General features: G+C 47.5%; 1 protein-coding gene across 9 annotated transcripts; it reads right to left on the reverse strand.

Annotated features, from left to right (window-relative positions):
• Window positions 1–46277: 46277 nt before the first annotated feature.
• BCL11A (BCL11 transcription factor A) lies at window positions 46278–121640 on the reverse strand. 9 transcript variants are annotated; one of them, XM_063391428.1, is made up of 4 exons: window positions 121173–121640; window positions 115275–115604; window positions 58346–60225; window positions 46278–50956 (listed from the first exon to the last, which is right to left on the reverse strand). In XM_063391428.1, the coding sequence occupies exons 1-4, from the start codon at window positions 121225–121227 to the stop codon at window positions 50855–50857; spliced, it is 2367 nt and encodes a 788-aa protein (XP_063247498.1). In that variant the 5' UTR covers window positions 121228–121640; the 3' UTR covers window positions 46278–50854. The 9 variants fall into 9 exon arrangements, with proteins under 9 accessions (XP_063247498.1, XP_063247493.1, XP_063247495.1 ...); XM_063391423.1 differs by having other exon boundaries at window positions 58498–60225; window positions 121173–121639; XM_063391425.1 differs by having other exon boundaries at window positions 60083–60225; window positions 121173–121636.
• Between the last annotated feature and the right edge of the window lie 256 nt (window positions 121641–121896).

Consider the following 121896-nt stretch of genomic DNA (forward strand, 5'->3'; position numbering starts at 1 on the left):
TGATTTGCTTCCCTGCCCACAAGGATAGTCAAAACTCATCCAGCAGCTCTGCTTGCGGCAGAACAATAAACCATGGGAGAGTACCATAAATCCCGGTAATGTGCTCCGAGGAAGGCAGCCGCTCCGAGGTCAGAGCTGGAGCTTCTTGGGAATTTTCAGACAAAAGATTTTTCATCAGAAATTGCTGATTCACCAAAACTGAGGCTTTGCCATCCAGCAAACCAATCTCACTGCAGCTTTCATTAGGGGAGATCTCCCTGGCCCCAGACAGAATTAATGACCGCAAGGAGAGAGGAAGAAGCCTCCTCTGAAACAACCTGCAGCTTTCACCTGGCCCACGAGGGACCAGTGCCAGCAGCATCCTACAAATCCCATCGGCCCATGCATACCAGGATAAGGCTATCCCACACCTCCCTGGAGCAGCTGTGTGTCCCCTAAGAAATTAAATACCTATTTACCATAGGAGAGGGATGCTCCGTACAAGAGGTCTCTGCGAGGATGAGAGCAACAGGCCAATTTCTTTAAAACAAATGCCTTCCCTGCCTTTCTCCTTTGAAAAATCCAAGCCCCACCAGTGATGGGTGCTCAAAGGTCAGTTGCCAAGCAGGGGTGGATTCCAGCTCCGAGCACCTTTCTGTGCTCGAAGGAGAGGAAAAAGCAGCGGTACAGCCAAGAACCTCTCCCAACTCCTGCTGGGCTATCAGTTGCTGCTGGAATAAATCAAAATCAGTTATGGGAAATGTAAAATTATCATTTGGAAATCACTCTCTCTGAATAATTCAGTCATTGACTTTCACATCAAACAACCATTCCAGCCACCCACACACACAGTTCAGTCTCCTGCTTAGTTTTAAACTCTCTTTAATTATCGGCATTAACCTATCCCATCACTATTTCATCCTCATTCCCTGCCGGGGGAGGGGGCGGCCGTTTGATAAAGCACAACCAACTGGAGGCCAACTGGAGGACTTTGAGCTGTCCTTCTGCTCCTCCTGCCCAGCCTGGCGGGGCAAGGACACCCCAGCCACAAGTGCACTTTCAGCATCTCTCACAACCTTTCCACAGGGAGAGCGGCAGAGAATCATGGAATGGTTTGGCTTGGGAAGGGTTCTGAAAGATCATCTCATTCCAACCCTCCTGTCATGGGCAGGGATATTTTTCACTGGATCAGGCTGCTCAGATCCCCCTCAGCCTTGCCTTGAACACTTCCAGGGATGGGGCAGCACGCTTGTCCCCACCTCATCACAGTGCAGCCTGGCAGGAGCTGCTGCTACCACCTCCTCCCCAGCCCCAGATAAAAGGGTCTCCAAATAACAACTGCTCTTATAACCTGCAAGGCATCCCAGGATGCCCAAGCATCCCCTTTCAGGCTGTTTTTCAGGAAGCCTCTCATTAAGCAGCAAACCAGACCAGCCTTGTATCCTCACCTTCTCTCAGGGTGTTAATCACACCCAGCAAGCAGGACCCCCCCTCATACCTGCCTCAATTAACATCCCTCATCTAACTCCCCAAAACAGCCAGAAATACAAAGACTATAGCCAGAGCAAAACTTTATCCCTTTTCCCCTAAAGTTCCTTAATCTCCCTGCACTTTGACAACATGTTTAAGTTAGTTTCACATTTTATTTGTCTACTGAACTCCCAAAGTTGGGAAAATTAGTATTGTGCGTGCGGTTTGATTTAATTAGTAATTGGGGAAATAGGTCTGGCATGTTTCATGGAGGCTTGGGGAAATTGTCAATTAGCATTGTGTTAATTGGTGTCTGCTGTCCTTGCTTTTTAGTTTTTAACCCCTTTTACCTTGTTCCCACTTTTGGTATGTAAAAATGTGGCTGCTTATTATTCTTTAAGTAAAGGATTAATTGCTTGAATTCCTGCCTGTGCCGGGTATCCTTTTTCCCCCTCTGTGGTGGGATTTGTGCATCTCCTCCAGGCACTGGTTTTGGACACTGGGGTGGAGTTATCCCCTGACCTGGTGTCACCCTGCCCGGGGCTGGGATCTCTCCCCTGCCACCAGCACCAGCCCATCTTCCCAGCTTTTCCTCCCAAAGCTTCCTTGCCTTTCCCCTCTCTCATCCATGCCATTAATCACTCATTCCAACAAGCACCAAAATCCCCACAATTCAGCCAACAAAAATTTGAATAAAGGAAAGATGAGTGAAAAAGAGGCAGTCTGCCACAAAACCACCAAAGTAAACTTTGACACATGAAACGCCACCCAAGGAAAGGGAAGGAGATTCCCTTTCAAAGCTCACACTGCGCTTTTTAATTTGCTGTGCTAGATGTCCAGGAATAAGCCAGAGGTTTGCATATCTACCTGATGGGAATAATTAATTAATTGTTAATTGTTATTAATAACTGAGGTCCTGATCTCACAGACAGGCACACACACACTTGGATTTAGGACATCCACGAAAGTAAGGCACCGGCAATCACTGCCAAGAGTGATGCTCCCAGAGCCTGACAGCATTTTAAACACACACAAATTCCCAGCCCCATGGCAGAGGGACACCCTGGAGGAGAGCAGGATTTATGAAGGCACAAGTACAATGCCAAGCAAAAATGTTTCATTTCAGCACCTTGGCTGGAGCATCCCCATACCTGGAGAATTTTGGGTGCTCAGCCAGCTGAATCCCACCAGCCCAGGCCTGACCCCATATCCAACTCCCCAGGCATGGCTTTGGGAAGAGGCAGCAGCGATGCCCAGGAAAGGGATGCTCCCAAGAGAAGAGCAGGGGGCTGTTTATGCACCAGCTTGGCAGGGAGCCAGGAAGAGCGAGCAGGTCTCAAAATTATTCAGAGCACAATTAAAACACCTCTTTCCAGGCAGAGACATTTGCATGGAAAACGGCAGAGGCAAACTCCTCCCTGGTTTGGAGGGGAGAGTGTGAGGTTATCAGGTTAAGTCATCTCGACTCAAAATCCAACTGGCAGTGGCCTTAGTCTTGGGCTTTGCATTTTTCCCAGTGATTTCCAGCCAACCAGGTGGGCATGGATGAGGTGACCCAATCTTGGAGCAGATCTTTTGGCAACTGATAATGCTCAGACTGACACAAAAAATGAAAAATTATCAAATCACGCGAGACACAGTCAACCAACAACGAGCAGAAGGACCCACAACCCTGAGCAAAAAAACCTGCAGAAACACCAGTAAAATGTGCTGTTTTCCAGGGAAAACTGCTGCCAACCACAACAATCCACCTGAGGAATGCAACAGGGGAATTGAAGGAGTCAGCACCATATTTGAGGGGGTTCAACCAACCCATGAGGAGGTTACAGAGGCTTTAAATGATATTTGCATAGAATTAGAAAGTAATAATTAAAGTAGAGAATAATTTGAAAGGAACTACACTAATACTGCCTTCACAATAATTATCTCACCAGAATTTCAGAGGCTGAATTATTTTCTATTGGATTTACAATTAATTTTGTAAAAATAACAAATCCTCCCTAAGAGGGACCATGGTACTATAATGATAGCACTTGAAAGTGGCACATCGGCATTAAACCACCTGATCTTCCCAACACTTCTGTAAGGCAGGGAAGCACTGTTATCTCTCTTTGGGAAGCATACAGATAAGGGAGTTGAGCTCTGCTTTCAACCAAAGCTGGGCAAACTTGTCCCAGTCATCTCAGAGACATTAATCACCTGGAATAGCCATGACACAACATTTGATCCAGTGCCAGTTCAAGACTGTTTCAGGTCCTTGGCAAAGCAAGAATTAGCATCTCTGGAAGAACTGGAGCCATCCTACCTCAGAATCTCCACCCAGGAAAACTGCTGTCAGCAATCCCTCTCCAACAGCTCCTTGGGAAACAGGGCTTGCTCAGAAATACACCTCTGGGGGAGGGAGGACAACCACAGAGGGCAAACATAAACAGGAGAATGAACCCAGCCCCTTATGGGCTTCTCTCACCCTGATCTTCAAACACAAGATGAGTCTTTCTAGAGGCTTGGAACAACATATCCCAAACGAAAGCATCGCCCTCCAAGCCAGCATCTGGGACTGCAGCTGTTGGGGAACACCTCTGCTGATATGCAGAGCAACCCACGCACTCTCCGAGCACTGACCCTTGGGTTATTCTTGGGTAATGGCAGGGGTCTGGAAAGATGAGCTGTGGAGGGGATCACGGATGTGCTCAGATATGTATTAATTAGAATTCCTGCACAGTTTTCTTCTGTTAATTATAGCTTAATTTGATTGCTTAATAGCTCTGGTTTTCGTAATGTTTAGCACCTGTTGTAAATTGCACAAGATAAATTGTCTTCTACCATCTACATTGTTTACTCCTAAAAATTTTCATTTTCCTTTCAGTTCCTGGCTTTGGATTTGACCGGTCAGCTTTTCTCATCTTTGGCCTTTTCACCAAAGAAATCTCTTTTCTTTTTTTCTTTTTTTTTTTCCAGTGGGCTATTCAGCCCCCAACAGGGGTTTCTGTTAAATACTTTCCCAAAAGTGAGGATTTTTTAAAATAATACTGGGTAAAGAGCTATATCCACATACCACAGAGCATGAAAATGCTGACCCGTGGTATTATGCAGACTTTCACTCATGGGTCATCCTTCTTCACCGTTGTTGTCCCCTTCTCCTTTTCCAAGGTGAGGGGGGGACGTTCATCCTTCTCTCACAGGATTATTAGACAGAAGTGGAGGCCCTGCATCATTAATTGATTTCTTCCATACATTGTGCTATGATACAATTTTTCAAGGCTGTGCATAATTGTGTTCCCTGTGCCACTGCTCTATGTTCTGTCCTTGTCATATTGTCATTGAAGGCTGATTCCACCCTCTGTAATTGGAGATGTTCTACTTTTGGACAAAGGTGTGGGGGCAGCTCAGGGGAACAGCGCTGACATTTACTTCATCAATTTATTTTTATTGTTCCTACATTTATTGCAGCTATAACAGCCCTTTAATAGTTATATCTCCTCCCTGTAGGGTATTCTGGTATTTGAAATTTTTTTAACTCATTTGTTCTCATAGATAACAGTAAAGTGCATTTCACGCTAACCTTTAGGTTTCAATCTTCTCTCTTTCTTTGGCTCCGAAGCAGTTGCAGCTTTAAACTTTTACTGCATTGCCAGTCTAAAGGCCACCACCACCGAGTCCATTCCAGCACTGGAGTAACCACAAATTAGTGGTCCTGAAAATTTCAGGGAGGCGAGTCCTAAACCCTGAGTGCCGCTATTACCATAATTCAAACTTGGCCATCCTTTTAATAGAGGGGGGAGAAAAATACAGTAAATACTCACATTGAGTCTCCTTTTACAGTCTTCGGTCAAACAAGGGGTGATAATTGCATCTTTACGACTGGCAAGGAAACTGACTCTGCCACCTCCGAGCTCACGCCCTTCAGCACCTGCACAGGCAGCAGAAGGCTCAAGGTACAGACAAAACCGTGCCTAAATTCCACAGGTTTCCCTGTGCTGCCTTCCCAGATGGACTTTTTCCTCTCTCTCCAGTTTTATCACGGCTGCTGCTCAAGCCACAGCTAAACAGCACTACAGAAAACAAATTACATCTGATAAGTGACTCACGGGTGGTGTCAGCAGGTGATTTTTGCTGTTCAGAGATGTCCTGGTCCAGAAGGACAGAACAATTTGCTGTAAACACCCAAATCTGTGCTGCCACCAAGGGACCGTCAGTCTTTTGTCCTTTTTTTAAAAAAATGGAAGTTCCTGGCAAAACCATTTCTAACCCCACCTACCCAGCCCTACTCTCATTTATTGCACAGAGATGCTCTTCTTCCTCAAAGCCTCTTTGCTTAAAGACACTGCCAAGAAACAGCTTAATTAAAGTGAATGGAGAGACTTGGAGCAAAATTAGGCCAGGTAGATAAGCTAGAAATGAGACAATAAAGGAGAGGGAACAAGTACTTGAAACAGTGAAAAGCCCACAGATTTTTAATGGAACCAACTTCAACACTCACCCAAAAAGGCCCACTAGAGAAAACAGGATTGATCACCTGGCTCAGCGTTCAACCCAGAATGGCCCAAGAATAAAACTCCCTGTCTTCCAGATCTATTTTTTCCTGATCTCTGGCTTTTCACATCCTCATTATTCACGCACCGAGTTGGGTTCATGCACCCAAAGGTGAGATGCTGCAGGAGGAGTCCCATTCACAGGGGACAAGAGCACGAAACCACCCCTGCCAGTCTCAAAAGTGTAATCTTTACTTGAGATATTGCAAAGTTTTCCTTGACTAGAACATAAAAAAAAAAAACCAAAAAAAAAAACAAAAAACAAAACAAAACAAAACAAAACAAAAATCCCACCACCACCAAAGAAACAAACATAACCACCTTGGAGAAGAAATATTTAAAAAATCAAGTCCTCAGCCCTATCCTTCTCCTGTATTTCAGTGCTGAGCTTCCAGACACACATGAAGGTGACAACCCTGTGGCTTTCCCACGTGAAGCACCCTGGAAATAATACAGGGCTCTACTAGATTACTAGATGGACCATTACTGGCCATTAATAGGACAAAGAGCTTCTCTCACTGTGATTCAAACTAAGTCTGGAAGGAACAAGAGTAATGCAAAGCACCAATTCAGTGCTATTGGTTGAAGCAATATTTGTGTATCTGTTTCTCAGAAACCTTAGTGACACTTATTTACAAAAAAAAAACCACAAAGAAGGAAGGCAAAAGGGAGGAAGGAGCTTCAGGAGGGACTTGCTCATAATTTTTAGACTTTGTGTCACCTGAACACTTTCAGGAAGTCATAAAAAATAATTTCATGTGAAAAGGGAAGGAGGCTTCCCAAAAGCTTCTGAGAAACAGACAAAAGAAGTTACATTAAATTGCTGGCATAGCAAGAGTTTATACTTTCAAGTCAAAGCAAGTTTTCAAATATTCAGTTTGTTTAATTTTATTGATGATGCACTTGCACTTAACTTGGAGCAACTGGGGTTTTTTTTGAAACAGCAAACTATTTTCTGAATTTCAGCAAGTCTTGCTACATACTCAAGCAAAGTGAGAAATTGAGTGTGGAATTTTCAGGCACCAGAAGCACTGGGAGCTTGCAGCCACTCCCTGCAGAAGGTGATATGGAGTAGGCATATATTGCAATACCCTTAACCATTCACTCACAAATATTCACATTATTTTTACATGTCTGGGGTTTGGGGTTGGTTTTGTTTTAAGTACATCACAGGTTCTCTTCCTCCTGAACATCCCAGTTTGATGAGAAAGGTAACAAAACTCAGCTGGAGAAGAAAATGAAAGCAAAGGCAAAAGGTCACAGCCAGAATCTGTAATGAGGGAAAATGGCCATTATAACTATATTGAATTTGTGCTGTTACCCTTCATTTAAGTCTCTGTCATACTTTCCATCAGGATCCTCCCAGTAGTTTGATTCCAAAGGATTTAAAATTAAACCACAAAAAAAATTGCTGTCATTCCACATTTGCCCCCTGCTCACAGATAGGGCTGTGCTCACACTTCTAAAACTGACACTGATTTCAGGCTTTTATTAATTTATTTGGAGGAGATCTGAAAAAGCAACACCAGAAATTGAAGCAAGCTGAGTTTGCATCAGGTCAAACACTCATCTAACAGTAAGTGTTCTAACCTGGTAGGATTTTAATTCGAAGGCTTTTCTTGTGTGGAATGAGAGCCATGGTTGATTTTAAACTACAGTTACAAAACCAAAATCCTTTGGTGCTTTGGACTGACCCAAGGCTTAGCACCTTGGGTTGAGTGGTATTCCTGCCCTCCCAACAGGAATTTCATAGGATCGTGGAATGGTTTGGGTTGGGACCTTAAGGATCATCTTGTTCCTAAGTCCTTGTCATGGGCAGGGACACTTTCCACAGGCTGCTCCAAGCCCTGTCCAACCCAACCATGGTTCCTAGTACCAATCTCCATCAGCAGATAATTCTGAGCCTGAGTCTCCTCTCCTTAAATTGTGCCACCATCACTTCTCTTGGGAAGAAATTTTGCTTGAGGCCTAATTTCTCCACAGTGTAACTTTAACCAAAGCCACTTGCATCAACCAAGGATAAATTCAATACAGTTTAATTTTGGCTAAAATCAAACACACTTCTAAAGCTTGGGATATTTCTGCGTCTAAGTTGTTGGTTTTTTTTCTTTTTGCTACCTCCTGTTCCCTATTCTGTGGGTTAGCAGTACTTGGTTTTGACTTTGCAGATTTCATTCCCCCCTGTTCTTTTAACTTAGTTTTGTATTTTTCAGAAATTATGTTAAATTTCACTCTTGCAACAATAACAACAACAAAAAAAATCCTGATTAATTTACCTGTAAAAAGGCATTTACCTGCAAAACTCACAACGTTGCTGCCCCGCCACATAGCAGTGTTGTGAAGCTCAATTACTGCCCGTGCGGTGCTTTGAAGATGACACACCCCGCAATCACTCAGGGTTTACTTGGGGATTTTTTTATTTTTCTGTCTTTAAGCCTCGTTGGACCATTGTTGTTCAGAACAGTGCTTGGCAGCACCTGACAGCTCGTGCTTTCCTGGCAGATATCAACAGCAGCAAGGGCCTGACCCTGCTCCTGCAGGTCAGTTCCTCACCCCAGCACGCTCCCGCCGCATCCTCTTTCTTGGAGAACTGAACCTCCAGAGCAAAGCTTGTGGAAGCTGCCCCAAGCACAGAGTGTGCCCCTCATGCACACCAGGAGGACTGAGCTCAACAAAGCAGGGCTTGGGAGTTTTCCTCAGCAACACCAACTCTGCCGAGCTTCCCATGCAGGAACAGCCGCCACGGCACACACTTGGAGCATGCCTTGTTTAGGAACATCTTAGGCCTGTCTTTCCCTTTTGCTACATGTCCCTTTCCTGCCTTTTTTAAATTTATAATTTATTAAATATTTCCATTGATGGGGCGCTTGCTGGAACCTCCTCATCCGAGGCTCTTCCCAGTGGGCTCTGCAGAACACCCCTTGGATTACCACACGATTAGTTTGTTCAGCTGATGGCCTTTCTTCTCCGAGATCCTCATTGTGCCTCCTGCCTCCTATGCAGTTCTTAAGAATTTAAATGAGCCATTTTATGTCTTTCTACAAGCAGAGACCAACAAACCCAGCCCCACCCTTCTGCTTTCACTTTTAGTGTGCCTAATAAAAGTAGTGTGAGGGTTGGGTGTTGGTTTGTTGTTTTTTCTTTTCTGGGGGTCGTGGCTAATGGAGAATTTTATGCTGTTTCTGACATTGTTTGTGGTGCCTCCCACCAGCCTGTGTGCTCCTGAGGATTTGAAAGTCGGTGACATAAATGTCAGGGAAATGCCTCCGCTGTGTCAGGTCTAATTAGACATTTGTACTTGGGGGACAAACACCTTCCTCGTAAAATTCAGAGCTCAGCCTCACTCAGCACATTGGAGAGAGAGCCTTGGAAGGAGAAGGCATCACAAACACACACAGACCTATCCAAACACAATGTATTTTTTTCCAGCACTTCAATTCAGCCCCCACAACACACACCTCCATCCCCACTTCTGCCCTGGGAGACTTCCAACTCACCAAATAAAGTTGCCTTGCTGTGTTTTAATCGACTGATTTCCAAAAATATAGAAAATCTTGGCGCTCAAGACACCAAATCAGGAAGCAATGAGTAGAGCTGGTCCTTTACCAGCTGCACCTGTGATCCCCGATTTGGGGACAGAGCACAGAGTGGTTCCCACATTGCCACAGAGCAGAAACCCACCACCAGCTGCTTATCCAACAGTTATTCCTACAGAGGATGCTCCTGCAAGCACGGACCTTGGGCTCACCACTGGGTGCACCTCTGCCACCCTTTCTTCTCCACTTATGCTTTCCCCTAAAAAATAGAAGCTTCCCTCCTCATTTCAGGTTGAGATGGACACAAACTGCCCAAGAGAATCTTACTGGATATCTCTGCCAGCCTCAATTCTCCAGTGCCATTAGAGACTTGGCAGATCCTCTTACAGCACTCAGCAACCCTGACCTGTCTGATGCCAACAAGAATTCGAAGTCTGCAGAAAGATCAACAGCCTGAGACCTCACTTGGACCTGAAGCCAGCAGGTACCAGCAGCCATCTCTCTGCTAGGACAGGTTTATGGCAAACCATGGAGTCCTTCCTATGGACAAGGAGGTCATGGAATTATTCACACTGGAAAAGATCATCCAGTCCAACCATTAATCCAGCATTGCCATGTCCTCAGGTGCCACACACACACACACACACACACACACACCTTTTGAACACTTCCATGCTCCCTGGGCAACCTATTCCAACACCTGAGCATCCTTTCAGCGAAGAGTTTTTTCCCACTATCCAATAGATATTAGGAAAAGTCTTGGCAACAGAGACGCACTGGGGGAGCCTCAGCAGGGCACACAATGGCTCTAGAGCACAGCTTTGCCCTGTGCTTCCTGCTATGATCTACCTGCTCTGGCCATCACTGTGCGAACATCCAATATCCCTCAGGACAAGAGGAGGGAGAAGCCTGCATTTGTATCCTCACAGGTCCCTGCACACACATGTAAGAAAAAAGTAAGGTTGCGAGCTGAAAAAATGAACTCTTAAAATAGTCTCATCTTGTGTTAAGTTTTAACTTCCCCTCCTTTGTCCACCCAAATCTGAGAGAGCAGCTCCCTCTGTGGGTTTTCCTTCCCAGCTGTTTGTTTGCTGCCTGAGGGTGTATTGGGGAAGTGGAGGGGGCACCTGGCTGGCACCCAGCATCACTCACTGCCACTCCCTCACAAGGCAGGGAGGAAGTCAGGGCACCACCCAAAGTCCAAAAGGCTTTGTGCTCCCCTGCCCCTGAGGATAAAATCCAAGAAAGCTTTTGCTTTCTGGATCCTTATTTGCACAGGTAGCTCGCTCAGCTGCACCCAAACACTCCCAGGAGTGCAAGACTCAACTGCCCGTGTGAATAAACCTCGGTGCTCTTAGCGAGGGAGGCACTGCAGAGTGAGAGCAGCTCTGAGCAAACAGAAAGAAGCAGTAAAATTATCTGTGATACAGCTGCAGAGTCACCGTGCTCACTGCTGCAAGTGGCTCTGTACAACAGGACTCTTGCCTGGAAGAAATTAGGATTTAGTGACAGAACTTATCACTCAGGCGATTACACGGAGAAAATCATCAGCAGAGCAGTATCTCTCTGCCCTGCCATGAAGAGCAGGTGAATCAAAGTCAAACACACACATTCAATAAGCTTTACCATCCTGAAACCCCTGCCCCCATAAAAACCACTTTCTGATCTTTAGGTCAGATTAAAGTGGTCAAAGCCCACGATCCATTCCTCAGAAAACTGACTTCTGAGGGCACAGGAGATGGAAACAAGCACCACCTTGACATCAGCCACAGGTCCGTGCTCCAGGTGCTCTTAGAAAGGGGAAATCTCCAGCCCCAGCCACAGCTGGTAGAGTCAGAGTGCACGTGGAAGATCCTGGGCTCTGTTTTGTAAGAGATGTGGTCTCAATCCCACCTGGATTCCAGGGTGATTAAGTGCCACCCACATGCAGTGTCCTCTGCTGTCCTGACTGCAGGAACCACCCTCTGCTTCCAGCCAGGACAATCAGGCTTGGCTCTCCACCTGACATCCCAAATCCCTTTCCTTCACCCTACTGCTGCAGGGGAGCCTGGGGCCAAACTTGTGCTTTGCAATCGCCCTCTACCACTCCAGCAGACTCAAAGCCCCAGACCTGGCAGGGAAGAGCATTGCACACACACAGGTGGGGCAGGATCCTCTGGGATATGAGCACTGGGATTAAAATGCAAATCGGCTCACGTATTGCTCAAAAATGTCCGAGATCTGCAATGAGGAATAGCAGAGCAGTCCTCTGCAAAGCCAAAACCCTTCAGGGCTTTAAAGCTTCAGAGGGGGGAAAAGGATGTATATTTAAAAGCCAAGGGCCAGCCACTTCTCTGCTTTGAAATTTTTAACCAAAATCCAAGGTTCCCCTTTTTTGTTCCGAGTACAATGAATTACCAGGCCCCAGCCACCCCAATCCCACAATAATCCGAGGGTTCCCAGCTTCCCCTCTTCTCCCTGCTTGGGATGGGTACCTCACAGGCTCACACGTTATTGTGACCTCCCTGCCTGAGGTATGTGCGTGTCGAGGGAGGGGCTGGTGCGATATCCTCAGCCTAATCCAGGAGGATGCACATCCACAGCTCCCGATGACTGAGAGGAGAACGTGCCCTGGGGGAGTTTGCAAGGAGGATGAGCCGAGTTGAGACAAAGAGGTGTAGCTGTGGGAGGCACTGAGGAGGGCTGTTGAAAAGGGATAGGAGTATTTCAACAGAAATCTTCTCCCCAAATGGAGAGGGCTTCTCCCACCACTCTTTTAGCCTGCACCCACAGGGTCCAGATGAGCTCTCACTTGGTTCCTTGCTTGCTTGTTTGGTTTTTCTTTTCACAGAACTAAAAATGTTTCCAAAATTACCTTAATGAACAGACAATATTCATTTGAAAGTCTGTTCTGTGGAAAGAGTGAGGCTGGTGGAGGGAAGGAAGTGACACAGGGCTTGCTGACCGGCAGGAGGCTGCTTTCAATCCCCCCTCTGAGAAACTGAGACGAGGTGTCAGAGCCAGAGCCAGAAGCCCACAGCCCACAGCCAGGCAAGGAGTTTCAGCTCCAAGAACTGACCCATTTTTTCTCCAAATTCTTATATTTAGGCTGAGATACCACCCATGCACATCCTTCCTGCCTAGCTGACCACTTGAGGCTGCCTAAAAAAGGTGTGCAGCATGGTTATCTGCATTATTTTTTTGGCCAAAGGATGCTCCTTCACAAGAGGGTGGGAGTCAGGCAGGTTGTGCCCGCTGGGATCAAGGATAAAGAAGAGCTACACACGCTGCTAAATCAGAGAACTGCTCCCCATGCCCAAACTTTGACTTTTCCACTGTCCTGACCCAGCACACCCGAGCTTTCCATCTCCTGGCCTGCTGAAGAAAGCGGGGTGGGGGGAAGAAAAAAAAAAAGGGGAGGGGAAAAAAAGCCATTTTTTTAACTGAAGGAAAAGCCATGCCAAGTCCTACAAGTACCGCCTGGCCGGGCGCCAGGAAATGTGTAAATTTTCGTGAGCTTGGGCTATTTTGCCAGAAGTCTGCAATGTGTCTGGACACGACTGGTTCCCCTTTGTCAGCCCCGGCCTGACCGACCAGGAAGTTTGAGAGAGAGAGAGAGAGAGAGAAAAAAAAAAGAGAGAGAGACAGGCAGACACATTTCCCCACCCCCGGTACCACAATGACTCTCCTGTAATACCTTTCATTTCTGTACCTACAATCGCAGTGGTCCCACACTTTGGGGTGGGAGGGGAGGGGGACCAGGGCTCTTCAATTCTCCAAAACCCAACTTTTTTTCAGTCCAGTGTTTGCTGATAACCTGCGAGCCACCCTCCCAGCTCCGCAGTGGTTATTAGCTTGGCTTGTTGCTATAAATACCAGTGTTAACTCCTTGTATTCCCCGAGGACTGAGCTGGGAAGAAAAGGGGCATTTAAGCAACTTTTTCTTCTTTTGCTTTTTCTTGGGAAAAAAAAAAAAAGAAAAAAAGAAAGAAAAGCAAAAAGCAGACTGAGTTTCACATAACACACATTTAATAGATTTACCCAAAGTTTGAAGTGAGATGCTGAAGGTGTGAAACCTCTGCCCAACCTTCCCTCCCGGCTTTGGGCTGGGGGGGAGGAAATACATTTGAATGCATTTAGGAAACACAGACTTCATCGGGCTGAGAGGGCCAGGAGACCTGACTCGGCTTGCAAAAAGATCTGCTGCCACGGCGAGGAGGAGGAGGAGGGGGAGAGGTCGCTGAGGGGACACGGGGAGGAAAGGGCAGGGTCCACTCGCAGCCTCTGCTCTGCCCCACTGGCCACGCTGGTCTAGCCCAGCATCTCTCACAGCGTGGGGAACGTTCAAGTCCATTTCACAGCTGGAGGACACACCTGCAAAGGCAGCCAAGTGTGGACAGGGGGAAGTTTAAGAGTGAAAACGCTGCTGTTTCTCACCCCGCAGGCTTTGAGCCATGGCCCTGGTGAGACACTCGAGTAGCCCGAGCAGAAAGCGAGCGGCGCTCTGAGCAGCACAGGAATTGCATCTCCAGCCAGGTGGTAACGGGTGAAAACTGAGAGAGTTTCGATCCTCAGCACCCATGACCAACATGATGAGGATGATTAAAACCCCCCTTCTGGGGGCGTTATTTCAGCTGATTCTAAGACAGAGGCCCTTAAGTACCAAACCCAAGGATCCCAGGATGAGTTTGGTTGAAACGCATCTTAAAGATCTTCTAGTTCCACTTCCCCTGTCATGGGCAGGGACATCATCTAAGCAGAGTTGCTTCAAATTCTCCCAGAAGTTAAAAAAAAAAAATCTTCTTTTCAAGGGTTTTCAAAATTATCCTAGAAGTTTAGTTCTAGTGATTTTGATGCTTATAAAAAGGAACTGTAATTATTTAGATAGACATGTAGCCTCCCCACCCATCGACAGCTGACTTAATCTAAATTAAAAAGGGGAAAAAAAGCAGACTCTGGAAAAATACTGTGAGGCTTATGTTGAACCAAGTAAATTGATCTATCCAAGAACTTTTCTGTTTGCCTACACACACACACAGAGGGGAGGCTTTCCAGAAATGCCAGGAAGCCAAGAAATCAGTTCAAGAGACAGGTAAAAGGATGAAGAAAAAGAAAGATGTCCAGGTGAATATATGAAAAGAATGATACTGATAAAGACTAGTTTGAAATATTTTTTTAAAGTGTCCCACCCCATGAACAAGGCAAAATATTCAAGGGACCTCAATGGCATCAAAGGTTATATCCAAATATCCACAAGGATGAGATGCTCTTGAGCAAGTTCTCAAAAGAATAGGGAAAAATTTCTTATTTTTCATGTTCAAGTGTTCTTACCACCACTTTCCACCAGCTCTCCCTGAGTGAATACATTCAGTTCAGACCAGAGAAATTAGACTTTAATATATTAAACCATCTTTCCCTTAGACACCTGTCCCAGCACGGTTCAGCAGCCAGTCCAGAGCTACTCCCCTGCCTCAAAAGCTTTTTCAGGGTCTCCGAACCCCTTTTGCCAGAAAACCATGTTTATTGTACTTATCCAAATAAGGCTTAATTTACTAAAGCTAGAAAAAACTGATTACACCAGAACTATCCCTGGCTAAGAACATGTGAGGCACCAGATGCAGAAAACGTGGGAACAGCGGTTTTCCAGCTACAGTAGCTGTAGTGAGGGCATCTCATGGCATCAGCCCAGCCACGTCCACCCAGATTTCTGCCAGGCCTGAGGATGAGGGGACAGAAGCTGCTCTTCAATGATCAGATAAATCCTCAGGTAGACACAAAGCTTTAAACAAGAATTGAAGTGTTTGCACAAAAGGTGAGGCTTGAGAGGTTTGCAGATGTGCTTGGATATTCCACCAAGAGGGACTTCTGTTATTCACAGAGGTAAAGAGACTTAAGGTGTTTCACAGGAGAAGGAAGTCCCTTCACAGAAGTGAGAGGAGGGAAGGTTGAAGACTAAAAAATTCTCAGCTTTGCTCCCAGGGTTTTCTTTTAACTCCAAAGGCCAGTGGTTTACACGTAAATTTTTAACAAATTAATTTCTTCCCTCACTCATGGAAACATTTTTCACTGCAGAAAGGAGAAAAAAAATTACCCCAGCTCTAGCAAGACACTGTCTGTCCACAGCCAGAATTTCTGGTGGCTTCCTTGGGCTGAATCAAAGCTGCCATTCATCCATGGCCCACTCCCACACGAGACCTGGGCACACTGATCCACCATACCCTCGCTGGGAAGGACACCAAAATAAAGCAGATGCCATTAGCATTCGGAGCACACACCCACTTGCTAACCCCCCTTTCACAGCCTTGTGTATGCCTTGAATCAGAGGGCTAACGAGACAGTGCTATGAATAAACTCGGTATGAATAAAGTATGAATTCCCTGTATGAATAAGGTCTTGGAGTAAGCGCTCAAAAACCCAGTGCCACCCCGATACACACAGGGATAAAGGGACAACAGGAGTGGCCCAGCAGTGCATCAGCCACAGCCTGGGGGCCCTCCTGCCCAGGGCAGCCGAGCAGCAGGGATCGTCCTGCCCAGCAAACACACACAAGGGGTTGGTGGGTGACTGCCTCCTGTCTCCAGCTCACCTACGAAAAGCTTTACAGTAAGCCTGGCCTAGATGAAACATCAAACTCTGTACATCTCCATAATTCCTCGTGGGACCCACCCAGTTCTCCACAACACATGACACTGCCCCTCACTACCTGTAAACTCCCTCTACTTCAGTATTACAGCAAAAAGGTCTTTCCCTCCACCTGTATTATTGATAATTACTGAAAAGAAATATAAAATGTCCCACTGGTGTTCTCCTTGATTGACTCCAACCTTCTCATAAGGCCAGGAACCTTGGAGCCATCCTTGACACTCCAGCTTTCTTTCCCTCCTGTCTCCCATGGCCATAAATCCACCTGTCACCACCTCTGGTTCCCTGACAGAGCCCATCCTCACCCTGACCCCGCTGCTGCCGAAATCTCTATCCAGACCATAATTACTGCCCAGCTCAACTCCTGCAAACTCTTTCCTCCTCTTTGATTTTTATGGCCTTTCTAAAAATAAGTAATCCAGATCCTGCTCCTCTCCCCTCCCCAGGAGGTGTGTTCACAGCCCTGCCAGGGCTGCATGAGATAGCTTCTCTCTCCAGATAAGGACAGAGCTGCCCCATCTTGCCCAGGGAATAAGAGCTCCAATATGAGCTGGAGCTGTGGGGGAAATGATGTTCTCCATCCCCTCACCCTGACCTGCCCCACACACTCGTGGCCCTGGACCTTTATGCTGTAGCACCAGCTGGAGGAGTTGTTAACCAAATCTTAAGGGAAATACAAATGAAAATAAAATTAGAATAAAATATTTTAAATCAATTAATAAATAAATAAACAAACCAAAGCGTGATGTCAAAACCCAGACTGAGCAAGGACAACCTTTGGCAGCCTGGCTGTGTGTGGCTCCAGAGGTACAAGGTAAAAAGGCAGACCATGACCAAAAAGCATCTGGGGAGGACTAAAGCATGGAGCTCAAGAGGATGAAACTTTTGGGAGCACACCTGACTCCTCGGAGCTGCTCTAAGGATGGAAGCTCACAAAACACACACAGAAACAAAGCACAAAATGAATTTGGTGACCAGTAGTCCCCAGGACAAAGGCCAAAGGAGCCCAACTATCAGTTTCACAGGTCAGCTCAATGAGACGAGGACGGAAGGGAGGGAGCCCCGGTGACATCCCAGAGGGGTCCTGGGGGCTCCCCGTGGAGGGACCCCTGTCCTTTGCTCGCCAGCTCCTGAGGACTAAGGAGTGATTAATTGCTCGTGCAGGAATCGATCCAGCTTTACAAAAAGCAAGGGATTGCCATTTCTTTGGGAGGGGCCACCTGGAGAAGCTGAAATTCAGAGGACCTGAAGTAATTGTGTTTCTCTGTCTTTTCCTGGCATTTTTAGGTACTGATTAATGCAGAGCCCAGGGAAATCAATAACGTTAACCCTGAGGAAGTGTTTGCATTTATGTAGAGGATGCTGCACGCATGACGGGCTGGGGTTTATCCTCTCCACTCAGGATGGAAAGTTGGAGAGGTCTCCTAATGCCATCCCTGTGTTTTGGGGGGGATGTCCAGGGAGAGGAACCCACTTTTTTCCCCCCATTGCAACCCCTCCAGGATTTCAGGGGGGAAAATAAGTTTAAGAATAATATAAATAAAACAAAACAATGAGATAAGAGATAAAAACAGAGGCACGTGATGTTTTGGGGTGGGGGGGCCTCTCCAGGAGTGCCACAAGCACCGGTGGCACAAAGCGCCGCAGTCTGTCCCCGTCGCAGCATCTTTCACTCGGGTGCAGACAAATTGATTTGCAAAGGTTGAGGCTGGCAGCTCAGCCTGCTTTGCATAGCCAGCGCTCCCCGGCCACACAATAAAAAGTAGCCTGGCAAACAGAGGCACGCAGCGGGAACTGGCCGGTTCAAAGTCCAAACCCCACACCCCCTCACCCCAGTCTGGTTTGAAAGGTCACTGTGTGTCTGGGAAAATAGTCTCAGGATACGATCCTTTATTAAAGGTCACTATTTTTCAACGGCACTTAACACACACTTGCACACAAATTGAGGCTGGAAGAAAAAAAAAAAAAAGGAGGGAGAAAAAAAAAAACCTGGGGGCTGCCTCACATTGTACATTGTGCTCGCAAGATTTATGTCTTGTGGTCACCAGCAGTAAACACACACTGCTTCAGTATTAAAGTTCACATTAATCCACCCTTTTTTTCCCCCCCTCCCCTCCTCCTTTAAATCAGCCTCCCTCTTTGCAAGGCAAACAGTGGCGAGGCAGGACTTTAACTAATCACTTTTGTTTTTCCTCCCTGCTATAGGGTTTACCTTCCCATGTGGTTTTCTCTCCCTCTAATTTTGTTTGGATGCTGGCTTTGGTTTGACATGTTGCTCGGAGGTTTTGGGCTGCTGATGTGAGCTTTTTGTTTTAACTCATCTCTATGCAATACATTATTACAAACATACCATTTACACTAGAGAAGAAATAAAAAAAGATACTACTAAACAGTTTTTGTTGAGGTTTTTTTACCAATTTCTACAGTCATATATCACAATGAGACATACAGTGATTAAAACCAGAAAGCCTTTTTTTCCCCCCAGACATCTCTGCATTATATTTCCTTATGCAAATGCATTAAAAGTAAAATAATAATTCCTATTTCACACATACAACCCCCCATGATAAATATTTTTACTCATTTAAAAAAAAGTTTTGAAGCTCTGTTGAGTTAATAGGTGAGCCAGTTTTAATGAAGATGCCAAATTAATTTCTGTGAGAACTGGAAAAATTAAAAAAGCCCACCTGGTGAATTTCACCTCGGAAGCAAAGCATACAGTGCTTTGGATTTCCATTTTGTTCCACAATAACATTTTCATCCTATCAAAAGCACAACAAATTTTTGCAAAAAAAGTTTGTAAAATATAAACGTGCAACCGTGAAAACATCCCAGGCTTCTTGCAACACCCCAAAACAAATGACAATTTTTTTTCAAGTATGGTATGTAAATTTAAATTATTTTGCATGGCTAGCACCAATATTTGTATAAATACTCGGATCCCTTTGTCTGTTGGGTTTCACCTTGGCAGGGGGAGAGTTGTAAAGGGTGGGCTCCTCTGCAGTGCCCTTGGAAGTGACCACTTCCAAGCTGTCCATCAGGCTGGCATTAATCCAGACAGACCCCAACTGGGGTGGCCAGGAAAAGTACCAAGTGGGGAGGTAAAGGGGAAATGAGAGAGAGGAGGTAGAAGTGAAACTCTCAGACAGATGAAGCCAGGGGCTGGGTTTCAACCAAAAAAAAAAAAGTTATTTTCAAAGGTCACTAAACACACAGGGTTTGGTCATCTTATAAATAGGTATTTTTTAAGAGCGTTAACAGAGGGGGTTTTGGTGTAGATATAAATAAAAATACACAGCCAGAGGTTTAGACTCAGAGGTCCCACCTCTCATCTCTGGAGCAGCCCTGCTCCCCACAATCTCATTGACATCAAGGTGCTCCTGAGGACAGGGAATCAGCGCAGTAATCTGCTCCTGCTTCCACAGTCCTCCTCCCAGAACCGGAGTGGGTGGGCCCAGGACCACCATTCCTACAGGACGTGCCTTGGCACAGGATTTTGGAGGGGTGCTTTAAACCCAAATTATCTGCCACCGTGTACATGGCCTTTGGAAGGAGTAAATGCAGCAGTGAAATTAGGAGGAAAATACCAGGGGTACCCAAACGTACAGGAAAAAACAGGAGTTTTGAGACAGCATTCCCAAAACTGGCTTTTTAGCTTCAAAATGGGCCTCAAAAAATTGCAGGTGAGAGAAAGAACAATGAGGACCTTTCTGCCAGCGAGGCAGAGGGGAGGTTTTGGTAGGTTGTTTTAGTTGTTTTGTTTGGTTTTGTGGGTTGTTGTTTTGGTATGGTTTGTTAATTTAGGTACACTAGGTTTGCCACAAGAATTAGGGCATTACTCCACCTCCTGAAAAGCCTGTTCCTAACTCCCAGGATGTTTCCAAGCACAAAGAGGTCCCTAAGAGCGCTGTTTTCCTGCTAAGGAGACCTTTTAGCACCTCTTTGTTCACAGCTTCCCCACCCAGGGGCAAGCTGGTGGCCTTGGACATGGATTGTCCCAAACCAAGAGGCCCTCGGGGGACGTTTCCTCCCATGGGATGTCTCAGAAACACCCACATCTCACAAACAGCATCGCTCAGGGTGCCTGAGCTCCTATGGACAAACCCATGTCCAGAGCCAGCCCAAAACCCCAGCAGGAGCAGAGTGGAGATATCTGGAACACTGAAGACGCTTCCTGACAAACAAACCCCCACAACACCACGTTTGCTCCCCATTTCCCCCACTTCCCCCCACTAAAATCTGCCCACACCGGCTGCAGGGGAAGGAGGGAGGATGCAACCGGATCCCAAAGCATTCCTCCTGATGATTTTACTGGACAAAGCCACCTCCGCACGAGTTACAGAAGGAGCATCAGGTTAAAAGGGTTTTTCCACCAAAACCCCGAATTTCAGTCAGCATGGCTGAGCGGGAATCTCCTGGAATAAGAGCCACACAAGTTCCCATGGTTGTGAGCTCAGAACTTCGCCGTTTCGGTAGAATTTGATTCAGAATGAAACTGTCTTGGACAGACAGCACCTGAAAGTCCCCTCTTCACAGATCAGTGCTGCTTTTAACAACAAGCCAGCTCCTTGCACCCAGACCAATGACCCACATGATCCAGCTTTCCCTTTCTTGGGCAAACAACTCCAAGGAAATCCATAAACCACTACTATTTACAATACATCCCCTACTTCTGCTGCCGCTTCAAAGAAAAATAAAATAATTCCCACGTGACCCCAACCTGAATTTAGAAAGAAAATTTGGGAAGGGAGAGTGCCTGCCTCGTCTCAGTTGTGGCCCTGTGCTAAGAAAAAGGAACTGCTGAGTCCTGTTCTCTTCTGCTCCCATCCCACACCAGGGCTGACCACAGCCCCAGCGCCTTCCCAGGGCACAGCCCACCCTGTAGCTGCTTTGGGGGCTTCCCAAGCTGGGCAAGGGATGCTTTGCTTGGAGTTTCATGCACATCAACACCCCATCCACCAGCCAACCATGATTTAATTTCACAGAAATGCAGGTTTTGCTTGCAGAGGTTGGTCTTCTTGAGTAGTTTCTATGCATGTTGGTTTCCCAGACTGAGGCCAGTTACCAAAAAAACTTTTTTGGCAGCAACTCAAGATTTTGGATTCATCACTTCACTGCTCTGTTTCTCAGTTTCCCTTCTCCCCATCAGGGTCAGTAACAACTCCTCACCTTCACATAACAAAAATTTAAAATTGCAAGTTGCCTCTTACCCTAAACCACGCTTTTGTCCAGAGATCCTTCTTGAAACCTTTCAAACAGTTTCATGCTGTTGTTATTGTTCAGCACAAAAATAATATAAAGTATTATGTGCTGCACTAAATTAAATTCTTTTTTTTTTTAAGTGCTTTTTCAAATAAAATATTCAAGGACATCTTTTCATGTGCCAAGAAAGGGATGTCCCTTTGGAGACCCCAAGTGTTCTGGGATCTGCTTTCACTGGGTGATTCATGCAAGTGGATCTGTCCACCTGCCTAAAAATGAGCACAGGGAGAGGAGGAGAGGAGATCAATGCACCCAGCTCATTTCTCAGAAATGCCAGGTGGAGCTGCAACTCTTAAAAACAAAACAAAACAAAAAAAACCACAGAAATAAAGCTGTTGTAGGATCTCACTCTGCATCCAGCCTCCCAAAAAACATCACAGGCAGCTATTAAATTGGCTTGCAGTTATAACCAAGTCCTGTTATCAATTACTGAAACTTAAGGTTTTCCTTGCAAACCAAGCTGCTCCTGGTTCACAAATTTCCACATACAAACTTACAAGTATTCACTTTTGTGTTAGCTTTATTCAGTAAAAGCAACTCCCTTTAAATAGGCAGCAGCTATTCACTGGCAAAGATCTGCAAGACCATCTCCAATACTCTCTTGCTTTGCAGGATGGGGGAGAAGTATTGTCTGGGGGATCTGTGAGGGTATTTTCCTCTTCTGCATCCTTTTCAGCAACACATTTCCTTATGCCCTACTTGACTGAACACCAGATCTTGATGTGAAGCATCCAAAGCCAATCTCTGCCAGAAAGACAGATACTATAAATGGCAAAAGGTCTGATTTGGCACCAAGCAAGCCCTGAAATATTATTTTTAAATTGGCATCTATTTTCAGACACGCTTCTTACGCTGCTGCAAGAGAATTAATGTTACGCTGTTGGTGCATTTTGCAAGCTTGAGCCCAGTGCCAGAGCCATCAAACTCCAAAGTTAATGCAAGTCTGAAGTAAATGAGCCCAGAGCCAGAGGTTCTGGTTTCTGGCAGGAAAACAAATCTGCAGTGCAAATCTGCTCAAATCCTAATGTCCACCCCCCAGCCAGAAGATGTTGGGACAGGCTGCTGTGATCCAGCTCAGTCCCTGGCACTCAGACCAGCAGCAGCTCTGTGCCCTGGCTTTTGCTGAGAAAACTCAGGGGAAAAAGCCTGCATCTCTGAGAAACAGGGTGAGAATTGCCTGTGACTGCACCAGGGACAATGCCATCTTCATCCCAGCACCAGCTTTGGTCTGTTACCTGTGATCCGCCAGCACAAAAATCAAAATCCACATTTTCTGAAGGCAGAATAACCTCCCCTAAGAGCTGGCTTTTAGGGACAAGACAAACCTCTTACCACCCCCAGCAGAGCCATTAAACCCTTCATTAACCTGCCAAAAGGGACCACTTGTGGCAAAAAGTTTTATGACCCGTGATCATGCTGGGGAGGACCACAGGAGAGGGATGCTCGGTGGGCATGGAAAGAAGTTCATTAATTAATTACAATTTTTGGACACCACTTCCACCAGCTGGATTTGAACTGGTGACCTCCAGCAAGAGCATCAGTCCCCTGAGCCCCCCAGTTCCCCTCCATCAAGGCTCTTATTTTAACCAGTGCCTCCACACACGTCTCAGCCCTTCCTCTCCCTGTCACTTCACGTCCCAGCATTGACATATGGTTGAACCGATATCCTTCCTGCGCTTCCTTTCTCGTTGCTAAATGTCCAGTAGAATTGCACAAAAGCACCCGACAGGAAAGGTCAAGCTGAGTTTCATGCCTGAGGTCTGGGATTACATCAAATTCTCAACGTTCATCTGTCCTGAGTGTCGGGCAAGCACTTCCTGGTTTCAGCCTAGTCACAGCCGAAGGAACAGAAGCATTTCCACGTGGGCTTGCCCCACTCTTGCCTTGAAAAACCCCATCAGATCATTCCCACATCCCTGTGGAGAGGAGGCTGGATCTGACCCCACCAGGGCTGCACGTGCAGAGACCTATGGAGCTGTGACAGGCAGAATTAAGATTTGCTACAACCCTCTACAGCTCAAGCTTCCAATTCACTACAATATTACTAACTAAAGAAATAAGCCTGGAAAAGCTTTGAACATTTTCAAGCAGCTCCAGGACTGCCTCAGATTTCAATTCCAAGTTTACAGAATCAACACTAAACAAACAAAACAAATCAAAAAAATAAAACACTCTTTAAAAAGCACAGGCTTTTTGATGAAAAATGTTTAGGAGGAGATCTGACACGATGGGATTTAATCAAAGTCCATGCAGTAATAACACTCTAAACTTATTGATATGCTTAAGTGGCTCCTAAGTATTCCGCAAACATTAATGAGTTTATCTGCACAATCCTCTCATGGATCGAGCTGTATCTCTGGGTTAAAACTTCTGATTAAAACTTCCAGATGTCACAAAGCCTCAGCTAGAGTCAGGAATTAAGCCCAAGTCTGTAACAAAAGCCTCACCCACAGGTAAGGTGAGCTGAGCTAGAGACAATATGCTTGCATCTGCACCTCTTGACTTTTCCCCAGGTGAGACCTTGTCATGCCCACATTTATCTCACTGGCTGAAGTCTCCACAAAATACCTCTCACTGTGGTTCCAAAGCAGAAATATTGAGTAATACTGCACCAGCAACACCCATTTAATTTCTTTCCCATATCTGCTTCCTCAGCCATCCCCAGAGGAGGTGTTCCCTCCCTGGCTCCCGAGGGCTCTGCACCCACAGCCCCAGGTTTCACTTAACCTGGGCTGACTTCCCACAGGAGCAATTAAAGTCTCTAAGGTCTTACCTGTGTTTCACCAAAAATCCTTTCCTTAAAATAGTTACTCAGATGCTCCTGGGCCCAAAAGCACTGAGATGCAAAGGAAAAAAAGTGACAGCCCCATTTTTTGCTTCCATGACAAATCAGGTTTTGACCATGGCTACTGATGAAAAGAGAATATAATCTAAGCAAGACTATCAGGGTATATAATAATTAATTCAATCTCCAGTGCTGTGATCAAGCCACTTGGTTCACCAGCTTCTCAAACACAGGCAGAGCCCCAACCCCATCTCTGCTGCCATTGGCAGAAGCTGTCCCAGCAAAGCAAGTACGACCACATGCTGGAGAGAACAAAGTTCAGCTTGGTCAGGAAAATGCGGCTGCCAGCTACCTGGCAGAAAGGGGCATTTCCAGGAACCACAGTTTTGGGCAGAGTTCACACAGCTGAGACAGAAAAGGTCTCCCACAGTAGGAAAGAAGCAGCAACACATGGAAAACTTCCTTTCTGCAACAGGTTTACTTGCTGGGAGCAGAGAACATACAGCATCAAATCAGAAAGTTATGGGAGTAAAGGTTGATCCAGAAATATAAAAACAGTGTTCATGCAGCATTAAAGCACGAGTGAACAAGGCTGAATGTCTCGCCAGATAGAGCAAGGACATCCAACCAGCAAGGCAGGTGCACAGGGTTTGTCAGAGAAGGACCTCCCCAAAACAAGGGTCCAGCCCTCTGAAAGCTCCAGACCTGTCCTCAGGGAAAAGTGCAGCCCAGCCCCTGACCTGGGAGGGACACGACAAGCCTTAGTTTCACCATCTCCTCGTTATCAAAGCTCCATTGCAGCTTGAATATCATAACAGGAAGATTTAACAGCTCTGCCTACAAACACCTTCACATTTAAGACTGGGAAGAGGATACAAGTACCCATCATTGTTTTTAAAAATTAAATCCTACAGCTTTTAGGCCTGGCAAAGTCAGGCTGAAATGCGTAATATCTAAGAGGTGACCAGCCCTTAAAAGAAGGTGTTGTCCTCAATGAACAGGGGGATTGAACTAGATCTTTAAGGCCCTATCCAACCCAAACCATTCTACAATTCTCTGAAATCAGTGATCCACAGCTTCCTGAAGAAGGCAGGGAGGGAAAAGCTGTGGCTACAGGGCTGTTCTTCTCATGGCCAGGCATTTCAAACTTGCTTTTGCAAACATGAACAGGTGGGAGTTGTTAGAAATGGTCAGTAGAGCATCGCTTGTGGAGTGGCAGCAGATGCTTGTATTACTCAGGCATTGAAGGCAGGAATAGATGCACTGACAAGGCCTGAGCATCCCACAGGTGGCTGCTGAAGAACCAGTGCTATGCATTACTTGAACTAAATAAACATGAAACAATTAAGATGCAGATTTTTGAGGGGTTTTTAGTAATTTACTACGACTACCCTGGGCCAAATCCTGCTCTCTGTCACCGGAGACCTCAGGGAGAGGAGCCACGTAACCCTGTTCAGTGGGTTATGAAAGCACCGGGAACACCAAGAACAGGGAAAGAGCTAAGGAAAAACAGAGCCCTTACACCTTTCATGTGGAAAGACTGGATGGAAAATAAAAATGAAGACGGGCTTGTGAGATTGAGTGTTATTACTTAAACAATGGGTCTAATCCTGGAATGCGCTGAGCGTGTCTTGAACCTTTCCCAGCTCCTCCAGCTGGTGTTGGCGCTGTCTGGAATCACGGACGATGCGCTTCACACAAAGAGGAGACGCGGTTCAGGCTTGTCCAAGATCTTCCATTTTAAGCTCCCACCCCCCTCAACCGATAGTTTGGGGTTTGATTAAAAAATATGAGAGTGAGGAAAATCTCAGCCTTCCTCAAAAAGAAAGGGAGCAGGGATTCACATAGGAACTGCCCAAATGGGTCAGCTTTGTCTTTTGTGTAAAAAATACACAAAAAATGGTTTAAGAAGTTGTGTAAGTGTAATCCCCTTGCAGCCTGCTCTGGAGGCAATAAACTTGCACGGGATCTGTTCTCTCAGACAACTAACACGACACTGAGCTTCCACTTAAACCACTGGAACCACATGATTCATATGCTATGGATACATTGGGAAACTCGAGGCATGGGTTTCCACGGTTCTAGAAGACAAACACACTCCTAGTGAACAATGACATTCCAAATCAGGATATTCTATTATTCCATTGCTTGATTCAGCAGAAATGGATCTACTCACCAAGAGAAAAGCAGCAGCAAGAAGGGGAGGCTGCAATGTCTTTAATTCTCTACAAAAAACACAGTCTTGACCCACAGCATAGCTGAGGCCAGGCAGATTTTCCCAGTCCAACTAGGAAGAGTTAAATGTTTTGCCTTTACTTTGGATGATATTTGCCAAAACAATCTTCCAGAAACCTTTGAAATGAGAAATAGGCATTTAAAATATCAAGATATTTCTGCCTTCCAGCCAAAGCCCACAAGAAAACCCCACAACTACATTTCATTCACGCTCTCCTTCCTGAGACTGCAACAGCTGATAAAAGTAGGAGAGTTGTAGCTACAAAATCCACAAAGGAGTTAAGATCTCGGTTATAAGCTTCCCAACCCATTATCACCCATTGTGTGATAAACATCTTCCTAAGTAGGCACTCTCCTTTACCCTCAAGCACCTTCTTTAATTGTGTCTTCAGCTAAAAGCAAATCATCCTTCCTCTTAATATCAGGTTTGATTAAGTTAATCTTGATGTGATATCGTGAAACAATATTTACTGCTCTCCAATAATTTATGTAAATACCTTCCCCTTTCACCCCAGCCGTGTGGGATGACAGGTGATTCAGTGCTGCTGCTCCGCACTCACATCTGTGGCCAAGGCAGGCGCTTCTGCAGGGCTCCTGATGGATCGGGCCAGCGCGCTAACGAAGCATGTGGTCCATCATGAGCCTGAAGCCTACCTTCCTCTTTGGCCTCGAAAATCCCCAGCCTCCTCCACAACTGAACAAAAGAATGCTTGCAATATTTTTTCCCCCCCAGCAAGTCTTTAAGCAGGTATTACTGCATTTAAAGTTGTGTTTTGCAGTTAAGTAATGAAAGCCTATCGTACACACTGACATCCAGCTACCTTGAGTAGCTTCCAGCAGGCTGAGACATTGCTCCTTGCCGACTTGAGCTCAAACCAAGCTCACACCACATCACCACCACAGCTCTTCACAGATTTAAGAGCAGCCTGAAGTCGGTGCAGACAGCTGAGATAAGGAGGGAGAGAGGAGGAACTGCACACAGAGTGAATAACCACCTGCAATCACGGGTGACTCGCCAGTGAGGAAGTCCAAGCCAGACTACTCCAGGCCTAGACAGGAGACATGATACAAAAGAAGCTGACCCCAAACCTGACTCTTTGAAGCTGACTCTTTGAAGCTGAGGTCTCCAGGGATGCTCTATTCCACCACGGCACAGCATGTGCTTCACTTTAAACAAGCTTTAGTAACCTCTGACTAAAGAGCTACTGAAGAGTTTAGTTACCTCTGACACTAAGAGTGTGCCTTGGCTTTCAGAACACAGGTTCTCTGGACACCTCCATGAGGCTAGAAGAGACCCCCATGTGAGGAGGAGACACCCCCACCAAAACTGAGGGCTTGCATGGGGTAGTGATGACCCCGTGAGCAGACAGACAGGGACCAGAGAGGAAAAGCAGAACAAGGGATATTGAAGCAGCAGTGAAAGGTCACTCCTGAGGGAGAAGACCACGATGCTTCTCAAGCTATATGTGAGCTGCATTTACTATCCCACGTAGTTTTCAGCTCTCTCCCTTCCATGGGAACATCCCCTGCAGCACCAATCTCCCCACCTCCATGGCTCCAAGAGCAGAACCCAACTTTGCATGATTTTGAATAACATTTCAAATATCATCAAACCAGTGAGAACCACGAACGCTTCCACCTGATCCCAACTCTGAATATGCACTAGACTTTTTTTTCTTTTTGAGATGCATTTTCTGGGCATGCATTTACAAGACAGGGCACCTTGGAGCAGGCACCTATTGACTGGTGGGAGGGTTAGGAAAAAAGCCAAAGGGATAGCAGTGTGATTTTTTTTTCCTCTTACTTCATCTACTATAGGTCATGTCTCCCTCTTTAGAGAGTGCTTAAGGCTTGTACAAAGATCACTGAAAACCCCAGATCCTTTCTGCACATAAAATAAAACGCAGCTGCTGGAAAGGTGGTTTTCCTGCTATTACCCCATTTCTTGTGGAAAGTGCTTCCAGAAGAAGGACTTGTAACTAAGATTTCCAGTTAGAGTCCAGTGCAGTGACGATGACTGTGATTGTGAGGAAGAAAGTGAGAGGGGACAGTTGTCCCCCAGAAACTCGATTGAGATTCCCCACTCATTAGTACCAGACCATTGAAACAGATGGCAACAACTTCCAGTCAATAATGTGACGTGTTTTGCAATCACCAAATCTCTTTGCAAAAACAGGGCAGGACGAATCTTATCGCCTGAGCACTTGGGCAAACTGGTGGAAAGAGCTGGAGAAGCTTGGCAGCAGCTCCAGGCACGGTTTGTCTGCACTTGCTCAGCCCAGCAGCGATGCGAGGGATGCAAGTGCGAGTGGAGCTCTATCAGATTTGGGATGTTCAGGCTCCAGGGAGGACCATGGAGCAATTTCCATTCCTCCCCTCTCGTGCTCTGCTTTCCCCCACAGCAGCAGGAGCTTAATGACAATTTCTGTGTCTTGTAGAATGTTCCCAGGCCTATGGCTGGATTTTGGTCATTTCACAATAAATCCAGAGCATCTCTCTCAAATCCAGCAACTTCCATTGCATGCCAACCTAGCCCTAGCCAAGAAACTGTCTGTTAGGAATTCCAGCTGCAGGGCAGAGCTGGACTAGGAAAGGCAACATCCAGCTCGTGCACAGGTTTGCAGTAAAGGATAGAGATCTGTCTTACTCTCAGCTCCAGAGTATTTCTCACAATTGTGAATTTCTCTCAGGCCAGCTGCTTTAAGGTGGATATGCTCCCTTCCTGGTGAAGGGAGCACAAACAAATTAAAGTGGATCACCTGGAAATCAATTGTTCAGATCAAGTGTTATCTCTATGAAAAGTCCAGTAATACTGAAACACCATTTAAACAGTATTTCAAAATAAACAGAAGAGAAAGTTTCAGAATGGCACTGGTGTCACATTTGACTGGATTTGGGGCTGTTATTTTCTCCCCTCCTTTTTTGTTTAGAGCTAATGTAAGATTTTCTGCATCTCACCTGCACATTTTTGCAGGTTATGATTTCTAATTTCATTGCAGAGGTGGAGCAACACCCAATAAAGCCAAAAGAAAGATTTTCCTCAGCATCATGGGGTTTTTACCTCAGTGCACGATCTTTATACAAATAGAAACAGAGAGCTACTATCACAAGGCATAGCTATGAGAAGGGTCCTGTCAGACCTTCCAGTCCACCCAAAAAGATCTCTTGGAGAAAGGCAAACACCCACCCTGAAAGGGGCTGTCCCAAACAGAGCTGTGGGGACATCAAGCTCAGATTACCACCGAGGTGAATGCCAGATGTCCTCCCAAGGTCTCTGCTGTGGAACTCAAACAATGTCTTCTACCATGCACAAAGCAATCTCTGATGATTTCTGCCTGCTGACAGACAGGGAGAGGCTCCTTGCACTACCCAGGAAAAAGGGGAGTTGCCCTTGAAGTGTAAAGTGCTTCTAAAATACCAAAATATCTAAATTGTTCCAGAACTCTCATTCAAAAAGTACCCAAGAGCAGAGGCAATCCATGGAAAGTAGATGAAACTTTGCACACAGAGAGCCTTGAAAACACCAGATCCATGGAGATGCTGCAAAAGAACACGAACCTATCAGGGAGTAGAGCCCCAGAGTCGACTGATTCCCTCCCACCTGTACCTGGCTTTCAGCTTCACCCTTCAGAGCCAAAGCTTTGGAACACCAAAGTTTAGGCTGCATTTTGGGTCACACAGCCAGCTCAAGGAAGGCCTAATCCCAGCTCCTTGGGAGAGCATCAGGGAGCCCCTCGGCTCTCCCTTGAGACACAAGCAAGAGTTGCAACACTCAAGACCCCTGACACAGCCAGGCCTTCTTACAGCAGCATCCCAAGGTAAGAAAAAAGGCTCAGGAACTCATCCTTAGGCACGGAGGTTGTGTGATTTTGCACACAGGGAGAGCGCACACGTCTGACTCGGTGCTAGCGTGAGAGCACAAGTCCAGTGCAGGAGGTGGAAAGCACACAGGCAGAGAAAGTGTGGGGCAGGGGCAGGGAGCAGCCCTGGGGAGGCCCAGGCCATGCAGGCAGAGCTGGGCTCTTGCTCCACAGCCCCAGCTGCGGTACCTCCGCACGCATTGCGACACTCGGCAGCGCTGCCAAGGCGGCCCCGTGGAGCCTCCCGACTTTCACACAGCCAACGATGGCTCGGCAGGCCATAAACCTCCCAAAAAAGCCATGGAGCTGCACAAAAGCCTTCTCCCAACACATGATTTGCACCAGCCCTGCAGTCTCAGCAAGTGATACACCGTCATAAAACCCATTCTCATGCTATTACAAAACTCCTCACCAACACCCGCCGCTGCCTTGCTGGGGTTTTATTTGCCACCTTACCCGAACAAGAAGGGTACGTTCCAGTTGCACAAAATGCAAACAGGGAGCCCTGGGCCATTTCGCCACCCACACAGTTAATTACACCTTTGACAGCCAGCGAAGGGCTGGGTGTAGAGGATCCAGGCCCTCCTGTGGCTCGCAGAGACACGAAGAGTGGTTGGCACTGGGAGGCACGTCCCACCAGCGCCCTGTATCACGAGCTGGGCGAGACACGAGTTAATTTTTACAGACTGGGTGTTCATGAGCCTTAAAGGAATTCCCTGGGTTTTTTCCCCTGCTCCAAAGCTCGCACACACACATGCAGATTGTGCTTTTTTGCATAGGTTACTTTGAAGTAAACTTGGCTCATGAAGCTTTCAAGATTGTGTTGTCAAAGAGCTGAATTGTCAGGGAGGTTGGAACTAGATGGTCTTTAAGGTCCTTTCCAACCCAAACCATTCCACAATTCTGTTAAAGTTACTTCAATGAGAACCATTCAGACAGATACAACCAGGTTTTGTGATCTGGACATTGACCAGTTTTCTCTTCCCTTCCCATGATTCTTCCAGATGGACTTTTTGTTTCTCAACCCTACTAGGTTTAAAAGCAAAAGTAGTGCCTGGAACAGAGAAAGAAAAATAAGCATTGGCTTGCTACAAACCTAAATTTATGGCACTTCTAGGGTCTGGTTTCAGCAAGCAGTTCCGTTTCACTCAAGTCCTCCTTCTCCAAGTCATTGCCCTCCCAATCAGTAACTCAATCTCTGAAAAATTAGGCTTTGTGTTTTCTGTACAGAACTCTCATTCTAAAGAAAGGCCAGCATGCCTGCACAATTTTCTTATACTGCGAATATGATGGGCACAGAAGAATTTAAGAAAAATAGAAGCCTTCTAAATAAAGAAGAGCCTACTTGATTAGCTACTAATTGAGAACTACATGGCTCTTACTAATGAAAATTTATTTCTAATAGCATGGGGGATACAGACATACAGAAGTCCTTGTCAGCTTGGTCTTTTTTTTTTTCTTTTTTAATAGTCGTGCAGTTGCATTCCACATACATTAATATTATACCCAAGGAAAGGAAAAGACAAGATGAAGTTATACAGAACTTTAGCCCTGGCCCCTTGCCATGACATCCTGAGGTTGGTTTGTGCTTGCTGCCACTGGGCTTGTCCTCTCTGGCAGAGGCTTGGGGAGTGGTGGGAAGAGATGATAGGAGAAGACGTTGCTGGCCACCCTAAGTCTATAATTGACTGGCACAGCCACTTAGGGAGCGTTACTGCTCCAAGGGGAGTGTGCACAGCAAATTGGGTTACTCGGAGTAACCCAAACCACAGGGTTAGGTTCACCATCAAGATTTCCCCACCCTCTTGGCCCCCAGTGGCCTGAAGCTCCAGCAGACCAGTGCTCCAACCCAAGGGGTTGTCCCATGCCACAAACACCCAAATTCACAAGGTTTGGTGCAGCAGGAAAATTTGCCAGACAGACCTGCTGGAACCCACCATCACCCTAAATCATCAGGAGGGGTGCCTGCTGTGGATTCCCGCCCCAAAGCCCCAGGTCTTACCCTCTGATACACCCTCACCCCTCATGACTCCAGATGTGTTGCCTAATATGAGACATTATGGCTGATGGCTCTCAGTTGACCACACAGTTATTTCCTAGAGTTGTAGGTCAGTATCTTGATTTCTAGGAAAAACCCTAAGAAACACTGAGGGGGAAAAAGGCCATGGTCTTAGAGGCCTCAGTGGGCCATTTCCCAGCATATTTCTACTCCTAGAGTTGGTTCCCCACAAAGAGGAGGCAGGCCAACTACTTGAAGGCCATCAAGCTTTACCCTTGATATATTTTTATTCCCAGTGCACCATGAAAAGTGACTTTTCCTGGGCGAGAAATAGGCACCCACAGCCTTTGCCAAAACCATTTCCATGGGTTTGTACAAGCAGGCTCCCAGCACTGAAGGGAACGGTCCCCATTACCAGCTACCTCCACTGGTACTGAAGTCAAAGTTCTACTATTATCAGTATTATCTACTATTATTAGTTTTTAGGCTTCACTTCACGAGTTACAACTCAAATTACATGGGCCTATACAGGGCAAAATTTAGGGGGTTTATTGGTTGTCTAGAAACAGGTATTGATGTACTAAGTTTCACCATCTAACATCCAGCTTTTCACTTCAAATTTAGGATTTACCTCAAGTGAGATCAACACTCAAACTATTATTTCAGCTCCTGCATATAGGTGAGTGTGATCCAGTTTGAGCAGAGGGCTTGAAACAGCTGACCTACCATATTTTGGACAATAATCTACAATAAGCGTAAATCTGATGGAATTAATTCGGATTTCAATGTGAAGTTTTATGAGACTGTTATTAAAAACAAACAAACAAACAAAAAAATGTCTCTGAAGAAGACTTCTCTCTTGGGGTAATTTCCCCAGCTCAGCACAGCACCCACAAAAAGTAGTTCATCACAGCTGGAGTTGGGATCCAGCCACAACATCTTGAAACAGATCCAGATCTGTTGCCCCTCTTCTTGGGGGGTGAAAAAATACAGGATCTTGCTCCAACCCAGCAAAGAAGAGGGGCAGAGGGAGCTCTGATGTGGGGCTGCATCTCAGTCCCCGTGAGAAGGATGAGGTGTTTGTGCAGGGAGAGCTGGTCCTCAACCACCCCTGAGCTGCCTCGGGGACCTCTGTGTGCACACTCACACCAAGCATTAAAACACAAAAGTAACACTTTCTCAGACCTCTGGATGTTTTACTTCATCTCAGTATCACTTATAGCCACCATAAATCATGCAGTACACCCCCTCTCCTTCCCTAATGTTTTATAAACTGCAGAAAGTTGGAGTATTTTTTGGCCCAACAGCCTACACACCCCATAATAAATGCCTCTCCTAATGTTGCTTTATTTTATCAATATTGCCAGACTTCTTAATGGGACTCTAAGCCCCTGACTAACAAAATATATTGTCTGTCATATTCTGTATTTACTTTTCCTGCAAGGAACAATGATGCTCTCTCAGCACCAGCCCAGGGTAAGGGAGGTCAGAGCCCGTTAATTGGAAAAGCACATGGTCTGACCAGCCAGTCCCAGACCTCGATAGAAAACAAGCACCCCACTCACAAACACCCTTTTTTGGGGTTGGGACACCTGAACCCTGCAAGAGGGGCTCAGGCAGGTGATGCCCAATTGCTCCCAGGTGGGAAACAACACCTACAGGATATTTTAGAGTGCACTATGGATGAGTTTTGGGGGAAGGCAAAAAAACCCACCCTCCAGCCAGGGTAGCACAAGGTTGGCTTGCCTTCAGGAAACGCCTGGTTGTATGCAGCAGCTGTGGTGCGAGTAGTACAACAAATTCACTTACTGAATGACAACAGCTTTATTGGCAAGCCAATTCAATTAAAGCCACTGCAACCAACAAAGTCGCAGGCAGCGCTCGCCGCATAACGAATATGGAATCATGCCTATGTTTCCCCAAGTGCCCTCGGCCCTCCCTGTCCCTCTGCATGAGAGGGAAAGGGATGAATGAATTAGGCTCAGATGATGGTAATTAATGGCTTGGCTGTCAGAGAGGCATTTTGTCGGCCCAGTGGCTGAAAGCTCCGTATTAAAGATAAAGTCCCAGCCCTGCCCCGGCAGGGCAGCCCTCCTGCCGGCGCGGCGGGGCAGGGCTGCTTGGCATTGATCAGCCTGGCCTGCTATCGATAGGTAAATAATACCTTCATTTTTCATCTTCACAAATCACGTCCTTCAGGCTACAGCCACGGGAGTTCTGGCACCAGCTTATTAAGAAAAAAGCGTATCCTTAATTCTGGGCTAAACACAAACCAAATATTCTTATAAAATATACATAAGAATTCATTTTAGCCTTCAGTAAAATAGATAAAACCTGGAGGTTGGGTTTGTTTTTTTTTTCTGAACACTAAAACTTTGCTTTCTAAGGCAACATTTGAGACTTCCCCTGCACATGGTGTGCATGAGACTGATTTTCCAGCATCGCTGAAATTACCCAGGTCTCATTGTTTTCTGACCCATGGCAAATATTTAGGTGGTGCTGCCCAGCTAAAATGAAAAGGGTACCCGCTTTCCCCAAAATTTCGGTAAGGGAAGAAAACGAGTCTCAAGACTCAAAATATTTTGTGAAACTTCTCTCATTAACTCACTTATGAAAAAGCTTTAAAAAAAAAGAGAAAGAAAGAAAAAAAAGATACTGAAAGCTTCTGGGCAAACCCCTGGAAGCCACAGAGAGTTTTGGTTACATGGCAGTGGGGTCAGAACAGACCAGCACCCAGCCCCTCACATCCATATGCACATGGCAAGCCAGAGCACTTGTCCCAGCAACCCCAGCTTTGCTCCTGGCTGGTGGCACCCACCACCATCCCTGGGTAACCAGGCCTCATTAATTCTCATTTGTCTTTCTATGGAGAGAAGAAACCATTTAGAGAGGCCTTCCTGCTCTCCTTCCCTGCTCCTCACTTCCAAAACCCAGCACTAGCTTGACAGCCCCAAACCCCACATCCCTTTTTAACTGGAGCAGAGGCAAACTGAATTCAAAGCAGTGACCAGGAAGCACAGGGTGTTTCCTCGAGATTTTTGTTATGAAATTGTTGAGAAATAAAACCCCCTCTTTTCAGAGCACACCAATATAATTGCCTGACTGCCTCCCATCTCAAAGTGACCAATACTTTCTGCGCCTCTGGGAATGTAAAACTGAAGAAAACATCACTCATTTGGACATTCATTATGTGACTCGTTATTGTACATTAAACATTTGTATCCTTAAAATAATGGCCTGGCTATTACCAGCCTCAAGATTCCCACTTCTCCCTTCAGCTCAAAGATGAGGGCGTCGCTGCAGCTCCAGAGGGGTGACACCCAACACTTAGGGACCATCCCTCTAAGTGGAAAACATCCCTGCTTTGTTTGTGCCACAGAAAGAGATGCCTTTTCATTTCCAGGCAGCATTTCAATATTCATTAAGCAGCAGACTAATGGCACAATCCTTAATCGCTCAAACAAGGACTGATGAGTGCAGCTCTGGGTCCGCAGGAGTCAAGGATGATGTTTTTTTAATGGATAAGCCTTTATCTTGCCATCCTGGCTGCTGGTGTGACTCAGAAGCTAAAGCCTGGTCCCCCGTGCCCCAGAGGGAAGAGCAGAGGAAGGAGTAGCCAAAATAATTTCTAGATTCCCTCAAATTCCTCCAAGGTACCACCACCAGCTTCACTCAGAGCCGCCACTGGCCACGGCAGGATGGCAGTGGGTGAATCCTGGCTGTGCCAGCGGGGTGGATAGCGGGATGGACACCTAACAGTGCACAGCCACGCTGCCCTGGGCAGTGACTCATTCCCTGGGAGAGGCGGCCCTCAAACAAGCTTGCACCAGGCCACGGCTGCCACCAGGCATTTCCAAACCAGTCCAGCCAGTTGTGGTGGGGCCTTGCCAAGAAATGCATAAAGCTGACCTCTGCTGGGGTTTTCAGAGGGGAGGAGGGTGAGGGAGATAGAACACCACTGTGGTGTCCTCAGGTACCAGGTGATACAATCCTACCAAAGCACAGGGAGAGCCGTGAAGCCTGGAGCAGATCCTTGTGTGTCCCAAGAGACCTGGGTTCCGCTCTGCACCACACAGACCCCAGATATACCCCTGGATAAACTTCCCCAGTGCTTCTGTGAGGAGGAAAATTGATGAAAAGGTGTCCCCTGAGCTGAGCGTCCTCACTGGAGCCAAGACCAGTCCAGGGGGCGAAGGGGGTTGTGAAGGGAATAACAGGACCAATATCTGCATTTTCTTTCATTCACCACGAGCTGTGGGCACCCCCCAGCTCCAAATCCTCCTGGCCACCTCCCTCCAGCCCCATCCTGCCACTTGCAGAGCTGTGCAGGGAGGCCATTTCAGCAGCCAGGTCCAGCTGATTTAACACAGCCTGGTCTGCTGTCACCACGTTTGCTTCTGCAACTTCCCCGGGGCAAAGAGGAATTAACCCGTGGTGTCATCCCTGACTCACCAGTGAGGGAAACACCAGGCATGGCACAAAGCTGCACATCAGAGAGGCCAAGCATTCCCTCCCTCTCAGCACTTACAAGAGACTCTAATGTCTCCAAGCAGTATGGTTTGGGGTTTTTTGGTTTTGGTTTTTTGGTGGGGTTTTTTTTTTTGGGGGTTGTTTTTTTTTTTTTGGGGGGGGGGTGTTTTGTTTTTGTTGTTGTTTTTTATTTGTTTTTTGGTTTTTTGTTTTTTTTAGTTTATTAACACTTAGTGACCACCAATGAATTTCAAACTTAAAAAACCCTTAAAATGTTCTGCCCATTGCAACAGCACAGCACAACCCTGCACACTCCTAACACCCAAAATGTTTCTCCTGCCCAGATGAAGGGCTCAGCTGAGCCCTCAGTGCCAGGGAGCTGAGAAGCTTTCCAAAAACCTAATGCACATGGAGCTCTCCCCTCTGGAAAACGTGGGAGAAGGACTGTGAGATAACAGCTATTGCAGATGCCACTCTGTGGGCACAGGAGATCCTCCAGAGATAACAGCTGTCTGCAAAGGGCTGGAATCTCAGCGACAGCAGTGCTTTAAAGAGCAGCAGGTACAGGAACCACTCACCTGCCCTGTGGAGAGCAGCTCCCCGGTGAACATCCTGTCCTTCCCTCAGGAAAAATCCACAGTGGTCCCAAAGATGAGGTGTCCCCTGACTCTCAGCATGGCGCACGAGGAGAATTCCACTGGAGCACCTCACAAAAGTCTCTGTCCTCTGGAAGCACATCCTCTCTTTTCTCCCAAAGCTGCACAGTGTTTCTTCCCTGCATCCAGAGCCTGCTGGATACTCACAGTAAGCTGGCACTTCTAAGCACCAACTTTGCACAACCCCAGGGAGAGTTTGAGCCCCAAATATCCTTTTCGGAGCCAGACAAATTGCAAAGGAAGACCGCAGGCAGCGCCTCTCAGGCCCAGTCCAAGAAGCAAAGGCAGCTGAGGCGCAAGCAGGGCAGAGCAGATACAGCTCACCCAGGGACCCCAAGGACCTCCAGACAGCACCAGAACAAAGCCCAGCCCTGGTGCTAGCCGTGCCTTCGTGAGGGGCTCCTGATCAGCGTAAGGAGGAACACCTGGAGAAGGGGCTGGCCCCACCTGAGGGCCATTCCCGGAGGGGCAGCCCCCGCTGAGGTCATTCACAGCCCTGGCCCGGCGGGGCAGCCCTCAGCGCCCTCGGGGCACACAGGGTGATGAGTGGGACAGGGGTCTGGATACCAAAGGATGTAACCTCGTCTCTCCAATCCTCTCTGTCTCTGTCCCCATTTCTTAGCTGCTCCTATCCAGGCTCCTTGGGTGGCTCCTGGCTCATCCCTGGAGTTGTCAGAGGAGCCTGTGTCCTGCAGCCAGCTCTCCCCTCACACATCAGCCCCGATGGGACAGTGCAGTCCCAGCAAGTGCTGCTATCATCCTTGGCTCATCCCCTGTTATGGTGCAGCTTCAGTCTCACTGATGTTTTCCTGATGGAGACAGCATGCTGCAGTTTCCCTTCTCCACAAGTTTCCCAGTTAATATCATCCAGGTGTAGTTGTGTTTTGAGGACATGAAAAAAAATTTCTTTTTCCCGCTGAAGGTCACTGCATTATCAGCACACCGGTCCTTGTCTTCATACCCAGTAGAAATTCTTGCAGAAAAGTTTTGCAGATCACAGACTTGAGTTAAGCAGTAGGGAGGACAGACTCCTTCAATCCAGCATTTACAGAGATCCCCACCAATTAAGTTTTCTGAACTATCATCACTGATTTTTCTAATGAGTGGGGAGCTGTGATGTGTCAGGGGCTCACAGGAGTCCTGAAGTGCAGCACCCCACACTGAGCATCGCCTCTTGTGCAACCACCAGCTTTCAACAGCACAAAACTTTAGTTGGAGCTCACCAAGGAGCCCTCAGTGCTCACCTCTAGTTGAACAAGACCTGTCCTGACCTCAGTTAAGTGAAAGGGCACATCCCACATTGGTATGGGAGGCTTTTTCTTCATCCTCCCTGCCCATGGGTTTCTCTCCATGCCTCTGTGCAGTCCACAGACCTAGCACCTAATTATGTATTAACTAAACATCCTCTCTTCTTCTAAAAATGAAAATACACTATATACATCTGCTTTAATCGGAGTTTAAAGGAATTTGGCACTCTAAAATTACAGAAGGTGTTAAAAGAGGCATTGCCGAACTAAAACTCCATGGCCTTTTAGCAACCCTGGAAAGAGATGGGGAGCAAAAAGCTGTGCTGAAGAAAAGGTGGTTTTTTTCTACCACACAGCCAAATTATCCCTTAAGATAAAGCCTTAACCAATGTTGGTCGGGAGGGAGCAGCTCACCACGCTGGATTTGGCAGGGGCTGCTTTCCGAGAGCCCGACGGTTCACCACAGCAGGCTGGCTGAGCATCCACAGGGCACAGCCAAATAAATACCCCAGTCATTAGCTACAGGTTAATCATGTCCACTGCAGCTCTGTCCTCCCAAGATTCTCAGACAAAGACCAAATTCAAAACTTAAATCCAAAACTTAGAAAGAAACAGATCTTTGGAGCTGACTTATTGTTAATGCAATTATGATGAGGGAGAGAATCTAATTACCAAGGACTCTCACTTCTTCCCCCCTCCCAAACTGATTCAAGGAGGAAGCTCTCAGTGTAGTAACTACTTTATGGTTTTCTTTACTTCTTAGCCCAGCAGTTGTTGAAAGAGCTTCAGTGTTTTCTCAGCTGCATTTTTATGTCAATACTAACGAAGGGATGAGATGATTCGGACATGCCAGAGGAAAGGAAAGAGGGGTAAAACCCAAAAAAGGCACTAGCTTGAAAAAAAACACCCCAAAAATGTTTCAGAGGAGTTAAAAATGCACCTGAGGCAGCAGTGGAGGAGAGCCCAGAAGAACGGGTCATGCATGTGGCTGTCCCCCCACTTCCCAGAAGCACACGTAGGAAAGCACTGCTGGAGTGCCAGGATGGTTTGCCCTCAGGCCTATCCCATGCAGATAAATAACCCTGCTGGGAGCCAGTAGCACAAATCCTGGTGTTTAGCCCAGCTTGGTGGCACCAGGTCTTTAATCTGCAGCAGGGGGGCACCAGGAGGGGCAGTGGGCAGTGGGCAGGCTGTGAGCCCAGCACTGACAGGCAGGAGCTGAGGCAATTAAAGCACATTAAATAATAACAGTCACATCAATGGAAGGCAGCTGCTGATCTGCACACCCTCCCAGCCACCCCAAACTCCTGCGGCGAGCACCTTGACCATCCATTGCAAAAATGCCTGTAATTCCAAGAGATAAGGTGTGTGCATCTTTAATTCCCACTTATTGTTTATCTCTCCACAAACCCTGGACTCCAATTCCAGAAAGATTTCTCTGTGTGTTACAAAGATACTCTCGTTGTGGTGTTTTTAATATTCCAAGTGTGGCAACAAGTACATGAAAGTGTGAGTTGATTCCCATCCCTTATGTACCCCGTGAGGAGGGAGGACATGGGGTGCGTTGGGGGCCCATTAACCTCCTTGAGGAGTGGTTTTGGGGGGTGGGCGGGGAGAAGAAGAGGAAAAATGCCGAGCAGAGGACCAGGGTGGGATGCAGACGATGGGAAAACGTGCATCTCCAGCAGCCCAAACTCTTCTTTGCTCATCCGTCGGGCAGAGGCAGGGCGGGAGAGCTTGACACTGCTTGCAGCAAAACAAAACAGATAAAAACTCCAAACATGCAACACGACACCTTAAAAGCATTCCCACAGCCCTTTGCCAATCCACCTAAATCCTGACCTTGAAGGAAACACCCCACCTTGTCCCTGGCTCCGGCGAGTCATGCCGAGACATGCCGAGCAGCGCGGGAGAAGGGCCCAGGCCACGGGGGCTCCGGGTGGGAGGAGACATCCCAACTGGAGCCATCGGCAAAGATCATCCCTTCCTGGCTGCACCTCCCTGGCCGAGGAGGACTCACCTCCACCTTCTCACTGCAGTGCAGGAAGCAGTGTTAAAATTTTTAAAAAACAGTCGTAGCAAGTATTTCCAGGATTCCCATTGATTTTTGAGGCTGCTCACTGATTTTGAGGCTTCCTCCTTGAATCCACCTCGGCGCAACTCAGAGAGGTGTTCACTTTCTTCCTTTAAAGCAGAAGAATATAGGGATGTGTGAAAGGAGCTTGCCCTGGTCTGCAGACAGCTCTGCTGCTCCAGCCCCAGGGCCGGGGGTTACTGGAGCAGGTGAAAAGTCAGACCTTGCGTCATGCTCATGGTAAGGGAGGTGTGGAGAGAAGCACCTCTGGAAAGACATCTGGCACCAAGCAGGATCTCTGCCACAGTCTTAAAAAAAAAACCCAAACCAACCAACCAAACATAAAACATACCTGGGAAGATTCTGGCTGTGGCTGGATGTATCCAGGAGCCCTCAGCCAGCTGATCCACTGCAGGCAGCACAGGGATGGGAGGGAGCCACTTGTGCTGCTGCAAATCAGTAATTCCCTATTTCCCACCTCCTTATCCCCAGCCACCTCAACACACATGGTGAGTACGTTCCAACTGCATCCAGCGCCATGGTACGTGCCAGGGAGCTGCAGTCCAGCCACACCAGGAGCCATCTCTGGAGGGATGGCAAGCCAGATACTGGGCATCATTCCATCCTGGATAAACCCTCCCTGCAGCCTCTCCAGAGCATTCCCAGCTCACAGAAGCCCAGCTCCTGGGAGAAGCCAGCTCTCTGCCGGTGCAGATCCCTGGGCCTTTCTGGTGGTGCAAACATCATTGTGCAAGGGTTGTGAGACCTAAGTGTATCATCTGCTCCCAAAAGTTAAAGGCTTTCCAGGGACAAAGCACAAGCACAAAGGGACACTGGGGTTTTTGGTTGTTTTTATTTATTTATTTTAATAAGCAAGGTGCTGTGTGATATGAAACACTCTTCCCAAGGGCTGCTGGATCCACCCACGGGCACAGACCTGCATTTCATCTCCCGGGGAGGTTTTACAATCACTTTCCCAACTCGCTCACCAGCTCTATTTTCCAACACATCGCCCCTTATCTGCGCCTGGCTGCCGGAGGGCGACTCCAGGATGCAGAAACGTGGCTGTTCCTCTGCGCTCCGTAATTGCCAACCACAAGGAAGGACATCCTTCCCCATTTCACAGCTCCGGAGCTGTGTAAACCACAACCGCCTTCCCGACGGCGATAGCGGCCGGCGGGAGCGGGAGGATTTCCCCCGTGCAGATGTTCATCCCCACCACCCACGCCGCGGTTTTGCGGGGACAACCTGGGGGACCTGATAAAGCAGCCGGGTCCGAAGGATTTATGAGGCTCCTGTTCCTAAATTGACGGGCAGGGGAGGTTTAGGGGGTGCAAGACGAGCTGGAAATGGTGTGGAAAGTTATCGCCAGGGTTTGTCCACAGGCTTTATGTTGTTGTGATTTTATCCTTCAACTTCCCACAAAGTTCAGTTGGGAAATGACAAGTGAAAGCCCCATCACTCCACAGCCAGGTGATTTTTTGGCCACATGATGCTCCAGGTGCTCCTGTGCAGATTCAGGAGGAGGTAGGGGAAAAAACACTGTTAAAACACCTCTTTTTATATGTCTGTGGATCATGGTGTGCCCTGCTCTATTGGAAAAGGTTGGTCTATTGTTATTTTTTTGAGGGGAGTTTTAATGGGTGTTTAATATTCTGTGCAACAAGTGCTGAGCCCCCTCAGTGTGCCTGGCCAGCAGAGCCCCATAAATATTCCCAGGCTGACTAACCTATGGCCCCACGCTGCTGCCCAGATGGACCACTAGCCCTGTTAGCTTCTGAATTTATGATTCTCAAGCAAAATAGAAAGGTACACAGGATTTATTTTCTTAAAAAAAGAAATGCCTCAAAGCAAGGAGCCTTTTACTCGGGGCCCAGCCAGCCCAGTGCCTGACACAAGCATTACCCACCACTATTTTATGGTCTTTGCTGGCTGGGGGCACCAGTGCTGCTTTAAAAAGCAGCAATATTCCTTGCAAACAGTGGTTTGGAAAGAAGTATTTGATTGTCAGAAAGAGGATAAGGAGGCAGCCTTGGGATGAGAAACAAGTCTCAAAGCACGGAAGAGACCCTGTCCAAGCCCAGCCGCTGGGGACCAGCTGGATACCAGGGTTTTCCCCAGCACATTAAAAACCTGGTTATTTCATGCCCTGAGCCCCAGGCAGCAGCTGAGGTGGGGGAACAGAGCCTGACCCCAAAGTCAAGCTGCAGAGCCCCCATCCCATTCCAGTTTCACACCCAGAATTGGAGAGATGCTCTACAGTGCCACAAAATAAATAAAATGCCCAGGTTTCAAATGAATGTATTTACCTGGTCTTGCTATTTTGCTCAGCCCATGACCTCTGAACATTATATAGGAGAGCAGTATAATGCCCCTCTGAAAAGCAATCTTCCAGGGTAGGGGTTTTTGTTTTATTTTCTACATTTGAAAAGACAATTCTGGGCTCTGGATGGCTCCGGTTTGCAGGCGGCTGAACCGGCCCTTTTGTCTTTAAGGATGTGAAGTGAGGGTACCACATTTTCTTCACTTTTTTGAACAAGTCCTGACCTTTCAACTCTAAAGCTGGATGGAGAGTAGGCCTGGTGTTTGGAGGCTCTCTATTTTATTTGTCCCAGCTGTCCCACCTTGAATGTCAAGCCTTCTCCTGGCTTGAGACTTTAACCTCCAGCAAGTGACAAACAGCAAGGACAGAGCCAAGGGCAGCAATTACACCATCCTCCAACTTCAGAGGGGAGAAAAAAAATAAAATAACTTTAAAAACCTCCAGGAAACAAGAAACAGCCAGGAAAACCAAACTAAGCAGATATGGTTAAGCCTCAAATCACTCCCACTGAGAAGAAGCAATGCTTTGCCACAAGCAAAGCACCCCAAAGTCTCGTGGTCCCTTTGCCACTGAATATTTTCTGTAACCAACAACGCAGGTGGCAACATCATGGCAGCACTGAAGGAGATGCAACACCAAGGGCAGGGAGAAGGCTGTCCAGAAAATCTGAAACACAGATGGGGCACCAACCCGGTGCTTGCCCTCAACCCACAAGACACCAGTGTCTGAGGAGAGATGCACAGGGATTCAGCCAGCTGCTCTGGAGATCAAATACTTAAAACACACCCAGGGCAGGTTCTGACCCTGTTTTACACCACTGAAACCCCACCGCAGTGCTGCTGGTTTTAAACAAGAGCTCCCCATCCACATCCAGTGTGAATACATCTCCTCCTGCCCCCCATCAGCACCAGCGCCTTCCTCCCACACCCAAACCACCACTCAGCACCCTCAACTCTGCCTTCAGCAGCTCCTTCATGGCCTGACTTACTTTCTTCTTTTTTATTTTAAGTACACAGCGCAAAAAACCACACACAGGCCAACTTCAGAGATTCCCACTAGAAAAATTAAATACTCATAATGCTTTTTTAAAGTGAATTGGGCCCCTTAATTTGCATCTTATAATAAGGATGTTATCGTACTGGTTTATGGCTCAGCTCTTTAGTTTCTATCTCTCAGGGGCTAGATTTCCCCTCATGAGTTCAATAGATGTCTGTGAACTAATGTAATTTTTTAAAAGGCTTTTCTTCTGTATTAACACTGCAACCTTTACGAGTTAAAGGTTTTCCTTGCCCGAGCGCAGGGTGTGTTGGAATTCCAGAGCCAGGCTCTGTCCTTTCCAGAGAGGAAGCTGCAGCCTGGGGTTAATCCTGGGCAGAGGATGGGAACCTTCCTCACCTCCCCACACCGAGCCCAGCTCTCCAATGTGCTCCAGCTCTTACATTTGGCTTAATTATAAAACATTGTCACTCGAATATTAAAATAATGTTTAATACACAGAAGGGAATAAGCCAGTCTGGAAAAATGCATAATTTCCCTGCACCTGCCCTGCTCCTCGCATGCAATGAGCTCTGTTCTTTTCCTCCCTCTCTCCTGACTGCCTCCCACAGTAGTGCTGGGAATACACTTCCAAGAGGTTCTAAAGAGCATTTAAAATCCAGGGGTGCTTCTCCCATCTCTGCACCTTGCAGGAGTGCCCATCCTCTGCTCCCCTTGCCCTCGGGAGGCAGAGCAAGGCCAGGGTGGGATCTGTCCTCCTGTGGCCTTCCAGCCCCTCATTGGAAGAGCAGCACCTGGGTCTTCAGGAGAGGAGAAACAGCACCAACCTGCCTAAACCCCAGAGGACGTTTTTAAACTTGCCCGAGTTGGGGCCCAGGGGCGGATGCTCAGCGTTTCCAAACAGCCGGGCTCCGAAAGCGCTCAAACACGCCCCAAGCAGGAACGATGTCGAAAATGCCAGCCCCTGCTTTAATGTACCCCAGGATCATTCATCACCTCCACACCTTATTTTATATTGCCAGGCTCTGCTTTAAATGAGCTTTTTTTTTCCCTTTTTCCCCTCCCCTTTAATCACTACAGCTGCAGAAGGTGCTGTCTCTTCAGCAGGGGAGAGAGGGAAAAGGAAAAAAAAAAGTAAGAAAAACAGCTAAAGGGAGATTTTAGACAACAACAACAACAAAAAAAGCCAACTGGAGCAGCCAGGTGCAGAGCAGCTCCCAAAGGGATGTTCCTCCCCAAAGCCTCCAAATGGAAAAGCCAAAGCCCAGGGGAGCGTGCCAGGCAGGGAGCAGGGAAAAGGTCTGTTGGAAGGAGAACATAAAAAATAAGTGTTATCCATAGTGGAAATAGGGGTGCAGGGGGGTTTGGGGGATGGTAGTGCAGGCCCACCAGTGGGGGGTTTGATGGACACAAGCCATTGAGCAAGGGCTGCCAGAGGACACCCTCTGCCCCCAGGGAAGGGGGATGAAGTGTCACAGCCACTGGGCCCTGCTCGCCCATGTAGAGCTGCAGGAGGAGGTCAGGGAAAGGACAGACACTCAAAGAGAAAAAAGGTTTATTTAGGGCTCCATCCCTTGCTCCCTCCCTGCCCATAGTGTCCCGGGTTTCCAAGGGCAGGGCTGTATAAAGAGTGATCTGGCACCCCTGTGGGCACTACGAGCACTGATACAGAGACTCAGGAAGCAAATTCAAAGCCCCATGTCCTGCTGCCTGCCGGTGTCTGTCACAGGAGGCCCCTGGCCACCACCACCTTCACCCAACCTCTCATGCAGATCCAGAGGAACCTGAGGGAAAGGGTTAAGCAGGCTGTGGATGCTGTGCCTGTGCACTCACCACCTGGAGCGGCTGCACTCACAACTGGGAACCATTAAAGGTTTAGCATGAGCTGGTGCAGGTGGTGGAGCTTTTGGCTGGGGGCTCTTTGATGCACTGGGCTTGGCAAGCTCTAGGGATCATCTGCCAGACCCCAGGGACGCTCCAGCCAGAGGCCACCCTCTGCCAAGGGGACTCTGCCACTGGGGTCAACCCCTCCTCTGCTCTGTGGGGTTGGGCTGCTCCATCTAAACCCCCTCACTGAGGAAAAACTCCTGCCCAAGCCTTTGTGGGGGGTTAAGCTGAGGCACACCGTGCTGGGGGAGGAGGAGAGGTCCAAAGGTACCACCTTCTTCGTGCCATTTAAATTAGGATGTTGTAAAACGTGAAAATAACTTGGAAGGCAGTAGCCCCGTTTTATTAATAGCAAGTATTTATTAGCCTCCTTGATTTACAGTACGTTTCTGAAAGTCATCAGTCCATCACATTCTTCAGCACAGGGGCTGAGGTGTTTTTCTTGGTCAACACAATATGGAATATAGATCCGAATATGAGAAGCCAAATACAACCTTCATTTTGCATGCACATATCCCACCGACGGGAGGCCCGTAAATGAGTCCTGTATAGCCCTTAGACACATGCAGACATTTGGGGAGAGGTGGGAGCTTCTGTACATCACCACTGGAAACCTAGAGGGTCATGGAAATTGCCAGGGAAAAGCCATGAGGGCTGGACCGACCTCAGAAAGCATTGTGGAACACACACCCCAGCCACCAAAAAAGGTGGGAATCCGCCTCATGTGGGTTTTGATAGGAGAAACCACCTGTCCATCCACCCCCCTCACTGCAGAACGTGATGCTCACACAGCACAGGCACCTCCACCCACCTGTTACCATCCCCAGTTCCAGATCTTCCCCCTCCTCCCACCCTCTCCGTGGGGTTTTGCCTGCCCACGGCCACAGAACCGCGGCCCAGGCGGCATTCCCAGGGATCACATCGTGCTCATTACAGGGGGCCAGGCGAAATTAAATTGGGGCCCACTGGTTCTGCCATCTGAACTTCATCACTGCTAAAGACGCAATAAAAGTAATGGCAACAACGAACAAGCCTCTAGCAGATGTGTAACTCTATCCAGCGAGATTAAGGAGTAAGGGCCATATTCTGGGTTTAGGGGTTTTATTTTGTTGCTGTTGTGCCCCCTGCAACTCCGTCTTGCCTTGGGAAGGCAATTGATTATTTGGACCCCTGCAGAAGATGAATGCAAAGAGGATGATTTCTGGGGGGAGAGAACTGGGATGGAGGGGCAACAATGTTTGACTTGTAGCAGATACAACACACAATTGAATGACCATGCCTGAAATGGGAAGACTGGGAGGGAGGAGAAGCAGGGAGTAAGAAAAGAAGGAATGAGGCACCACTCTCATTTTTGAGGGGTGGGGTGGTTCAGCTCACTCCTCAACAAGACTTTTCAGTGAGGTCAGGTAAAGCATCACAGCAGAACAGGGAGCCCTGGAACAGCAGTGATGCTTAGCAGGTCCCCACTGCCAAAAATCCACAGGTAAAGGCTCACCCCAGGCCTCACCAGCACCCAGACAGCTCAAACACACACAAGAAAGGAGATGCAAACCCAAAGTACAGGCTAAAGGTGGTAAAATAACCTCCAGCAGCCCAAGGAGGATGGAGCTGCTCTCCACCTTCTCCCAGAGGCCACAGTTGTGTTGTCACCTGCCAACACCGTGATGGATGCTTGTCTCACAGTCACTTAGTGGGACCCAACACAAAGCTGGGCTTGAAAAAAAACCACAAGGAGTTTGGCAGTTTTGCTTGGGAACTCACTCACAAAATCTCTTTTCAGATCCCTTCTGGGTAGAGGCTCAGATCTCATAAAAGTCCAGCCCAGATGCATCACGAATTCAAAATATACATTTATTTTGAAAGCAAAATTTAAGCTAGACTTCACAAAAGGCTTGACTTTTGCTGCATTTTAGTGTCAGGAAAAGTGTGCTTAGAAATCAAACACAGCACAGTCAGATCATCTCCGAGTCTGAAAGCAGTTTTTTAAACCCAAAACCTCAAAGTTAAGCCAGGTGATTCCCAGGAATCTTGTTCAGGTCAATCCCCAGGACTGGGAAGAACATTTATCTTTTCTTATATTAAGAACCCCAAAATTTTAGGAGCTTTGTTTTTTTAATAAAGACCAACCATACCCTATTTCCAATTTGGATGCGCAGATGAACATCTGGAGAATATGCTAAATACAAAAAACCTGGGAATACTGCCCCTCTTGCACCAGCAACCTCCAGCTTTGAGGCTAACAGGTTCCCAGCCCTCCCCTCACAGGAAATCTTGGACTCTTGTTAATTGGCAGAAACTCATTAAGCTGCTGGTGATCCCAAGCACCGACAAAGCAAGGGGATTCAGCCAGTCCTGGTCAGACAAAAAGAGGACCCTAATGACACCCTTAATTAAAGCACACAGCTCCCTCAGGGCACCCAGGGCAGTGGAAACCCTTTGGAATCTCCACCAGACCCCATGCTGAAGCTGTCCTGGTGCTCTGCAAAACTCAGCAGAGTCTGGAGCGGGAGCAGGGCAGGCACCCGTGACTTACAAGGGACTCTCAGCACAGACATTGCACCTGTTTGCAACTTTAAGGCAACACAAATTCTGAAGATGTTTTAAAGTTGTAAGAGTGTGGGAAGAGTTTAACAATGGTATTAAAAAATAGACATTTTAAAGACTATTTTGACTACATCTTCAGCACTTCAGGTATCACTTCTGTGCTTGGCAGAACACATTGAGCCATCCCCACTTTGACATTTCGTGCTTTTCCTGGGAGAAACCTTTGCCCACACTGCTGCTGAAGGAGAGACAAACCACAGACTGAGAAAGCAGATCCCACCACACTTGTTCCGCCAGGCAGAGCAGCAAAAGCATAACCAGCTACCCCAGAAGATGTCCATGAACTGAGTTTGGCCTTTGCTCACACAAAGCAAGGGTCAGACACGCCCAGAAGAACCCGGCACACTGGAACCCTGGCTTCCCAGCCTGCTGTAGGTATAGACCAGGTGAGTCCTGACTTGCAGTCCAGAGAAATGAGCAGAGAAACCCCCTTGTAGTAAATAACTCCATTAGCCCTGATCTGACACAGCTGCCTGGAGTAGAGATCCCCAGGGCAGGAGCAGGTGTCTAACTCTCCACCACTGGTGCACTCACAATCAATCAGGTGCTTAATCCAACGGGACTCACCCTTCCAAGGCTTAAAAAACCCTTACTAGCAGACACAGAGGTGGCAGCACAGGCTGGGTTAGGAAGAACCTTTAAAGCATCCCCTAGTGATAAAAAGAGCTGAGGCTGTGCGTAGACTTTTGGGTAGTTTGCCCTCAAAGACCAATTCACCTTAGAAGAAGCAGCAATAGCTCCCTTTGTGTCCCAGTGCACCAAGTCCTCCAGGCTCCCAGTGTGGCACTCCTTGGAGATGTTCCTACTGCCCACCCCAGCCAAATTTTAAGGTACCAAAGTGTCTGTGCTTGTGCTGTGCCCAGGCCACCACGAGAAAACCACAGGCCGGGGTTTTAAACGGCAAAAGAGCAACCACCGCTTACGGAAAAGGCAACATGGTTTTCCCTACAGCTGTTTCACCAGGAGAGAGCCACCCCATGTGAGGGTCTTGCTCGGATTGTAAGCAAGGAGATGAATAAAACAGAAGTGAGACTGAAGTTAATACATGAAGCCAATAAATCCACTGGCCCTTTCCCCATGACTTGGCTCCATCCCGCTGATCCCAGCAGCCCAACATGGCCAGCCAACCACTCCACTCACTACCCAGCTGGCTTCTTTCACCAAATAAGGTCCATTCCCACTCGTCAGCACAGGCACGAGCAGCTACAGCCTATAAATCCCATCAGAGACGGCACAAAGCTCACACATAACCCATCTTCCATTCGGCAACGCGCCTGGGCCCCAAACCAGGGCACTCCTTGGGTGGGTGCTCGGTGCCAACCAAGGGACGAGCAAGACCCTGGTGCAAAGTCTGGGAAACACCGGGACAACAACCTGACAGCAGCTCCCCCAGCTCAGGGCAGGGCTCTGCATCCCCTTGTCTGACAGTGTCTCCAGAGCACAACTATCACCCCTCCCCAAACCTGCACTGGCCTCACTTGTCTCACGGACACGAGCGGACGTCACGGATCCCAGCAGCCCCTAAAGTACATAGCCTAACAGCAGAAATGCAACACAACAGCTGGATTCATCGAGGACGATGCAGGGGAGCCGGGAGAGCCCCCCCTGTCAGCATCACCGAAGGCCAGAGGGGGCTCAGCACTGCTCAGGGTTCCCGGCCTTAAGCCCAACTCCTGGCCTAGCTCTGCGGGAAAGGTCTGTCCGCTGGGGCCAGGCAGCCCCTCGTGCCAACACCATCCCCGGTGAACACTCAGCGCTTGCTTTTCTGCAGCCGGTACGGGAACACAAAGTCACACCAGCCGTCTGGCCCTTGTTAGCATTAAAAATTAAAGACAGAGCAAACAAAACCTAAAGCTCCAACATTTATTATGGCAATTTCCCACCCACCCACAGACCTACACTGTGTTTTGCTTTATTTTTAATTCATCACATCAGATGTGCCTCCCGAGGAATGGCACATTGCAGGGATAACCAACAGGCCGGGTTGTCCAAGAGAGCAAGACAGTCTTTTCCATGGGGAAATGAGCGAGTCGAAGCCATCATTAAGCCCTTGACCGTGGTGGGTGGGTTTCTTTCATGTTTGTTTTTAGAAAATGAAAAAAGAAACCAATGAACAAAAAAAAAACCCCAAAAAACCAACCCCAAAGAAGTGTTGTACTCTATTACAAAATATAAATACGATAGTCTTGCAGGCAGGAGGAGCCCGGGGAGCGCTGCCGTCGGTGGGTGACTCCTCAGGCTCTCCCGGGGATGCGGCGAGCCAGCAGGACAGAGGCCACCTCCGGACGCCGAGACGCCACCGGCCGCTCGCCCCAGCTTCACCTCCTTTCAGAATTTAAGTGCTCTTGAACTTCCATCCGAAAACTGCCAGACATCCGGGGCTCCCTGGGCGCTGCGCCAGCTGGGGGGGTACGCCGAACCTACAGAGAGCATGGGGACAGAGGAGAGAACAGGTGTGACATGGCCCACGGTGTGAGTCATTCCCTTACCCTACTTCTCCTTTTGTCTCTTTTCTGTCTCTCACAACTAGGACACCCAACTGCCACCAAGCAATTCGGCAGGACGGAGCCCTTCCTCTCTCAGGCCACACTCCCGCATCGGGCGACCTCGGCACCACGCAGGAACCACAGGGATCATTTAGGAAGAAAAGCCTCTGGACTCTACTGGGCAAGGATCAAGCCAGCCTGTCGTGCAAACCTCCTCCTCGTCCTTCCCACACCCTCATGGGCTTCCCCCAGCACTGAAGGCCCTCCTAAAGCCACCGAACTGTTAACACGGCACACGGCAGGTGGTGCACAGAGGGCTTTTCCCCGCTCCCGGCACGGTGGATCTCGCACGGCACGGAAGCGCACGCCGCAGCAGCAAAGCTCAAGCTGCACAGCCCCAGCCCACGGCCAGCAAAGCCATCAACTGCTGCAGCATGGGATGAGGCACTGGAAAGCAACCATTCCAGGCTCCCAGCCCCTGCTCCAGGCTGATCACCCAGCATTGACAGGCTAAGGGCTACACTGGGGGCAAGGCTCGCACATCAACACACTCAACATTCACTTTGGCAGCCCAATAGGGAGCTGGTTTCTATGAAATTTCCTTCATTAATACTTAAAAGCGTGGTTAAAGGGCTACTACATGTGAGCTGCCACCGGGACTTGGTAACCAGCTCCTTCCTAGGCCGGATCTTCAGTGGGTGTTAACTGGAGTGTCTTCTCTGAAGTCAAGAGCACTGTGCCTGATTTCCCTCCAGGGAGGGCTTGTCACTGCTGCTGTCTGAGCCCAGCAGGTTCAGGCTAACGTTAAAGCTGGCTGAGCCTTCCAAGGCAGCCAAGAGCAGCACAGCCATCCCGGCCACCAGCACACCACCACTGCAAAGCTTAGGTCCTGCTGAGGGGTACAAAATCTTGGGGCTCCCCCACACCTCCTGTCCCTCCTGCATGCCTGTGGCTCGTTGGAAACCAGCAGCCGAGCATCTGGGCTCGAGGAGCAGCATCTCTTCAGCAGCTCTGGCAAAGAGCCCTCTGGGCAGTATCACTCTGTCCTAGTCAATACTACAATTTGTCCATGCATCCGCCAAAAGTGGGTTTCAACCTTTATTGGAAGGAAAAAGAGAAGGAGGGATCTAAAAGAGCAGCTGGTATCTCTTTTCTGTTGGGTATGAACTCTGCACTTAGATAAACCCCAAAACTGTATCTTATCAGATACGCCACAGCCTCCTGAATGTCAAGCAAAGACATGGTATCGCTTATTCCTGTATTATCTCAGCCCTTGGAAACATAATAAATATGAAACATCTGTAGTCTAAATTCTGGATACTGTTTCAGCGCCTTCATTACATTAATCATTCAATTTGGAGGAGATTAGACACTAAAGGGTCTATGCCATAAACACATGTTCCTCCTCAAAAGTTGACGGAGCTTGAGATTTTAACTAGAGACGCTGTTACCCAAATACCACTTATTCCTAGAGAGATCTTTTTTGCACAGACACAGGGAAATTTTTGGGGAGCGCAGGTCACGCGTGCACGGGATGCCAAAGCAGCTCGAGAGCACATGGTGGTGCCTGGGACATCCATGCCCCAACCCAACAAACTTCACTGGATTCATCACACCATTAACTTATTGCCCCTGGCAGAAAATCACCACGTTCACGAGCATCTGCTCTGGTGTCAGGGTGACAGCGCGTTGCCACTCGCCAGCAACGCCCTCGCCAGCCGGTGTTCCGACAACTCCTCCTACAGCCAGAGCCGCTTCTCCTGCAGCTCCTTCCTCCAAACCACCGCCCCTGCCCTGTGTGCCACGCAGCGCCCGCTGGGCTTGTTCACCTCTGAGAAACCTGGAAAATTTAGCTCTGGGAAACCTGTGAATCACACGCATCGCTGTGCCACTTAATAAAGGAGGCAATCGTTTGCTTTCCACTGGTTAATCTTGCAGCAGCACAGGTCTGCCTAGTGATGCCTGTATACAGATACACGCAGATGTCTATGTGCTTTTATAGATGATCATTCCATAAGTAAAACAGTCTAGGGAAAGGTAGTGGGACGACAATCACCGCACGATGGACCTAGGGTACAGCACCTGCTCTGAAAGACAGCCAGGCTATGCTCGACCCTGAGCACAGCTAACCCCAGTCCTCCAGAAAACATCTCCACCGCGGTCTCAACAACCAGCAATAAAAATAGTGACAGGGAGGGAGAGTACGGACTCTGTACAGGTATTTCATGGCACGGGATCAAAAGATGTGTCATCAAGGCAGCTGCAAAGCACGTTCCTGCGGACACCGGCCCTCCAGGGAACAGCCAGTGTCCATGCCTGCCACCTTGAGCTCCCCACGCAGGGATGGGACTCTGCCTCCCCTAGGCTGTGCTAGGGATCCCTCTGGCACAACTCCAGCTCCAGCCAGTGGGTATCAGCCTGCTGAAGGGGAGCTCAGCTCAGGGGGCACTGCCGGCCCCTTTCCAGCCCTCCTGCACTCTCATCCCACTAGCCCAGACAACAAAATCTTCATCCCTCCTCTTCAAGGATTAAAATGGAGCTTTACTACATTCTTTTCAAATCTCTCTGAGAAAAGGAATTTTTTTTTCTTTAGATAGGAATTTCTGTCTTTTTTCAAAATTCCAAACCTCCCTTTCAGAAGGCGCTGGGCAAAATACAGGCAACAAACGATGCCATCACAAGGAGACGACAGAACAACTGGAAGGTTTTACAGAAATAAAAAAAAAAAGAAAAAGAAAAAAAAGTATTAAATCCATTACACTAGGAACAGCAAGAGACAGTATCACAGCGGAATGTGCTTTAATAAAGTAAAGAGATGCTGCAACATGCAGTATTTGTCAAACTGACAACATATACAGACCCCTAAGGGGGGGGCAGGGGGGACCTGAACTCTGCATTTGAGACAACGCACAGAAACCTGCAATTCCCACCAAAAAAAATCAAAGCCCAGGGAGAAAAGAGAAGAGCTTCCAGCTCCAGCTGGGAGTGAGGTTGGGAGCTTTGGGCTGGGGTCAGTGTGATCCCAGAGCCACGGCGGGAAACCTCAGCCCCCTGAGAGAAATCAGCTCCTGCCCACGCGCCCGCATGTGCCAGTGGCTGATTTCACCCCCGTCCCCAAAAGCAGCCGGGGATGAGGGAGTCCTGGGGGGCTGCAGAGCTGTCGGTTTGCTCACCTCTTCTGCCACAGGTCTGCCAAACGGGGAGGGAAGTCCCTGCTGCAGACCGGGTGAAGGCCGGGGGCGCCGCAGGCTATCGCGGTGAGGGGCTCACAGCTCACTCCTGATCTAGAGGGGGGGAAAATCCCCAAGCTACAGGTCCAGACTGCAAACACCTTCCACTGGCCGGAAAGTGAACTCCTTAGCCCAAAAATCCTCTTCCTGGACAGAGGGGGCTGATTTAAGGTCCCTGGGGACTGGAGCGGGCCCCCCAAAACGCCCCTGCGCGGGACCTTCCCCTACAGCCTGCCGCTGGAAGCCACCTACAGCGTGTGTCAAATGAGGACACCAGAAGCTGACACTGTGTACTTTAAGGTTTTTTTTTTATTTTTTTCAATAAAGGGACAAAATGGGTGTATGAACAGGATAATGCAGACAACTGCCAAAAAAACACAGACAGTGGTTTTTCCAATAGAACTTAACAAAGACCAGAAACAAATACAATAAAAAGCCAGGTTGTAATGACCTTTGGTCATCGAAATAATAAAAAAAAAAAATTAAAAAAAATTTAAAAAAAAATTCCCCCCCAAAAAAACCCCAAAGAAAAATAAAAGATCAAATTAAGTGCCTCTGTTTTGAACAGAGCACATAAGCAATAATAAATAGTGACTCCCATAGTAAAAGATAAAATTTCAAGTTACGACAAACAGCTTTCATTACAGGAATAGAAAAGGCCAATAACAAAATATTCTGCATTGCCATTTACAAAAAAGTATTGACTCAAGCGGGCTTTCTCTTTAATATGCTTTGCATATGAAATTCTTTCCAATCTAAATATAAAGCACCATTTAGTTTTTGGCAATGAAAAAAACTGCAAAACGGTTTTTTCTTTTTTTTTTTTTTTTCCTTTTTTTTTAGCTTTTTTTTTCTTTCTTTCTTTTCTTTCTTTTCTTTCTTTCTTTTACTGCATATGAAGTTAAGATGCTGGAATGTCGGGTGATAGAAGGAAAGGGACATAAAGCACACTACATAACAAACCAACGTTATTAGCTTGCAGTACTGCATACAGTATGGCAGCAGGAAAAAAGAACGAAAAAAGATATGTACACCCCTCTGTGACGGCCAGCAGCGTGACATCCGAACAGGTTTCCCCCAAAGGGCCATCATATGGCCTCGGACCTGCACAATGCCACACCTTTTTTTGTCTTTTTGTCTTTTTTCTTTTTTTTGAAACATACAAATAATTTGCACTATATTATCCTGCCAAATTAAAAAAATATACTGTGGCAGCCTGTGGTTTTTTTTTGTTTTTCCACTACCAAAAAAGGTACATCGATACCTTTTGAGAGAACAAGCAACAGTTAAAAATACAAGCTTCAATATAAATACTATAGTGCCTACACTAGATGAACATTTAATTCAAATACCATTCTAGAAATACAGAAAAAAGAGACCATAAATGTGTTTTAGCATAGGAATCAACATGAGTGTGCATTTTCCTATATTTAAGTACTATATAATCTTAAAACCTTTCCCCAATGCATGTTTTTATACAACCTGAAGAGCTGTGTATATCCAAGGCATAGAATTTCCACTACCATTTTAAAATGAGTAACAAGTCTTGTACACCACCAAGACAATGAACCCTAAAATACAGTTTCCCCCTAAACATAATGAAGTGTTGTGGTTTTTTTTTCTTTTTCTTCCTTAAAAAATTTTCTTAACATTTATATTTAAAAAAAGGTTTTCTGGTGGGTTTTTTTAATCCTTTTTTTATTTTTGTACAAAAAAAAAAAAATCCTTGCACTGTAGGAGTGAAAGCAATCATTCATTTTATGTGAGTGTAGAGTCTGTTTCCATTCACAGCGCTGTAATGTCACGTCCGAGAAGATAAGCTCATTAGTCAAGCAAATGGCTGGCAAAGTTTGTGGGGTTTTGTGGGTTTGTTTTTTTTTCTTTTTATGCTCATCAATGTGTGTTGAACTTTTTTTTTTTTTTTTCTTTTCAGCATTCTTGCAACTTTTCCCTTAAAAGTATAGAACTGTAAACTGGGAAAATTGTACAGTGCACTTAATTGTCCTATCTGAGCAGTCTTATTTTATACTCAACCTCTGTACCTTTGATTAAAGAAAAGATACAGACATCACAGGCAGAGTCAAGTGCTATTTGAACACCAACTGGGGCGGGCACTAGCTTAGGAATAAAACAAGGAATCCTCTTCCACGTCAACACAAATAGCACACAGAGGATGGGAAAAAAAAATGAAGGACAACTTTTAGGGAGCACAGACAGATACTGCTACTCTTTTGCTTTTTTTCCTCTTTTTTTTTTTTTTAAGTTTTCTGTCTTCCAAAGCGTCACATTAAAGGCAAGTCTTAAGAGTTCATAGTTAATCACCACTGTGTTGATATTAGCTTATACACCTGTTCTAGTTTTAAATGGCAAACAGTACCACATTGTGCTAATAAATCACAATTTATTTATTTTTTGCTCCTCTATCTGTTACACTCAGTAAAATATTATTGCCAGTCTTTATTTTATTTTTTATACGGTATACACGAGGTCTTAAAGTTTATAATTTGATTGTCAGCTTGACAACCAAGTGGGTCTGGATTTATTTGTTTTGGTGCCAGAATCAATAAGAGATATTATTAAAAGTAAATATCTTCATAAAATGGATTTCCTTTATTGTGTGTTTAATGGTGTTGAAGGGCCTCTGTGCGTTTCACATTCTATTTAATCACTGATGGGGAGGGGGAATAAAAGTTTGGGGCAGGGTGGGCGGGGGGAAGATTCTACATCTCATTTTAAGCTCTCTCCACGAGCCAAGCAGGTTTTTAGACTGGTATGATCGGTTTTAAAAAAATAATAGTAATAATAATTAATGATAATAATAAAAGGCAGAGGAGAATGATGATTAACTAGGACTGAGCGGGTCATTTCTTTCTCTTCCTTAGTTTCCTCTTCCCTCTTCGTTCCTAGGTGGCTGGCGTTGTGAGGGGCACGAGGCGGCTCCCAGCGCGGCCCAGGTGGTGACGAGCTACGTGTGGAGGACGAGCAGAAAGGAGCCATCGGCATCGGCCGCGACAGATCCAAGGCACTCAGATTATTTATTATTATTATTATTATTATTATCAGTGTGGGTGGGTGAGTGGGTGTGTGGGTGTTTGAAATCAAATGCTAAGAGAAATCTACCTCTTCCTGACTGGTGGTGGTCGGTTATTCCCAATTAAAGGCCTTTTTTAACGTTCCCAAGGGGAACTCTATCTCCAATTGTGGGTTTATTGGTTCAAGACAGCAATCTAGGCTAACACAATGCTTCGTCCGTGCTATCGGTCCTGTCCGCAGAGGGTCACCCACAGCGAGTCTTCCTTTGCACGTCACAAAACAAAACTGTACATGATATGTATTACGGGATGTATGCAGCATGGTCGGTTTTGTCTGCTCTTGGGTTTGGTTTTGTTTCACTTTTTTTTCTTTTTTTCCCTCCTCCTCCTCTCCTCTTTTTTCCTCTTTTTTTTTTTCTTTTCCTTTTTTGTTTTTTTTTTTCCCGAACGGAATTGGAAACAGCGACGTGTTTGCTCAGCAACTAATCAGGGACAATTTTAAAACAGCCATAACATACCATACATGCTGTCTAATCCAAAAATTTAAAAAAAAATTAAAAAAATAAAACCAACCAACCAAAATAAAAAAAAACCCAAAAAAAAAACAAAAAAAAAAAAACAAAAAAAAAACAAAACAAAAAAAAAAAAACAAAACCAAAAAAAAAACCCCAACATACACAACATGTAAATTATTGCACAAGAGAAAGGCTCAAAGTTTGCGTAAAATGCAATAGTATTGCCCCGATACAGATCATGCATTCAAACGGTGAGAACAAAAAGAAAATAAACAGGGTGTGCTGGTGACAAGCACTTTCCAAATATCCTTAGCTTCCATGACTTCCATCACAAGGGACTAGAAAACCTCTACGGGGATGCGGGATGGGTTAGGGACGGGGGTGGATGGGGGCGAGGGGGAGGGGGGTACGAATATACCTCTATTCAGTTTTTATCTCGTTATTCAAGACTCGATCACTGTGCCATTTTTTCATGTGTTTCTCCAGGGTACTGTACACGCTAAAAGGCATCTTACAAATCTCGCATTTGTAAACGTCCTTTCCCACCTGCCCGTGTGTTTTCATGTGCCGGGTGAGCTTGCTACTCTGGGCGCAGGCGTAGTTGCAAAGCTCACACTTATACGGCCTCTCGCCCGTGTGGCTCCGTCTGTGGACGGTGAGATTACTACAGTTCTTGAAGACCTTCCCACAGTACTCACAAGTGTCGCTGCGTCTGCCCTCTTTTGAGCTGGGCCTGCCAGGGCCCGGGCCACTAATATGGGGGGTGCTCCCTCCGCTTCCTGTGCCGCTGCGGCCTGAGATCCCTCCGTCCAGCTCGCCCGGCGGCGTGGAGAAGCGCAGGCTGCCGTTCTCCGAGGAGTGCTCAGAGGAGGAGGCGAAGGGCGATTGTCGGGAGTCGCCGAAGCTGAGGAAGGGGTCCTTCAGCTGCCGGGAGGCGGCATAGCCCGCCAGCCACTGGGAGTAAACGTTCTCGGTGTTGGGCATGGCGGCGGCCGGCAGGTCGAACTCCTTCTCCAGCTTGATGCGTTTGGAGAAGGGGCTCAGGGAGCTGGGGCTACCCAGCAGCAGCTTTTTGGACAGGCCTCCTGAGGCAGACTCCCCCGGGGAGCAGCCCCGGCCGTTGACGGCCCCCTCGTCAATGCGGTCGGACTCACCGGCCACCGAGTCTTCGTCGCAAGTGTCCCTGTGCACCTCGGGCTCGGGGAGGTGGCCCCGCTTGTGTTTCTCCCCCAGGACCTGGTGGAAGGCCTCGCTGAAGTGCTGCATGGAGCTCAACACCATGCCCTGCATGACGTCCGGCATCGCCCGGCCCTCCTCGCCAGCCCGCGAATTGTTCTCGTGGTGACGGGCCGCCTCCAGGCTCATCCCAAAGCCATAGTCCGGCCTGTCGCTCTCATTCAAGTCCTCCTCCTCCTCCTCCTCTTCCTCCTCCTCTTCCTCCTCCTCCTCCTCCTCTTCCTCATCCCCATTCTCAGGGATCATGTTGGGGTCATTCTCACTCTTGAACTTGGCCACCACGGACTTGAGGGCACTGCTGGCGCTGCCCACCAGGTCGCTGGTGCCCGGCTCAGGGGAGCTGGCAGTGGAGAGCCCGTCGTCCGACTTCACTGTCATGGGGGAGGACTTGTGCATGTGGGTCTTCATGTGGCGCTTCAGCTTGCTGGCCTGCGTGCAGGCGTGGTCACAGAGGTTGCACTTGTAGGGCTTCTCCCCCGTGTGGCTCCGGCGGTGGACCACCAGGTTGCTCTGAAACTTGAAGGTCTTCCCACAGAACTCGCAGGACTTGGACTTCATGGGGGGCTGGGAGGGAGGAGGAGCAGACTGCAGAGGAGGAAGGGGCGGTGTGGCCAGGAACGGGGGCTTGCTGCCGGGCTGGAAAGGCTGCAGCAACCTTTGCATAGGGCTGGGCCGGCTCGGGGACAAGGGTGGGCTGGAGGTGTTGCCGGCCAGCTCCCGCAGCCTCCGGGAGAAATCCATAGCGGGAGGCTCCATCGCCATGGGGTTCAGTCGCAGCACCCTGTCAAAGGCACTAGGGTGATGGGTGGCCAGAGCCATTTCTTCCGCACCCAGGCGCTCAATGCGATGCGGATCCAAATGGTGCCTCGGGGGAGGGCTAAAGAGGGGCGGCGTGGGTGGGAAACGCCCTTCTCCCAGCCCTGACGCCTCCCTCGAGACCGAGCCGGGTATTCTGAGCAGGTTAAAAGGGTTATTGTCTGCAATGTGAATCCCGTGGAGAGGTGGCTGGGAAGGGCACTCTGCACCTAGTCCTGTTGGGATACCAACCCGTGGCGTCAGGGGGCTGCCGTGCTCGCTTTCTAGGTAGATCCGTAAGCCGTGCGTGTTCTGTGCGTGCTGCAAGAGGAACCAGGCGCTGTTGAAAGGCTGTTTACAAGTCGTACACGTGTAGCTGCTGGGCTCATCTTTACCTGCAAAATAACACAACAAGCAGCGTCAATCTCCAGCCGTCTAGCGGCGGGCGAGCGCTCACCTCCCCGCCTAGCCTCCTCTCCTTCTCTGGGACACTCAGCTGGGAGCTGGGGAAGGAACATCCCAGCTGAGGGACAGGCAGGGGACATCAGTGGGAAATGGTGAGGGACACAACGGGGAAATCCAAACCCACACCAAGCACATCCACCTCCTCCCACCATGCCCAGCTGTGAGTTCAAAACTGAACCATGCTGGGTAACCATAGAATAAAATGAGCTAAGAAAAGCAAAAGATGTTAGTCCATCAATGCCTGCTCCAACTCAGACTTTATGCTGCAAGAATCTGAAGGCATTTAGAGTGTTGGTAAATAAATATGTAAATAAATATATAAACAGATAAATAAATACAAAATAAAGAAATCCCCTTCTGAAAAGCACTCCACACAGATCAGTTCAAAGCATCACAACTGCCAGCAAGCTGGGCATCAAAACGTTTTTAGTCTCTTCCTTATGTTGAGACTAACAATGTGTATAAAATTAAGAATCAATTTCTGCTCCTTAGCAGAGATTTACCTCTGGGGCAAGGCAAGAAATAAAAAAGGAAAGGGGGGGAAAAAATCGAGCATGGGACAGGGAAAGGGGAAGACAGAGAGAGCGGTAGCACCGCCAGGGAAAGAGCTGGAGGGTGGCCAGGAGGCCTGGCCGAGCGCCCTGCCGGAGCTGCATTATTTCTCTCGTGCTGAAAAGAAGCTGAGGATGGTAAATGCCACTTTGGCAAGTAGTGAGCTAACTCTATTTCATGATAATTTATTTTTGGAGATAACACGGACATTATAAAAGAGCAACCAACTAATAAATAACTAAACAAAAAGCCAGCTAATAATGACAGCAGAAAGCAGCCCCTTCTAATATATGGCAAAACAAGGGGGATGAATAACTTTTTGAGGGCTGCCTGCAAGGAAAGAGTGGCGTGAGATATGGTGAAGGTGAGGGTGCCTTTACTGATTACTGGGATTTTGCAAATAATTCACTTCCACCCCCACATGGAGGCTTTTTGCTAAATGCTGGTAAACCAAAGCTGGAGCTAAGAGAATGATATAAATTCATTTCCAGCCTTGTTCAGCAGTTCTCACTGAGCTGTTGTTTAGTGATATTTTAACAAATAAAAATAACGTTGAGGTTTGCTAAACCATAGATATAAACCAGGAGCCCTTCAAGGGCATCAGCTTTTGGGGTGGAACCTGCCTTCACCACATATTCCTGCCCTGACCGAACATTTACATCCCAAGGAATCTGCTCCTTAGGCATCTCTCTTGGGTAAACAGGCTTTGAGAGTTGCCCTCATTAGGTTTCCCCTATTTGCTTAATACAAAGACATGGATAACTAGAAGAAAACAAATAAGGTAAATTAGAAAAGGGAACATCACTTTATCTGCGCCCATCTTATTTCCGATCTCACAGGGAACGAGGGGAGGAAAAGTATCATGTGGGAGTTTTTCTTCCTTACTCATCTGGGGATACAGAACAGAACGAGGCATTCTAAGGCAGGCAGGTTTAAGGTCCCTTTCAACCCAAACCATTCCATGATCCTATGAGATCCAGCACTGGCTGTACTGCTCCATCCCAGCTTCCCTCCCTGCCTCCCGGCTCTGCCACTATTCTACGTTTGGCCTGAGAAGCTGAATCAGGCAAGCAAAGAGCCTCAATCATCTCCAGCAGGCATTTAACACTTTAGACACTTTAAAAGCCCTTGGAATAATATTTAATGTTTCATCCTGAAGCCTGCATTGGAATAAAATGCACTGTTGTGTTTAGTATGTGCCAGGCATGTAAGCACAGACAAATACTTAAATCTGCTGAAATTAGAGGAAAATTCAATTGGACTTTCACATTCCTATGCTCATTTGTGAGCTTGGGGGGAAAGAAAATTATCTTGCCTCATCATAATGAAGTGGAAGTTTTTAACACCACAGTAGGAACTAACAACGAAGCACTACCTTGCCTCTCTACCTTATAGATCAGGTCAGAGAAAACAGCATTTTATCTTATAATGAGGATACAACATCGAGCGTTTGCTACCACATTTTAGTATTCCCATCAACTAGATATTCTAGATCATAAGGGCAGCTCATGTAATCATAATGTCAATGAGAAGGGCTGTTACGACTGAGACTAAAGATTACATGGAAAAAGCTGCTTTGAAACTGGTAATTATTACCAGTCCACTAATAGCAAATGATGCATTACAGTTGCACCGTATAATCTGTATTTCACTCAGCTCCTGCCAGTGCAGCCTTATTATATTACAGTGCTCACAAATTCTAAATTCCTAAGCTACAGTCATCAATAAATGTGTTACTTGCCATAATTTGCAAAATTACTTTGTTCATAACATCTTCGACTGTTATAAAGACTGGAATTGATTTCCTGCGTGGCAAAATTAGGGCTACATTGACTTAGTGGAGTGTAAAATGTAAGATTATTCTTCATGTGCTTGCCTGAAAAACAAGTTTCCAATTCACTGTCCATGTTTGGTAATCAAGATAATAATTTACATTTAAAATCATATTTATGTACGAAACTTCCCTAAACAACTCACCATTTTCAAGGCAGCAGCGTAAAACCAGGCAATAAAACAAAGGAGTGAAATAGTTAAAATCCACCAACCATTTGTCTACAGCTCCTGCTCTGAAGAGACATGATTTCTAATTTGTCTATTAGTGCTTGATTAATTATGAAGGCTATTGACTGACCACATCACCACCTAGAGATATGTTCCAGTCTGATGCAGCCTTGCCAAACTGCAAAAATTATGGCACTAATGCACAGCAACAAGACAGGTCCTTAAACTGCCATGGCAATCCCTGCGTTTGGAAGGGGCTCGCCCTCCCTTGCTCCCCATTCCACCACCACCACAGCTTTTTTGGGACACCATTTGGGTCCCCTCAAGAGTCAGACCCAAAGGCCATATCTATCCACTGATGTGTCCTTACTGTGTGGGCCAGCCCCTTCCCAGATAAGGTATCTGGGCATGACAACGGGCAAGCGAGGTGGGTCTCACAGCAGGGAGATCAGAAGCTGGTGCTGGCCAAGGACAGAGCTGGAGAAGATCCCATAGGGCTCTTTGTGCCTCACCATCCACCAGGACAATGTGATGGGATATGTCATCCATTGTGATGCCAACTGGGGCTTTCAGCTGATTTACAGGAGTCAGGAGTCACCAGTGAACCAGCCCTCCTTGGCCACCAGCAGCAGGGCTGGAGCTCACATCCTGGGGCTGGAGCTCACATCCCTGGCTACTTCTCAGTTCAGGAATTTGAGGCTGAAAGGGACCCCCAGCTCTCACCCTCTGACCCTCCCTGCAGTACGTGCCACTCTGACCAACACTGTCTTTCAATAAAGCAAGACCCCCTCCAGCCCTGCAAAACACAGGGCGGAGCACAAAATCCCAGTGAAATCTATTCAAACCAGCTCAGCAGACAAGGAGAGCACCCACTGCTTGTCACCACAGTCAGTTCCCACAGCCAACTACACTCACAGATGGGTACTGGGATCCACCTGAACTTCGCTAGCTCTGACCTCTATCTGTTCTCCTTGTATTTTGAGGGGTTTTGTGGTTGAAACGCTGAAAACCTCGATACACAATGGGCTCCTCACACACACCAAGGTGTTCTTTGTGAAATAGAGGCACACGTAAAAATCCAGTTATTTTTCCATCCTGAGGCCACCCCTCCACTACTCAAGGACCAGCCTAGCCCTTGTCATCATGCTGGGAAGGACCTGATTTTCCTCTCAGCTTCCCACAGAGCTGACGCCTTCCAGGGCACTGCACCCAGCTGTGTGAGCACAGCCCCCATTCCACTCTTCCAGCCAAGGAGCACGTGAGGCTGCACTGATGTCTTCTCAACACATCCTGCCTGACAGTCCTTCCAGACCACCCCATTAACCTGCCCCTCTTGCTCTGCACCCGCCTTTGCTTCACCCACAGTGCCAATGAACCAGAATTGCGTAATAGTTTCTAAATCACCAACAAAGCACTAAGCACCACTGAGGGCCCCACCAGCACCTGCTGAGCTCTCCAGCTAAAGCCTCGCATCCCCAAGTCTGCTGGCCAGCTCTGCATCACCTGTGCTAGCAGTACCCAGTGCTTGGTCTTCCCATATGCAATGTCACAGCACTATGCAGTCTATTCCATCCACATTTATCAACTGAAGTTGTCATCCAGAAGAATGAAATCAGGTTTATTTGACAAGATCCATATTCCATAAATCTAGGCTGAGTGGCACGAATTACGTTTCTATTCTTTAATTCATCATCAATTGAATCTTATGTTGGTTCTACTGTTATTTTGCCGAGAAGAGATAAGCAAAGCATTGCCAACTCTCCCACATTACCCTGACCAGCTCTTGACAGCATTTTCACAGTTCATAAGCTTTTTTAAAGCATCACAGGTCAACTCTTTGGAGTTCCTTGGGTGCAAATTTCAGGGCCTTTTGATTTAAAAATACTTCTCTCCATGAAGGAGAAATATTTTTTTTCTTTCTGCTCATATAAAAACCTCCTTGGCTACCAATGAGCTAGAAAAAAACATCATCACCCGTGTATGATACAGAAACATAACATGGCTGCTCTCCAGGTCTACAGCAGAAGTATTTATCAAAAATTTCTACCTTGCTGCTTCTTCCATTTATCCCTTCCTACTTCTCCAGAATCCTGAGAAGCTCTCTCTCTCCTCCTCTCCTCTTTGGTGCCAGGCACAAGTTTTCCTCAGCATCTCCAGCTCTCCTGACACGTTCTCTACCCACCACAGTTTCTCACTGTGACTGATTGCTATCCATTTTCCACTTTTTTAATTGTTATATATTGATTTTTGTAATATCTAATTGCTGTTCTCATCTCACCACTGAAGCGAGTGAAGTGAGTTTTGGACTGGGGCCAAAGTTGCCCTCTCCTTCCTGGACAGCTCATCAACTCTTTACAAATAGCTTCCAATTACCATTCGCATTTTTGTGTGTACATTTTTCCTCCCAGTCAATTTTACTGCTCATTTTCCTCCTACTTTGGAAATCACCCCTGTAGGACAATTACATGGGTATACCATGACCCAGATACAAACCTGGGGCCAAGATGACACCTGACTGGCCTCACTCAGCGAAGCATCAACCACCAGCACGTTTTTATTCCTTCTCTACATCCCGGATGGCTAAAGACCAGTGACGAGGCACAGCATTTCACTAGAGCACAAATGTCCAGTGCTTCTCAAGTTATTGGGTCCTGCTTAAGAAAAAAGAAAAGGCAGCAGAACAGCTCTTGCCTGCCATGCCCCCAGAAGAAGTGACTTAACCAGTGACACACAAGTGACAGATTTAGCTTCTGATCTGCAAAATGTTAACAAATGAGCGGGATGGGTATTGGCATTTGAGTGCCTTTAAGGGTGGTTGGCACAATTACTCAGTAAAATATGAAGAGATGGCTGCTTTCAGCATTAAGGGGCTTTTTTTATATTAAGGAAAAGCTGGCACTTCTGTACTGTGCTCACAGATACACCCGGCACGCTCCGAGTCCGAGCTGGAGTAAGCCAACACCTCCAGGCACAATAGAGCTGGCTCCAAGCAAGAACCACAGCCATCTCCACAGCCACCAGCAGCAACGCCAGACAAGATGCTGGGGAGAAGACCAGCTGGGAGGAGAAGCTGTCAGCTAGATGCCACTGCTGGGAGGGAAAAAAAAATTAAAAAAGCCTTTCTGGAGCTAGGCATGCAAGTTCAGGCATTGCCAAGTGAGTAATGGAATAATCTGCATGCTTGTGCCAATGTGCTTTGGAAGAGCTTCCTTAGTTTCTCAAAAGTCAGGGCTGGATCCAGGAAAGCTGCTCACTGGACACGGCACACGCAGTATCCTCTGGGTGCACCTAACCAGGCCATGGCACAGGATGCTGTTTGGGGAAGGAGCCCCTGCTTAAGGAGCAGGATGTTACACACAAGGGGTGTTTTACCCCAGGGCACTGCACGAGCTGCACACAAACACGGAGCATTAGAGGCACCCCAGTTTTCCCAGTGTTTTCCCACACAAACCGGCAGTGTAAGCAGTGGCTGCGCATTTGCCAATGGTGTGTGCAAGGATTTCATTTACAGCTGCAGATTTACTCCCTCAGAGCAATCCCCGTGCCAGAGAAATCTCCAAGCAGACCTGGATGTGGCCCTTGCTGCCTGGATAGCCCAGCCCCTGTTCTCGGCAGCATCCCTCCGCAAACCAGCACCACAGGCCTTGGTGGCTTTGCTCCTGTGTTCTCCCTCACCTTCCCAAGACACCTGCACGTGTAAGCAAAGCCCAGAGGTCTTTACCAGGCTACCTGCACCTGCAGGGCACATAAACACCTTCCTCTATCAAACAGCAAGGACAGAAGTTAAAGCATCCCCCTCTCTTCTGCTCACCACCAAACAATCGTGGGAGGAACAGCCTGAGCCAAACCCAGGAACTTCTTTATTCAGCTTTAATGTCAATTGACTGCTTGATTTTTGGACTGATAAATTTGGAGTTGTTATGGTATTTAAAGGGAGAAGGAAAAAAATTGAGTTAATTGTTACCACTTGTACTTGATTCAGTTCTCCATCTGGCTTGTCAATTTTTTTTTCCTCCTCTCTGTTCTGGAAATCCATACTATTGAAATTCCTTTCAACTGTAAACTAGTGAAGTGAAACAGTTGGGACACAGGAAGCGTTGCAGGGCTGGGAGGTAAGCGGGTCCTGCCCCATTCCTGCAGCAGCCACTTGTCCCACAGTAAGGAAGAGCTGCTCTGGCGTGACTCACCTTTTCCTGGTAGCATCAGTTCACAAGGGAAACTCTTAACTGTCCAAATTATTTTTTCCTTCTGGCGTTAATTCCTCCTCCTGATCCTCTGGATTGGCAAAGGCGTGTGATTAACCTGGTCCATCTTTAACTGGTCCTAAGCAGCTGTTGGCACTGGGAGCATCAGCACTGTCACTGCTGCTCTCATAACAACTGGAATAATACTAAATAACAGCAGTAGCTGTGTTTGTCTACAACAGGGTACTTCCTCTCTAACCTCTTCTCTTTATCATGAGAGGAACCAGATTCAGAAACACTGAAAAAGGAAAATATCACCAAAAATCTGAAGGAAGTGATGTAGTATTGCCTGTACAACAGGAAATACCGTGGCTGTTCTGCCTTTGAAAATAAAATTCTGCAAACTGAGTCCACGCTGTTTATGCAAAGGCCTGGTGGAGAGCCTCAGGACCAGCTTGGTCATGAAAACGTAAAAAAATCTGGAAGAAATTTTGCTTTGCAGGACTCCCAATGCCCCATCTGCCATCTCTATCAATGATATTTGAAAAGAAAACAATGATTTTCTTTACTGTAACCCATTGATAAAAGCCATTCCTGAAACTGATATTCAATACTGAGATTGATACATCAATATTGATATTTATATTCCTGAAAATAATTGTTCTGCCTGCAAGTTCAGACTTCCTGAAATCATATTAATAACACTGGGAAAACACTTTCCAAACCAAGTATGACTAACACCATTTTTTCATTACAGCTTCTTTTAAAAACCCTCTTTAAGGAAGAACCAGGCTCAAACATTAATGCCGTGATGCCTCAAACTTCAAAAAGAAACCCAAGCCCCAGAAATAATATAACAGCAGCTGGCATTGCTTTGCCAGTCAAAGATTTAGACTGGAGTTAGGAACTCCAAGAATTCCCCATTTTCTCTCAAAGGCAAACTTTCCTTGGGTTTTACAGCACTGCTCAAGTTTCCACAAAGCAGAAGTTTCTTGGGCCTGAGGAAAGAGCGGGTGGGAAGGGGTGGGACCAGGGAGACCAGTTCCTGCCTGGAGAAGAAATGGGTATTTCATGGGTAACCAATTTGGTTGTAGCCTCAATATTACTCATTCTTCTAACCAGAACCAAAGTCCACACACTTGAGATTCCCATCCCAAAAAAAAAAACTTCATTAGCAACAAGCAACAAAACACATGGTTTGTCGGAGCCTCAACGGGGTGATGGGGTCCCATGGCCTGACCTCAGTGTCTGTCACCATTTTCAAGGCGACGACGATTTGGCCACCAAGAAAACCTGCTTTGAGCTCCAACTTGGCAAGTAAGGTATCAGCCCGCGACTGATTTTGTGCTTTTTTAAACCTAAGGGGGGGCAGAAATCTGTCGCGCCTTGATTAGTGAGGAACGGAAGAAACCTGTCTTGGGAAAACAACGCTGTGCTTGCAATTCAGCTTTGGGCGAGTTTTAGATGAAAGCCCTCAAGCAAAGATGACCTGATCGTGTGCACACGTGCACCCTATAGATTAACTCTATGGGGTGGAGAAAGAGAGGCGATGCAGCCCTCAGCACCACATGGGAGGCAGCTCCAGTAACTACAGACACCAGTGCTGGGACCTAACATGCGAACTATGCAGTGTTTCCAGCCCTTCAGGAGGAACTCTCCACTGACAGCATCACACATCTCTAAAAACATTCTTAGTGAAGTAACCAACATCCCAGATGCTATTCCTGGCAGTGTTCAAGGCCTGGTTATATGGGCATTGAGCAACCTGGTGTAATGGGGAAGTGATTCTGCCCATGGCAGAGGGATTGGAACTGGATAGTCTTTAAGGTCCCTTCAACCCAAACCATTCTGTGTTTCTGTGATGCACAATCTTCCCCACAAGCCTATCCCTAACTGCCTCTTCCAAGCACAGGCATAGGAATTGTGAAAGATTTAAACAGAAGTGGCATCACTGGAATGACACCTGCTAAATAATGGGGGCTCCTCTGGCCCCAGGTGTGTCCCCTCCTGGAAGGTCCACCTGGACCTACCAAGGACTAAGCCTCACCTAAGCCCTGCCACAAAAAGAGCATCAAAGCCTTTCCACAGCCTCACCTGATTATCCAGCAAACCTGGCTCCAACAGTCCATAATTATGCATTTACTCAATGGCTGCTGGGGACAATCAAGTCAATAATTCACTTTTTAAATGCAGTGTTATAATTATACAGCTACAAAGAGCTTCCAAATAATTTCATTCACTCATACACCTATGCGATGAATTGTTCCTCTTTCTACCATTTTCTCCCTGGCTGGTGGCATCTGAAGGAAAGGCAGAGCACACTTCAGAAAGTTTCTTGCAAAGGAGAGGAAGGAGATGCTGTAGCACAACATCTTGGGCCACCACTGTTGGTGTGGGGCAGGCGGTGTTTCTCCCTGTTTGTATCACAGCTTTGGCACCGCTCAGTCACGCGGCCAGCACCCAGCACAGGGTGAGTCGTGGATGCTGCTCTGCATCCTGCACATCGTGCACTCAGGATCTCTTACACACAGGGACTCCCAGACCAACAGCAGGACACTGCTTTCCCAGGAAGAGTGCTAATGCCTGCTGACCTGATCAGTGCTGCAGGACCTTGCTGGAGGCTGTGGCGGTTCTGGCGCATGGGGCACTCCTGGAGAGATGACATGTGCTTCCAAACGGCTGAGCCCCATCCCAGGGAAGGTGGGGCTGGCACCTTCCCACTGCTGCTCACCAGCAGGGACACTGCTGCCAGAGCATGGCTGGGCCCACCAAGTCCCCTTATCACTGATAGCCTTGCTTTATTTTTGCTGGTTTTTTCCTCATCTTAGTGTCTCTGTTTGATGCACCTGGCTCTGTAAAGCCACGTATATTTAAACCATCACCTTGAAGATATCTATGGTAGTCCCTGAGAGCCCCTCCTGGCCCTTCTCACCAGCCAGACACCATCACTGTCCTCTTCCCCAGCCCACGGCACCCAGCTCCCATCCATGCCTCGAGAAGGGTGTCAGTGGAGCCGAAAATCCCCAGCTCACAGCCAAGTCAGTGGCTGAGGAACTCCTTGGAAGGCTTATTCCACCATCTCCTTCCCAAAACAGATCCTCTTCAGACTGTCCTCTTTCTCCGCCTTCTCCTTTGGCTCGCTTTCCTCTCAAATGAATGATATTTAGCCAGCAGCAAACCATCCTGACAAAGTGGGTCAGAGGAACTGCAGGTCTCCCCAAATGACACCTCCGCCTGCAAATCATCTGCCAGGAAGGCAAAGGTTTATTTTGTCCCTGAGCAAGTTCAATGTCACCATGGAGTTGCAAGCACAGCAAGTGCTGAACCAGATCCTACAACGTTTAGTTTCATAACTTGCACAAGCAAGTATTAGTAGAATCGATACATTATATATATTTTTTCCCCTCTCTGCTTTGCAAATAGGACAAAAGGTGTCGTAAAGTTGTCTGGTCTTCTCCGGTTTATCCTGTCTCCTCTCCATCGCTGAGATATCCTTGAAGTTGAAAATGATATAATACTCCGAATATCTGGAGTTTGGAAGGATGTAAGACTTGCAAGAATTGCTAGAGCTTTATTGCATTCTCGGGGCACAGAGAGTATTTACCACACATACATCAAGTCAAAGAATGCAAAAAGGGCATGTGGAAATTTGGCGCTCCGAGCCCAGGAGCTGAAACTCCCAGAAAGGCAGATAGAGAGTGGATTTCCTTATTTATAGATTTGCAGATGAAATCCAACAAAACCAGCCCTCCCCCCTCCAAGAAACTAAAAAAAAAAACCCACACCAAAAAAACCCCACCAAAACCCCCCACCTCCCTCTTTTATGTCAGTAAGGCTGATTCAATTTCTAGGCTTGCAAGGTCTCTTCTCGACGAGTATTACCCGACCCCAATAACACGCGCCGTTCCAAGGTTAAGATCCGTTTCCTTACAATAATGCAGAAAGCTGTTGTTTCAGTCGCGGCTGCAGAATTCAGCTTTGAAGGACAGGTTAGTACCACACTACATTTAACTGAATTCAGTTCATCTGATTATACAGTGCCTTGCTTTCTGGAATATGTAATCATCTCTTTCTGATGACATTTTAAATATCCAACTCGACAAATAATTGCAGCAATAATTGATAGCTGAGTCAAGCTGGAAGATTATTGATTGGCACAGTACCCGCTGAAACAAATGTTCATCTTTCAAACATTACAGTGAAGATGCTTAAATCTAACTTTTGCTGATAAATGATAAAAATTTGATTTACTGATAAAACCACCGGAATAGAAGATGCACTTCAGGATTTGATTACCTGGGGAAATTTTTTCAAAGAAAAATTAGGCTGTGGGATTTATATTCTATTTCATGTGAATAATTGCCAAGATATGGATAAGCCGTTGGAACATAAACATACGCAGAGGAGTCTCTAAGAGTTGCTGATTAACTCTCTACCTTCCTGAATGGAATTCATCTGTTCCTAATCACTGTTTATGTGGGAGTTTATCCTGCTGCCTGCCCAAGGATGCATCCACGGGTCTTATTACTGGTGGCAGGAGTTACGTGTCAGAAAAGATTCCCCACTCGTTTTCCCAGCAGCTCGAAGCCCTCGGTTTAAATGTGGATAATCTAACTCTGCTGTGAATGCAACTGAAAGGAGGGTTCGATCCCATTCATGGTCCATGGTGTAAATCAGGAGCACCACCACCTAAATCTGTGGCACCTAAGAACAACAGCAAGAGGAAAGTCAAAACCAGGAGCATTTCCAAACTGGCTCCCTATCCTAAAGCTGAAATAAAACCACTTTTCAGTTGCTATTACACCAGGCCTGCTAAAATATGGGTTTCCTTCTAATTATGAAATTCCAGACCCCGCAGCACTCCCTATACATCAGAGGAGAGAGACAGGGGGAATTTCTGAAACTTACTGATTAGAAAGCAGAGCGAGTGGGCACGGCAGAGAATTGCATGTGGGGAATGGCAGGCAATAAGCTGCCTAGTTAGGGCAGAGGAGCTGTCGCAAGGCAGAAGCCTGAAATTAAGGAAGAGTGCCAGAATATTTGAGCAGGGAACAAAGAGCATAAATTCCAGAGTAAGAGATGAAAAATGCACTGAAACGTTTTGAAACGGAGCCATTAGGAGCTGATTGAGTCTCAGAGCTACTGTTAAAAATCAGCCGCTTGTTAGATGCGGCGATCAGCTGAGCCCTGACACTTAAGGCGTACAAGGGGGCTTGTCGAGTGGCTTCGCTCTAATTTAGAGATCCTCAGTTAATTAGAAAGCCCTCAGATTTTCTGCAAATGCAGGTCGCTATCGACAGCTCCTGCTTTTGATGCTTTCCGGGTGACAGTTGCTGGATTGACCTTTCTGGCGCTGGCAGGGCTGCCCGGACCCTCGCCATGCCGGGGAATTCAATCACGGCCGCCAGAGCTACCGGGGAGTTACAAGTGAGGTTACCCTGCTCCTAGGAGTCGTTTTCTTCTCTGAAACAAACCCTGATGAAATCTGCATCTGCTTAATGCTATAAATAGCTTCAGTGTTGAATTATTATTATTTTTCCTCCCTGCTGAGTAGATGTCACAGCCAGTCCAGAACTTCAGGGTGGGAGTTTATCAAAGGTGGCACCAACAGGGTTTGGGAGAAGGTAATTGCTTTATGGGGAACAATCTTCTTGCACTGAACTCACATCCACAGCTGTGGGAGAGAAACCTCCTTTTGAGATTTCATTTCCCCAATGCCTGTGGCTGCAGAGGATGGAGCCCCTGCCCAGAGGATGGCAGTTCCTCAGCTTCCCTTAGCACCCAGCACGCCCCATTCCATCAGGATGCCTTTCCCAGCCACAAGCAAGGTCTGGTGATGCTCTCCAGAGTGGAAACTACTGATAACACCTAATGCAGAGCAAATAGCAACACAGACAATGACTGAACAAAACAAGGCTTGTTTGGAAATGCATGGAAACGTGTGGAAGTTACAGTGACAACCCAAAGGCAAGATGACAGGACCCGCAGTCACACAGGAAGTTGGCAGCAGACGGTAGAAAATTAACTCTCAGGAACTGTCTAGCATTGGCAGGGAAATGAATGAGATGATCTAAGAGATATTTTCCACCTCTAATAGGATTTGATGATGATTTTGCATAGGCTTTTGTGCTAGCCTGGCTTTTGATAAAGGCATGGTGTCTCTTTTCAACCCATATGTGCGGGAGAGATTAATAAGTTGCAAACTCTGCCCACCTCGGCTATAAATGGTTCCTGTGCCCATAGGGGGAAAAAATCCAAGCTATGACTGAAAAAAAACCCAGTGAACCGTGTGCAGTCAGTGCTTTTACACCCAAATCTTCAGTTATTAAGAGATTTGGAAAGGAGAGAAAAATTGTCCTCCAGCATCCGGAAATCTATCAATTTAGTAGCCAGATGGGCAACCATTCACAAACCTTGTCCAGTTAAGAAGCTCTGGATTGAGACCTTTCCAGGGAGAGCCTTCTCAGGGCTGTGGGAGGCATGGAGAGATGAGATGGTTCGAGCATATCCTGAGAAGAAGGGGGCAAAGCTGTTGCACTCATGAGGGAAGTCTTGGCGTGCACCTTTTTGCCCACTCAGAGCCGCAGACTAGCGGAGAATAAGACCTGAGGACTGGCCTTGGAGGATGCATTAAGATAGCACTGATGGTAAAGAACTAAATAAAAACCTGTGTTTTTAAGCATACAAAACAGATTGTAGAGAATCCCAGTTTCCACCAATACAAGCATTTTCTTACAGGAAAATGCAATTAACTGTTGAAACTGGCAGCACTTAAACACAAGTAACAGCCTTCAAAAAAATCCCATAGCCTCACCTGATCAAGCAAACAACCTCCCATACAGGCTATATGGTCATATTGTAATATCCTTCCTTACTCCAGGGGCTGTGCCACTGTTCTTTTTCAGCAGAAAAATTTGTGGACCCAGGCTATGCTCTTTAGCATCCCTGGGACTAAATGAAGCCTTGGTGCTAACCCTTGTGCTGGACCAAATGGATGTGGCTGAATGAGCCTCTCTCCTGCTCTTCATCCATGAGTCTTCCTCTTCTGACTCCTCACAAGGAGGGTGGCACCTCCATCATCCATCTGCTGATGCTACCGCAGGCAGTCCACACATGCTGCTGTACATTCAAGTGCACAGGGGGACACAGGGCACACTGTGACCTGCCAGCAGCACCTCTACATCCACACAGCTGGGAGAACCCATCTGAGAGCCACATGCTGGCATCACTTCCCTTGCTGCCAGCACACAGAGCAGCTCTGCTTTTTGGAAAAACCAGTCCACAGGGCCAAAGATGGACAACCAGATCCATCTGTGCATGCCTGACCACAGACTTTCGTCTGCAGCAAGTGCTTCAGTGCTTCAGGTTCAGGGCTGCTGCTGTTTGCTCTGCAGCCAGGTCCAGCAGCCACCACAGGGGACCAGAACCCGTCAGAGCACAGCACTGCACCCAGAGATAACAAAATGACAGTTCCTGCCCCCAGAGCTGGCAGCTATCACCACCACTATTATAACCTGGTGAGAGGGGCTGCCAGCTTAAACAGGCACTGCCTCCATGCCAACGCTCCCCCTCCTCAGGTTTAAGAGCCCTGAATATTTCAGCAGGTGAGCAGCAGAAGCAGCAATCCTCCCATTTGCTGCTGCGTCTCGGAGCGCTTTTGAAAAGCCACAGAGGCCCATTCGTGGTTGGAGCAAAAGAAATTGGCATCATGTAATTTTTAGCAGTAACACAGTAAAAGCAATAATATTAAAAGTATTAACACCAAGACGTTGCACTTAAGTCCGAGGAACTCCATGTGCTTTGCAACAGTCATTAATGCCTCAAAGGCTGTACAGGGAGTAGAAGAACTGCTCATTCCATCCACTGACCTCCGGGTCCTCATTTTCCTGGGGATGGGAGCACTTTCCAACAAGCACACAGCTCGTACTTGCCACCTCCAGCACCTTTAATACTCTGTCTGTGCCTGACACCCTGAACCTCTAAAAAAACGGTGCGGGATGTGGTAGGGATGGGCAGCAGCTCCATAAAAGATGCACAAGTCCTTGAGTCATCACTTTACCTGAACATGTTATCAGGAAACACCCCATCCAGGGGCAGGCTGGGAGATGGCCATATATACAACAGGTCTGAAATTGCCATCAGCTTCACCTCGATCCTTTTCTGATGTCCTTGGCCATCCAGTTAAGATCTGACAGCATTTAAAGATGACAGTGCCTGAGGTAATGGGACAATGCCATAACAGGATTACAGGAAATGTGAAAGAAAGGACATACGTACGTAATGTCATTTAGGTAATGTCATCTATGAACAGTTTTGCTGCAATTTTTGCTGACAAAGAAGTCGGTCTCACTTATACAATTCCTTTAAACTCTATTATTACTGTAAATAAGTTTACTTCTTCCTGAAAGAAAGCTTTTTAGAGCCTAGTCACAAATACTTTGTCCAACTTTCTGCTCTGGAGCGGGGTATCCTGGGGGGAAGAAGCCACATGAGGGATGAAGCAGCAAGACCGAAGGACTCCCCGCCACTCTCCCAACCCTGCTGCAGAGCACCCAGACTCCATAAGATCCTCCCAATTAATTTCCACCCAGCTATTTCCTCCCCGCGCCCTTTTTTTCCATCAGTATTCCCTTTCAGTCCCACCGCAGCTGCCCCCGAAACAGCTTCCTCATTGTCCCCCACCAGAAGTGGTGTATGTGTGCCAACCAACTGACCGCAAACAAAAGCTTGTTTGACCAACGCTTGTTCCGAAACAAAACCCCGGCTGGAGAAGGAAATCCCGCAAAGGAGGGGGGATTGATGCTGGGACAATTTGGAAGGCGAGCCCAGGGCGACTGACATTCTTGCCAGACAATGGTGTCTGGCCTCTCCATTCACTGCCTGCCTCGCACCCCTCCCCAAAAAGTCCCCCCTAAAAGCCATGTTTATTATATAGTCTGATAAGCAGGGGGATGCCGTTAAATGGAGCCCACGACACTCTCGCGCGCTGCCCGTGGCAGCTCGGGGACACAGGGCAGACAATAGCAGAAGCCTCTACGGGGACTTGGAGAAGGGTTCCTGGAACTGAACTTATTGCTAGGCAATACTGCAAGGAGCTGGTTTCTTCTAGATGGGATGCAGAAAATTCATGGCCAAGGATGTGTTTGTAAATTCCTCCCATGTTACCCGTTATTGGGGGAATATTTACTTGCTCTGAGTAACATGTTTCTTCCCACCTCCCCAGCCTTGCCTTAGGTGACTCCTTCCCCTGGAACAGCTGTTGAGAGATGGCCAAACCTTTGCCCCTTGCACATCTGCCTGCCATTGGCATGTGAAAATACTGATTAGAGGAAACACCCTGGCTGGGCAGGCTGCCCCCTCCCTTGATAAGTACGGTTGGAAACCACAGGAGTTGCACAGGCTGGCTGGGGAGCCGTGTGCTGGCCTGACCATCTTATCCGTTAATAAACAGGCGCTGGGTCCTGCTGGCATTGAGCAACGCCGACATCTGCCCGCTGAGGCAACGCGGGGGCAGCAGCTGGGTGTGCGGCCAGCGGGGTTTGCTGTGGACTCCCCTGGGCTTCTGTGGGGAGCATCCCACCACCTGTCTGTCTGTCCACTTGGGCACATGCCACTGCTAGAAGGTGCTTGGAGGAGTAAAGAGAGATACATTAAAAATCCTCACAAAGTCATAATAAATCAGCCCTTGAATGGCATGTCCCAGATCACTTGTCACCCAGCTGTCCCCAGAGCACACCTCACCACCTCCTGCACCAGGCAGAGATTGAGAAACCAACTGATGCAGCTCCAGTCCTTCCCCTGCACCTGCACTCTGGTCACCTACACAGAAGAAAAGCTTTTGCTGTGATTAAAGGCCATTTTCTAAAGCAGATTTGCCATTTCAGTGCCAAGGCCACTTACAGTGTTTAGGCTACTGACTGGATGTTTGCAAGGAGGTGCACACAGCTCTGATTTCTGCCCCACAGAAGTGCAGGTGCTGTAAGATGCTATCTATGGGACAGTCTGCAGGGACCAGCCACAGAACTGAGAGGCTGACTGTGGTATTGTTTAGAGAGTGCCAAAGTTACAGTCCCAATGCTGAGGCAAAGAGCTGGGCCCTCACTTTTGGAGTAGGATGTGCACCTCTGGACCCTGCCTATCTTCCAGTTTTGCTGCTGCTTAAGCTCTCAGCTGTACAGAGATCCTGCCACCACTGAGCTTCCACAGCTTGGAGGACACCAAAATGGAGCCATGGAAGCCACCCATGCCCTTGATGCAGCTCCCGCAGCACCTGCAGCTCTTTGCCCCCTTCAGTAGGACACACGGGTGATCAGGATTAGATCAGGTCACAAACAGCTGCAGTGCATGTGCCTTCCACCACACATCCCACATTTTTAAGCTGTGTGAGGGAATTCTGCACTTACTTTCTCATCTCCTCTACAGCTGAGCTTTTAAAAGCCCTCCAAAATGGTGTGTTGCTACAGGCACCACTTCTGGAGTCATGGTGAAGGTGTCCCATGCCACTGTGTCCATCCAGAGAGCTACTGGCACTAGAGGAAACAGCAAGGGGAAGAGGGACCACTACAACACCTGCCTGCTCCAGCTATGCTGCCTGTGATACACCAAACAAAATGTGCAGCTACACTATACATCAAGCAGTACAGTACACAGACTCCTTTTTGGGGTTGTGACATTGGTAACACTGCCTTAAAGTTGCCCTGAGCACTTACTGTTTCCATCTGCCGTCTCTGAAGTTGGGATGCTGCAGTGGCAGAGCACATCCCTGCTGGAAACTAGAGAGGCTGCCAGGGAAACACATGCAGCCCTTCCAAGCCCAACAGGCATTTTTAAGCACAACCCTACTACTTTCAGAAAACCAGCCCTAATTGTTCTTATCCTGGTAAAGCCTCTCTGAGCACAGCACTGCCCCACAAGAGCTCAAACAACTGCATGGAGGGAGGGGTCTACCCCATGGCACCCACCGCAGTCGGGCTCAGCAGCAATGCAGTAGCCAAATGAGATGACTTAGAGATAAGGTTTGCAGGTACAATTTCAGGAATGGGGATATTCCTGTTAGAACACAGGCAGAAAACCAGGGTTAATGCCCTTGTTATCTGGCTAACCACATTGCTGTGCTGGGCATGGTCTGTCCAGTGATACTGGCCAAGCAGGGATGCTGCAGCACTGGGACCTGCAGGAGCAGGACATGCAGCGGTCCCAGCAAAATAACCAGCCACCGTGGAAAACCTGGCTTTATTCCTTACCACAGGCATCATGAGGTGATTTTTCCCTCCACAAGTGACGTGATCCTTGCCCTGCATGCAGCTCACCTGTCCAAGCCAAAGTGTTACAGCAGCAGAGGGGCTCACCATAGCCAGGGATGTGGAGGGAACAGCCTCGTGGCTCTGCCCTCCCTGTACAGCACCACATCCCAGGTGATGGGCTGACACAGGCCGCTCCCCGCTACCCCGGGCTGCTGAACCTGACACTGCTCCAGGAGGCTAGGGCTGAGGCACACATGACTCATTCATAAATGTTATACTAAAATTATATACTACTCTTTTTTTGTATTCAAATACTGTCAAGCAGAAATTCCAGCAATTTGCTTTGTTTCTTTGATCACGGGGTTGCTACTCTTCTTTCCTTGGGGAAAAACATGCCCTAAAACCAAACAAATGCTGCACTGGAAGTGAAGAGCCCACTCCTTTGAAACCTCTGGAGAGATACTTATAGCTGTTAGAAGACACACACTCATCCCTAAAAACCAAGGCTATCCCAAACTGTGATGCTAAAGGACACCAGGAGGCCCTCAGCAACCCCAGACTGTGGTTTCACAACCTTGCAAACATTTTCCAAACTCCTAATCTTACAAGTAAGTGGAACAGAACAGGCAACTGCTATCAGCATGTGAAAACAGAGCTTTCTCTGCCAGGGCTGGGGCAGCTACTGATGTATTCCAACCCTGCTCCAAGACAGCCACTGCTTTCCACTGGCAGTGCTCGATTTATTCCCGTCACTTTGGTGAAGCCTCCAGCTTTCCCTACCACTGTCTCAAATTCTTGTTGGTTTTGCAGATCTGCAATAATCCCTTTGGCCCCATGGCAGCAAGCAGTGTGAACTCTGCCTGCGTATATCTGATCTGAAGTAGACTTGAAGTCCTGTTGTCAAATTCTATTCCAGAGCACCAGTAGGATCTTGTAATCCCATGGCTCCAAGAGTGCTTTAAGGAAAAACACAAATCTAGTGCGAATCACCATCAAACCATCATCAATGTCTGGATATCTACCTACGTGGATATTTGGACTAACTTACAGCAGAAAAAGCAAAAGATGAGTTTTCCCTCCACACCTATCCAAATCCACTTACATCTGCACATTAGGTACTAAAACCTCTTAACTTCTCCTTCTGGGTGACAACTGTCATTTTCCTGTATGGGGCCTGATGTGACACTTGTGTTGATAGGAAGCCTCCAACCGTCAGCAGCAGACTTGGGATCAGACTCTGAGTGACCCTGGGGAGGAGCAGCATTCCAGGATAACCTAGGAGTTTGCAGCCTGGCATAGAAATATGTCTCTCAAATGCAGGGCTTGTCTCTCCATCACCCTTTGCTCTGAGCTTCTTCAGCCCACAGTCTCACTCCGCGGCTGCTCTGAGTCAGCCCTGTGCCACAGAACTGCAGGAATTCAGTGCTAAGCCTGAGCTAACAGGCTCTCACGGGGCTTATCAGCTGGGGCTGGGTGCTGCAGGGGCTCAGCACCTACGCTGCTCCCGGCGGGGCGGTGGCACAGGTCCAGCCGGCTCCGAGCAGAAGCGGAGCTCACCCGTGTCCGCTGGCAAAACGAACGCAAGCCCTCTAAGAAGTACGCCTCGGAAAGCCTGGAAATCTGACAGCTTTTTGTGCTGTAATAATGCAATTCAAAAGACTATCGGGATTGTATAAATATTTGTACAGACACTTATCGCTGGAGCAGTCAGATACTCGGGCCCCCTGCATCAGCTGATCGGCTTAAAGTCCTTGCCTCCTCTGCTAAACTAAAACCGTGCAACCCCGGCATCACCATCCCCATAGTGAAACATAAAGCCTCTGTTTATATAAATAGTCTCCAGCCTCCACCCTCCCTACTTGCTGGGTGGTTTTCAGCAAAATAAAAAGTGGGATTGGATTCCCAGCCCACTAAAAAAGAACAGGAGCAGGATATATGTTTTAGCTGAGGAATTAATTAATTATTATTATTAATACAATGAATGCTCGCTAGGAAATGTTTGTACTTTGCTACTGAAATTAAATATTCTCAGCCTTCAGAAATTAGTATTTCAGTAGTCCAGTTCAGGGTTCTTTTAATAAAAAAATACTTTTACACTGAATTTTTCATTTTCCACTGCCACAGAAAGGCAGAAGAAGGTCTCTGAGCATCCATGCCCCTTTGCCTTTCTGAACAATTTCAAGTACTTTTTTTCAGTGGCGTAGAGTTTTTAAAATGCAAAGTCCTCTGTCCTTTTTGCTCCAGTACAAGCTCAATCTTGGTGAATAAAATTGGTCCCATCGCAGTTTGTGCCTCACTCTGCACTTCTGCTGCTATTCCCATCCATGAGCTAAACCACCAGTCTCTTTATGAGCAGGTACCTATGCAAGGCTTGTGGGGAAAACTCCTTCAAGAAATGACTCTCCACAGCACAAGGAGTGCAACACCTCACCCAAGTGAAGGGCTGGTTTCTAATCCCTTTACTCAAGGTCTGTTTGCTTCAGCCAGCTGCTCACGAAAAACAGGCAGCAGAATCCAGCCCTCTGTCTCCATGAAATTGGTCAAAGACACGAAGGATTACTACTAATTTGGGAAGAAAGCACCCAAGACATAACGTAATTCCACCACTAGATTTTATCGCTCTTAGTCACAATGAACAAATACCAGGGGAATCACTGAGCAAAGAGTTCAGAAGGAAACCAGAACCAGCTCCTTCCCGCCAGAGCCGCCGCCAAAGCCACACAGTCCCAGCTCCCCAGCTGGGTAACTAACCACCAGACCAGGTGAGCCTCACCTGCCTCACCCTTCCCACAAAAGAAGAAAGCATTGGGGCTCGCGTTCAGGGATTTAATTTCTCCTCTTTACCCTCAGATGGACGTGTGCAACCGCTCAGTTTTGCCATCACTGATTTAGCTAATGCTCGGTTCCAGCAGGAAACATCTTAACTCTGAAGATCTGATGATTGCCCCAGCAATCAGTTGTTCAAATAGTTGAAAATTAAGACTATTGCACACAAAGCAAATTAAGTAATTTTCTACCCTCCTAGGGTCTCCCAAGTCTATCAGATTTCCCACAACTGATATGTCATGATGCCTCATTACTGTAAAGAAAATACAGCTCTGTGAGTCTTTCAAGTGGCTTACCCTCAAAGACTCGGGGGGAAAAAGATCTTCAAAAACACAGATCCCACTGCCAATGTAACAGAGGACCATCAGCAGAGCTTGTTTATTGACTCCTGCGCTCAACTCTCAAGGCCTAGGCCACATAAACTCCAAAAAAGAAGGTTTGCAGCTGTTCTCTACCACACCAACACTGTCACCTGAGACAAAACCTGAGACAAAGCCAACTTTGGTTTTGTTTGCAAGGACAGCAGCAGAATCGAGGCTGAAGAAGATGCCCTCCAACTCAAAAAGACTGCAATCTGATCCTAAAACAGGTACCACTTCAGCATCCTTAATACAGCAGTCCAACATCTCGGTCTCCTTCCTAAAATAAGGCAGCTTTTAGGCCATGACTGATTATTTTTAAACAAGCATTTTGAACTGAGCCTGCAAACACTCCTACTGCAATGCCATGGGATGCTCTGTTAGCTTTAGTCATTAAAGCAAGCCTTCAGCATTGGGATGGTGTTGTGCTGCTTCCCAAAGCTCACTGGATCCCTTCCACCCTGGCTGCAGCATCACTGAGAGGTTTTGTTCCCAAGCCCAAACAAGCTGGAATCATTCCCAAGCCTTTAGGAACCTTGAGGTTGGCAATAAGCACTCGGCATTACGGTAATCACCTGGTGGAGGCCACTCTAACTTCAGTTTTATATAGTGACTTCCATTGAAAGTCCTCTGAGTTGGACTTTTCTTTTTTTTCTTCAGAACAAACTCTCCCTAGCTGGTCTTAAGCCAAAGGTAAGCCTTTGTAAGATAAAGAAATATAAATCAGTCACTTATTTTCAGCTAAAAGGAGATGAGAAAACCCCCCTGATAAGAGCTTTTTAAGACAGTCACAAGTTAACAAAGGAGAGGGCAAATAGCCACCCCATGTGCAAATGCGTATCATGCCCTTAAAGAATCATCAGTTTACAGACTGGTGGGGAAACTAAGAGGGAAAGAAAGCAAACGCTGTTAACACAGGTACATTTTAGTATGTGCATCAAAGCCTGTCCAGCAATAGCTTTGTGCTGTTTTTTCAGCAGAACCTGACCCATAAGGCCAAACCTCACCATGAAGGTCCATCAAGACACACAGGGAATCCTCCTTTGATCCGAAAAATGGAGAAGAAACTGGAGCTTTTGCCAAAATACCAGCCGTGACTGCCAAAAATGCCAGATTCACTGAAGGCACCTCAACTTGAGAACAAACATTTCAATGTTACTTGTGCTTTGACAAGGGGCTGAAAGCACACATCAACCTTTCGAGACAAAACCCACACCTCGGTTGACCATCCCAACCCAGATAAACACCAGGGAGGAGAGGCTTCAAGTTCCCACACACAAGTGTGTGCACAAACCAGGTGGAAAGATCCCTGTGCTGAGCCTGAAGCATTTTTCCTGGCTTGTATGCAATACAAAAGCCTGAGAAATGCCAGGGGCCTACTCGCCACCAGTGTAATGCCAAACACTTCCCACTGCCTGGGTATTTGGGTCTTGCATATCCCCCCTCTTCCTCCTCCATCCCTCCCAGCATGCAGGCACCCATAAGGAGATTGCCCACTGAGTCTCAAGAATGTTGCACAAGCTGTGACTCTCCTCTGGTTACTTCTTATCTATCCCTGAGCTCCGATAAAAATCCACCTATGACCTCCTGCTCCTTTTTATTTATATTACTTTTTGCTATTGGAACCTTGCTCAGCTCTCGGGATCCTAGAAGAGATCTGCAAAAAGCCAGCCCCACTCCCAAGAGAAATGCCATGATTTTATCATTTTGCTTGGAAATGGGTGCATGCAAAAGGCAATGGTGTAAGGAAAATCAAAGAGTGCCAGAGCAGTTCCTCCCATGTTCTCCCAACCAAGCCTGCTATTCTTGGGCACAGTCAAAGCAAAGGAATTTTCCTTTTCCCTCTCCTGACAATACGTTATTTGTACATGTTTACACTGAGGATTAAATCCTCATCCGGGCTGGAAAGCGTGGCTCATTCACTGCTTCTGCTCTTCAGTGGAGCTTCCCATGAGCTGCTTTTCCAGGCCTGTTTAGCAACTCCCTGGACAGAGAAAACAGGCCATGGCCAGAACCCACAGGTACAATCCAGTGCAGCAGCTGGCAAACTTGGGAGATTACTCAGTGCATGGCCACAAGGACTTTTGTTTCAGCTGGACAAACACTTTCTCCATGTTGGCTAACACAGGACTCTCCTGCCAAGCACCAGCTCCTCCCTTATCTCTCCACTGGGACTCACTCCTTCATCTCCCCATCAGGACCCAAAGGGGCTGTCGTTTCCTAATCCTATCATTCTGGATCAGGCCATGCGTCCTCCTAACCAGGTAACTCCCCACGGAAAGGAGCACCCGCAGAGGTTCCCAACAGCCAGCACAGGACCCAAACCCCAAGCAATGGCAAGCACAGTACACATAGTGAAATCTGTACTGTGAACCCCATTTCTATCTCAAAAACACTCAATGGAGTTTCATTTCCCTGCCAGCAGGCTTGAATAACATTTTAAATGCCAAGATTTATACGCAGACACTTATAAATGTATTCCGTTATAGCCTTTACAAAACTACATTTCAACCTAAACATTCAATTAATGTAATTAAATTGCTACCTGGTGGTATTATCTAATTTCACTTCGGATCTGTGCTATTGAAAAGCATGTGTCTTTTAGCACTCTGACTGGCAAGACATGTGATAAACAGACCTATAAACATGTTGGCTCAACCGAGCTGTTTAAAAATAAATTAGCAAACTATAAAAATAAACAGTAACATACATATGTACTCAATTATGAACTAACTCTAATTTTTGTTCTGAAATACTGTCTTTGACCTTAGTCATAAACAAGCACTATTAAAAAAACATAATATCTCAGCAGACAGAAGGGCAGGGATTAAACGCTCATCGCACGCGGCAGAATGCAAAATAACGGATGAAAAGAAAGAAGAGAAGAAAGAGAAAGGGGGGCGGGGGAAGCTCACCCTTTATTAAATGCAGCAACCTATACCCACCGCAAGCGTTTATGTTGATTAAAGCTGCTTGGATTCAAGACAAAAAAGTTTAAACCTACTGAAGTGCATATGCAGGAAAACCTTGTAAGGTTCAGCAGGAGGCAAATATCGTTTTAGCTTGCGTGGGAGGGAGGGCAGAGTGGGTCCCACAGAGCCACCCATGGCCTTCAGCTGTCCAGGTGCAAACCCTGCTACCGTCTTGCAAGAATCCAAGAACATATGGCAGAAAGGTGGGAAGTGTCCTCGCGCCCCACTGAGGGGGAAAAACAAACAAACAGATTTTTGAAGGCTGTAGAGCAGCATCCAGACCATGTTTTTGCCATTAATCCAGAGCTCCCGTAAGAAAGAACTGTGCTACAACTGCCAGCACTATTCTCTTTTCTCCGGGAAGGAAGGAATTAAGTGTTGATACTCAAAAGGCACATTTTTCACCCAGGGCTGAGATTTTCAAGGCTTTCACACTACACAGGGGGCACCAGTGTCTCTCCCCACAGCAGAACCCAAGCCCACATACACACACCCATGAGCAAAACCTTGCAACAAACCCAAAATCAACAGCAAAAGTAGCTGAGCAACTACTAAGCTCATCCATGGAGAACCAACCTAAGACACCGACTGCCGTCAGGCTGTCTCCCCAAAAATCTTGTATAAATAAACAATAGGAGGCAACACGTATTTATCAGGACATAGGCCCAGGAGCAGGCAGAGAGAGGCGGGTGGAAGAGAGGCTTTGCCCCAGGCTGGCTCCTTGCCAGCGCTGAGACACGGAGACTGAGCCCCACAGTCAGCAATGAGCCAGGGACTGACATTTCCACTAACAAGAAGGGCTGCCAGTTGCTGAGACACAAACAAAACATTCACAAGGCATGTTTCTCAAGGGATGCAACAGGAAGGGTCCATAGGAGACAGCAAGAGCACACATCTTTTTTTGAATCTTTTTTTTTTTTCCCTGAGGACCTCCACATTGGCAGAAGCTGGATGCCAGAGGGCTCCACACACCGGAGGAAATACCAACTGGATGGTCCAAGAGGGTGGAAACAGAGACTAGCAGGGCTGTGATGGGTCTCAAGGGTGAGTCAGGAAGACCACACAGCTTTAGTCAATTCCAGCCATTGGAGCTGGCACATGCTGCTGCTGTGGATGGTGCTAATGCCCACTCCTCCACAGTCATCAGCACTATTGAATACAAAAAGAATTTACCTTAATTTCTGGGGCAAGTATTTCTGGTGTCTACACAGACCCACCCCCCCTGCTTATTCTTGTTGTTTCCTTTTGTTTTCTTGGGGATTTTGGTTTAGTTCTTCCAATAAATGTCTACCACTCCCTTAAGCAACTGGATTCTGATGCCCTGGAATGACCATGAATGATCAGTCAAATGTCAACCAGCAAAAACACCAGCACAATCCAGAGCTGCTCTCAGTGTCGTGACTTTTCCATAGTTCATCAGTGGGAACATCTCACACCTGGACCAACCAGCCCTGGATGTTACACCAACGTTTCAGTTCACACCACAGCTATCCTCTCAGTCTTCTCCCAGAGCTGGGTATCTCAAACACATAGTAAGAGCAAAATAAGAACAAAAGGTCCTGTCCTTTTCTTTTTCTCTGGCAAAAAACTTGAAACCCAGTTGTGTCCCAAGGCCACCTCCCCAGTCCAGAGCATACCATGACCACCAAGTAATGACAATAAAAAACTGCAATTAAAGCAACAAGCCAGTTTGCAAACAAATACCATTTTTCTGCCCATCCTCCCTGCTTTGTTACCAATAAAAAACACTTACAGCCACTATTCATGCAGACATAAAATGCTAATGGCTACCTGTTAACATGTTTCATCACGCCAACATTTTTGCTCTGATTTTGACAGTTCCCTTTTTGTTATTTTAAGCTAAGGGAGTGCTAATCTGGGCTGGAACTGAAGGCTGCAAGAATTACAATCTACATCAACTGCACAGTTACTGACATCATTTCCTTCCACTCTGCACCATTTCACAGGCACAGTTTTCTTGCAGCCCAGCTCTTTTCCAGACTATTAGAAGTTGGAAATGCAGGAGCACAGTTGACTGGGAAGATTGTAAAATGTTGCTGACAGGTCCTGTGAATTCTACCCCCAGCCCTGTGCAGCTTAGGGCCAATGGGAGGGGAGAGAGCAATGTGAATTACCAAAATGTACTGCAAAAGTCACTTTTAATGTCTTCAGGAGAAAAAATTAAGTCGCCAATCCTGTACGACTTCAGGGATGAGTCTTCAGGATTAGAACAGCTGCTGGTGCAAATTAGCCTGGCAGGTCCCACATGCTTTACACCTCAAGGGTTGCCCTAGGTGTGACTATAGGTGATTCACTGACTCTTCTGGATGTGGAAAGAATAAGACTGCTCAGGTATCACCCCAGCAGTCACTGACACCAGCTGGACATCAGGACAGGTGCCTGGTGTCCTCCACACACAAAGATGTGCTGGGCACCATTGCCTGCCTCATGGGAGCATACATTGAGAATACACCTACAATGTTCACAGAGTCACAGCAGGTGAAAATCTGCTTGAGTGAAAGACCGTGGTCCTCTGATTATACCAACAGCTCAGGTCAGAACCAGTCTGATTTTTCCACCGGGCAGGAGAGGGACAGAAGCTCTTTGGTCTCCAGAGCTGTGGCAGCCCTGCCAAGATCCCCAGTGGTTTTGAGTGCACACAGAGGGACGTTTTCTTTTCCCAGCTTTGCAATTGTTTGTTAGAGCAAATTAAGAGTCCTAACAAGACTTCCTGGAGCCCATTGCAGGGAGGTTAAGAAACTCAACTTATCTGATGCAATCAGCAATGTAATGCAACCTCCCAAGTCCCAGTTCAGGCAAAAAACATGCAAGTAACCAGAAGGGATGGGCACAACCTTGAGGGAAGAGCTGGGGATGCTCCAGCCCAACCCACAATGCCAGAGTGGAAAGACAAGAGAGCATAGCAGGGAATAGGAAGTTCCCTGCCTGCTTTGCGTCTTCTGCCGCTTCCAAGGGCTCCCACACTGTACAGGCCAGAAAGAGGACACCAGATCTCTGGCCTGACTCAACAGGGCTGGTTTTTCATCTTTTTTTGGAAAAGATTGTTCCACAGTACAACGAAGTGAGACCTTTATTTGCTGGGCTGAAAGGTAAACATGGGCAGGCTTCACCACCTTGCCAGCTGAGTGCTGCAAGAGCAATGTCACGACAGGTCGAGATTGCCTCATCTGCAGATCCCATATGCTCCCAGGATCCTGACCAGAACAGGCAAGCATGGATCCCCACAGGAATCATTAGCCAGAGGGTGTTCACTTAGAGCAAATCCCAGTGTGGAGCCCCAAGGCTTGCTGTGCACACCTGGCGAGAATGATGGGAGGGCAGTGTTGGCCACGAGGGGAGGCTTCCATGACAAACTGGGTTGGGAAGCTGAAAGGCTGGAGAGCAGATAGTATTTTTGAGGGAGTATGAGATAAGAGGAGGTGGAGTTTCCCGATAAAGAGGATTTCCCTGCTCAAATATCAAAGCATTCACACTAAGAAAAGGGGGGAGAAGGGGAATTACATCAGTCTGAGGCACACTTTCTCTTTTAAACTCTGACCTTCTATTGTCTGTCTTCTTGACTAGGATTTAAAAGCCCTTTGTTGGGCTGTGTTACATGGTGTGATCTAGAAAGCCGTCACAGACGAGGCACCGTGGGCTTTCGGCTGAGCCGACGCTTGGGCTCCCCCCGTGCCTGTACTGGACTTTCAGGAGGCGTTGAGCCAGCTCAGATAAGTCAGCACTTTCTATCAACACCCCTTCAAAGCCAAGCTGCAGCTTGTGACGCCTCTTCCAGCATGGCCAACAGTCTGGTAGAGCTGGGCTTCACCCCAGCACAGCTTCCAGACATAAGGTGGGCTGCTCATCATTCCAGCCCACTCTCACTTCCCCCGAGGTCCCTTCCAGGCTCTCCTGGCAGAGTACTTCGCATCCCAAACACAAACAAATGGGTGAAGAGCAGATGACGGAAGCATAACAGATGCCTAAAATGGTTTAGAGTGATCTACGAGCATCTTTTGGTTATAATGCTCCATTAATGTGACATTTATGTGGGGTAATATAATACTGCTCACTTAGGAGAACCTACACCAGCTAGTTAGGTTTCCTGGTGTGCAAGGATAACCAGGAGGGCTTCCACATTTCCAGGGACCCTAGAGATGGAGTTACAGGGGACAGGAGGCACCACTGCCTAAAGGGGACGTGTCAGGTCTATCCCTGAGGGAGCAGAGGTCGGTGGATATTAGGCTGGAGCAATGTCCCAAGAGACAGAACTAGAGAGCTACAAATGGGGAAAAACCTGGCGTGGACCTGTGGAGCTGAACTGCCCCTCTCTGTGGAACGCGAAATGCGATACTCGAGCAAGGTCTGACCCAGCCTCAAAGGCACAGCCTTGCTGTCATCTCCATGCAAGCTGCAGCATAGCTCAAGCATCCATCTGATTTTACAGCAGCCAGGGTTACACTCTGTAGCTAAATGCAACCTTAATGTCACCCAGGACTAACAAGGGCTCTTGTTTTGTTCCCCTGATTTATAAACACAGTGGCAATGGGCTGAAGAAGGGACGGCCTCACAACCGCAAGCCTTCGTTATTCCCCACAAATGACTTGTTTGCAGCTTTTGAACTGCCTAATTTGTTTTGCCCCTACATTTTGGTCATTCATCTCCTCTTTTCCTAATGGTGCTCTGAACACTGACACTTTGGGAAACGTCTCAAATGCTGTAACCCTCACATGGCCCCGCAGAGGTGAAAGGACCAAGGGCAACTGCTGAATCTTCCCACAACAAGAGAGGGATCATCCATCTCCTCTTCCCTCCTCCTCACCCGCCACCTCCACCCCGGGCACTGTTCTCATCTCAGCATGTTTGAGTAAAACAAAAAATGAGGCCACATGAAGCCATTTCAGCACCTCTGGATGTCGAAGGCCACAGACTGTACCCAGTGACCTGGAAGGTCCTCCCCAGACATTTGCTCCTACGGCTCTGCTTTTAAGAAAAAGCATCTGAGAAATCATGAGGCTGGTTGCGTCCAGACTGTGGCAATGCCATTCAGAGAAAATGGGGGGAAATCAACTTGCTCAGTCTGCATTTTCGGCAAATGGGGAAGAAATAAAATCAGAATCTGGAGTCTGATCAAAAACCCGATTCAAGAAAAGTCTGTGATTTTGGCACTGTGTTTCAACACCTAGGTGCACACTGGGTAGAACAATCCCAGGCTTTTCACTTTGCATGCTCAGCAAAGTAGTCCACAGGTTTCAGCATTTAGAAATAAACGTGGAAAGTAGCATCAGTGTGTTGTCACTAGCCTTTTGCCAAACACCAGGAAATCCAGAAGAGCCATCTAATGTCACAGGCAAAAAGCTGAGGACATAGCAAGTGTCACCGAAGGACAGGCAGAACAAACACACAGCAAACTCCTACCAACAGATTAAATTCATGTCACGGTATTTTACCCACATTTTGCACTACTCAGATACCTTGAAATACGTGCATGCAACCAGAGCCACGACACCAGACCTTTAAAGACGTGAGAGCCGCAGATTAAAAACATGTTGGAACGCTTACCGTGTCCAGTGCCAAAAATGTGTCTCTAACCTGTAGGAAGAAATGGGTGTGGAGCCGCTCATGGAACGATCATTGCACTCACACAGCAGGGTACAAGGTCCCCCTCTTTGTTTCTCCCTTGTAAGAAAAACAGCGACTAAAATATGACTGAGGAGCTGTTTCACCTCTCCAAATTTCCTTGAGAAGTGGATGGAAAAATCAGGTGGTCAGAAAAATCCCATGTGATTTGTGAAGACTAAAGTCACTTTGCCATGAACAAACATGAACAACTGATCTTCGTGCTTTGGATGAGCACGGTGTTTGCTGCTTTTTTGGGGGGACTTCAGTCACCTCCTGAGTGGCACTGAAGTGCTACAAGCAGATACAAAAATGTACACAAAGCCTAAAAGTATTTCCCTGGAATTGCAGCTCAATTTACAGCTCCCCAGACCGAAGGGTGTGTTTGAGCAGCCCTTTGTTGCAGGGTTTTGTCAAGGTATGTTCTGACTTGTCCCCTGCATGGCTGTGCAGTAATTCTTGATACTGATAGTCAGTTACTTTGTCCACGTCACTCAAACACGGACTTGTTTCTGCTTTTTCTCCCTCTGAGCATGGCTAGTCCGGAAAGACAACACAGAGTGAAACCACCACTTTAAAAGGCATTAACTCCTGGCCAGTCTGGGCTGCCCTCCAGCATTGCCAGGCACAGGTAGGAAAGCGACCTGCAGAGCAAAAGAGCCCTCCTTATCCTTATCTCTTAAAATACCACTGGGCCCAGGCTCCAAAACTTCCTTCCCGACTGGATAAGCACTTACCCAGGTAATCTCATTACAGCCATTGTTCTCCGAAGGTTAATAAATACTTACCATGATGAGTAAAGGCTCCGCAATCTGACCCCAACAGCAGCAGAAGTGATTGCTCAGGGCCAAATTTTCATACTCTTTATTATGCTGAACACCATATTCCTCTGCTAACAGAGCAGCCTCAGCACCAAAATAAATGTGACTGCTTGCAAATAAGGTGTTGGCCCCACTTCTGGCCTCAAGTTTTTATGTTGCCATCATTGTGATGGCTCTGAAAATTAGCAGATGCTGCCAGTTCCTAATAAATACATGACTAAATTATTCTGAAACAACACCAAAAACAAATTATAGAAAGAATAAAACTCAAGGAGATGCCTTTCTCTCAGAGTTCAATATGTAGAAGAAAATAATTACAGGCTTTTGTTAATTTAAGGAAACACTTTTTCTCCTATCAGACGTGAGGTGTGAATTATGCAAACATAATTTGAATTTGACTGGATTGACACACTACAGCCCCAACAACAAATTTAAATTTGAGAGTTATGGAATGGAAAACCAGGTTTCCAAGAGCTTCTTAGCAAGAGCAGCAGCCACCACCTTCCCCAAGGCCAGGCCAACACCCATCAGGATGGACATCCCCATCAAGATGGAAAGCAGCACAGTCAGCACTCCATAAAATCCACCTCCTAACTCCCAAAATACCACCAACAAGGAGGGCTTTCCATCCCAACAACACACATTTCAAAGCAATGCTACTGCTGGCTGGTCTGTTGGAATGATTAAAACACATTATCCACTTGTTGCAAAACTTTTACTGGCAAAGCATATAGGTGAGGTGTACCTATAGATGTGCCCAGAAGTCCGTATGAAACCTCCACCTTGCCACAACACTGAACAAAACTGAAATAAGACAAGGTGAGCAGGTAACTGTCTTTCGATGGGGGCTGTCAAATCGTTGTGCAGTCATTAATAAGTTAAACTTAATCCCCTTCATAGGAGCTCCATTTTCCTCATTAGTGCAGGACATAAACGAGATTTTCCATTTGATTTCCAAACAGAAAGTTCAGAGGGGAAAAACAAAATGGAAATTAAATAAAAGAAAACAAAAATAAAAATCTTTTAGATTTAATTCAATGACAGAAAGTTTTCCATTTATTTTTTAAATTTCTCATTTTATTTGCCAGTCAAAGCTGTACCTAAATTCACCCACATTTTCCAGCAAATATTTTACCCACTCAAAAGAGGTTCTCATTTTTCAGGTGAACACACCACTACAAGCTGAAATCAAGACACAATCCTCCCACTTCAACACACCAAGTTGAATTATTTGTGACTCTCCCAAAGTCCCCCAGGGAGCGAGGGGAAATGCCAGGACCAAAACTTGGCCAGAGTCACTGTGTGTGCCTCCAGGCTGCTCAGGGAAGTCTTCAACATGCCAAGGGCTGCAAGGGGCAGGCAACCAGCCTCCCACACCATGGCTTAAACAGCACCTTCACCATGGCTCTGCACCTTCTCCCGCCACTGCCCTGACCTTCTGAAAGGTGGCCAATTCAATCTGATTATCAGTCTTGTATGGATCAAAGCCAAAAGTTAGGCAGGGCAGAGAAACCCCAGGTGTTTCTGCTTTGCCCCTTACCCATGAAAACCTCAGGTCTGGAGCCTCGGAGCCCACACCTCCTTCCACAGTGACGCCCATACAGCACCTGTGCATGCTCCCCTGAAATGCACCCTGCACACAAACCACAGAGACTCTCCCATGCCAGCAGGCAAATAAGTGGGAAGAACGGTGATGAGGATTCAAGGGAAAGCAGGCCAGCCTGCCAGAGCTGCACACCAGTCAATGCTGAGCTACCACAGCGAAAATGGAACTTGCTTACGCCAGTCGTTGACCCCAAAGCCACAAGAAAAGACAGCAATGAATTTAAGACAGAGGCTGAGTTTTAATGCAGCCATTACTTTTTTTAACATCTGCTATTTCTGTGTGGAGCGGCTGCTCACCCCAGCTCTGGGCTAACCTTGCTCCCCTGCCCCACAAATCCCACCCCCTCAGGTTTTTGGGGTGATGACTGGTCTGATGCCTCACATCAGGGGCACAAGGCACCAGCCGTCCTGGAACCTCATCAGCCAGCTAAAGAGAAAAATATCTCCTGACACAAACAACCTTGCCGACTCCTGGCCTGCTGCTACCCTCCTCTTCTTGAGGAAGGTTATTGAGGAAGCAGTTTTGGAGCAGGGCCAGCTGTGTCTTGATCTTGAGAGGTGTCTTTGATCCTTCTCAGTCTAACTTTAAAGATAGAGTGATACTAGATCCCATGTCTAAGAATGCCCTTCAAGCAGCAGTTCAAGACCTCGGGGAGAGGTCTTCAACCAGACTTTCCATCCAGAGCTGACTCAGAAAAACTCGGTGTCTGACATCGACCCTGTTTTAAACTCCTCTCCCCTCACCACCTCCACTTGAAATGACCATCCCTTGTGCCACAGCAACAATTGGTGAGTCAGTTCCATTTCTGACTGATTTCTTGATCTGATCTGCTTTTAGGGCAGGAAAACGCTTGTGCAGAATCTTCTTGAAGGCTTGCTGCTTTTTAGCCAAAAACAAGTAAGACAAAAACATGCCCAGGAGCAAAAGGAATGGATTGCACCAACAGACTCATCAATAAGTAAATAATATTTATCATGAGCTCTGCACTACAGCATTTGGACAGACACAAGATAAGCACCAGTTTGGTGCCTGCGCTTGCCAGCTGGTCACATCCAAACGCTCTCCATCTCAACATGCTTTGACTAATAAGGACAGGGCCCAGCACTGAGCTGGGGATGCAGGTGCCCATGCTCCAAGGGATGGTGTTTTAGGTACCAAAATTATCCCCTGCATATTGAGACCCTCCAAGTGCAGGCAGAAGGGAAGACCAGCTAGGGCTGTCCACCCTCACCAGTGCCAGATTACATTTCCACGGCAGCTGCTCCCTTTGTCTACACCTAGTAAAGCCAAAGCAGCCTAAAAATTAATTTAATCTGCTGTAAACCCAAGTGTCAAGCACTTAGATGGCAGCTAAAAGCGCCACTCTCAGATAACCGAGTGACACCGGCTAATAATAGCCTGCACATGAGGGGAGCGGGAGCGGACATTTTGTGTAACCAAAGAGGAACCCGTGCCTGGGAACAGCCGGCGCTGGCCAGTCCCAGCCCCGCCAGCAGCGCCCAAGCCCACCCGGCCTCTCCTGTGATTAGCTGTACTAATACCACCGGTGACCTCTCCTTCAAGCTCTGGAGGCAACAATAGTCCTGGCTTTTGTTAGTGGGGAGAAGAAAATGCCACCTTTTACAGCTCTGCAATCATAGCTGCTTCCCTTCTCCCCAAGGCCCTGCACCAGACCTTGCTCACCGGGAGGATGGTTAACCCTTGCTGGGCAGCTGGCCACGGTGGGAGGGAGGGGTGCCAGGGTCCCTGCAGGCTCCTCTTCTCACACATCCCTTTATTTGCACAGAAAAGACTAAACAAGGCCTTTCTGTTGCAGGATGCAGGTGTGCAACAGGGCTCTTCTCTGCCTGACATTGCCACAGGCAGGAAGTACCTGGAGGCCACTTCAAGCACCTGAGCTGCGTCAAGAGGTCACCAAAATCCATGCTGAGCTCTCCTCCCTCACTCTGCCCTTGAGAACTGCCTTTAACACACCCACTGACCAGGAAATGGTGTAACTCAGGTGACCTTCTTATGTCCAAATGTAAGAAGAGCAGCTTAGAAACAAAGGAGAGTATGTTTTCCAGAGCAGCACTCCCCAAAGCTCAGGAACTCACCCAGGGATGTGGACAAGGTGCTGGTGTGAATGTGTACTTGGGTTTGCATGCAAGGCTCTTCCCAAAGGAAGAGGATGGATGCTCAGAGATGCTCACTTCCCACTGCCCATAGGCTGGAGCAGAGCTCACTCAGGACCTGGAATAGACCAACCCTCATCCATTTTGAGATTCCTGAGGGAGTAGGGCACCTCATCCACCCCCACGCCCCTCCCTCACTCCTTCTTCTCAGCAAGGGCTACAAGGAGCATGGGCAGCTTTCTCCCGGGGCGTGCAAGGGTCTTGGATGCACAGCTGACTGTACGTGTCAGTTATGCTCCAAATGGGTTGTCACAGGTCAAGGTTCTGCAGGCAGCAAGAGCAAATGCTATTTTTAGACAGGATAAGGTCACGGTGCTTTTAGAGACAGTGAGGTCTACAATAAAACCTATTGATCAGTCTCTGGAACTAGCGCTCCGGAGAGACGCCTAAATTGAAACAAAAATTGCCTGGCCGTTTTCTCTATAGACTCAGTGGGTAAAAGCCTGTTGGAGTCTTTCAGGACATAAAATAAGTAAGAAGAACCTATGTGCAGACCACAGTTGTCCATTTAAGTGGATGCACAGGGCAGAAAAACGGGGAAGTGAAACCTATGGGACAGAACAGTGGGAAGCTCTGAGCCTCCTTCTGCCATAGTGACAAGCCAGCTGCCTCAAGGGTGAAGGCAATCCTTACTATGCCCTGACTCCAATCTCCACAGCCCAGGTGTAAAGGCGCTACAGCAAACCTGACTTTAAGAGAATTAATGCTTTACTTGCATCTTGGAAGGTAAGGAAGCCTCTGAAGGCATTAATCACTGAGGTCCCTGACAGCATATCCACGTTCACCATCCCTGGAAGTGTTCAAGGCCGGGTTGAATCAGGCTCTGAGCAACCTGGTCTACTGGAAGGTGACCCTGCCAGAGGCAGGGGGTTGGGACCAGATGACTTTTGAAGTCCCTTCCAACCCAAACCATTCTGTAATTCTCTTTGGCCATTTGTGTTTTGGCGATGAATTTCACCAGCTGACTCATGGAGGTCCAAAAATGAAAAACAGAACAGTATTTCAGCCAGGCAAATCATTTAACTGGATAGTTCATGCATCTCCAAGGTTTTTCACAACAAATTCCAAGCGTTTATACAGGTCACAGATAAACCAAAATTTAAGCAAAAAATACCACAAAGCACTGGACTATCACACCTTCAAGTTCAGCTTTAAGTCCACAGGCACAAAAATCCCTGTGTATCACAAGAGGATCTTTATTGTATTGGAGACTTGGAACCACAGGGACGAGCATGCAACCATGGAGTATCTGCATTCATCACCTGCCCCACTACCACAGCATCACTCACAAACAAAGCATGCCACAGGAAACATAATCCATACATCACACCCTGACATGGGTGACCCCATCAGCGAGTCCCAGCCAGAGCACCCCACCAGATACCAGCAGTGTAACGACTGATGCATTTGGAGGATATAAAATAATAATAATAAAATAATAATAATAATAATAATAATAATAATAATAATAATAATAATAATAATAATTACTACTACTACTACTACTACTATAAAGCTGTGAAAAGCCGGTGTGGGTGGTGGGATACATAGTTGACTTTCTGCTCCAGACAATAATAACACGAGCAGAGATATAGATTCAGCTGCTCAGGTAAAAGCAGATCATGTGGGAATTAAAGCACTCACAAGCCTGCAGCGTGGCTTGGTCACCATCCAACTGCCAGGTTAGGCTGCAGTTTAAGTTTCTGCATAATAGAGATGGCAACATGCAAAATCTCAAGCAGTATGATTTGTACAGTGACAGTGCTGCAGAGGAATCATAATAAAAAACATGTTTCAAAGCAGTACAGTAATTGTCATTTTGGAAAAAAAACACAAAAAAACAAAAACCAAAACCAACAACAACAAAAAGACAAGCTGATCTTTCCAAAAAATATACTGCAGCTAGAAAAGCCAAGGCAATTATTTTTCTATTTAGGAGATCAGGCTGGGGTTTTATTTGGTTTCTTTATATAAAGGTCCTTCGGCTCCTACCAACACTTTTATAATTTTCTTCTTAGTGCCCTGTGACTCTAGGACAAAGTTTGAGATAAAACGATTATAATAAATAAGGGCAAAGTTATTTGGGAATTAAGGACACTGCTGAAGCCCCTCATCTTCTTAACTGATTAAATGAGTGGAGCTTTAGTGGAATGTATGTCTGAGAAAATTCAAAGCTAATTTCTGTTTATAATTACTGATAGCACATGAGTATCCCTTCTAGCAAGCCTACTCTATCACCCAGAAAGCAGATGCAAATGCAGGTATAAATAGGGAGTGCGATGAAGCCTGTGGCAATGCTCACATTAACTGCCACGCAGTCAAACTTCTACCCCATAGATGTATGTCAGCACACACACTCACACATGCACATGGGCTCCTCTGTGATTTTTGACAGGCATCACTTGTATCCAGGCTCGACTCTGCCACCTTCTCGAAGTTCTTTCCCTGACTCCAGTGGCTGGTAGACAAAGCTCTGTGTTAATCTGAATGTAACTAACCATAACGGGTTGAGTGCCCAAGCTCTTTTACACCGCTGTGCCTACCAGGTGACTCTCCTGCCTGCAGGGAAGCCACTTTGGATTTACCCCTGGGGTAACTCTGAGCAGGATCTGCCCCCACAAACACTTTCTCTGTGCCTGTCTCTGCCCTTGGGCTTTGCATGAGCACAGAAGCAGGAAGGGCATCACAAACATTCCCTACTGCTCCTCGAGAGGAGCGTTCATAATCTGCTCAGCTGCTGTTGGGCATGAAACAGAGAAGTTGGAGAGGCTGGAGCAGCAGAGAGTGGCTCCCTCAGTTTGTTACTGCATGATGCATCCGGATTTGTGGGGCTTCCAGTACAAGGCAGCTTCAGGATCAGCACCTCCACGAGACAGGGGACATGATCCTGTGCTTCCCAGAGCCACCCTCATTCCTCTCCCAGGGGGAACAGGGCACTGAAATACCCAGCTCTTTCTACAACAGTCAGGGAAAGGAGGGAAATAAACCCCCAAACTTTTAATTTTTTCTTTTCCATTTATTTTTGAATTAGCATTCAGTGTCTGCCACCGTGACATGGATAGCTAAAAATGTGTGTGCGGATATGTCATCCATGAACAAAGTGGCTCGTGTTTGCTCTTTATTATTTAGGAAATGCACATTAATTACTGCAGATTTTTCTCCTATACATCTACTGTATCTCAGACAGAATTGCTGAGAAGGTCTGCAGAATAAAAATGTATGGGGTAATTAAATGGATATTTATAATTAGAACTTAATAATTTGCATCAGGGACAAATGAGCTCTGATTTCAATCTGTAGTGCATTTAGATTAGCCTGAAGATAGTGTAATTTGATGTTTTACAGTCCTCCTCTCAGATTATGAAACAATACAGTGGCTTTAAAGCAGCCGTGTTTGTGTCAGGAGTGTGTTAAGAAGCAGCCGCAATGAAAATGTTTGACAACGTGAAAGCAGCCATAAATTACATGACAACTGTGTAAAAGTCGTGATGAAACAAATAAAGAGCTGACCTATAATGCATCTAATTCAGCACCGCACCCGGACCACTCGGCGCTCATCCCGGAGCGCATCCTTACGCGCGCGGCTACTTAGCCCGAGAAAACTGTAAATTATCCCTAGTCAACAACATTGATTTTTAGTCGACGTTTCAATCAGTTTGAAGTAGAAATACTACACCGCTCCCCCGGCAGCCTCTCAGCCAGCCGGCTGCTCGGCCGGAGCCTCTTCGGTCGCAGCTCTGTTACAGCCCCATTGTTCCCACTGCACAGTATTTATCAGGGGCTCTCCAAACACAGGTACTTGACCCAAAGGTCACCACCTTGTCTCCTGGACATACAACCCACCTTTGCTACCAATGCCTTTTGCCCAAACACAGAGAGCCCCTGCAAATCCCACTGCCTCCCCACAGATGTACAGGTGACTCTCACCCAGGGGACATGGCACTGCATGGCCACAGCCAAGCACATGACTCCAGACCATGGGGCTGCATCTCCCCCGGGGCAAGAGGTAAAGCAAGGTAGATTCCTTAGCAAGGTCTCGGTAAAGAGCAGGTAGGATTGGAGATGCAACCACATCTTTGGTCTCTCCCTAGCTTTGCCCAGCCACCAGCAGGGAGGAAGAGCAGTGAGGCTGGGCTCTCATTCCTGCTCTGCTGCAGCTCTTGGGCCTAACCCAGGGTCAGCCACCCCACCAGTGCCACAGCACTTGCCTCTCTCGCCCTGGCAGTGCAAGGGTGTGTTCATCAACATCTTCGAGGCACTCAGGTCCTCCTTTAATGGATGCTGCAGAGTTTAACACCTCCATCAGCAGATAACAGGGAGTCCTGTGCAGGTATTGCACACACAAACACACACGTGCATAGGCAAATGCCTGGGAAAAAACACAGGGGTGCCAAGTCCTCGGGAAACTCACCATCAAACCTGCTACAGTCTGACACAAAACATGAGGAGCGAGGGAAGAACCAGTGTAAGGAAGGAGATTTCCAGACCCAGAACCCTGGCATTCAGCCTCGTGGAGCCATATCCTACAGCCTCTTCCCAACCTTTGTACTTTCCTCCCACAGAGCAGAGCTCAGTGCACCGCACATCACCAGCTGCTAGCTAAGAACGTGAAGGGGAAGAAGAGGAGACAAGGCTGGGACTCTCAAACCATGGCAGCATGTGATATTCCCAGCCTCCTCAAAAAGTAGGATGACGCAGACCTGGATGTCCACATGGAGCCAGGTGCTCAGGCAAAGCTTAAACTAACAGAGGACATCCCTGTATGTGCCCAGTTTCCAAGCTACATGACATAAAGCCTCTAGTGCCAAGCAAGCCTCATTATTTCCAGCAAGGCATGATGTTGAGAACGCGTTGAAGGGGTAGAGGACAGGCAGGTGACCCAACCCACTTGGACCTACCCTTCACACCTCTGAAAATGCTGCCCTTTGCAGTGGGCGGAGTCAGTATTTTCCCAGCTATGCCCTTTCCGAGCATTTTGAAATCCACCGTCCATCAGCATGATGGGAAACAAGGCGTCGAGCTCTTCCTTTGAGGAGTTTCTTATTTGACCAGAGTACACGTTATTCAAATCAGCCAGAGTGAAACGCAGTTAAGCTGCTGTTTGTTCCAGCACGATGAGACTGGCCTGTTAAAAAGCAAAAATGTCAGGATGTTACAGGCTCAGCCTCCTGCCAAGACTGGTACGTAGATGAACAACTGTCAGAAACGGCATAATCGGAAACAACAAAAAAATAAAAATACCCAAAACAACCATGAATGCAGATTGTGTCTCCAAGTCACAGGCACTCTGGGGCCACCCACACCCCCAGGCAGGCACTCTAGGGAAGCTCCGACCCAGAGCATCCCTGCAGCCTCATTTCCTACATGCCCACCACATCCACCTCTTCCAAAGGAAGAAACTTTAAGTAAAAACAACGGTACCTCAGCAAAGATCTTGGATTTTATCTTTATTCTCATCACCACGGCATTACAAGGATTTTGTCTATATTCTACCACTCTACTAAGCACCTTGACGTTGGGCATGGCCCAGCAATGCTCTTCTGTGAGGGCTGCATAAAGGCTGAAGTTCAGCCACCTTCACACCCAGTGCAGGTCTGCGCTAGGGTCTCAATTTGATTTTGTTTCTCATGAAGTCATTTGAACAGGTGGGAGCCACCATAGAAAGGTGTTGTCGTGCACAAGCTGTGGACCTGCACTGGGTCTGCCCCCAGGGTTTGCTCTCTCCCGCCAGACAGGCATTGCCTTGCAGATGCTTTTCACCCCCCAGTTTAACTCCTGCTATCTCCGAAATCTCCCAGACAAAAGCATGACCCTCCTGCTCTCAAACTCTTGAGTTTAGTTTGCCTCTCAGAACAGCAACCCCTTTTTTTTTTCTGTCCTGGGCCCTCAGGTTACTGGCACGGCGACAACTCTTTTTTTTTCCCAACAGCAAGCCAGGAAAGATGATAGAACCTGCGTGCATGGCCAAGGGACTGGTCTCAACTGGTTCAGAGGGAAAAATGGAGCTGTGTCTTTTCCCTTCTCCCCCCCTCCCCCCCCTTCTTGCCTTTAGCCAAAAGACCTGGGAGCATTTGATGTACAGTCAGCAGGTATTAAAAAAAAGAAAATTATTGAAAAGGCTGGCCGGCTCCAGAGCTGTGACACTCTCTCATCAAACTCTGGACTTCAGCCAAGTTCATCTGTTAATGGAGAGCCACAGCCAGGGCCTCCCCCCCGCCGCCACCCCCTCGCTCCCTCCTCTACCTCTTCCTCCCTCCTAAAAAACTAGACATCGATTATGTCTGTGCTTTTCCCTTTCTATTCAAGATAAACAAAGTGCTTCAAGTTCAGGGCACACCCTGGGACCCTTGACAAAGCAATCTATCATCCTGTCTGCTAAACCAGTCTGGCCACACTACCGCCGAGGAGACTAATGCTTCCAGTGTACAATTTTCCCTTTGTGCTGCTGCCCTATTACTAGTAACCTCTTTTCTTCCCTACCTTCCCAGGAGCAGATGTGCTTGACCACTTTGCCTAAGCCCCTCCTGCCAAAGGCATTTTTTGCTGAAAGCAGCCTCAATAATTAAAAAAAAAAAAAAAAAAAAGAGCCAAGCCCCTGCCTGCCTCCTCCTCTCCCTGATTCCTGTCTCCATCCCTATGTCCACTAAACAAATCCAGCACAGAGCTTGATTTTTCGTTCCCCACTGAAGAGTTTTTTTTAGGGAGTGAGTTCAGGTTTAAATCATATCCACTAATTCATTCTGACTTGCAATTAAATGCAAATACACTTTTATAGCCAGCATGGAGTGTATTAATTTTAACAGCAAATGACAAAATAAGAATACAGTCCCTCCAATACCAATAATGAATCGCACTATAAATCACGTTAGTGGTCACATTCATTAAAGCTTGTAAAGCTCTTGGAGATCCACGGGCGTGATGTGCCACCAACCCACAGAGCAGCATCAGCTCACCCGGACCGCAATGCTGGCACCCAAGTGCCCGAGACCCCAGCTGGAGGGCACAAAGAACACCCCACTGAGTGAAGGGCACCCAAATCCACTCCCAGTCCCTCCCAGCAGTGCCACAGGGAGCTGGTGCTTCCCAGGTGAGCGGTGCCAGAGAGATTCACAGCCCAGTATTAAGCGTGGGTCTCACAACAGGGCTGAGGCATCTGGGCAACGTGGCTTAGGTTAAGGGAAGGGCCAGGCTGGGTGCTCTAAAACGTAGGGCAGTTACAGAAATTAATAGGAAACCACTAATCACCATTTAAGGGCACTTCCTAACAGCCAGCCTGGCCTTTTCCTAATGTTCCTGGCTGCTGATAGCGCATACCCCTTCCCCAGGTCTACAGAGCGCTCCATTTGCTTGCCAGCACTAAGATCCTCTGCACCGTTTATTAGCCAACATGGGAGAAAGTGAGGCTTTTCTGGCTCCTTTGTTTTGTTAGGACAGCTGTGTGCCATTCCCACCCCCTCCCACCCATCCTCTCCTAAAGAAATAATTAAATCCAATTAGGACCAGAAAGTAATTTACATTTTGGTTCTGTGTAAGATGGGGAGGTGGGGGAAGGAAAAAAAAAATCCCATAAAACACGTTGCGATGAAATTTCATTCCTTTGCTACTTATTTGCCTGCTTTTACTTTTGAGAATAGCTCAAGCTGCACTTTCCCTCTTTAAAGGCTGGTGCACAGATCACGAGGGAGATGAGAAAGGTGGAAGAGAAAACTTGTTCCCATTCCCTGCTCTGCGAACAAGACCGTTCTGCTGGGCAGCCCATCCTGCTCCTGCTCCTGCTCCTGCTCCTGCTCCTGCTCCTGCTCCTGCTCCTGCTCCTCCCCTTGCCGTGCCGGGGGCTCCTCTGCCGCGGTTTACTGATTTACAGAACCTTGGTATGTGAATGGCAAAAATTCCTTGGCATAAGTATATGTTTGCTGATCACATTTCAGATCATGTGTTGTTCATTATTATGACTTGCTCAGAAACAGTTTTGCTACAGTTACGTGGGTTTGCCTTGGATATTTTTTCCTCTTTTAGTACATTGAAAACATCATGGCTGGGGGGGGAAAGCAAATGAGAAAATGTTTTTGTGTCTACACCACCTCAAAAGTGTATTTTAAAAAATTACGGAAAGGAATACAAATATTCCAGGACTGGGAAGCAAGGGGGAAAGAAAATGAGATTAACAAATCATTTCTTAAAGACCAATGTGATGTCAAATTTTCAAGTGGCATATTTTCCTTTGAATGGGGATGGAATTATAGGTGGATTTGATATTTATACACTTCTGAAATATCTAAAAATATATGCAGCCCAACTTGATGCACTGATTTTAATTTGGTGTATTATTTAAGCAGCCAGAAGAGAAGATCTTTTTACCAGGCAAGGCACCAGTGTCAGGACCTTCTGTAGCACAGGGCAGCAGGTCCAGGACACAACTGATTTCTAAAAATACTCCTCCCTTGCCTTATGCAGAGAATTTTTTTCTCAGTTCACATTCTAGCAATTAGAAAAGCAAATAAGTCATCACTCTAGAAAAAATAAGTTTCCAAACAACGTCACTGTTTTGCTTTGACCTGTGTTGTAAAACTCCAATTAATTCCAGAGTTTGCTCTGAACTTCTCCAGCGATTTACCTCCATCTTTGCTTGTGGGAGATGATCCATGTGGGTTTTCCCCTCACAACGCAGGTCACCTGGGCACTCTCCTCTCCATGCCCAGCGCAAAACATGAACGTTTACTTTTTTGTCATTTTCATATAGTAAATTATCCATTAGATTTCAACATATCTTACTAAAGCAATTACATCAAGAAAATGATAGCGCGTGTGGAATCAATTATGCATGCACTTGGCCAGGGACCAAAGGCTATGAAGTCGGAGAGGGCAGAATCGTTCAACACACACAAATAAAAAGCCCCTGGATCTCGCAGATGGACCCCATCAGTTCATCTTACTGCTGAAAAAGTTCATGCACTTAATAATTTATTTGTGTTCTGGATACTGTTTCCCAGCTGAATATTAACAACTTTGAACTGCACCACGCTTTTAGCGTGGTATGGGTGGAAGTCATGGAAGGGCAGCAGCAGGTCTCCTCCGAGGTTAAAATTATACTTCTGTTCCTTCCAGAATGGTCCTTTTCCCTCTCCGTTTATTTTCCTTCATTAAGCAGTTCCTTTAATCAGGGTATCCGTTTCACCCCTCCGATTCATCTCCTTACCCAGTGATAAAACTCTCCAACCAAAGCTGAGCATCAATTACCGAGGCTGGACAACCAAAGGGACAAAGCAACGGCAAGGGCCTGATCCCACAGCAGGAATTGTGGTGCTGCCGGAGGGAGGGACAGGGGACAGCGACCACGCCAAGCCCCAGCCAGGCAGGAGGGGTGGCAGATGGCCTGAAGCACTGGCCAGGCATGGATGCCCAGGCAGGTTATGAGAGCTGAGCAAGCTTCCAGCCACGCTGCTCCCAGTTTTCCCTCCCAGGGCTGGGTGATTAACGTCTTGCCCGGACAGGCAGGGGAAAAAGACCCTTCCTTGCCGTGAGGCAACTGGGAGAGTGGAGTGGAAGAGGAGCAGCGCCTGCAGGACAATTTGCTCCTACAAACAGGGCACTCCCTTCCCCTTTATGCAGCGTCCCCCAAAGGCAGGGCCACCACCCCAATGCCAGCAGCAGCTCTGCACCCACGGGCAGCACAGGATGGGGCCTGGGGCACGTGCTTTCAACGCTGGTCACACAGAGAAGGGTCCAGGCACCGCCACATCCTGCCCTGATGCCACCTCTCCCTCCAGCCCTGGCATCTCCAGAGCACAGAAAATAATTCTTTTCTATCTACAAATGTAGAATTATTTTTTAAAGGAATGTCTCCCCCAAATGGGAACAATTTCCTTCTACACTTCCAACCAAGTGTACTTAACATTAAAAGAGAACTGATAGAACATATTTAATTACTCAAGGTTAGACTCCTAATTCCTCAATTCACTAAAGGAAACTTGGCAAGAAGATGCATCATTTTGCTGCTTTCTACTGGAGCATCTGAGGGAGAAGAGCCACTGAGGCAGCTAATACACAAAACATGATCAAAAGTGATTAACAACAGCTTCATATGCAAATTGCATTAATGAAGGAGTGCAAAGTCATCATGTAAATTAAATATGTCAAATCTCTTGGTGAACTTTCAATCTTGAGAAGAAAAAACACCGCTTTAATTTTTTTACATCATCAATTTTCCAAGATTGAAAATCTAAGAATCTTGGTGCTATAAAACAATTTTCACCTTTTTTTTCTCCTTCAGCAGCCTGACAGGCTGGCCTGATGTGTGCCGAATGCACATGTTAATAGGCCAATCAAAAATGCAAAACAATTCGCAATTACTGCAAGGACCTAATGGTCATTAGAATTTACAACTAGGTAATGAACTAAAGTCTGCCCACACCATGCATATTCATAAAGCAATTTAGCCTTTGAAGATTAAAGAAGTGCTTAAAATTCAAATGAGCTTTAGCAAATTATCAGTAAGATTCATCCAAAAAGCAAAAGGGTTTTTCTTCCTGTGATTTCCTTATTTTTTTAATGCAAAATTGTTATATCTTCCAGACGGAGCTTCAACTAAACACAGGGCTCCGAGTCAAGCCAAAGGGGCTGGAGACAAACAGAGGCAGAAAACATTGTTATGGACTTTGTTCAGAAAACTAAGCCCTTAAGAGCCAAACCTATCTCTAAACATGGTAATTTATCAAAAGCAGCACAGACTTGCTCATAGGCAGTATTGTGCGCCGCTCTCCGAGAGCAGATTAACAAGATTTCCACCACCCTCCAAAAAAGCCTTTTTCCCCTCAAGTCACATCTTCCATGTAAACAGCAAATGTATTATAAAAACATTATTTTCATCAAAGTGCAGCAGCATTAATTTTAGGGGCTCGCTGCATTTAAAAGGGAGGGATGAAAAGATCTCGGCACCGGAGCGTGCCACTGAGAAAGTCGCTGTGCTCCCGGGGAGCGGAGCTGCAGCTGGCGAGCCAGCCGAGTTTGCAGGGGCACCGCTCAGCGCCGCCGGCCGCTCCCAAACTTGGCTCCGCTCTCCGCCGGCCCCACCGGGCCTGATCCAGCCATCCCAAAGGGTGCAGAGCAGGGAGACACTTCTGCCAGCGATCCCAGGGGGAGGCTGGGATGGAAGCGCTGTCTGCCTCCCCGGCACCCCGACTTTGAAGGATGGATGAATGTTAAAATAATTACTATTCCCACTTCAGCAGCCTTCTCCAACCTCATGGCTCATTCTACCTGCACCCCTGCAGAGCAAAACAGATGATGCCTGGAGCTGTGCTAATGCCCCGCTTTTTTAGCATTTATTGGGCATAACAGGACCTGGTGCCGTGCACCAACCGCAACAGCAAACACCTGGAGTGGCCACGAGTCCCCAGTTTTAAGCGATTCCCCGCATCACCAATATTACTTCACACAAGAATAGTCCAGGGAAGACCAGCATGGGATGTGACAGCATAAATCAGAATTAGATTCAAAACAAAAGTTTAGAAACTACTGCCGGGCCGCCAAGTTGTTGAAGGCCACGTCTCCCAAACAGCCTTGAAGTCATGTCCCCCACATCAGGACATTTTCCCCCCCCACTTCTTTCTGTTTCCAGAAACGTAAAAACCACACTACTGGGCTCTGAGCATTCCCTAAAATAAAGCAATTAACTTATTTCCAGGCTCCAGCAAGCGATTGTGACAGCCTCCCCCCCGGCAGAAAGTGGGAACCGTGGTCCCTGACCCCCGGCCAACACAAAAGAGGCTGCCCCAGCACAATGCCTGCTGTCAGCAACTGAATTATTTTTATACAGGAATTTTTATCTCTATGGTACAAACAAGTATGTGTCTGTGCTGACTTGTTAAGCAATCCACTTGTATGTAGAATAAGATTTTTTTTTCCCTGCTACCAGTCACACAGCTCTAAGATCAGAAGAAATACATACTCTTTGAAGCTCCTCAAATGTTTTAGTTAAAAGGACAGCAGTTATTTTCTAAGATCCAAGAGTATCTTTATCAGAATTTAATTTTTCCTTATTGATTTTTTCTAACGTAACACAAATTTAACATAGGACAGTTTATAGTTTATTACAAAATAATACAGCCTCTATCTCTTTTTCCAAATGCATCCCACTGTGTTCTAGCTCCTCAAAGAGAACAAGGCTTCCGGACTACTGTTTCTCATTGCACAACAACTCTTCCTTCAACGTGAAAATCAGCATTGGTAATAGAGAAACGCGGGGGAAAGCCCCTGGCCACCCTCACATAGTAAATGCTCCCGTACTTGCAATGCCCTGGCTGAAGAACGACAGTTTCGCTATCTATTCTCTTACTCCACAAAAAATAAACTCAGTAGTTAAAATGCAGCAAAACCCAGATGATTCATTCAATGTCTGAAAAAAAAAAACCAGCTGTGACACTGAAGCAAAGTAATTCTGGGTGACAAATTAATTGTTGCAAATATTGGGGAGGGGGGTATACAACATAACACTTTTTTTTTTTTGCATTTTATATTTCCCTACCTGATAAATCAATTAAGCAAGCAATTAATGCAAAATAAAACTCCTTACTTCCTAAAGGAACGAGGAACTGTGATGCGTAATTTTAAAAAGGTAATAGCTGTAGTAATAGCAGTACTAATAACAATAGTAATAATAATATTATTATCCACAACAACAATAATAACACCACTAAAGGCAGGGCTCTTCTTTGAGCCTCTGTTGCTCAGCTGTAATTCCATTGTTTATTTAGGCAGAGGTTTTTTTATCTGCAGCTAAGATCAAATTGTAGGTGTAATTGTTCAGCATTCAGGCAAAGCAGGGGAGGGCGGAAGCACAAAGTCCTCGGTTCTGACTGCCCAAAGCTCCCCGCGTCTCCCTCCACCAGCACAGCCACTCCAGTGGGAATCCTGCACCCTGTGCAGCACCCTGACAACGCCTACCTGGAAGGGCAGAGAGGAAGCACTGCTTCTCCTGACAGCTATTTCCCAGGGATACTGAGCCTCCCTGCCTTGCCGGCAATGCAGTTATTTGGGTTTCGCTCTTGTCCCACTCTTGGTGTCTCAGCTATTTAGTGTGAAACACAAAAATCTGAGCTGTAGCTGAGCTCTGTACCCAACAGATGGGGAAGTGAGGGTTGTTTTTTTTTTAACAGCAACCTGTTCAGGTAAAAAGTTCCAGTAGAATTGCAGCAGGCAAGTGGGGAGAGGTCTCTGGGGGAAGCAGAGAGAAGAAACACTTTGCTGCACTGTCTGCAAACCCAGAATTCAGCAGCTTTTTTTGGCAGCCAATTTGTTTCAAGTGTTTTGTTTCAGGGAACGTATGTATTTTTCTTTGTGCATTTTGTGGATTTACTACAACCGCTCCTGACAGCTGTTGATTCAGTTAAATGAGCACATTATTAAAAATCCTCGAACACAACCGCACTGAAAAACAGACACCTTTGGATGGAGCTGAAGATTCGAACACACAAGAGGATGCAAATGAAACCTCTGTGATGAGCATGTACAGCCTGGGCCATGCCCAAGCAAGGGGGCAAAAGCTGCTCCAGCCTCTGTTTGTGGTGGCTGTGTTTTCTTTGTTGCAACCAGACCCAGATGCTAAAAAAAGAATAAAACGCAATGCCAACAATCCCAAGTATAAAAAAATAAATGTTTGCTAATACTTGAAAAAATTACATCCCCCAGCGGGCTGAAGTTAATGTGCTTCAAATAATTCTGCACCGTGCCCCGTACTTTGTCTTCTTTTATTACTTACTATTCAATTTTGCAGAAGAAGGACACCTATTCAGAACGAGGAGGGAAAGAAGAGGATGTTTTCATTTTGCTTTAGATCAAAGGCAAACAAGAATGCAAACTGTGGCATATTGAATATTTTTTTCCACTGCTGTCATTCACACTGGGCTATCGAAGTTTTATACAATTCCCCAGCCCAGCTGCATATTAAGCTGGCTGTGTACAGCTTTATTATAGCGTGGTGCTGAGGAAACATTAATATTCCTGTGTTGCATCTGACAGGACATTTACATGCACCCATCTGAGCTCACACCTGAGAGCTGCTCCGAGGTACAGTAGCTGTGCTCCGATTGTAAAGGCAAATGAAGAACACAAATTCCCTGCTGGGATCGGGGCTGACCTTGCCACACCCCACACCGCAAACCTTTCCCTTGCCAACCCCAGGCAATGCCACCTCCGAATGAAGAATGAGCCACCAAGTTACCAGCCTTGGTGATAGAAGAGCAAAAAAAGCCTCACTGAAATATTTTAAAGATGCACAGCGAGTGCAGCTGGCCAATAAAGGTTGGAAAACAAACCGGCTGAACCCCGTGCGGGATGTGTTGCATACTAAACCTGATTAGAGATGGGGAGGATGTTTATGGGCTTTAAAATGTGTTTGGCATTAATGCAGGAAGGTTTGAATAATGTGAGCACTTGGTCTGCTCATCCATAGGGGTCCACAGCCACTGGTCCAGTTCCTGCAAGAATTTGATTCACATCTGGCAGAGCAAAGCACACCCATGATGGTTCGCCCTCCAGAGCAAACTGTGTTCCATGGAAATTCATTATCAGATCATCCCAACTGCTTGGGTGGTTTGTGAGTCCATTAAGGTGCCTGTTATTCTTAAAAGTGTGCCATAAATCACAGCAATCCATGGACTGGTTTTTACCTACATGGGCCCAAACCTGCTATGCCCGACGTCACCAGGCGCCAAGCTGGAGCTACTGTCTATGTACACAGTGAGACGAGTATTTGTTCATTAGCCCAAGGGAAAAACAAAACAAAAATCCACCCAATGGTTAATTTTAGGGCTATGCCACCAGGATGAACACACACACACACACACATATATATGTAAGTCTTAATGTATTGAAGCACATGAACTTGACATGTTCTATGGACTTGTGCAGTACCCCAGTAGCTGACACATAAAACGGAGCCTTCCCAGAGGGAAGCTGTGTTCAGATGCCTGCCACTGGGAGAAGACAACTTCCTTGGACTCGCGACATCCCAGGCAGCATCATGACCCGAACAAAATCACGACAAGCAGAGAGGTACCAAGAGATCCTCCACAATTAGTTAAAAAAAGAAACAAACAAAAAAAACACACGACAAAACACAAGTGGCACTGTGCCAGGCCATGTCCAGCTTGATGCTAAATGCCTTTTATTGCACAAAGCTGGTACTAGTGGCTATAAAAACAGACCGAGGCTTGAAGGGAATTTTGTCCAAAAAAATTTCCGTAATGAGGATGCATGCAGGCAAACAACTGGAGGCTCCACTCCCCTTGCCTGACGGTGCCTCGCAAGCCTCTTTAATCGTCTTTATTATTTGAATGAAACAAGAGCTCGTGGGCTGAGGGTTGCATATACAAAACGGGGTGATGCTAATAGGCCTCCTCCTCTTTAAAAGAGGCATTACCAAATTATGGGCATGTTTAGGGAAGACTTTACTTCTCCCACCGGGCTAATTAGAAGGTGTTTAATTTACTCCCTGCCTCAGTTTCCGTCGCCCAGCATTTGTTGCCGGGACTCTCCGCGCAGAGCCTTGCATTTATTACGCGCATGATTTTCAAAGCTTTCTGCACGTGATGCCAACATGCACCTTTCAAGATCTATATGGAGCTTTACGTGTGCCAGGCTGCCTCTTGAACCACTCACATTTCGGATGAAGTGATGCTTCTGCTCGTGGACAGCTCCACAATTCAGTGTCCCATGCAATAGGAAAAGGAACACAAAATATGTTTCTCATCCTTTCAGAAGATCTGATTTGCAGGAAACAAAAAAACCACCAGAAATATTCAGGGCACCACAACACTGTGATGCTCCCCTGGAAGGCAGAGGCAGATGAAAACTTTCTACGCTGCGTCTGTGCTTCAAGTGAACTCCTATTTGTGTTTCCAGTAAAGCCATTTTTACATTAACTGTCTGGAACAGCAGGGAATAGGAAAACTAACACAATCTTTACCTCATACAAAGGATGATATTGGTGTCACGTGCTTGCTTCTTCAAAAAACATTATTTATAAAAGGCAACAGGGGAAGCAGGAAAACTATTGACTCTTCCCTGTATCCCTGCACAAGCAGCATTACAGCAACTTTTTGATCCCCTACATTTTTTACATTCCCTCCCCCCCAGAAGTAAATTTCACAGCCGCACAGGCCACCGCCTTTAATTAAGCTTTCAAAAGTCTTCTGACAATGCCAACAATTGCAAGACACTTCTAGAGCTCAATCATGCAATCATCGTGACACTTCTATTTACAATTTGTCTTAGAAAGAGTTTCTCTGACATTGTACTTTGACAAAACAGCCAAGCTGCCAGTTCACAACCTTTCTCTGTCTTATTTACAAATACAGCTTGTACGCAGCGCTCCAAATCTCGGGAGCGGGAGCCTTTGGGCAGCACCCTCACTATTTTTCCTGCCTCCAATATTTTCCCCAGCCTGCACTCTCTGTTTCTTTGTATGGGGAAAGCAGGCAGAATTTGACTTCAAAATCTTCCGATATTCCTTCTTCCCCTCCTCTATCTTTAAGCTTTCATCATATTGTCCAGATGCAATGCTAACTATTCAGTGCAGACAGCAGTATTTTTTTGTCTCCAGAACAAAACAAAACAAGGAACTGACAATCACAACCTACAGAATTACAATGGCAACTAATAATAACAGCCAAAGAAAATTTCTGCTTAAAGACATTACCTCCCGAGAACTGTAATAATCAAATATACTCGCTCTGGAATTTAGCACCAACAGACGTTCACCTTCCCCCAACTGCAGCAGACAGAGGAATTTCTTACATTATTTTCCCACGTGTTTTATTTGAATGTCACAAGCAGCTTGAGAATATAGGATTCGAGCAGTAAAAATGACCTCCCCTCCTCCTCCCCTCTTTGTACAGTAAATAGAGCATCCACGGATCCACACTCGGCATTATACAGGGGAATTCGCAGCAGCACTCCTAGGTGTTCCCCCAACTGCGTCCAAGTAACATTTAAGATCCTCCTTCACCCAAATCCCAACCTTTCATTAATTCCCTCGGATTTATACATTCAACAAACAAACCGCCAAAACCTGACACGGGCAGGCGATAAACATTTCCTCGGCCTTTTCAATAAGTGAATAGCAATTTTACATTCACTGATCTCCAGATACTTCAGTTAATATTTCCCCCTATTGTAAAATGCGAGAGCGGATAACTAAAGCCCTGCCGTCGCCCTCACTGCAAATCACGGGCTGCCGGTATCTGGTGGTGAGGCTTTGACATACATATTGATGAAAGCTGCCTCGTTGGACCCACACAACATATCCTATTAATTTTCAGCTAAATTTATGGCATTTCAGCTCCAGTGCTGGATCAGCATCACTCAAAATTTTATAGCAAGGCAGAGCTGTGCAGACACCCACATGGAAGAGCCAGGTATGGAGACATGCCTGCACCTATACAGATCCCACGGCTGCTGCACAGGTTGCACACATACATACAAGCTCCTGTCCTCACCCCTGTCTCTGGAAAACGGCAAGATAAAGAGCAGCTTAAGGACAGTTAAAACAGACATCATTTCTCCCTGCATTTGAATGAGTCGATGCCTCCTTCCTTGCCTGTAGATCTTTAACCATTACTTAAGATTCTCTTTTAGTGTAACACCCCAACTTACTGATTACAAAACTGCAGGCAGAGAAAAAACTGCACCCAAAGCTCCCACAGCACCTCTGTATCCAGGGCTAACCTGGAATACCTCTTCCAGCCTTACAACTAATTGGGAACATTTTTGTATGGCTACAATATATGTATTTTATACGCTCTTAGCAGAAAGAATCACTTCTCTAACTTCTGTGTATTTTTCCAAAGGCAGCCTCTATTCCCCCCCCCCCTTAATTACACACTCCAATCTTGCATTCTTGCACAGAAATCAGATATAAATAGCTGAATTGGAACAGTTTGAGGTTCTTTGCAGGGGCCTTCCTGAAGCCTGAACTTCACAGTTCAGGCTCCAAGACCTTCACTGGAAATTTTACTGCTGGACTCCTCAAACTACAGGCTACGAGCAATGGGTCACTCCAGCTATCACCACACTTCTTTGTGACAGGAGGAAGCTGAATTCATCTAACTGAAAAAGGAGATGAAAACACAAAGGGGAGGAACAATTCAAGACCCCATAACTCCTGGTGCACCTTCTCCCTTTCCCAAAGCCAGGCTGCATTTCCAACCAACAGGAAGAACCAAGGGATCCCAGTGTTGCTCAGATACAGCCCAGCCAGGGAGGTGCAGAGAACCTGCATTCTCAGATTTCCCATCGGTATAGGCATGGCTGGGAACCACAGCCAGAAACCTTGGGGAAAAAGAGTCCTGAAAACCACAACTCCATCTCTGCTCAGGACACACTCCCAGCTTGCTCTGTGGACCCTCCTGCATGGCACCCACCAAGCCTGCTCCCAGTCAAGCCCACCAACACGTCCAAGCGAGCAGGATCAGGCCCTGCCATTGTGTCCCTGTCCTCAGCCACCGCCTCCACTCACCGAAGCATTTACAGTCTGTGAAAACCACGGCCCTTTCTGAGTTAACGGCCCCATGACGGCATGCGAGCCCAGATCCTCCTCGCTTCGCATCACCTGAACCACGCGAAAGCGAGACTTGGCTCACTGAGCCTCCTGCGCCAAGTGAGTGCCAGGGCAAAACGCTCAGCAGAGGAGTTCCCCTCACGCAGAACTCCTCGGCGTGGCCATCTCTCCAGCCCAGGGACCTATCTGGGACCACGGGGATGACAGCATGTTTAATTCTTGCTTGACAGATACTGTGTTTTGTCTTTTGAGCGGAGCGGCGCCGTACGTAAATACAGCGTTACATCATACCGCCGCTCCTCCATATTTGGTGATTTAGTATGGCTCCAGAGCTTGGAAGACTACAAATCCCTTCTGCCAGGTTCCTGCTTCATTAATCATGCCCTACACTTCTGCTCGCTTTCCGTCAGATCGCAGGCAGCACATGGAAATGGGCACTGCCCTCTACCACGCTGGGAAAGAAACCTCACCTTTAACATCCATGTCTGGGAAGAGCAATACGGGGAATCATTGGGGGGTTTAAGTCTCATTCAAAATGTAGTTTAGCAGTAGCTGAGCCTGTGTTTCCTCTTAAATGTAGAGATATTTGCGTTTCAAGGAAAGAACCATTACTCTGCAGAAACAGCACATACTTGTTCACATGACGTCTGCATGTGCACACACACGGCTCTGCACAGGCACGTGCGCAGGCAGACACCCGTGCACCGATACGGATCTGCTGCCACCACAAAACCTCCAAACCTGCAGCTCTCCAGCACAGTTTGGCGGCCGGCTTGGAGGCCAGGGAAGGCTGCGGGAGGATCTCGCTGAACCTCCCAGCACCTACTGCCCTATTATGGTTTAACTTTGTGGCCAAGCAAGCCCAAGACAAGCTCCAGCACATCATGTGATGATGTACCGCGCCTCCGACAACCCCAAGCGGTCCTGTAGGCTCCCTGAAGAGCGGTACCAGCAGTGCCACAGCCCAAACATCACTGGAGGGGGCATTTGAAACTGGTTCAGGCATTTGTTGGGGTTGATAGGCTGGAGTCTCACCTTTTTCAACTGGCAGCATTGGTGTGGTTTGAAGTGATGTGAAACGCTTGCTGCAAATGGGCAGTACTTTTGTTTACTAGTAGGGTTTTAGAAGCAGACCATGCCTTGTTACACTCCCAGGGCTCTGGGATTTCCTTTCCTGTGGTACACTTTTATTTTTTTAACCTCATTTGTGAAAATATCTGCATGGCCGATGGCTTTCTGATTTAAAAAAAAATGCTATGAAAAGGAATTATTTACCCTTTTTTCATTTTTTAAATTACATTTCATATTGTTTGTTGCACAAAACAGAACTCTGCCTTGGACATTTGTACGCCTGACATGTGGTTGTGTAAACCGCAAACAAAATCAAGATACATCTGTCAAAACCACATCAGAGACAAGAGAGAGCACAGCGAAGCATTTATCATTTGGCTGAGGAGGCAGGCTGCAGAGAGCAGCCTTTCCTGTCAAACCAACCTTTTGAAATTTCCAACATGCCCTTAAACTTTTCGAATAAGCATGTCTGTGCGCTTCAGCAACTGCCCTCTCTACTCTGGCCTGGCCAGTCGAAAATGGCATCTTAAAGTCAAGGTCGGTGGTGTCACTTTGCCATGGGGCTGTGTTTAATTACAGTCCATACGCTGACAGCCAATATGGAACCAAGCCTGGCGGATGCTCGGTTAACTCTTTCATTCCTGACTTTGCCAAAGACTCAAAAGCTCCTCGCTTTCTCGCGGCAGCCTCGGAACCCTCCTCCCACAGCGCTCTGGCAGGCGAGACACCGGGAGACGGTGACTACAATGCAGGCAAATCACGAGAGTGGCCTCAAACAATACAGCCAGAAACACCGGCTGGCACAGCGTGTGCCTGTTGCTCCTGCCACTGCGCAGGCACCGGGAAACACCACTAACCCGAGGCAGGAAGGCATGGACACCCCGGCCATCACGGCGAGCAGAACACACAGACACGGCAGTGCACGACTGCCAACATGCTACGTTGCAACTGAAACAGAAATAAACTCACAAACACTTCTCCTTGCTTTAATTTACCTGCTATATGTTCCTGTTTAGGGCAAATTCCTCTAGATGACGTTGATAAACAATCGTCATCCTCTGGCGTAACCTGGATGCCAACCTCCACAGGATTGGATGCTTTTTTCAGCTCACTTGGTGAGGGTGAAGGTGGCTTATCCACAGCCTTCTCTAGGCAGAGACTGCCATTGCATTGTTTCCGTTTGTGCTCAATAAAAATAAGAATGTCCCCCAACGGAAAGTTCATCTGACACTGGCCACAAGTGAGGAGGTCGTGGTCCCCTTCCGGAGCTCCCAATGTGCCATGTTCAGGTTCGTCATCAGTGAGAATGGCTTCAAGAGGTTCGGCTGCAGTTTGAGAAACAAAAGGAGAATGGTTAGAGCTCTCAGAAAGGCACCGGGCGTGGGGGGAGGAACGCGCTGAGCCCCCTCTTTATGAATATTACACCCTGCTCTGGAGTCTGCCTGCTCCCCCCCCGCCAAACCCCTGCAACACGGCTGTCAGCACGGCACCGAGGACAGGGATTCATCAGTTATAGGGAAGAGATTTTGCAGGAGCAGCTGTAGTGTGCAGAACTCAGAGGGCGAGCACCGCAACTATCTCCGTGTTCCTACACGAGGGCACATTTCTGACTCCTTGAACAATTCGGTGCTAAATTAAATGGATAGGCTGAAAGAATACACTGCGAAACTCTTGTGGTACTACGACAAGAAGGGAATATGGTGTTTTATTGCCGAATGTATTATTTATGTACATGGATTCAAGGCTAAAAGCACAGCACAGACTCTCACACACATGGGTGTGTATCTTTCAGCCAGACCCACTTTCTCAAATTCAGAAATACAGCGTAGACAGAAGGTGTTTCAATACACACAGACACTGCACATTCCCTGTACAGCCTCTGCAGGTAACATGTGCATGTGTGTAAAAAAGAAGAGGGGGAGAGCCAGCCTGCATGGGCACACACACCCAGGACACATCCAGCCCTCAGAACTCACGTGCAGACGTAAACGCATGGATTTGTGTCACTGTCCCCATCGGCCCATTTGCGGCTTCCAATTTTAAAAGAAAAAAAAACCTAAAGGCAGTAGTTATACACGGGGAGATAGGGGGAGGGTATGATGAAAATAAATAAATAAATAAGGCAGAAAACTGAAATGATAAAAAGCAAGTGCAGCAGAAATGCCTGCGGGGCAGGGGGAGGCACCTCTCACTTTTGAGCTACTCCTCAGGATCCAAATAAGCAGCAAATTCATCACCAAGTCCACTCAGAGATATTAGCTGGATGGGATATTTCTTAGCACACTAAGGAAATAAGGCAATCAGTCATTTTGCATGTTTTAATCCTGAAATAAGGGAATGCCTAAATTATCTTGAACATGTTAGTACTGGTGGCCTTCAGCGTCTAGAAATCAGCCTGGCCAAGCAACTGCCACATTTCCTCGCAACAGTGAGAAGCGCCTTCTTTAAACTCAAAATACCTTGCCTAATGTTGTCAAAGTTGACAAATTTTCTGAATGAGCTCCAAAAAGCTTCATTATGAGGCTATTTCTGCTCACAGAATCGTCAGTGGATGCTTTAACGAGGCAGACTCGGCTCTCTTTTCTGTTGGCTTTTTTTTTTTTTTATGTTAGATTTGCAGAGAAATACCTTGGCAATCTCTGTGCTGTCTCCATCACCACTGCCTTGCACGAGGGGAAAAAAAATAAATACCGGCAGCGTGTTGGTGTTCCTCTGTCTGCGCAACACAACACGCACACTAACAGCAGCGAGCAGGAGGAGAGGGTACTACAAATACAACCCACCTCAAAACACTGCCAGGTAACGCAAGTAAGACAGAATACAAGTCCTAAACAGTTAATCAGCCTGACCTTCTTTAGCTGGCTGCCAATTTCACATTTAATGAACTTAAAGCCACAGAGAATCAAAAAATAGATTTTAATTTGACTGCACAATATTGGAACTGATTTTGATAAAGTGCAAAAATCCAGTGAACTCAGGTTAAATTTATTTCAACCCTACCTAGGCTGAATATTGAGGAGGAAGATCTGGAGTAGCTCCCAGTTGTGCTGCGTAAAATAATATTGAAAGAGCACACTACCTCGCCGTACCTCAGCTCCAACTAGGACACAGGGATCCAGTCCATCATTTCTTGCCTCTAGTACTACTTCTAATTTAACATAAGGTCAACCACAGGAATATGAAGGTTACATTCGTATTAATAAAAACAATGTCTTAATCGCTGGGGCTTTCTTCTAAACTTACAGACCGACGGGAGAGGAGGCACAACGTGCGTCTCACGCTCCCCGGGAAGCCGGCACAGGAGCAGGGTGTTTCTGCGGGATTGCCGGGCACGGCGTTTTTCTCCCCAAGCCGTTCCTTGCGTTCGGACCGAGGGAGTAAATTATTGCAGGACTAATTCCACCGGTAGCTCGCTGCACGCCGCAGACAAAGGTATTTTGCGAATCTAACTTCGAGCTCATCGACTCTCGCAGCAAAAAGACACAAAACCACCCGTGTTCCCCTTACAACTGGCTTAGCGAGGCGCTCTGCATAATCATTACTCAATTATAATGTTTTCCCGCGGCCTGATTCCTTTCTGACGCTGTCACTATTATTTAGCAGGGGAAGGTAACCCGCTGCTTCAACAGCAGACAGTTAAAAGTGGCACAGAACAAAAATAGACTTTGCTAAAAGTCTGTACAGACTGGGCTGATTTACAATCAAAACCAGGAAATGAAGTGGTAATTCAGAGGTTGCTGATTACACCTCCACATTTCACCTAATTAATTTTATAGGAGGCAAAGTTCTTGAAAATAACAAGATGATCAAATGTACAGATATAAAACCTGTAACCTCAACATTTTCTATGCTCTTAACGTAAATTATTGCTAATTAACAAGAATTATATACTAATGTATAAAATACGGCTGGCACTATGTTCGCCGCAAAACATTTGGCTCCTGATGGAGGCAGAGCCAGCAAAAAAAATATGGTTTTTATTATTACTGCTACTTTTAGAACATAATATAAAATACCGGGATTACAAAGAAAACACCACAATACAATTCACCTGGTCTTGCCTCCGATTTGCAGGATGCATCTTTTAATTCTGGGGCAATCAAAATTCCCTGCCTGGGTCCCTAATCATCCGTCTCTATTTTTCATGCAAATTGCCCTTCCACCAACATGTCTTTCAGCTTTCCCCCTTCGCCCTCTTACTCCCCCCTTCTTCTCCCTGTTTCCAACCACCAAAACAACCGCACCGGCAAAAGCGGGATGGATTTTGGAGTGCCGGGAGAAAGGAGGTACTGGGAGTGATGGGGCGGGGAGGGGGGTGCCACTGTACGGTGAGGAGAAATGCCCGCGGGGCAATGCGGATGCGCTGCCGGGGCATTTCCCCGCAGCGTACCGTGGGAAGGATGGAGAAGGGTCGTTTAATCCCAAGTTTGTGTCTTCGGATCGGGCGGTGCAAGGAAAGGGAGACTTGGGGGTACAATGGGAACCGCCAACACGTTATGGGGAGGGAGGGGAAACCCGGGGAGGGGGAAGGCGAGCATCCCCCGCTGCCTCCTGGAGCAAGCAAACTCCGCGCAAAATTAAGAACAAAGAAGAAGAGGGAGGGGGGGCGTGGGGGGGTGGAGGGGAGGGAGCTGGGCGCCCTCCCCCTCCCGCCGGCCGGGAGGCAGCGGAGGAGCCGGCCAGGTTCAAGTTCGCGGGGCTGCCCGGTTGTTTGATCTCGCTGTGCCTCCTAGCGACCGAAGCGGGCACGGAGCCCGCCCGCCGCCTCTGCCGCCCCGGCCCCGGCCCCGCCGCCGCATCCCCGGCGCGCCGCTCCCCCGGCCCGGCCTCCCTTTCCCCCCCCACTCCCGGCCCACCCACACCCCTCCTCCCCACGGCCGGGGCGGCTCTCGCCGGAGGGAGCCCCGGGCCCGTCCCGGCCGCCGCTCCCGCCCCGCACGTGCGGGCACTCCGCGCCGGCCCGCGGGTTCCTCGGCGAGCCGCAGCCGCGGGGATCCCGCCCGTCGCCGCTGCGCCGGGGGCCCGCTCGGAGCCCCTTACTCCCTCCGGTCCCGCCGTGATCCCCGTTCCCCGCACAATTCCACGGCTTCCCGGGAACAGCACCCCCCCGTACCCCATTTTCAAGGGGGGCCATCCCCATAAGCCAGTGACGCTGCACCCCATCCCCATACAGGCAATGAATTAAAAGAAAAAAACAAAACCAAAAAGTAGCGGGGAAAAGAGCGGAGAAACCACAGGGGGCAGGGGGAGGGGCTGAGCCCCCGATACCCCCCGGGTTTTAGGGCAAACTTTGGGCAGCCAAAGCCAGCGGCCGGCCCTGCCCGCGGCGGAGCGGCCGCCTGCAAAGGGCCAGCACTGCTTCCTTCGGCCCATGTGCGAACCGGGATGCAATGTCTGGGCGGCCGTGGGGGAAGAGAAATCGCGGCGGAAAGTTTGGGGGTTTTGAGAAGGGTCGAGGGAGTCGAGAATGGTTGGCAGGAAGAAATGGCCCTGGGTTTTCTGCCATCCCTGGGAGGGAACAAAACCCGCCGGGAGTACTGGGAGAGAAAGGAAGAAATAAAGAAAAGGGTGGAAAAGGAGTGAGGAAAAGCATGCGGCATTTCCCCTTTCCCCAGGCTCACCCCGAGGAAAAGGGGATTTTTTTTTTTTCTCCCTTCCCACCCCCCTCGCCCCAAACCTTTCCAGCTCCAGTTGCCTTTTGTTGTGCAAAGAGCGCTCCCGCTTATCTTGCATCTAGCCCTGGTGTGTGTGGTGGCGGCTGGAGGGAGGGACGGAGGGAGCCGGAGAGTTTTTGTTGCGAACGGTGTGGTGGGGCTCGGGGTTTGTTTATTCTCTGCCGGGGAGAGCGGATTTGGTTTGGGGTTGAAATGCGGCGGCGAGAAAGGGGCCGTTCGCGGGTGTGAGGGTGCGAGTGTGTGTGTGCGTGTGTGTGTGCGCGCGTGTGTGCTCAGCCCGGGCTCGCTCTCGCCTGTGTTTGTTGGCAGGAGGCTCCCCGCACACGCGGTGCTTGTAAACATTCAGACACGAGATTTTTCCCAATCAAAATCCACTTCCACTTTTTTTTTTTTTTTTTGAAAATCTTCCAAAAAATAGTAAGCGAGCGGGAGAACGCGAGGCGAGGGCGAGGAGGGAATCGCAGCCGGCGCGGCGCGGCTCGGCTCGGCTCCCTCGCCGCCCGGTGCCATCCCCCGCCCCAGCCCCAGCCGGAGCGGCGGCGGGGCGGGCGCGGGGCGAGGTCGGGGCGGCGGAGCCCCGCACGGCGCCGGCCCGGGGCGGCGGGGAGCGGGGGGTGGCGGGACGGCCACCCCGCACCCCGCGGCGGAAACAAAAGGGAGGCGGCCCGGCTCGGCTGTGCCCCCCCCCCCCCCCCGGGAGGGCGCCGCGGGGCGAGGGGGCGAGCATGCCGGCAGCCCGGGGGCTCCGGCCGCCGGACCTTCTCCGCACTCCACTCGCCCGTACATCCCGCCCGCCCGGCCACCGCGGTGTCCGGTGTCCAGCCCGCCGCTCCCGCAGGAATTTCCTCCCACTTTCGGCCGGTTGTACCCCCGGCAGCCCCGCACCTCGCCCGCGCCTCTCCCGGTGCCGGGCGAGAGCTGCCGTTCTTGCCGCCAAAGAGCGCGGAGAGCGAGAGGCGAGCGCGGAGCGGGGCAGCGGAGTGCGCGCCGGCGGGCGAGGGGCACGGGCAGAAAGAGAAGAAAAGTCATCAAGGTGATTAAATTAGAGAGGGAGAAATGAACCGGAATGCTGAGAATCCCAAGCCGGCGCTGAGTTAATTTTTTCCCCGATTCGCTCACTCGCTCTCACTTTTTAATTTTTTTTTCCCTGCTCTCGCTCAAATTAAAAATTAAATCCGTGAAGGGGAAATTAAATAAATTGCTCTCCGGGTTACTTACGTGAAAATTCCCGTTTGCTTAAGTGCTGGGGTTTGCCTTGCTTGCGGCGCGACATGGTGGGTTGGTGGCTTCGGTGGCTTGTGAGTCGCTCGGTTCACATCGGGAGAGACGGGTTAGAGAGGAAGGAGACTCCAGAGAAAATATCTTCATCAATGTCTTTTGACATCCAAAATAAATTAGAAATAATACAAAGATGGCGCAGGGAAGATGAATTGTGGGATAGCAGTCATGGCTTTTTTTTTTTTTTTTTTTTTTTTTTTTTTCTGCAAGGGAAAAAAAAGAGAGAGAGGGAGAGGGAGAGAGAGAGAGGGAGAGAGAGAAGGAGAGAGAGAGATGAAAAAAATGGCAAAAGCCCCCCTGAGCTGCAAGTTCAAGTGCGGACGTGACGTCCCTGCGAACTTGAACGTCAGGAGCCTGGATGGACAGAGACATACAAAACATGGGCAGGGCAAGCCGGGGAGAGGGGAGGAGGGAAGGCGAAGGCAACACCAATGGACACTCATCAGGGGCTGGACATGAAAAAGAGAGCAGGACAAGCCAATGGACAGTGATCGCAGGGGGGAGAGGGGAGGGGGCGCGGCGGGGGGGGTGCACCGGCCGCCCGGCGCACGCTGCCGAATGGAGCCGGGGGGCCGGGGGCGGAGGGGGCGGCGGCCGGAGCCGCGAGTGGCCGCAGAGGAGCGGGTGCAAGAGGGGACCCGGGAGAGGGGCGAGGGGGAGAAAT

Source organism: Prinia subflava, chromosome 2, assembly GCF_021018805.1.
Source record: "Prinia subflava isolate CZ2003 ecotype Zambia chromosome 2, Cam_Psub_1.2, whole genome shotgun sequence".
Lineage (NCBI taxonomy): Eukaryota > Metazoa > Chordata > Aves > Passeriformes > Cisticolidae > Prinia > Prinia subflava.

Excerpts from the sequence above, each read along its gene's own strand:
- BCL11A (XM_063391420.1), bottom strand. The coding sequence starts at position 120,296 with ATGTTTACAAGCACCGCGTGTGCGGGGAGCCTCCTGCCAACAAACACA. Across the intron at positions 115,605-119,956 it reads AGGCAACTGGAGCTGGAAAG|CCGAACCTCTTGAAGCCATT; the intron begins GTTTGGGGCGAG and ends CTCAAACTGCAG. Across the intron at positions 60,226-115,274 it reads TAAACAGGAACATATAGCAG|GTAAAGATGAGCCCAGCAGC; the intron begins GTAAATTAAAGC and ends GTTATTTTGCAG.